Genomic DNA, 131,858 nt, shown 5'->3' on the forward strand with positions numbered 1-131,858 from the left:
TGATGCCATCAACACTTCTTACGTAATGAAAAAGTCATCAATTTTTGAATTAGAAGAGATTGCGTCTAATTTTCAAAACCAAGAATCTGTCGTTTCCCCACCTAAACCAACTAAAGTGTATGTTCCATCCACAATTTTTGAAAAACAAATAGAAGGTTTACAACAAAAGGTGGAATCTCAACAAAACCTTATCAATAATCTAAAGTCTCAAAATCCGAATTCAAAGAATGAATCAATTGTTGTTGATATCAAGAAAGTCTATGTGAATATTTCTACACAAACTGATTTCAGTCTTTTAGTAGATCATTCCACTCAGACTGCTTGTGTTTCATCTACTGGTTCCTCCACCCAAACCTTGACTGATTCTTTTGAATATTCATGTCAAAATACTGCTACTGAAATAGCTGATGATTATGTGCAATCTGATTTATCGAATGACGAACTTGCGCATAGTTTAGTTTTGATATGGTACTACTTTAGGTTTTTCACTTGTGAGTTTCCTGAAGAGTTAGTTGTTCACCCTAAGCCTTGTGCTAGTATAGGTGTTGCTACTTCTACTCAATTTTCTTGTGAAACGAAAGAAACATCAGTTCAAGGTGATTTTATTCCTGAGACAACCAATAGTGCGAAGTTGGAGAACAAAACTCCTGATTTTTCAAAATTCTCTCCGGTTTCACCATTCAACAAATCTGATTTTGATAAATTCATGGAGGGAGAATATGTTTTTGATTCTGAAACTGAGAAAAAGATTGAATCTACCAAAATCAAAGTTGAATCAAAAGAGGAATCTCCAAAATCGTTTTTCAAAGCTCCAACTTCATATTATTCAAAGAAACAGATTATTTCCAAACCCATCAAGACTGAACCAAAGACTGTCACCAAACCAAGAATCAATAAGTTAAAAACAAAGTGTCCTACCCCAGAAAAGCATGTTAAAACTAAGCAAGATGAGACCAATCCCAAAATAAAATACAACAAAGTGAAACTTCTGGAAATCAATTCAAATGTTTCTTTGTCCAGCTCTCATTCTAGTTTAAATTCTAAAGTGTCTAAGTCTAGTTCAGTTTTGCTAACTAGGGATGCTTCAAATGGTGCAACTAGGTATAGGGATAGATATGGCTGGTTTTCTCATGATAAACCTAAGAAACAAGAAGTTTCCGCACCACCAAAAGAGTCTAAAAAGATAAAAGTGCTTCAAAACTCTCATTCTAATCTTCTTAATGCCAATCCAACAGGTGGAAAGAGCTTGATTAGTGAGTCTAAATGGGTAGCTAAGTCATTAGTACCTAAGATCACTAATGTTGATAAAAAGAAGAAAAGGCGAAGAAGAAAAGATGGTAGAAAGAAGAAGCATGTTTCTGTTGAGTCAAACAATTTATCTTTTAAGTCCTCTGTGTTAAACAATGTTAATGGTGCCAAGGCTAGGCCTTGTGATGTTGTAAACAATGTTATTTCTTGTTCTTATATGCATGGTTTGAATGCTGGTAAACATGTTACTTTTGATTCATGCGTTAATATTCGGTTGTTTAATCCAAATGTGCTTGTTGATAATGTGCTTGTTAACAAGTATGTTGACATGAAAGCATGTTTGTATGCATCTCCTAAGTTATACCCCCTGCATGTATTAACTAACCACAAAGGACCTGTCTTTAAGTGGGTACCTAAAGTCGGTTAAATTTTTGTTTGCAGGAAATAACCATCTGTGTATGGATACTCGATTCCGGGTGTTCAAAACATATGACTGGCAATAAATCATTGCTCAAGAATTTTGTTGAAAGATTCATGGGAACTGTTCGTTTCGAAAACAACAATTTCGCTCCATCTCTAGGTTATGGAGATATTGAAAGAAACGGAATTGTCATCAAGAAAGTTCATTATGTTAAAGGCCTGAGTCATAACTTGTTCAGTGTTGGACAGTTCTGTGACAACAATCTTCAAGTTCTTTTTCGACAATCTCTGTGCAAAGTCTAAACTCTAGATGGAGTTGATATCCTATGCGGAGATCGTGAAGACAATCTTTTCACAGTTAATCTTGATGATAACCAACCAACTGATAATATCTGTCTTGTTTCAAAAGCTACTTCGAAAAATTCTTGGTTGTGGCACAGAAGGCTTTCTCACTTGAATTATCAAACCATCAATGCTTTAGTAAACAAGCAACTTTGTTGAAGGCTTTCCTGACTACAAATATGAAAGTGAGCATGTCTGTCCTTCTTCTGCAGTTGGGAAGATCAAGAGAACTTCTCATAAACCAAAGAAAACTCCACACACTTTGGCACCTCTTCATTTGATTCACATGGATCTTTGTGGGCCTATGAAAGTACAAAGTAGAAACGGGAAGAGATATATTCTGGTTATCATTGATGATTATTCTAGATAGACTTGGTCAAGTTTCTTGCTTCAAAAGATGAAACAACTCAAATTCTGATCGATTTCATCACTTCCACTCAAGTGAATCTTCAACTTCCAGTCCGTTATATCCGTTCAGATAACGGTACTGAGTTCAAAAATGCCATCTTCAATGAATTTTGCAAATCAAAAGGCATTACTCACCAATTCTCTGTTGTTCGTACCCCGCAACAAAATGGTGTTGTTGAAAGGAGAAACCGTACGCTGGTGGAAGCAGCAAGAACAATGCTTGCTTATTCCAAGTTACCATCAAACATGTGGGCTGAAGCTGTTGACACTGCCTATCATACTCAAAATCGGTCCATCATTAATCAGCGTCATGAGAAGACTCCTTATGAGGTTATTAACAAACGTAAACCCAACATCAATTACTTCCATATTTTTGGGTGTGTCTGTTATACCTTGAATGATCGGGTAAATGTTGGAAAGTTTGAAAGGAAAGGTGACGAAGGTTACTTTGTTGGTTACTCAAAGACATCGATTGCATATCGCATCTTCAATCGTCGAACAAACACGATTCAAGAAACCATGAATGTTTGGTTTGATGAGATGTCTGGCATGATATTTGAACAAGAAAGTTTGTTACCAACAATTAGTGATCCAAGTACTTCAAGTGTTTCCTCAAGGACGTCTACCTTAGCCTCAAAATTCAAGAAATATCCAACTCCAACAAGTGAAGAGCTAGATATTCTTTTCGAAGAATTCTATAACTCAAAACCGATTCAAGAAAAGGAACCTCAAGTTATCAATGAACCAATTCCGAATAATGACCCCATTCAAACAAGTGAATCAGTTCTTGACAACAATCATGAATCATCTTCAAATTCTATAGAACAAGAAGAATCATCTTCAAGTGATATTTATTCTCAAAAGAATGTTCAAGAACAACCTTCTCAAATCACCCAAACAACAAATCCATCAAATACTCCAAATGTGTATGTGCCACTGGATTTTGATCATCCAAATTTTGAGGAAAGAGTTCTTCCAAGCTATGATTCCATTTCTCAACAGAACTCTGGATTTAATGATGATAATGTTGACATTCATCAACAAGATCCTCTTCCTCATGACAACAAGTGGTCACGTTTGCGCAAAGATCATCCTACAGAACAGATCATCGGAGATCCACAAGCTGGTGTTTCTACCCGTACTACAGTCAATGAGTGTCTTGTTGCACTTTCACTGAGTAACATTGAACCCAAAACCGTCTCTGAAGCTCTTTGTGATCCAGAGTAGGTTAAAGCAATGCAAGATGAATTAGCTCAGTTTGAGAGACTGAAGGTATGGAGATTGGTTCCAAATCCAAGGAAAGAAGAACCAATTCGCACCAAGTGGATTTTCAAGAACAAGAAGGATGAAAATGGAGTTGTAGTAAGGAACAAAGCTAGATTGGTTGCAAAGGGTTACTGCCAACAACCTGGTGTGGATTTTGACGAAACTTTCGCTCCTATTGCAAGAATGGAGGCCATTCGTATATTCTTAGCTTATGCCGCATTCAGAAACTTCATAGTATTTCAAATGGATGTGAAGACAACATTCTTGAATGGAGAACTCAAAGAAGAAGTTTACGTGGAGCAACCTGAAGGTTTTGTTGATCCTAAGAAGCCAAACCATGTCTACAGGTTAGACAAGGCCTTCTATGGTTTGAAGCAGGCACCCCGAGCATGGTATGATTCCTTATCTACTTTCTTACTCAAAGGAGGCTTTACCAAAGGTACTATTGACCCTACCCTGTTTATTCGTAAGCAAGGTAAACATGTTTTACTTGTCCAAATATATGTTGATGACATTATTTTTGGGTCAACCAGTCAAACTTTTTGTCGAAATTTTTCATCTCTAATGGTCAATCATTTTGAAATGAGCATGATTGGGGAAATGAATTACTTTTTGGGTTTATAAATCAAACAATTACCAACTGGTATTTTTATATCACAAGGTAAGTACATACAAGATATGTTGAAAAAGTTTGATATGACTACATGTTCTTCAATTTCAACCCCAATGGCTGCTCGTACAAACATAAATGCTGATAAAAATGGGAAACCATTTGACCAAAAGAGGTATAGAAGCATGATTGGTTCGTTGTTGTATCTTACAGCATCTCGCCCAGATATAATGTTTGCAACATGTATGTGTGCTAGGTATCAAGCCGCTCCGACTGATTTACATTACCAAGCTGTAAAACGAATTTTTCGTTATCTGAAGGATACACCCAATCTTGGTCTCTGGTATCCAAGGGATACTGGATTCAATTTAACTGCCTATTCAGATGCAGATCATGCAGGTAGTAAGCTTGATCGCAAGAGCACATCTGGTACTTTACAATTCTTAGGGGATAAGATTGTAAGTTGGTCATCCAAGAAGCAAAATTGCGTATCACTGTCAACAGCAGAAGCTGAATATGTAGCTGCTGCTAGTTGTTGTGCTCAAGTGTTATGGATGAAAACACAACTTACCGACTATGGTCTGAAATATGATCGTGTCCCTATCTATTGTGATTCACAAAGTGCCATTGCAATTGCTGTCAACTTAGTCAATCACTCACGCTCAAAGCACATTGATGTGAGATATCATTTTCTCAAAGATCATGTTGAGAAAGGTGACATTGAACTCTACTTTGTGGGAACTGACCACCAACTCACTGATTTGTTTACAAAACCACTGGACGAAAAGAGGTTTAATTTCATAATCTCTAAACTTGGTATGCTAAATCTTGATCCTTAATTACCTTTATCATGGAAGGACTTCTTGGTTCATTGTTTAAAAAATTAAAAAAAAAAAAAAATTTGAAAAACCAAAAATCAAATACAAAAAATATAAAATTTTGAAAAATAACAAAAAGATTTTTTTTTCCTTTTACTTTAAAGTGGCTTGCATATATTCTGTATGCAACCCGTTCTTTATTAAACTATTTATTTTAAAAGTGGTTTACATATACTCTATATGTAACCCGTGTTTAAATGATGTATTTATTACTTCGTGGTTTATGCATACTCAGTGCATAACCCATGCTTATTTGTGTTATTTATTTTATAAATAGCTTACATATACTATGTATGCAACCTGGTTTTAAAAAGAAAACTTTTTTATGTTTCCAAATTGAAAATTAACTCATGTTGTTATACATATAAATTGATATAAGATAACATGGAATTGAACGCCTTTGTGTACTTCCAAGTGGTCTTATATGAATGTATACGTGTAAAGCAAGATGTTAATTGCAAGATTTTGTTACACCTGTTTCAAAAACTCTCAGTTGTTGATATGAGAAGCAAAGGATTGAACGCCTTTGTGTACTCCTGAGTTATCTCATTTTGAACAATTGATTGAGTTCATTTTTCATAAAACCTGTTTTGATTTCACACAAATCATTTTTGCTCCACCTTTTCTATGAAAACTTTCAAGATTTACCTTTGCATAGATTAAGGGGGAGTTTGTGATTTTAAAATTTCAAAACTTCAAATGTGTTTTCAAATCATTTTTTTTACACACATTTGATGATTTTTCAAATGATTTTCATCAATTGAAGTTCGGTGTTTAGTTTGCACTTGAGCGATTCGTTCACTCCATGAACTTCACCATCACCGATGAGTTCTAACCCAGGAGTATTCACTTCTGTCTTTAGATTGTAAGGGTATTTTGAGTGATGATGATTTCGTGCAACTAGGATGGAGGGAGTAAAGTCGAAAAGTGAGAGGTTATGGTGATAATGTTGTGAGAAAAGGGTTAAAAGAATTGATACCCTTCCCTAAAATTCTCAAATCGCCGGGTAAAACACATTTCTATCGGATGTCATTTGTTGATATCTCGGTATTAAAGAAGCCTTCATGGACCCACTGAAGCGATGCACATCCTTACCTAACCACTCAAGTGTTTATTAACAAATGCTTGTTTTATTTCTCACGAAGATTTTCTCATTTCTATTGACTCTTCATTTGGAAGACGTTGATATTGAAAAAGGGTGACACTCTGCTCCAGTCCCCGACTTCCTTTGATCACTTTGTGTCTAGAGCTCTCGTGATTGATCATTAATTTGATCGTTATTCATTCTTTAGGATACATTTACGTCATATCTTTGTGATATACATGCATATCTTTGTGATATAGCCGGAACATTTGTAGTGATATCTTAATTGATATTTCACGATGATCAAATGGAAATCCTACCATTGCTAACATCATTTCCAACTTTGAACGTAGGTCTCATAATTGCATTTTTGTAATTATTGAGTTAACAAGAAGTCTATTGTGACCTTGGATAGTAGATCATGGTTATCGAACGCTTAGGTGACACTGACCATGGTTTACATTCTTTGAAGCATTCTTGAGGTTGGAAAGCCAAAAGACCGAACTATGTTAGAGGTTTGCTTTGTGCTTTTCTCAATGATACATAGGAAATCCGATAAATGATATACATTTCTTTCAGTCATTTCATTAATCTTTTCGATTTTTGAATGCAAACGGATCTTTCTTATCTGGTTTCTTTTCTCATCACCCGAACACAAAAAACACCAACACCATGATACAATGTTTATCCCAACAACTTCAATCTCACATTTTAGTCATCCATAGGAACAATTGGGTTGGATTATATGGTTAGATTGATGTTTTGATGGTTGATGATTCTCCATGAGCATAATGTCTAGATCTTAGTCATGATTATTTCTTTCAAACAATCAAATCAATCAATGTTTGCATAATGACATTGGTTCCCAACTTTGTCATTATGAGGGGGAGAAAATAGTATGATTGATTATTGATTAGGAGAAGAAATTAGAATGATTGATAAGGACAAGGAGAAAAGTTTGTGTTTGGTTGTTTCAATTGCTTTCAGAGATACTATCATTTAGCTTCAAAAATCGAAGAGACTGTGATTACTCATGGATTAAGGGGAAGCATGATTAATTCATAAGAGACTTGTCAAATCCTCATTCAAATATTTACTCTCAAAAGTGCTTAAGATAATGTGACAAAGAAGAAAAGCCTCAAAAAGAGTCTTCATCAAATTAAAGATCTTCACGTTATTCAACAAACACTTTATCTAAAGCTACATGGCATACATCAAGGGGGAGAGTACATGTTTCTGAAAATTCATTTCAAGATTTCAAAGAAAAGAATTCAAGATTCAAAGATTGAAGAATTCAAGACAAGTTCATACCTTTCGCACCTCAAAAGACAACTCTGATTCATGATTCAACAATCTTCAAAGATTCAAGACATACACACACTCATCATTCTCTGTTCTATAAGAACATTGAGAATCAACAAATGATTTAACTTCAAGAAGTCCAAGAGCTAGACTGAATCAAGTTCTCCAAAGAGAATGAGAAAGCTTTGAAGACTTGTTTCAACACACCAATTGTCTTCATCACCGGGCTCATCAAACTTATTCCTACAAGACAAAACAACACGTACTTCAGACTGAACAATATATCACTAAGGGGGAGAATGTTAGAAATTCAAAAATAGTGATACATTGTAATTTAAGTTATGGACATACTTGTTGTTAAGTCATGAGTTGATGATTTCTAAGGTTGAGGGGCTAATAGTGTTAATTAGCATAGTTGGATAGTTTAGACTATAAATAGCCCTCAATTCCTTAGAAATCATGACTTTTGCATAACATAAGCATAACTCTTGACATAATTTTCCATATTATTACACCTAAATAACACACTCTTGATCCCAATTCTCTCTCAACACACACACAAACACCAAGAACACACACTAACCAAACACCATTGTTGATGTGAATTCGGTTGATAAAATCGTGTTGATTACAGTGATCTTGGCGGGATGAGATCTATGCTTCAGATAATGCTCACACTGAGCTATTTCAGCTTTCTTTTGAGCTGCAGCAACATCTTCAGAAAGTGGCACAAAGGTTGAAAGATCTGCATCATGAGAATGTTTTCTTGAAGTTCTAGGTCCAGTCACTTTGGGATTTGATGGGGGCTTTGACAATACTTTCTCAACCTTTAGAACGCCAGCCATAATTTCCTTCTTCTTTCTTTCCATCTCCTTTGTTCTATTTTTCACCAAGTCCTCAATGGACAATTTAAATATGAGATGGTCCAGCTTTTGTTCCAGAGGTGAGTACTTCAATCCATATTTATGCTCACCCATTTCTTCTAATGCCTTCTGTACTCTTGGATCATTTTTGATTTTCTGATATCTATCTAGTGACAATCTAAGAGTTGCAACATCCACATGATCCAGGGTACCCATTGAGGTATGTTGTGCTCTTTCTTTTTCTTTATTTTCTCTCCAGATGATGTATTGATTGGAGACTTGCTTCTGTAGAGCCTTCAACTTATTTTCATCTGCAGCAAGATCGTGCAGAGGATACCCATATTCATCAAAATTTTCACCAACAACTAAACCAGAACCCTTAGACCCTTTCTTCTTGGGTTCTTCAACCATCTGAGCTTTTCCTTTGTCTTTGTTTACAGGCTCAGAAGGTTGTGGTTCAGCTTGTTTCTTCTGCTGCAATTCCCCCTCAACTTCAGATTGCATTCTGGTTGCTTCAATTAGTTCTTGCAAACTAGCAATCAAGCCAATACTTCCCCCTTCGGGGACCTCTGCAGGCATCTTCGCATATAATTCGATAGCAGATTGCATGCCTTTAAGAGGTTCCCAACTTTGTTGTGTAATGCTATCAGAAATCCCCTTTGACATGGTAGAAAACTAAGCTCTTAGTCTGAATGAAGAATTCAGGTTCAACTTCTCATTCTCAAGTAATTCCTTCAGCACCTTTCTATCATCTTCAGAAAATGATGGGGAAGGGGAACAACATCTGCAGGCTCTTTCCTCAGCAACACCAAAATCTCATCCAACTTCTGAGACTGGTCCTTGACAGATTTGTCAAGGATGGACACGGAATTCTTCACTTCTTCAACAGCTTTGTCCACCCTTGCATTTTCCTTTGATGTCAAGTCATCAACCATCTCCTTAACTCTTTCTTCAAAATTGGATGCAATGGCAGTTACCAATTGTGCCACCAGATTCTGAGACAACTCCATGTGCACCTTTTCTATAACATCATCAATCCCTGGCTTCTTAACCAACTCATTCACCTCCTTTGCAACTTCCAAGACTTCTTTCTTTATTAATTCAACACCGGATGTCAGATTTGCAACAACAGAATTCTGCACATCCCTTTTGGTCAGTTTAAAGGCTTCTCTGATGGCTGAGCTGATATTATTACAAGCCATCACCAATTCATTAAGCTTCCTACTTACTAGTCCCTCATTTCTAGCAACTTTGGTCAACTCAGTTCCAAGGAAGATCTGAGCACCTTTCATATCAGCAATGGAGCTAGTGTTGGCAGTTAGAGATTTTGTTAAGTCCTCAACCATGAGAAGTAGGCTTTGGACTTCGGCATTTTGTTTCTCTAACTGTGCTTCCACACTCAACGGATGAGGTGGTTGTGCAGAAGCAGAAGCAATAAATGTAATTTCCCCAAGCCCATGTAAAACATTATCAATTTGCATTTCAGTCAGACTCTGAGATTCTGTTTCAGAGTCCAACTCCTTCTCAGCTTCTTCATCATAATTAATGGGCTATGGGTCTTGGTGAATCTGAGGGTGAAGGTGTTGTAGTTGTGGTTGAAAAGTTGGAGAGGTGATGCAAGCTGGTGATGAGCCTTCAGGAAACAAAGGATGTTCATGTGAAATAGGTGGTGGGCGATATGGTTGTTCAACAAGTATATTTGGATTTTCTGGGGGAGGTTGGACGTTTGCGAGGTTGAAGGTTGGCTCAGAATCAGGTGACTGATTCTCCTCCAGTAGGTCCTCGTTAAACTCAAAGTCAGCAAGGGAATCAAGATTCCCCTGAGATGGCTCATCTTCATCCCAGAATGAAGTTGATGCAACATTCTGATCAGATATGCCCAGGTTCAGATCACTGGTACCTGAACCTGCTACTGGTTCAACAACTGCTTCAGAAGCAGATGCATCATTACTAGTTATAGAGATAGGCTCCGCCGTAGCATCTTCACCTGCAATAGTCGATACCGGGGTTGCCTCAGTAATTCTTGTGCTATCTCCAAGAATCCCTTCATCGGCCGCAGAAGTTGAAACCTCAGTTTCTCTGGGTATCACCTGAGAAACATTAACAGTTTGTGCAATAGTAGAGTGTAAGATTTGTGAAGTTTTAGGGGGTGCAAGTGCAGACTCAACTTCTATTGTGTGTTGGGCTGACACACTTAAATTTTAGAGATGGTTACTTGTGGGTTTTCCTTTTGACTCGATTCTTCTGGTTCCTTTTGGGAGGTACCAGAAGGGTGTGCTTCGGTGCTAATGTCTTTCGGATGTGAGGACTTCTTAAATTTATGACGTTTTAATAAGCTCTTTGGAGATCCTGAGGGATCTTTTGGAAGATCCTCAGGTTGGTCATCGGACGGGGGATCTCGTGACTGGGAGGTTGAGGTTGTTTTGGGTTTGAACAACCTCAATAATTTGTCACTAGATGCACCGGTGGGTCTCGCATTCTTTTGCGACCCGCCCAGTGATCTTTCTGAGCTAACTAGTCGTGCTGTGTTAGTTTTAGAAATTACCTGAGCCATGGCAGCAGAAAGTTCAGGTTCTGGATCAGATATAGAAATCCTTGATAGATCCTTGCAGAACTCTGTGGCTGACTGCTCAGGTCCCCCTTCAGAGTAAGCGTCTCCTAGAATATGCATGAAACAGACGCTCATAAATCTGGGAAGTGAGATATATGGACTTCTCTTTCCTTTTAACTTAGCCACCAACAAAGAGAAAAGTATCTCAGCATAGTCCACATTTATTCCATTCCATAAATAATAACCCATCTCCACGTGGATCAGTGAGATCTGGTCCAACCCACCATAATTTCCACCTAGGCACTCAACTATGTGAGTCCAGAAAAATCTCCAACAGTTTCTAAACCCTAAAATAAAAATGTGCCCCGAGGTTTTCAAATTACCATCACCAACCACCATGTTATGATGCCCCATTTCCACCAACACTTCTCTAAAGTTTACACCTTTTAACCTTTTTGCAAAGGCAGCAGGTTCTTGCAAATATATTAGATGGAGGGACTCTCTGATTCCATCCAAAGTGATGACACATTTCTTCGTTCCATCTATGAGAGTGAAGGCAATGGATTTATCATCCTTGCTCACTTTGGCGGTGTACCAGAATTCCAAAAGTTATCTATGAAAAAGAATCTCTGGATCTACAGTCAAGGCAAAAGAAAGAGGACATTCCTCAAGAAATTTATTGATTTGACCCTTGAGAGTTTTATTTTTGGCATTAAGGGCGGCTTTAAAATTGTTCATGTTGAATCGAATGGCCTTGGCTTCAAACTTCTCTAGCCAATTTGAACTAGCATTGACTACAAGCTTTGGAGGATTGTATTAAAAAGTAATGAGAGATTTTGCTTGGGATGGTTGTTTTGCCATTTGATTTGATTTGATGAAGATGAAAAAGAAGGTGTGATTGGGGATTAAATGAAAAATGAAGGAATGATTTTGGAAAAGGTATTTATATTTTCGTAAGAAATATGAAAGGATTTCCAAGGAAAGTAAATAAAAAAAATTTTGAACTTCAAACCAGATAAAATATACTGATATTTTTATAAAAAGTAATTTTGAATGCAATAACGGTCATGACCCCACATTTTTCAAAAGTATTCAACTGTAACACCCCAACTAAGGCGGAACCATGAGATGTACAGAAAGTCGAGTATTCAAAACAAAGGATTATAAATAACATTCACCACAGCTTTATTTGATAAAAAAGAATTTACAAATGTACAAGCATGTGAACCAATTTCCAAGTACAAATGCGTCCACCATACTTGGATATTAAGTTCACGAAACAAATATCAAGCACATGAATAGTATACTACAATGATCAGGGCGGATTCCATTGCCCTTCACAAGGTTTGATATTCGACTCCAAAGTGCAATGCAAACAATCATGATGCATATAAATCCTCAAAGCTTATGCTAATTCCTGAAAAGCATGAAGAAAAAGTGTCAACTACGAAAACGTAGTTGGTGAGTGCATAGGTTTTTATATATAAATCTTGGTACATCACCGTTTTACTACTTAGAAAACCGATTACTATTACATTTCGAAACACCCAAACCATATGACCGACAAAAATTCTCATATCATATTATCGAGTTTTTTCCAAATACCACAATGTCATATCAAGACTTGGAAAAATCCATAATAAAATTTCAGGTTCTCATTTATCAAATCATCAGGAGAGAAAAAGTATATAAATCGATTAATCGTATACCATACCAAAATCATTCGGTTACCAAAATCGTTTCAATATCACCAATTTCAACGTCTTTCAAGATAACATATGAGGGACGATACCCAATCCGTATGTTCAAACAATTTCCAATTATCAACAATATTAATATCAATTTCACTTAGCCACAAGGCATAATTCAATATCAATTTAATTTAGCCACGAAGGCATAATTTACATAATTTTGATGAGTAAATGCTTGAGCCACTACTACTACCATTTTCAAGTCCAAGCTTTATAATACTTCTTATCTTTGCACAAGCTGTCAATCAAGTGCCTTACTTATACTTGGGGTCGTGTCATGAGGACGACCGATTAAACTTACGTAGCTAGAACACCCTAATGGTCGGACTGGAAGTGATGGTCTTCACGAAGGCAACCAACCTTCCACCGTTACGCTCTGGATGGGTGGACGACTCCTAGTTGCGCAACTATCTAACTACAGGCCTCCCTTAGGAGTAAATAGTAGTGTACCGAAAAGAAAACGGGTTGACAGAACTCAAGTTCATCATATAACAATTATCACTTGGAACACACGTTATAACTTCATATTATAATCATACTTATTAAGAGTCATTTCATTTATCAAACTTTCTTTCAAGAAACACTTCGTATATATGTACAAAATAACTTTACTTATCATGCTTTTCACCCCGAAAGTTAAACATAAAATAGTTTGAAAGGGGACTATGACTCACCTTGATATGCCGCATATTATATTCACTTATCCAAAATGGGTACTTCCCATCATTCGCTCCGTCATACATCCGTCACGTTTCCCAATCACATTTCAAAGCCAAGACTATCCCTACGATAGGACTAATACACGTAAGTTCCTATCTCAAGCCATCACTTAGAAATGCCACTTTCAATATGTTGCTATCAATTGTGGAATCCAAGTATATTTCTAACATTCGCATTGTTTTGGTTGTAGCGATTGATGGTGTAAAAGGTTACTTTAATTACGTGCGTAGTTATAAGTTGTTAGATTTTCGGCAACTTGGCTTCATTTGCGGTTTCACTTGATATATTAGGTTATCATATAGAAATGCCATATTAAGTTATGTTATTCTTTATTCATCATTTGTTGTGTAACCGATTTTAGCGTGAATTAACATTTGTGATATCAATGTATAGCTTGGTTAACATAATTACTTATGTCAATCTCACTTAATTATCTTTATTTTATTTTGATTATACTTATCTTCAACGCGTATATTCCTCGATTTGTCTTACGATTACTTGGTTCATGAAGTTCGTTTAAGTGCTATGGGCCATTACCAATTGGGCCTTAAGTGTCATGGGCTTTTAAATGTTTTGGGCTTACATTAGTTATTGGGCTTTACCTTATTTGGGTTAGGTGCTTAATGGGTCATAGTGGTTATTGGGCTATAAGGCTTATTGGGCCAAGTGGGCCTACTGATTTGTGTTCCTTATGGGTTCATTATTTGGGTCGGGTTAGCCCATTATGGTTCTTAGTTCATTACCTAGCCCATTATGCCATTTATAAGATTACTTACAAATTTTCTGTTTTATACTTTATTTTTAAGAAATGATAGCTACTATTTTGGGATCAAGACGAATTATTTGGACCTTCATGATTTTTACACAGTGACCTACATGTATCTAGTATTTTTGTGAATTTTTGGTGAATTTTTAGCTGATTTTTGGTGTCCGTAAAAATTATCCAAACACAAACTGTCCCGAATGGGCACTGCTTGCGACATCAGAAGTTTTATAAAAGTTCTTGATGTTCTGATTGTTAGAAAAATCCCATGATTTTATTTTAAGTTCACGACACATTGAAATTACTTTCCACCAAGTATGACCTCCTGGAACTTTATGAATTAGGAGATAAAAATTGTTAAAGTTTATAAAATATTCATACAAAATTACAGTTTTGACCAGTTTCAGTAGAAAAGTCATATCTTTCGTTCGGTTTAGTATGTTTGAGTAATTCCAGTTGGAGATTAATCTTAACTCATTTGTCTACAAATTTTATTTTGATAGTTTTTCTTGAAAATGTCTTCAAATGTTCAGTTTATTCGTTACAAGACAGAAGACCAATTCTGTCAGAATGTTAATGGTTAATGCATCCCACCAATGGTTTTGTTTGCTTGCTTTATCCTCTAGATTCCCACTAACAAAATTATTACTTTATTTTGTATCTCTTAACATCAAATATACAGATTTCAATCAATTTCAAGTTCATCAATCATCCTTAAAAGATCCATCTCAAGTCCCATATCAAAACCAAATTAAACTAGTGCAAATCTTATCATGCATACACTAAATCCAGTATTATCTCTTGCATTCATAATTATTTCTTCTAGATCACTCTTTTAAATATGCATGCATGTGAAGATCTATGTGTTTTTAGTGATAAAAATGAAAGATAAAGAGAGTGATAATCAAAAGATTACGAGTTATCAACCTTTGAAGATCAAAACAAGAAGATTAAGAGTGTTGTTGGGTCTTGTTCTTGAGGGCAGATTTCAAGCTCCTTGGGGGCTGTGATGACACGAAAATGAGAAGGAAAAAGGGTAAGAAGGTTACAAGATGAAAGCACAAGGAAGAGACAACAAAGAGAAGCATTAAAATCAACCTTTGATGATGTAAACTAATCAAGAAAGAGGGCTGTTCTGACAGCAGTTGAATCACGATTTTGAGAGCTCTTCGGGGCTGTTTTGCTTCTCCATGCATGCTCCAATCCACCATAGCTTGATCCCTTATTATGTTATTATGTTATTGTTGTTGTTTCATAATTTATTGTTAAGATTTGGGGTGTTTTTACCCAATTTTTCTGCCAAGAAGGAGAGGAGGGGAGGAAGAGATAGTTGAGAGAGTTTGAGAGCATTTCTTGATGTGTGTGTGTTGTTTGATGCAAATGAAAGTGGGAGGGGGGCATAGCAACGTGAATGGGCAGGAGAAAGGAAGTAGGAGGCATGTCCATTGGTCTCTAGAAGTGGTGGAGTGATAGCCATTGGTTAGGAGGTGTAGTGAGTGGTGTGGAGTTTGAATATGGTCTCAATTTGGTCTAGGTTCATGTTGAGGGTGATTTTGGAACAAATTGTGATGTAGTGGTTAAAATGATATAAATTTAACTTGTGTAAGTATAATTTGATTTATGCTAGATATTAGTTTTTATGAAAGTATGTAAATATATACACATATTTCGTGTATATGTATGTACATATTTGTAATTGACATGTTAATTTCATTGATGTATATTGTTGTGCTTTGAGTTGTTGAATAAATTTTGGATATATAGATTTTGTTTGTTTAAGTTACATTCTCATAAGATTGTCATAATTTAATCACATTAAGATTGTCTTAAATGATTAGTTATTGTTTATGGCAAATCTAAGATAGCTAGTCATCTATGGTATTTCTAAGGCATTTTACTGGTCAGGGATCGACACCTAGATAAATTTAAGTAAGTAATCCTAATTGGAAATTGAGGGTTGTTACATCAACCGTTTTTAATGCAAGAGCAATGATCATTTTTTCTTTATGGCGCAACTTGTGTGACACGTCAGCAAAAAGGTATCTTTGTACAGTAAAATCACGTGTCCACTCACCAATCAAGTATCTTTTAAATAATAAAAGATTCTGAGTGACTTCAGATGTTGACTCAATAAATTCTGAGGATGATCAGGATGTTCAATCTGAACCATCTCATTTTAATAAATTCTGAAGTCCCTCAAATTCTGAACCTTTTCAGAAGCAAAAATTCCCCCTCAAAGAAAAGTTTCCTTTTCTTGCAAAAATATTTTTTGTCAATTCCCCCTGAAATGCTACACAGGATTTAGCATTCCTAACTCACTGATGAGATGCTTAAAAGTTTTGACATCCAAAGGTTTTGTAAAAACATCAGCTAGTTGTTTATCAGTGGGGATGAAATGAATTTCAATATCACCTTTTATAATATGATCACGAATGAAATGATACCTGAGGTCGATATGCTTGGTTTTGGAGTGCATGACAGGATTGTGAGAAATTGCGATGGCACTTGTGTTATCACAAAAGATTGGAGTTCTTGTATATTTAACACCATAATCAGTTAGTTTGTTTTTCATCCATAAAATCTGAGCACAACAACTTGCTGCAGAAATGTATTCAGACTCAGTTGTGGATAATGAAACTGCAGTCTGCTTCTTGCTTGTCCAACTAACTAATTTGCCACCAAGGAAATGACAACTACATGTGGTACTTTTCCTATCTATCTTACAACCTGCGTGATCAGAATCTGAATAGCCCATGAGATCAAGACTTGAGCCTTTGGGATACCAAAGAACTAGTCTGGGGACACCTTTAAGGTATCTGAAAATACTTTTCACAGCATTCTGATGTGCTTTCCTAGGATCAGATTGAAATCTTGTATAAAGGCATGTTGCAAACATTATGTCTGGTCTACTTGCAGTTAAGTACATAAGTGATCCCACCATACCACGATATTTTGTGGGATCAACAGGTTTTCAATTGGGATCTGAGTCTAAAGTTAATGATGCAGAAATTGGAGTATCTTTGGATGAAACAAATTCAAATTGATATTTCTTTAATAAATCTCTGACATATTTTTCTTGATTTATAAAAATACCATCTTTGGTTTGTTTAACTTGAAGACCCAAGAAATATGTCAATTCACCCATCATACTCATTTCATACTTAGAGGACATAATTTTAGAAAACTTGTCATACAATTTTTCATTTGTAGAACCAAACACAATATCATCAACATAAACTTGTACAAGTAAGATATCACCTTTATCATGCAAGATAAATAAGGTGTTATCTATTGCACCCCGTTTAAAACCATTATCTAAAAGATGTCGAGTTAGAGTATCATACCAAGCTCTAGGTGCTTGTCTCAGACCATATAAAGCTTTATTCAGCCTATACACCCAGTGAGGTTTTTCTTTACTTTCAAATCCTAGTGATTGATAAACATATACGACTTCTTCCAACTCTCCATTCAAAAATGCACTTTTAACATCCATCTGATAGACTTTGAACTCATGATGAGCTGCAAATGCTAAGAATATTCTGATAGCTTCTAGTCTAGAAACTGGTGCAAAAGTCTCATCAAAATCAACTCCTTGTTCTTATGCATAACCCTTGGCGACTAGCCTTGCCTTGTTTCTGATTGCATGGCCATCTTCATCTACCTTGTTTCGAAAGACCCATCTTGTCCCAATTGGTTTTTTCTTCAGATTACTGGGACATGGAACAAGTTCCCATACATTGTTCCTTTAAAATTAGTTAAGCTCTTCTTGCATGGCTTCAACCCAACTTGGATCTTTCATAGCCTCGTCAATCTTCTTCGGTTCTATCAGTGATAAGAAGCTGACATTTAAGCATTGATCACTTGTGGCTCTTCTGGTTTGAACCCCTTTACTTGGATCTCCAATCACTTGTAAGGTGCCCTATTGTTGCGTGGATCGTAATAAGACGCGATTCGTTATTTCAAGAGTGCGGAATCCTCATGAGATAACTAAATTGCTATTGCCTTTTGTTAATTAATAAGTAATTAATCAACCCAAGGAGATGCACAAGGCTTGTGGTTCGTGTAGGAGAACACACGAAGGAACAATTAACCTTAGCTCTGAAATTCGTGAATAACTAACAAGAATTTGAAAATCATTAACCTAATTTCGTAGATTAGGTCTTGTATTTATACTAGTTAAGTATTGGATCGTGTGGGCTTAGGCCTTAATTACGTATTAGGCCCGAATTAACAATAAGTCAATCTGCCTCGTGCTGACGTCAGCATGAGGCTGATCCTTCATGCTGATGATGTCAGCACGAGGGACATGCCTTTGACTCTTTGTTTGACTTCGTTTGGCTCGTACATAACATCCAATCATCGTTTAAGTGTTCTACGACACTTATAAACCTTGATTCTATGTTCTTGTACCTGCAAAACAATATATAACACACAAACACAATACAAAACACAAACAGATATAATATTGAAGTTCAAACGTAATCATTAAATATCAACACAAGTTCTTATTTAAATGATTACACACAAGTTCCTAAAAACATAAACAATAATCAAATCTATGTTGCGATTGTCACAACGAATCTGCATCTACATCACTTGATCACTTGGATGTGATCGAGTCCACTTAGAGTAATGACCAAGATGAACAATGATATTAGTGCAAAAACTCCTCTGGCTTACTTCAGGAGACGTTTCAGAATAGACTGCTTCAGTTTCATCATCTTGTAAATCACGATTTGCATCATGAAATTCTTCATTCTGAGGTACTTCAGTGGAGACTGATATCTGAGGAGTAGCATCACGCACATCCGATCCAATAGTCATTTCAGTAGGTAGTTTGAAAGTGACTGAAGGATAAAATAGAATGTTTCTTTGCTGAATATTTTATGGTTCTGAACTGAGATGATCAAAAACACGTTCAGGTGACTGATCAGATTGATCATTGTGATCAGAATTACCAAAACTGATAGGACTTTCTGAGGGTGGTCTAGAAATTGGTTTATTAAAGATTGCAGAATTTGATTCATCAAAGGTAACATGAATTGACTCATCAACCTTTTCAAGTCTGTTGTTATAGACTCTAAAGGCTTTGCGAATTGTTGAATATCCTAAGTAACCTTCATCAGCCTTGGCATCAAACTTGCCCAACCTGCTGGAATCATTCAGAATGTATACTGGACATCCATATACATGGAAATATCCAATATTAGGCTTTCTATTTCTGAGTACTTCATAGGCAGTCTTCTTATGTCTCTTGACTTAAAGTGATCTGTTTTGAGTGTAGCAAGCAGCGGCAACAGCTTCAGCCCAAAAACATTTTGCAAGACCTAATTCATTCAACATACTTCTGGCAGCTTCTATCAGCGTACGATTCTTTCTTTCTACAACACCATTATGTTCTGGTGTGTGGGCTGAGGAGAAGTTCTGAGATATGCCAGTGTCAATGCAAAAGGTTTCCAGAGTGGAATTTCTGAATTCAGTGCCATTGTCACTTCTGAGCTGACGTACTTTTCGCTTATGCTTGAGTTCAATTTGTTTGATGAGGGCAATAATTTCAGCAGCAGCTTCACTTTTGGTTCTGAGGAAGATTACCCAACAATATCTTGAATATTCATCTACTACCACAAGGGTGTATTTCTTCCCAGCTCTTGTCTGCACGTTCACAGGAACAAAGAGATCCATATGAAGCATGTGAAGTGGTTCAGTGATACTGAAATTTTGCTTGGTCTTGAAAGATGCTATCTTCTTCTTTCCCATTTCACAACCTGGACATGGCTTGTCTTTGTTGAAAGACATTGGAGGTATCCCATCAACAAGTTGTTTTCTTGACAACTTATTTATATTTTTGAATTCAAATGGGATAATCTCTTGTGCCACAACCAATTTGTGTCCTCATCAGCCTTTGTATAGAAACATTGTTCACTAGGTGAACTTTCCATATCAATGACATAAATGTTGCCTTTCCTTGGTGCAACCAATACTACCTTCCAATCTCTGTTGAATATGGTGCCTTGACATACATCAAATAAAACCTTGAAGCCATCATCATAAAGTTGGCTGACACTAATCAGGTTTTATTTCAAACCATTCACATATGCAACTTTTGTAAATTTGACTTGTCCATTGTTCAAGACACCATATCCCTCAGTTTGTCCATTACCATCATTACCAAATGTTATTGAGGTCCCCTCTTGCACCCTATATTCCTCCAGCGGGATTTTGTTACCAGTCATGGTTCTGCCAGCAGCACTGTCCAGATACCATATATATTTCTTTCGGTCTCCCTGCACATATACAAAGATTAGTTCTTCTTAGGAACCCAATTTTTGATGGGTCCATTGGGCTCTCCCTGAGAAGCCTTAGATTTCTTTGGTATATAAGGAACAGAAGGATCAAAGGGGATGTCAGTCATGATCTCAGATGAGATAAAAACAGTTGGTTTGATGGGTTCCTCAACCTTTTTCTTCTCAAATTTTTCTTTTACTTGTTTGATTTTCTTTGAAAAAGGTTTTGGGTTTTGTTTAGGATTCATGGGAGTGCCTTCAACATTTTTTAAGCGTGCATTGCAACTCTGCACTTGTCTAGCCAACATTTGAAATTGACTTTCAATCCTCAACAAAAAAGATTCTTCATTAGACACATGAGCCCAACCAGAATCTGAGGTAGAGGGCTCATCAGGGGAGACATTTTTCTTGTTTTTTTGGTTTTTAGAAACCTTGGATGAAGACTGAGGAGAAGGCTTCTTGGTTTAGCTTTCTTGTCTGAAGCACCGGTCTGACGTGCTTCAAATTTTCCCTCAGGTTGTTCCTGGACTTTCTTAGTTACTTCTTTTGTTTTTCTAAGATCTTTAAAAATAATCTCTGGTCTCATTTCTTTAGGAAATGCATCTAATTCAGTTATAACAGATGCAAGATGAAGATCACCAGTGCCATATGCAATTCTTTGATTTTCAAAAGTTTTCTTTATGGCAGCTTCAGGAAAGGGTGATTTCATCCAGGATTTGATTATTTTTTGTTCTTTTTCCAGAATAATCCTTAATTCTTCCTTCTCCAATTCAAGTTTGGAAACCAGAGATTGGTAACTTTTTAAAGCCAGTTGAACATCTTTTAGTTCTTTCAGCCTTGCCTGACTGACGTTCAGTTCAGAAGTATTAATTTCAAACATTTTTAGACTTTCTGAATGCACAGTTTCAACATAAGAAATATCTGTAACACCCCGACTACGACGGAAACACGAGGTGCCACAGAACGACATGGTATGAAAGATTTAATGGAAAACATCTTAATTAAAGTCTTAAAATCAACCCAAAATAACCGGTTACATAGTTCAAATTCAAATGTTTAAAACCATTACATAAATCCAAATCCGAATTAAAAAGATACTTGTTTGCATCACAAGCCTTCAAACATCAAACAAATACAACATCCAAAGGCGGTCCATAAGCAACCTACTGCTCTAAACCTGAAAAGCATGAAGAAAAAGTGTCAACTACGAGAGTTGAGTGAGTTCATAGGTTTTTAACTAATACAACAAGCATATATACACATCATCACGAAATAAATTAGGAATCACCAATTTCCATGAATATTTCCAATTCCTCCTTTGATAATCGTTTGTTCAACTCAATTTTTAACCCATGTAAATAAATCCTTGTCATATGACCACAAGGGTCTAATTTCATTTTCTTAGATGAGTAAATGATTGAGCCACTACTACTACCATTTTATTCAAGTCCGATTACAATCCAATAATTCAATTCATAGCACAAGCTGTCAATCAAGTGCCGTAATAATAATGACAATAATGATATTGGGTCGTGCCATGGAGACGCCCGATTATCTTTAGGTAGTTAGAACACCCGGGGGCCAGATTAGAAGTGGAGGTTGTCACGAGGGCAACCAACCTTCCAACGGTACGCTTTGGGTGGGAGGACGAAACCTAGTTGCACAACTAACTAACTACAGGCCTCCACTTTCGGAGTAAATAGTAGTGTACCGAACGCCGCGGTTTGACAGAACTCAAGCTCATCTCATAAATCCTTTATTATCATGAACATACGAAACAATTTTATTTCATACTCATATATCAAGAATCATTTCATATAACAAACTCTCTTTCAAGAAACATTGCGTATATAGAAAGCAGTTTCATTTATCAAGCTTTTCACCCCGAAAGTAAAACACATAAAAGAGTTTGAAAGGGGGCTATGACTCACTTGATTTGAGAGTAATGGGGGCTGATCAAATACGAGATGTGCGCCTAGTGGTGTCGTCCCTCAAGCAAGCCTAAACCATGGTATTCAAATATACACAACGTAAGTGGGTGTTACATGAACTAGTGAACTAGATCATGAGATTTATGCTAGTAGGCTTGCCTATCTTTGGTTGTTACTTAATTATGGAATCAAGGTGCATTATGATGTTCAAGATGTTTGGTTGAATTGGAATTGATGGTAAGAGTAGTTTTTGCGTTAAGCGTTTTTGCGCGTTTGTTGGAATTTCGGTAATTCGGCTTTGATTCGCGAAATTTCTTTTGCACACTTTGCTTGGTACTATTATTTGATATTGGTACTGTAGTATTTTGGATTTTAAAATATATTTTCTGATTTATATTAATTTCTTTGATTTATTATTATTTAATTAATTATTTATTCCATTTATTCCTTAATTAATTAAATAATTCCTTATAATGATTCTTAGGTTCTTAAATTACCTTTAAAAATTTTATGGATATTTATATTTGGATTATCTACTGGTTATTATGTTCTTAAACTTGTAATACTATATTTTATTTATCTATTTAGGCTTTATTATTAATTATTTAATAATAGTGATTAATTAGTGATGTCAACTTAGTTATCTATGCTTAAATTATGTAAAACTTGTTCCTCTCCTTGAAATTATTTTTCTCCAGTAGGTTTAGGTTACTTTAACATTAGTTATGTGATTTTGTCCAAGTTCATGATATATATAATTTATTATTGATTTATTTATTCCTTAAAATCCCTTTTAAATTCACTAAATTATAAAAACAGTTAGAAATCATCACAAGAGCTTTTGTCCAAAAATCCAGGCCTTTTTAGGCAACTTTTATCAATAAAAATTTGTAACCATTCAACCTCTCTTGTGTCCTTATAATTTGAGGACTTTTAAACATAAAATCGTTTACCGAAATAGTGATTTTTGCCTCATTTCTCAACCAAATTAAATGCTTCAAAAGGGATTTTTGTTCTTATTTCATTTTGTCCAGAATGTCCATCATATTTTGATGACCTAAGTCATGATTGTGGCGGTGGTGTGCTATGTGCAATTTTGTGCTTTCGGTTGGTGTTTATTTGACCCGAAAAGACGATTTTTGAGCTTATTCTTGCCATGCATCAAATGACTTGAGTTTTATACTTTTAATATGTCATATTTCCAGTATTTTCATCACATTTTCATGGTCATAAAGTTATGGTGCATGTGTGTGCTCAAAATGCATTTTAACAAGCTTTCGGTTTTCGATTTCAAGCATATTTTAACTTGTTTTGACCCAAGCTTTATATAATTGATATTTTGTGAATTTTTCCAGAATATTTTGCATGACTTTTAACATATTTTTCAGTTGACACAAGTCTAGCTTCACCTCATAATCCAAACAACAATCCAACTTTCTTAAATCTAGCATGCATGTAACAATCTCACCATTTTATCAACAAATCTTTATCTAACAAAAATCCACCGACATAAAAAAAATTTTTTTTTTTTTTTTTGATATTTTCCAGAAATATGTACATAAAAATTATGAAGAATATGCTCATCTTTTCATACCAAAAAGTTATTTTACAACAACAACACATAGTCACCTTTTTGATGCTAACTTTCATAGATCCAATACTTAAACAATAAAATCTTTATTTTTATAAAAATTTCCAGAAATATAAACTTTATAATATGTATAAATATAACCATCTTTCAAAGGAAAAATCATATCAAAGACTATTAGACATTTATCCACACTTTTGGGTCTTAAACTAGTCGAATCATTGGAGTTTTCTTCATAGATTCAACATGCATGAGCATGAGAAGAAGACCCATATCAACTTTGCCCTCATTAAGTGTACATTTGAAAGAATACTCGAAGATTCAACAAGAAAACATAAGAAAATATAACCTTTTGATGAAACCTTTCTCATATGAACATAAACAAGTGTAAATAAGTAAAGAGATGAAGTTTATACCCTTGAAGAATCACGTTTTTGTTGAAGAAATAGGGCAGAAAATTCGTAACCTATGAAGCACCAAATATCCCTTGTTCAAGCCTTAGATTAACCCTTAAACCTTGCTTATGATAACCCCTTTCTTCCACTAATCTAAACCCTTATTATTCTTATAGTTTAAGTTGATTTTTGTTTGCCTTTTTCTTGATTATTATGGCTGAAAATATGGAGAAGAAAAGGGGAAGGAAGAGTTTCTTGGAGGAGGAGAGGATTAGTGTGTGAAAGGTGGGAGAAATGAGAGTTTCAAGGATGGTTAATGATGAAAGGAAATTTGAAATGAACTTGTGTGTGTGGGTGTGTAAGGGGGCCGGCCTCTAGGGCAATGAAGGGGCTCTTTACACATTTTTTTTTTATAAAAAAGTTTGTATATATGTAGTATAAGTTTATGTTAAGTGTGGATTTAATTTGTGAGTGTTTGGTTAGTTAAATATAGATATTTGGTTGTTTTAGTTAGGAATATGTATATGTATGTATATGTCATGTATATTTATGTGCATGGATATATTTTTGTATTATTAGTTGGTTACATAGGTCATTGGTTGTAAATTTGTATTCATTTTTAAGCTTATATGCTTACTTATTAAGTTTCCGACGCTTTTACGCACACAATCCTTCCAAGTATATTTTTAGTTGAAGATTTTATTTATTATGATCATATTTACCAAATTTAGTTTTATTTTTGATTTGTTGGGCATTCCATAGGAAATTTTGATTGGTATTTCAATTTGTAAGGCTTAGGTTATAATTATCGTATTGATTAGTTACCTCTTAAAATTTTTGTTCCGAGGTATTTTTCATTAAGTATACCTCGTTGCATATCTTCAGTTTTGGATTACTAATTTGGGGCATTACCTACTAGCTTCAAGTATAACTATGGCTTGCGGGAACATAGACAACCTAGCTAGCACATATAAAGTATTAAAAGTACGGTTGTTACAATATCGGCCTCAATAAGAACTAAAAGGTCCAATTTTTGTTCTTCATCTTTTTCAAAACCAAAAGTACTAACCTTCTTCATGATGATATCCACCCATCAACCGGATTCCACATCAGATTTGACAACATGACCTTGATCTTCACGAGCCATGAAACACATGTCCCTTACTTATTCTTCATCATTAGAAGACAGATCGGAATCCTCCCATTTTTCTGAGTCTGCAACCATGCAGCTATTCTTGTTGGATTCATCTTGTGCCATGAGTGCAATGTGAGCTTTTAGCTTCTTGTACTTAGCCTTATACCCATCATCAGTTTTCTGAAAGATAGAATGGTTAGGGGCAGTTTGTGATGAGGAGGGTTGATTTGATGTGCATTCCTTCATAAAATGTCCTTTCTTTCCACATTTAAAACATTCTAAATTGGACTTATCAATGGAATTGTTTGAAGAGAATTGTTTGCCATTTCTTTTAGATTTAAATTTAAAACAGTTGAAGGTTTTGGCAATCATTGCAACAAGATCATCATCATCATCCTCATCACACTCATGTGATGCATAATCAGAAATACCAGTTTTCATTAATTCAGCTACCATCTTCTTCACTGAGTCAGAATGATCACTCTCAGAAGATAGTAGGGCAGAGTCTTGTGGTTCAGAATAATGAACCAAGGCAGAACTGGTAGAGACATGATCTTTGGCATCTTGCTCAGTCACAACTCTCTCGGCTTTATTTTCCTCGGTATATCTAAAAGAACCATATAAAGAGGCAAAAGTGTGGCTGTGAAGGGTTTTACCTTATCTTAAAACCATGATCAAGTTTTCCCATTTAGAAGGCAGTATGTCACAAAAATTTTCCAACAAAATTTCCTTATCTTTTTCAACCCCAAGAGCTTTCAGTTGATTAGCCAAATTTGTAAATCTTATGTAAGTTTGAGTTAAAGTTTCATTTGGTAATGCAAAGAAAGCTTCATATTTTTTGTTCAAAGCAAATTTTCTTGTGACAACAGTTTCCTTTGTACCCTCAAACTGAGTCATTAAATCTTCCCACATCAACTTAGAATTATCAAGTAAAACAAGAGTGGGTTTCAAGCTTTCTGGGACAGCAAAAAGAATCATATTTTGCAATTTAGAATCGAGATCAGCCAATCTATGGTCTTCTTTTGACCAGTGATCCTTTTCCTTGGGTGATAATCTAGGGGTCCCATCGGCATTAAAAACTACAGTCGAGGCATTCATGGGTACATAAGGTCCTTCTAAGAAAATAAAGGTCAAGTGTCTTTCAACCTCAGCAATGTATTTAAGCATGCAAGCCTTCCATGTGAAGGTATCACTATCCCCATTGAATTTAGGAACATGATTGTTTAGAAAATGTACATGGACGCTAGGTTGAGGTGGTGGTGGTGGTAGTGGATTTGTGTTGATATTAACATTAGTGTTACCATTTGGGTTTGTTTGTTCGGTGCCAGACATCTTGTAGGATCAAACAAGTATATCAACTTAATGAATTAAAAACCTGAGTGGCTCTGATACCAAATGTGAGTTCCCCTACACAAGATGTTAGTCGAATACTAGATATCACAATTATATAACAATAATAACAAGTATATCAAGTAACCTGACTAGCAAGTAATTCTAACCTATTTTGGGTAAATGGGAAAAACCCCGTTAACTTTGTATATAACAATACCCAAAACTTTACAAAACAAGTGGTGTAACAGAGTATCACACTAGCTCGTACATAGGACATGCCCTATGTACGCGGAACATTAAAAGCAAAACTAGCTAAACAAAACATACATCTATCTCAAAATAGCGAAAAACACCCAAGTAACTATGAAATGTAATCAAAAACTAATCTCCATCTTGGAATAGCGATTCACCATGTAAGTCCCACTCTCCAAGCAATCGAGTCACTTGAGCTGTTCTTTTAAACTTCAGTTTCATAAGTCTTAATCGAATTGTAGCTCTTCTTGCATTGCTTTTACCTAGCTTGGGTCTTCCAAAGCCTCGTCAATCTTCTCTGGTTCAATTAGAGATAAGAAGGTGACGTTCAAGCATTGTTCACTTGTGGTTCTTCTAGTCTGAACCCCACTATTTGGATCTCCAATTATCTGCTCAATTGGATGCGCTTGTGTCCATTTAGTGTATTGACTAGGTTGGTGTACAACAATATCAGTGCAAGTAACCTGAGGAACCTCCACAGTTGTTGAAACTGGAGGAGGATCAGTCCAGACTTCTTCAACATCATCATCAGAGTCAATGAGATCACGATTTGCATCGTGGAATTCTTCAGTTGAAGGCACATCTTGAACAACTGGAGAACTTAGAGTCTGAACTGGTTCTGATATTGGAGTGGCACGAACATCAGATCCAGTCACTAGTTTTTGTGGTAAATTAAAACTGATAGAGGGATAGAATGAAGTGTCACTAGAGCTTCTTTTTTGTGCAACTGGTTCCAAGTCTTGGTGACTGGAAACATCTTTTGGTGTAGAAATTGATTGATGAACTTGATCAGATACACCAAAATCAACTGGAACAACTGGAGATAAATCAAGGCTTGGTCGTTTATTGATTACTTCATTTGATTCATCGAGTGTAACATGAATTGTCTCATGTACCTTTTGGAGTCTATAATTATAAACTCTATAGGCCTTTCTGATATCTGAATAACCCACAAAGACACCTTCGTCAGCCTTTGCATCGAACTTACCCAACTGACTGGAATCGTTAAGAATATAAACTGGACAACCAAATACATGGAAATAACCAATATTTGGTTTACGATTCCTTAGGACTTCATAGGCAGTCTTCCTATGTCTCTTGACATAAACTGACCGATTATGGGTGTGACAAGCAGTTGCTACAGCTTCAGCACAAAAATTGGTTGGATAACCTGATTCAGATAACATACTTCTTGCAGCTTCAATCAATGTGCGATTATTTCTTTCAGTCATTGCAAAATGATTCGAATTCTTTATTTATAAATTCTGTACCATTATCACTTCGCAGCTGACACACTTTCTTGGTATACTTGAGCTCTATTCTTTTGATGAGAGAGATGATTTCACCAGGTGCATCACTTTTTGATCTAATAAACATCACCCAATAGTATCTGGTGTATTCATTAACCACAACTAAAGTGTATCTCTTACCAGCTTTAGTTTGAACATTCATTGGACCAAAGAGATCCATATGTAACATGTGAAGAGGTTCAGTGATGCTAAAGTTTTGCCTGGTTTTGAAACTGGCTCTTTTCTTCTTGCCCATCTCACACCCTGGACATGGTCTCTCCCTTTTAAAGGAAATTAGAGGTATCCCATCCACCAGTTGCTTTCTTGATAACTTATTAATGTTTTTGAAATTAAGATGGGATAACCTCTTATGCCATAGCCAGTTGGTGTTCTCATCAACTTTTGCATAGAAACAATGCTCTTTTGGAGCTGGTTCCTTGTCCATAATGTACACATTTCCCTTTCTTAGAGCAATCATTACCACTTGCCAATCCGTGTTAAAAATGGTGCCTTGTGCAACATTGAACAAAACTCTGAAGCCATCATCACACAGTTGACTTACACTGATCAGGTTATATTTTAAACCATTTACAAATGCAACTTTAGTGAATTTGACTTATCCATTGTTAAGCACACCATATCCTTCAGTTTTTCCACTACCATCATTACCAAAAGTCACTGTCGGTCCATTTTGGACAGTGAACTCTTCCAGCAGGGGCTTACATCCTGTCATAGTCCGTCCAGCTGCATTGTCCAAATACCAAATATACTTCTTTCGATCGCCCTACACACCCACAAAATTATTAGTTGTTTTTGTGAACCCGTCTTTTCTTGATGGGTTCACTTGACTTCACTTGAGAAGTCACAGTTGATTGTTGAGGGGTGGAACTGGAGGCTGAATCTGGAGCTTGATCAATTACTACAGATCCATGAGTAAAAACAATTGGTACTTGGTATTTGATTCCCTTTCCATTTTCAGTTTTGGTTCTAGATGGAGCCCTTTTTTTGTTTAGACTTAGAAAGGGTTTTGACATTCAGTTTTTCAACTGAAGGAGAAGAGGCTCCTTCCAGATTTTTGATTATGGCAGTACAACTCTGAACCTGCCTAGACAAAAGTTGGAGTTGACTGTCCAGTTTCAGTAAAATGTCATTTTCTCCAGACACCTGACCCTTGGACTTAGATTCAGTTAGATTCTTGGTCTTAGGATTCTTAGGCTCCTTTGACTTTTGAAGTAAAGGGTTTTCACAATCAACCTTTTTAACTGGATCTTTAGCCTGATTGACTCCGGTTTTAACCTCAACAGGGGTGATTTTAACAGATTCAGTTTTGAAATTCTTAGGTTGATCATAAGGTGTTTCAACCTGAAGAGATGAAGGCAATGCATGGAGATCTGGTATGGCATCTACCATTTGAAGATCTCCAGATTTCCATGCATTCTTTTGGGCATCAATTGTTCTTGAAAAGGCATCATAATTTTTCTCATATGCATTAACCCAGAACTTGATAATCTTTTTTTCTCTCAAGATCAGATTTTAAACTTTGATTTTCAAGTTTTAAAGCTTCAATTTTCAAAACCGATTCTTTTAAAGCCAACTGGACACTCTGCAAATAATTCAACTGGGTTTCACATTGTTTAATTCAGTTAAGATTGTTTCCAGATATCTTTCACTATCAGTTCTTACAGTTCCAACAAACAATAAATCACCATTGAGTGATTCAGCAATGTCCAGTTTCAATTCAGGGTCATCCTGCTTATTATAATCACATACCTTTTTCAGAATGATGTCCACCCATCTTCCTGCAATGACATCATCTGTCACCAAATGTTGCTGTTGATCTTCAAGGGCCATAAAACACATATCCCTAATCTCTTCTTCATCATCAGATGAATCATCAGAGAGTTCCCACTTCCCTTCAGTGTTTGCCATCATGCATTTATTCTTTTCTTTTTCTTTTTCAAGGGACAAGAGGGCAATTTGTGCCTTAAGCTTCTTATATTTAGCTTTATATTTGTAACAACCGTACTTTTAATATTATATATGTGCTAGTTAGGTTGTCTACGTTCCCGCAAGCCATAGTTATACTTGAAGCTAGTAGGTAATGCCCCAAATTAGTAATCTAATGCTAATGATATGTATAAGAATTTTCTAATGAAAATACCTCGGAACAAAAATTTTTAGAGGTGATCAATCGATACGATAATAATAACTTAAGACTCGCAAATTTAGATACCAATCAAAATTCCTATGGAAAGCCCAACAAATCAAAAATATAACAACCATCCTAAAATTTATAATTATGAATTCCTATGTACAAAAAATACTTGAATATAGATAAGTGTAAATGTAAATATCTAAAATGAATGCAAGAATACAACTAAAGGGATAAAGTAATAATTTTGGGAATGCAAATGTATGTACACATACACACATACACGACACATGCATATTTGTATATACTAGGACACAACTAACTAACCTATATGTACAACTTAGTACATATGACTCATAGAAGACAAATGCATACACATATATGTACTTACACAACTTTTTTATAAAAAAAAAATGAGAGACTCTTCCTTTTCCCCCCCTCTTGGACCGGCCACACACACACACCCTCACACTTTCTCATTTCAAAAATTTACTTTTCATTTAATCATTCTTGAAACCCCCATTTTTCACACACACTTCACACACAATTTTCTCTCCACTCAAGAAACTCTTCTTTTCTCTTTTCTTCTCAAGATTTTCGGCCAACACCAAATCAAGGAGAAAAACATAACCAAAAATCAATTAAAACATATTAATAATAAGGGTTTTAGGCTAGATTATAAAAGGGATATAGTAAGCAAGGTTTAAGGGTTATATTAAGGTTGAAATAAGGGTTGTTGGAGCATCATTAGGCCACGAAATTTCTGCCATTTCTCATCAACAAAAACGTGTGCAACAAGGGTATATATCTTCATCTCTTTATTAGATTAATCTTATTCTTGTTCATATTAAAAAGGTTTTAACAAAAGATTGTGTTTCCTTCATGTTTTCTTTTGAATATACACTTGATGAGGGCAAAGTTGATAGGATCTTTCTTTCCATGCTCATGCATGTTGAATCCATGAAGAAAGATCCAAGGATTCAACTAGTTTAAGACCCGAAAGTGTGGATATAAGTTTAATAGTCTTTGATGTGATTTTTCCTTTGAAAGATGGCTATATTCATGCATATTATGAAAGTAATATTTCTGGAAATATTTATAAAAATATAGATTTTATTGATAAAGTATTGGATCTATAAAAGCTAGCATCAAAAAGGTGGATATGTGTTGATAGATTGTAAAGTAACTTTTTATATAAAAAGATGAACATGATGTATAAATATTTGTATATATTTCTGGAATATTTCATGAAAAATATATTTTTATGTTGATGGATTTTTGATCGTTAAATCTTTATGTTAAAAAGTATTGATTTAAGTGCATATATGCTAGATTTAAGAAGGTTGGATTATTGTTTGGATTATGAGATGAAGCTAGGCTTGTCATAAGTGAAAAATGTGTTAAAATCAAAGTTAATATTCTGGAAAAATTATGGTAATAACAAAAATATGATTATGGAACCAAACAAGGCAAAATAGGCTTGAAATCGAAAACCGAAAACTTGTTAAAATGCATTTTGAGCACACACATGCACCATAACTATATGACCATGAAAATGTGATGAACATACTGGAAATATGACATATTAAAAGTATAAAACTCAAGTCATTTGATGCATGGCAAAAATAAGCTCAAAAATAGTCTTTTCGGGTCAAATAATCACCAACCGAAAGCACAAAATTGCACATAGCACACCACCACCACAATCACGACTTAGGTCATCAAAATATGATGGACATTCTGGACAAAATGAAATAAGAACAAAAATCCCTTTTGAAGCATTTAAATTGGTTGAGAAATGAGGCAAAAATCACTATTTCGGTAAACGATTTTATATTTAAAAGTCCTCAAAATTATAAGAACACAAGAGAGATTGGATGGTTACAAATTTTTATTGATAAAACTTGCCTAAAAAGGGCCTGGGATTTTAGACAAAAACTCTTGTGATGATTTCTAAGTGTTTTTATAATTTAGTGAATTTAAAAGGGATTTTAAAGAATAAATAAATCAATAATAAATTATATAAATCATGAACTTTGACAAAATCACATAAATAGGATTAAAATAACTTAAACCTACTGGAGAAAAGTAATTTCAAGGAAAGAACCAAGTTTTACATAATCTAAGAATAACTAATTAAGTTAAAAATCACTAATTAATCACTATTATTAAATAAATAAGTAATAAAGCTTAAATAAATAAATAAATAAATAATATTACAAGTTTAAAAGCATAATACTCAGTAGATAATCAAAATAATTATCTATAAATTTTAAAGGTAATTTAAGAACCTAAGAATTATTATAAGGAATTATTTAATTAATTAATGAATAAATGGAAGAAATAATTAATTAAATAATAATAAATCAAGGAAATTAATATAAATCAGAAAATATATTTTAAAATCCAAAATACTACTGTACCAATATCAAATAATAGTACAAAGCAAAGTGTGCAAAAGAAATCTCGCGAATCAAAGCCGAATCACCGAAATTCCAACAAACGCGCAAAAACGCTTAACGCAAAAACTACTCTTACCATCAATTCCAATTTAACCAAACATCTTGAACATCATAATACACTTTGATTCCATAATTAAGTAACAACCAAAGATAGGCAAGCCTACTAGCATAAATCTCATGATCTAGTTCACTAGTTCATGTAACACGCACTTACGTTGTGTATATTTGAATGCCATGGTTTAGGCTTGCTTGGGGAACGACATCACTTGGCACACATCTCGTATTTGATCAGTCCCCATTACTCTCAAATCAAGTGAGTCATAGCCCCCTTTCAAACTCTTTTATGTGTTTTACTTTCGGGGTGAAAAGCATGATAAATGAAACTACTTTCTATATATGCAATGTTTCTTGAAATAGAGTTGTTATATGAAATGATTCTTGATATATGAGTATGAAATAAAATTGTTTCGTATGTTCATGAAAATAAAGGATTTATGTGATGAGCTTGAGTTCTGTCAAACCGCGGCGTTCGGTATACTACTATTTACTCCGAAAGTGGAGGCCTGTAGTTAGTTAGTTGCGCAACTAGGTTTCGTCCGCCCACCCAAAGCGTACCGTTGGAAGGTTGGTTGCCTTCGTGACAACCTCCACTTCTAGTCTGGCCCCCGGGTGTTCTAACTACCTTAAGATAATCGGGCGTCTCCATGGCACGACCCATTATCATCATTGTTATTATTATTACGGCACTTGATTGACAGCTTGTGCTATGAAATGAATTATTGAATTGTAATCGGACTTGAATAAAATGGTAGTAGTAGTGGCTCAAATCTATACTCATCTAAGATAATGGAAGTAGACCCTTGTGGTCATATGACAAGGATTTATTTATATGGGTTAAAATTGAGTTGAACGAACGATTATCAAAGGATGAATTGGAAATGTTCATGGAAGTTGGTGATTCCTCATTTATTTTGTGATGATGTGTATATATGCTTATTGTATTAGTTAAAAACCTATGAACTCACTCAACTCTCGTAGTTGACACTTTTTCTCCATGCTTTTCAGGTTTAGAGCAGTAGGTTTGCTTATGGACCGCTTTTGGACTTGGTGTTTGCATGGTGAACGAAGACTTGTAATGCAAACAAGTTTATCTTTTATTCGGATTTGGACTTATGTTATGATTTTTAACACTTTACTTTGAACTATGTAATCGTTTAATTTGGAATGGTTTTAAGACTTTAATTAAGATGTTTTCCATTTAATCTTTTGTACCATGTCGTTCTGTGGCATCTCGTGTTTCCGCCGTAGTCGGGGTGTTACAATATTTATCATCAGGCACATTATAAGTAGGGATAAGGGGACCAGATTGATTATTCATTTGACTAGACCTGCAATCCTTCATAAGATGACCTTTCTTACCACACTTATAGCAGGTAAGATTGGCCTTGTCCAGAGTGTTGGAGCTAGAAGCATTGTTGGAACCATTAAATCGATTAGATTTGTGCTTAAACCTATTAAAGGTTTTGGCAATCATGGCTACCAGATCGTCATCGTCAGTTTCATCACAACCCACACTGGTCTCAGTGGTTAACCCAGAGTTCAGTAAGTTGCTTATCATCTCCTTCATAGAATGTAACTGGACATTCTCAGCAGAAATTAAGGCAGCACAAGGTTGTCCAGTGAAACTGGTTCCCTTGGAACTTTGAGCATGGTTTATGGCATCCTGTTCAGCCACAAGTCTTGCAACATTGTTATCCTCTATGAATCTAAAAGCTCCATAAAGAGATGCAAGAGTGTGACTGTGCAGGGTTCTACCTTGTCTTAGGACAAGAATCATGTTTTCCCATTTGGATGGAAGAGCATCACATAATTTCTCAAGAAGAATTTCCTTATCTTTTTCAACACCCAACCCTCTTAACTGATTAATAAGACTAGTAAATCTGGTATACGTACCAGTTAAACTTTCATTGGGTAGAGCAAAGAAGGATTCATACTTCTTGCTTCAAGCAACCTTTCTAGTGACAATGGTGTCCTCGCCTCCTTCAAACTGAATGACCAATTCATCCCACATAGCCTTGGCACTGGGACACAACACAAGTGTTGGAATTAAGTCTTCAGGGACAGCAGCAAGGATCATGTTTTTCAGTCTGGTATCCAAGTCTACCAGTCTGTGATCCTCATCTGACCACTGGTCTTCTGGTTTTTCTCTAGACCCTCTTCTTCCAGTTGGATCAAGAAGAGGACTTACCACGAGAGACATGGATATATAGGGTCCATCCTTAAGGATTTTTAACATATACCTCTCTGTCCCACCAAAATGCAGTAGCATTCTGGCCTTCCATGTCCCAAATGTTTCACCATTCCCATCAAATTTGGGAACATGAGTATTTGAATAATGGACATGGACATGGTTTGGGGCATTAGGAGGAGGTGGAGGAGGATTGTTATTAGCAGTTTGATTAACATTTTGTTTAGGTATAGTATTAACAACATTGGTGTTTTCATCATTACCAGGACCATTCTCACCTTCAGTAGTAGACATCTTAGCAGATCTAGACAATTATGTTAGCCTTCTGCTCTGATACCACTTATAAGTCTCAACTCAAGAGATGGTACTAACTGAAGACACCTCTATGTCAATGGTGAGAGTTCTTTGCAATATAAATACTGAACTGGAAACGACCAGTTGCAGTGATTGTATACCAAGTCCTTGAATAGATTACTTAGCAGGTGACTAAAGGAAAGACAATGCAATAAGTAAATATAACAAAGTAAAATGGTGAGACCAAGTTGTAATTTTCAAATGTATTTTATTTATTGATGCTAAATAAATTACAAGGTTGTTGCTGAACCAAGATAATACATAAATGTAAATATCCTAACAACCTATGAAATACAAATGATCTATACTTGGAAATTCTCTTTAACAATCGAAACACTTAAAGTTGTGAAGTGTTCCCTTTTACGATTGAGAGAATATTGCACAAGTACACCAAGAATATTGCAAAAGTCTGAATATTGCAAAGTTGTTTTCTTGTTGTGCAAAGACCTCTATTTATAGACAAAGTTGGCATTGGGAATCCAACTTTGTCGTATAGATATGGTTGACAACATTTAAGGAAACTAAGTGAGTTACTTTGAAATGCTTGATAAGGTAAGTCAAGACATTACTTTATCTAACCTGCTTTATGCACTTTTGTACTTTAATCATAGACAAATGATATTGTCTGTATAAAGCTGCATAAAGCAAAAAGGTCTTCCGCGTAAACAGTGTAAAGCATTGTAAAGGCTTTAAACTGATATTCTCCAGTTTCAATCTGAGGAGAATGCCAACTGGGCTTCGCTGCTATTGTCATTCTCTATCTTCCATTTGTAGTCTTTGACGTCAATTGGAATGTCTTCAGTTCTGATCAGATCTCAACTGGAGGAAGTTTTTAGTTGCATTAACTGTACATTGCAACTGGACTTCAATATATTTCTGGACAAATCTTCTGGTCTCCAGATGCAACTAGAGACTGGCCAGTTTGGACGAAACTGGTTCTAACAGTTTGAAATTGCTATGGCACTTGTATTGTCACAAAAGATAAGAGTCTTTGATGCAGTGACACCACAGTCTTGCAACTGAAATTGTATCCACAAGACTTGTGAACAACAATTTCCTGCAGCAACATACTCAACTTCTGCAGTGAAAATGGAGACTGAATGCTGCTTCTTGCTAGACCAGCTTACAAGTCTATTGCCAAGAAATTGACAAGTTCCTGATGTACTTTTTCTATCTATCTTACAGCCTGCAAAGTCAGAATCTGAATATCCAATCAGATCAAATCCAAAGTCTTTGGGATACCAAAGACCCAGATTAGGACTACCCTTAAGGTATCTAAAGATTCTCTTTATAGCTTTAAGATGTGATTCTTTAGGATTAGCCTGATATCTTGCACAAAGACATGTAGCAAACATAATATCTGGTCTACTAGCAATTAAGTAAAGTAATGAACCTATCATACCCCTATAAGCTATGACATCAGTTGGTTTCCCACTTTTGTCTTCACACAGCTTATCACCAGTTCCCATAGGAGAAAGATTTTTAACATATTTTCCTTGATTTATGAAAATTCCATGTTTAGTTTGTTTTACTTGTAAACCAAGAAAATAGTTAAGTTCACCCATCATGTTCATCTAATACTTTTTAGACATTAAATCAGAAAACTTTTTGCAAAGTCTTTCACTGCTAGACCCAAATATGATATCATCTACATAAATTTGTACAAGCAGAATTTCACCTTTATATTTTCTTACAAACAAAGTGTTGTCAACATTACCTCTTTTGAACTTGTTTTCTAACAGAAATTTAGACAAAGTATCATACCATGCTCTTTGAGCTTGTTTGAGACCATAGAGAGCCTTATCAAGCTTAAACACATGGTTGGGAAACTTTCAGCTTTCAAAACCTGGAGGTTGTTTAACATAGACTTCTTCTTCCAATTTCCCATTAAGAACTGCACTCTTCACATCCATTTGATAAACCTTGAACCCTTTGTTAGCTGAATAAGCCAGGAACATTCTGATGGCTTCCAATCTTGCCACAGGAGCAAAGGTTTCATCATAATCTATCCCATCTTCTTGTCTGTATCCAAGAGCAACCAATCTTGCCTTGTTTCTGGTCACCACTCCCCTTTCATCCATTTTATTTTTGTAGACCCATTTGGTTCAAATCAAAGTCTTATGATGAGGTCTTGGAACAAGTTTCCAAACCTTGTTTCTTTCAAACTGTGTTAGTTTATCTGGCATTTCATTTACCCAAGATGGATCTGCCAAAGCTTCATCAATCTCAGTGGGTTCCATTTTGCTTACAAATTTAACAAATATGCAAAAATTGCATGTTGGCTTTCTTCTTGTTTTGACAGCAGATAATGGATCACCAATGATTTGATTTATGGGATGACACCTTGTCCATTTAGTAACAAGTAACGGCCGTAACGGCCAGTTAGCCCACTAACGGCCGTTACACGCGGATTTCATATATAAAGTGAGCTTCGATTCTGCAGGAAGAGATTTTGTTAGAGAGATTGCTAAGGACGAACTTAGTTAGGGTTTTTCATATCAATACTCATGGTTTCAACCTTTTTAAGGCAAACAAACTATTAGGATTTTTATCTTTTCAGTCATGGATCAGAATCATTGTTGCTACCGAATTTTCTTCCATTGATTGGTATAAAATGATTTCTTCCATTCTTGTTTGTTTTATTTATTTCAATATGACTAGCTAAATTCTCTATCATCCATCTTGATGCAGTGATACAATATGTAGGATTGCACAATTTTATAATTCAAAAGTTGATTTCAATTATCGTTGTGTCGAGATCTTGATGATTTAATTCTTTATTTATTATTATTTGACATTGGTGGCATATGTGTTCTTCGTTAGTGGTACTAGTCGAATATATATGTGATTTTGAATTAATTGTTTGTCTATAAACATTTATCACTAGTTCATAGTACAATAGTGAATGTCATATAATAAAAGGAGTTATATTGTCAACGTGTTGTGTAACGGTTGGTGGTACCACGTTATCTTCACATAGGTACAATTGTTAATTAGATAGTCAAACAAACTAGTTGGTTAGGGAAGTTGGTTTAAGCGTTGGTGGTACCAGCTTTTACAAAGGAACTGACTAATTAGGTGATTCAAATGATTTTACAAACGTTGGTTGTACCAGTCTGTGTCTTAATTTTGTCACGATCATCTTTATCAACTTAATTTGAATTCGAACTTCATTAATGTGCAATCCGAACATGTTGTTGAGCGAGGTCAAGACGGATGGCTTTTAAATCTCTTGAATAATAAATTACAACCAAAATTATATTTTCGATTAATCCTAAGGGATTACTGACTTTTCAACTAACTTATTGCAACGTGGCAATTCGGCGATAACCCCCCCTAATTTGGATCGGTTTATTGTTAACAATTACTTAATAAGTCCTTGTGTTCGACCTCGGTTTACCAAGTCAACAATATCGCATACGAACGGGTTCACTGCCCGCAAGTGTGTAGTAGTCAGTAGCTAGGTATTTTGTGTTCATAAATTTAAGACTAGAAAATACACATCAAGTTTCTGGTACCGCTGCCGGGGACTTAAATTAAGTAGTTGTTCGTTTTGTGATTCGATCCTTCCTTGCATTCATTTGTGAGGAAGTTATTTATTTTTAATAGATAGATTTCATTTTTTTTTTTAGTTTTGTTTTTATTAGTTCCTGGTGCGGTTAACAGTATTTCTTGTGGTGCGTGTGCAGGTGCTTTGTTAGTTGATGAACACAAGAGCCTCTGGTAGACCTTTGCTTGGTCCTCAGTCTAATCCCGGAAAAGCCAGAAGACGCTTACTAAGATCAAAAAACACAGAGTCCTCAAACACCGACAAAATAGATTCAGAAACTGAAAACCGTGACCAACCGGACGTAGACTTGGATCAACACTATTCAAAGAAGGATTCAACGTCCGAAGTTCCATTTAGCACCGAATTCTCCGAAGGTAGTGGTTTGTTCAAAACTAGTGATAGTTCAGAAGAAGAGGATAATCAGGACAAAACTCATAAACCAGATCCAACAGTAATTCCTCGAGTAAATCAACCAGTTAGAGCAAGGAGAATGGATGATCAAGAGCAACCGGTCGACTCCAACAACCGTATTTACGGTGACCGAAGAAGAAATGTATCGACTAATCACCCGAACGCTAGAAATGAGCAAGTCAATGCGATCACAACAAGAGCATGTAATACTTATAATTTTGCAAATCCTTTGTCTAATGATGTTACTCCTCTTGTGCAGGTTGAAGCCGATGAAGCTGTTGTTGATGAGATGGAGATGGAGCCGAACCTAGCCGTGAAGATACCAGCCGTTCCATCCAAGACTGTTGAGAAGACTACGGTTAAGAAACCACCCGTTAAGCCATATCAGTCGAAGATACCTTTTCGTCAACGATTGAGGAAAGCGAAGATCAAGGAGAATTTTAAAAAGTTTGTTGATTTGATTCAAAATGTTAACATTACTGTTCCTTTAGTTGATCTTCTTGCAGGTATGCCAAACTATGCAAAGTTTCTCAAAGATCTCATTTCGGATAGGAAGAAGTTAGAAGAAGCAAAGACAGCTGTAATGAGTGCCGAGGTGTCAGCTATCATCAAGAATGAGATTCCTTCTAAGTTGGAAGATCCAGGGAGTTTTCTTATCTCTTGTGCTTTTGGTGCTATATTGTATAAGGCATTAGCCGATCTAGGGGATAGCATTAATTTAATGCCTTAGGTGATTTGACCCTTACCCGCATGAGCATTAGGCTAGTGGATTGTTCATTCCAATATCCCATGAGGATAGCGGAAAATTTGCAAATTAGGTTAGGTCACATGATATTCCTGGTAGATTTTGTTGTTCTTGAAATGGAGGCGGATGTTAATGTCCCTTTAATTATTGGCCGACCGTTCCTCATGACCACGGATGCTATCATCCATGTTAAAGCTAATGAGATTTCCATAGGGGTTGGCGATGACCGGGTTGTTTTTAATGTTGACAGAGCTCTTAAGCATCCTTACTCATGTGATGAATCTTGTTTCAGGATTAATGTAGTAGATGAAGAAGATGCTTTGGAAAAGGAGCTTATGGATATCTTGGATATGGAGGAAGATGAAGCATTTCTAGCTTGTAGTGAAGAAGAACAAGAAATGGTTGGTGAAATGGTGTAGGAGATCATGGCGTTGAGTGTTGATGAAACGCCACCGGAAGATGAAACATTTAAAGAAATCACCATTGATGATAGAAGACGAATGCTAACTTCGGTAGAGAATCCTCCTACCGATTTGGAACTCAAGCCACTTCCGGACCATCTAGAATATGCATATCTTGAAGGTACCTCTTTCTTGCCCGTTGTCATTTCGTCCTCACTTTTGGAGGATGAAAAGTCTAGACTTATGACCTTCCTTAAGGCCCATAAAAAGGCCTTTGCATGGAAAATTTCCGATATTCCGGGTATATGTCCAAAATTTTGTAAGCACACCATAAATTTTATTGATGATTTTAAACCAGTTGTGCAAAGGCAACGTAGGTTAAACCTGAACATGAAAGATGTGGTTAAAAAAGAGATAATTAAATTGCTTGATGCGGGAATCATATTCCCCATTTTGGATAGTTCATGGGTAAGTCCGATACATTGTATACCGAATAAGGGTGGGATGACCGTAGTTTTGAATGAAAGGAATGAATTGATTTCCACTAGAACTGTCATGGGGTGGAGGGTATGCATTGATTATCGGAAATTGAATGATGCAACCCGCAAAGATCACTTTCCCTTGCCCTTTATTGATCAAATGCTCGAACGGTTAGCCGGAAACGAGTATTTTTGCTTTTTGGATGGGTTTTCCGGGTACTTCCAAATACCCATTCACCCCAAAGACCAAGAAAAGACCATGTTTACTTATCCCTATGGCACTTATGCTTATAGGAGGATGCCATTTGGTCTTTGCAATGTCCCCGGAACTTTTCAAAGATGTATGATTGCCATTTTTCAAGACATGATCGAAACTTCCATGGAAGTGGATGATTTTTCTGTTTTTGGTATTCATTTGAGAGTTGTTTAGAAAGTCTTGATAAAATGCTTGAAAGATGTGAAAGGGCACACTTGGTCTTGAATTGAGAAAAATGTCACTTCATGGTGAAGGAAGGGATTGTGTTGGGACATAAAGTTTCTAAAGCGGGTCTAGAGGTTGATAAAGCAAAAATTGATGTCGTCGCTAAATTACATCCACCTACTAATGTCAAGTCAATTAGAAGCTTTTTGGGTCATGCGAGTTTTTATCGTAGGTTCATAAAGGATTTTTCAAAGATAACCCGGCCAATGACCAAGTTGTTAGAAAAAGATGTCCCGTTTGTGTTTAATGATGAGTGTCTTAACGCATTTCACTTGTTAAAGAAAGAATTGACTAATGCACCAATTATGACTTCACCCGATTGGTCATTACCCTTTGAGTTAATCTGTGATCCTAGTGACTATGCCTTAACGGCCATTTTAGGCTAAAAGGAGGATAAACATTTCCATCCCATTTCTTATGCTAGCAAGACCTTGAATCCAGCCCAACAAAATTACACTGTGACTGAGAAAGAGTTGTTGGCTGTTGTGTATGCTTTTGACAAATTTCATTCCTACTTGGTTTTGAACAAGACTATTGTGTACACGGACCATTCCTCATTGAGGTACTTGTTTTCAAAACAAGATGCCAAGCCCCCGTCTAATCCGTTGGGTCTTGCTTTTGCAAGAATTCAACAATGAGATTAAGGATAAAAAGGGGGCGGAAAATGTGGCAGCCGATCATTTAAGTAGGCTCGAAAACCCTCACCTTGAGGAGTTGCAAGAGGATGAGATTAATGATTATTTTCCTGATGAAGATTTGATGTAGGTACAAGGTAAAGAAGAACCATGGTTTGCAGACATTGCTAATTATGGAGAAATGACATCTCAACAAAAGAAGAAGTTCTTTTCTGAGATTAAGCATTATTTTTGGGAAGAACCGTATTTGTTTAGAATGTGTGCAGATGGAATGATCAGGAGATGTGTTTCCGGTACTAAAACCCGGGAGATTTTGGATTCATGTCACTATGGACCTACCGGTGGACATTATGGACCTTCTGTGACCGATAAAAAGTTTATGATGCAGGTTTCTATTGGCCGACTATTTTCAAGGAAGCTCAAATATTGGTGGAAACTTGTGACTCTTGCCAGCAACAAGGTAACATTTCAAAAAGGGATGAAATGCCCCAACAAATGATTCAGGTATGTGAGGTTTTTGATGTTTGGGGTATTGACTTCATGGGGCCTTTTCCGCCTTCGAATTAGTTCCTTTTGATGCGTAAAACACACAAATAACTCAATCACAACGGAAATGAAACAAAACGGAATTAGATATTTTTGGTATTTTCTGGTTTTTATGAAATAAACAACAAAACAAGACAATATATAAAATGATAGATAAAAGAATCCACCACCAAGATTCGTAAAGGCCAAGCCACCCAAACCAAGGATAAAGGAAACACTCCAACCCACCACTATGTTTGATAAAGGTCTAGCCACCACAAACACAGATAAAGGAATCAAAGATTTTTGGATCTCACCACTATAATTGATAAAGGACGAACCGTCATAATTATTGATAAAGGGACCACTCCAAACCACCAAGATCAAAGATCTATAAAGGTAAATGAAGATTTTGGATAATAAATAGAGGCTGCTCTATTAATTTCATTCAACAACATAATCTGTTTTCTTACAAGGAAAATGAGCCCTTATTTATAGATAACTAACTGCCTAGGAATCATCAAAATTAAAATAATAAGGAAATAAAATAAATAAAAGACTGGCACATGGTGGGGACATCCACTAACAAAATAGACCAATAGGAAGAGCACACACAAAACTTCTAGAAATATTCCTTTTGCAAGAGGGCCCACAAACCGTTAGAAATAACATGGGCACTCATTCCTTTGTTGTCATCTTCTTTGGACAGCTGTCATCCTTCCTTTATTGGACCCCACAAGCACAGTCAGAACACTTTATTAAGGTAACTGAAAAATCTAAAATCTGGACTTTCACTGGAGACGTAAATCTAGAGCATCCATCTGGAGACTAGGACTGGTCACTAGAGAGCTTTAGTGGATTGGAGCACTTCAGTGGAGACTTTCTCTGATGGATTTCTGAGAGTGGTATCTGGAGCTTCTGGCCATTGGAGAATGTTACAACTTGAGACTGAGCTTGTTCAGTGAACACTTGTCTGAAATGGGCTATCGTTGGTAGAATTAACATGGCTTGCTCAGATGGCATCAAGGCCTCAGAATTCTGCACCAGCTCATAAATGGACTTCAGTTCAGAATTTAACTTCATTTCAGAATCTTCTTTTTCCTCAGAAATTTTGGTTACTTCAGTTGTTTTGCTCCGCTCACTGATAAGGGCCAGTTCAGCGAGTCTGGACATTTCTGCATCACCTTTATATCTTAGTTGCTGTTGATTATGTGTCTAAATGGGCGGAAGCCAAGGCCTTGCCCACAAATGACGCTAGAGTGGTCATAGATTTTTTGAAACAGTTGTTTTGTAGGTTTGGTGTTCCTAGAGCTCTAATTAGTGACCGCGGTACTCATTTTGCTAACCATCTATTGGCTAAGGTGTTAAAAAGGTATGGTGTCACACACTGCTTTTCTACCTCTTACTATCCTCAAACTAGCGGTCAAGTAGAGAACACAAACCATGCCTTAAAACGAATTCTAGAAAAGACCGTGGGAGATAACCCCAAGATTTGGGCTAAAAAGTTAGATGATGCTCTTTGGGCATTTCGGACCGCCTATAAGACGCCTATTGGTACCACACCATACCGGCTTCTTTATGGCAAGACTTGTCACCTACCGGTTGAAATTGAACATAAGGCATATTGGGCTTTAAAGAATTGTAACATGGATTTGCTAAAAGCTGGTGAACATAGGTTTTTACAATTACACGAGCTTGATGAGCTTAGACTAGGTGCCTATGACAGTTCCATGTTGTACAATGAAAGAACCAAAGTGTGGCATGACAAAAGACTTCGTAGGAAAGATTTTAAAACCGGTGATAAAGTCTTATTGTTTTTGTCAAAGTTTAAGATTAAGCAACCTAAATTGACTTCTCATTGGATAGGACCTTATGTAATTAGGCATGTTTACCCATCCGGATATGTTGAGTTGTTTAAAAAGGATGGAGAGTCGTTCATTGTCAATGGTCATAGGTTGAAGCTTTATCATGAGGAAGAAGCCGTTAAGGGAGTTACTTTTGAGGAACTCCCGTTGTTTGATCTCGAAGAGTAATTGGTGATTGAGTCTAGCTAAAGACTCGTTAATAAACTAAGCGCTTCGGGAGGCAACCCGAGTTTGTTTTCTTTTATTTTTCATTTTGTTTAGTCATTTTATTTTCTTAAAATCTAAAAATCCATAAAAATTGAAAAAAGTTAATACCCAAAAAGCTAGATTTTGTTTAATTTTTCTATTTTCAATTATTTTTCAGTTTTTAATGTGTTTATGTTAAGATTTGCAGGTCCGAAGGTCGTCCCGCGTGGTAAGGTAATCATTTCGGAAGGTAAGTGTGGGGCGTCGTTAGAAAAAGTGTCACGAGTGGTCTTGTCGTCTCTAAAGTTTTGACGGCCGTTAAAAACTGACGAATCATCTCGCGTGTAACGCCCGTTACCCTCCTAACGCCCGTTAGGAGGGGGTTTTTGTATTTTGCCTGTAACGGCCAGTTAATACCATAACGGCCGTTAGTTCTCTTTTAGTTTGTAACGCCCGTTAGTAGGGTAACGCCCGTTAGCCTTCCAGTTGTTTTGTAACGCCCGTTTCTGCATTAACGACCGTTACACGCGTATTTAAAGGATAAGGTAGGTCGATTTTAGCTAGATTTCACACACAAATCCCATAAATCCACACACGCACAAACGCAATTCAGAGAAAAAAAAGGGGGCGTTTTACTATTCTCTTTGATTTTATCTTCTTTTTCTAAAGATCATCTTCCAAAGATTCAAGTATGCTTTCCTTCCTTTTTTCTTTTTAATTGTATTTTTGCTTGAAGGTAGTTATTGTTCTTGAAGATATTGGTTGTGGGTTTGTGTTTAATGGGTATGGCTATTGTTATTCAAGTTAGATTTAGAAGCCATAGCCATGAACTTCATGATGCTAGTCGTTTCTTCCCCATTATTTAGTTTAAGTGCGGGGGAAGATTAAAGTTTGTTGAATTAAAGATTATGAATGGATTTTTGTTAATAGTTACTTAAGTTGATTTTGTCGTAATTAGAGTTTAATTTTTCTTTAATTAGAGGATGAATTTTAATGTGATGATTTCTGTGATTAATTAACAAAGATAAGGTTTTGAGATTTTGTAGGGATTGTGATGATGGAATTATTTTATATGATAAATCACTTAAATTTATTTTGTCGAAATTAAGGTTTTGTTCTATTATTTAGAGAAAGATTTTAATTAGATGATTTCTGTCATTAATCTATGGAATATGTTTTTGTGGAGTAAGATTGATTGTTATGAGTTAATTGAATTGGATAGAATGTGATAAAGAATTGTTATATTGATAAATTATTTTCGTAGCCTTATTTTCGTGTTTAATTTTGCAGATGGCTACTAAGAGACAACGTGATATGCAAAGGGTTGTTGCTGCAGTTGATGCTTCGGCTTCAAGAGCTCGACAACCGGAAGCTCGAGCCCCCGTCATTCGTACTCCTGATTAGGTACCAGAAAAGTACCAACCCAAGATTACTTTGGATGTGGTAAGGCGTAAGCCTATGATCGCTAATAGGAGATTAGATTTTGAAAACTTAGGGGAGTTAGGAGTAGATGTGGATGAATTGAATGGATTTTTGACACCGTAGAGGGCTTTGTTCTCCATTAACACTAATATTTGGAGACATCTTTGCAATGAATTCTTTAGTTCGTTTCGTTTGAATACCGATGAGGGTAGTTGTAAGAAAATGGTTATGACATTTCATTTAGGAGGTCAAGTTCATTGCATGTCTTACCAAGAATTTGGGGTGCATTTGGGGTTTTATAGTGGAGACATCTTTGCATGTCTCACTAGAGGAATTGTTACATGGCCTGCATCTATGAATGCAACTATGTTTTGGGAGGAAGAAGATTTGAGTGATCAGGACTTCCACAATAATGTCAAACAGTTAGCTGTTAGGAATCCGGTGTATAAGTTGCTTTTAAGGATGATAGCCTAAACCATTTCGAATAGACATAGTAGTTCAAACAATGCTACTAGTGCTGATTTGTTTTTCTTGTATTGCATGGTTCGGAAGGTCTCATGTAACTTAGCTAGGGCCGTAGCTTTATATTTGAATGAAAAGGGGCATGGTAAAACTAAGGGGCATGTAGCCGGTGGTTTCCTTGTTTGTCATTTGGCTAGGCGGATGGGATTGGTCCAGACGGATCAATTTGGTCTTCTACCGGGTTTTCAGGCTTATTGTCGTAGTGGGGTGTTTGATAGGGCGACAATGGTTAGGATGGGTATGGTTCGACAGAATGAGGAAATGGTGGTGGAGGATGAAGGAGATGATATGGATGCTGAGGATGATGAGGATGAGATGGATGAGGAGCGGGAGACTGGTGTTGGTGCTTCTACGCCTACTGGAGGTTCTACCTGTAGCTCACATGCTTCTGATTTTTCAGGTTTAGGGCAGCGAGTGGATGATATTTTTCATGGAATTGCTGGAATAAACGAGCGATTGGACCGTCAGGATGATTGGTCACGGTTCGTTGGTAGTCAGGTTAACCGCATGGCGTACCAGCAGGAGTACTTCCAGCCATATATGCAGAGCTGGATTGCTTCTAGATCTCCTGCACAGGTTCTATCTGTGCCATCACAGGTGCCTCACCAGCAGTTCCCTCCTCAGCAGCAGTTTATGCCACGTTCGATTTATCCCATCAGTCATAATGCTTTTGATCATTACTATCCACAGTACGGGCAGCCGAGTCCTTCTGATGCAGGTACCAGTAGTTCACGACCGGCTTCTTACAGTGGTGATAGGTATTCTGGTAATGCCTTTGACTTTTATGGCATATTTGGAGAGAGACGTGATGGTGATGGCGATGGCGCTCCTTCCGCTTTTCCCCCTCATGAGTTTTGATTATTGATGATGGTTTATGGTTATTATTGTTGGAACATTTTACATTTTCCGTACTCTTTTAATTTGTGTTTATTGGTTTGTAACCACCTTTACAGGTGATGAGACTAGTTTACTTTTCTTTTTTTTTTTATGTTTGTTTGATTAAGTAGAATCGTACAATGCAGGGCTTATTTATGTATCCGTTAACATCTTATTGTGTGTTTATGGTGATAGCAAGTTGATTGTCATATGCATATGCTGACAGTAAGTTCAACGCTCATTTTCTTGTTGGCATCATTCACGCATGGAACACCATTCATATCCGACAAGTTTTTCTTGTTCTTTATTTTTCTTTTTAGTTACTTTCCCCTATTTCCCATAGTTTTGCCTTAGTTTATTGGACATTGAGTACATTTTCCAACTTAAGTGTGTGTGTGTGTGTTGGGGGGGGGGGGGAGGTAAATTGGAAAAAGTCGGGTATTTTAGAGGAATTTTGAAACTTTTGCTTGCTTGTCCTTGTAGTTAATTGATTTTGTCACCTAATTATACATATAGTTGAGCAATGTAACTACATCTTTGGCAAAAATTGCTAGCATGCCTGGTCCTATGTGGAATGTGTTTTGACTGATTAACGTGACATCCCTTTTAGATTAATAACATTGCTAGTATGCTTATAGCACCAAAACACCCAAATTGTGAGATTGATTCATTACTAGTTATGATAGGTGTTACAGTTTTGGAATTATTAGCCTTGTAAATTTGTCCCTCTCTTAGGATTTGGATTTATCCGGAAGTAAGGGTCTCTTTTAGAGCTCTGAACTATGATGTGCAAGTTTGAGGTTGGTGTTCCATTTCCAGATTTTTTAATTTGCTATGAGTTTGCCGGTGATATCGTTGATTCTAGAACTTGTCCCGGTTGATCATTCCGTGGTTTTCTAGATGATGAAGAGGCAAATTTAGGATAAAACCGTTGTTCTTTGTATGTTTCACCCTTTGTTTCGTAAAAATCTGTTATGTGCATGTTTTGTAATGTGCTTAGTAGCTAACTACACTGGTTAGTGAACCACCCTTTTAAAACCCTTACGTTGCACTCGCTTTTAGTGCAAGAAACAATAGAAAACATGTTATCATTAACCTGTTCTTTGCTATTAAATCCACCCTGAACATACACTTTTCCTAGCCATACCGATAGTCGAAGTCCTGGTGGGTCATTGGTTGCCTTTACTAGTGGATGGTTTGGGTTTTGTCTTATTATGTCGAGCTGGGATATTCTCATCAAATGGGGGTAGTTTGATTTCGTCATGATTTTGGATCGAGTCTAGATTATTCATGATAGCATTTTTATCAAATGATTTGTCTGTTTTTACATTATTTAAGAGAATACCAATTAGTCAGAGTAAAAGTAGCTCATTAAAAAAAAGAATAAAAGAATTGAAAAACAGAAAAAGAAAAAAAAAATAGAAAAAATGAAAAAGAGCTTGGGCTGTCAGTTGGTATTTCTCATTTTAGGTCAAGTCATTTTTGTAAGTTGGCACATGTGTTTAAGTCAACATTGTGAGATTTGTTTGATCGAAGTTGTTTAACGCCATACACTACAATGGTGCCGGTTTTTAATCGTTCTATTGGGAGTATTGTCGGGAGAACTTCGTGGGATTTGGACCGTTGGCAACTAATGACATGGGTTTGTTTATGGACTAGACTATATGTGAAAACTCTGTTTAATGTTGTGTTAGTTCTTTGTTAACACTATTTGTTGACCCAAATTTCCATACCCTGTTTAATTACCCTGTTAAGCCTCATAAATGTTACAATTCTTAAAGTCCTCTTCTGATAGACGTTATAGGGCGCTAGCACCTTGGCGATGTAGGAACGGACCTAGTACAAGCCTATGGTTAAAAGATTATGAATCACGACTTGGCATTGAGTGATTATTCAAATATTCAACCCCAAAAGCAAGTTAGTTGGAGTAGGATAGGCGAGATATCACTTATTCGTTTCATTTGTGCTTAGTTGTGTTATTAAGGCTTGTATATCGTTCAAATATTGTCAAACATTCTGGTTTTCATTTAAGATTAAAACTGCCTAACCATTTATTCTCATTTTTTATTATGGTTGAGCTTCTTTTTGATTACTGAAATGTGGTTCCATGATATATGCCAAGATATTTTATGATTTTCAGCTTGGATTTGCTTGAGGACAATCAAAGCTTAAGTGTGTGGGGATTTGATGTGTCATATTTTATACCTTTTCCCACGTGACTGTAGGAACAATTATTCATTATATTTATAGTTTTATATCCAACTTTCGATGCTTTGAGGGTGTGTTAAGTGTTTTCAGGTTGGAAAATGATTAGACAAGTGAATTGGTTGATTTTGATGACTTATGGAAGAAACGGGAGAAAGATTCGGTCGAAATCGAGTGAAAGACGAAGAAAACGAATTCTGGAGTGTGTAACTCCCGTTACTCAACTAACAGCCGTTACTAAGGAAGTTTCTGAAATCCCTGTAACGCCCAGTTAGAATCATAACGGCCGTGAGAATTCTGAAGGCGTGTAACGCCCGTTAGCCAAGTAACGGTCGTAACGGCCAGTTAGCCCACTAACGGCCGTTACACGTGGATTTCATATACAAAGTGAGCTTCGATTCTGCAGGAAGAGAGTTTTTTAGAGAGATTGCTAAGGACGAATTTAGTTAGGGTATTTCATATCAATACAGTAAGTCCCTTTTCCACCGGATCAAACGAGATTAAGTATCTAATGTATAAGTGCGGAAATTCTTATACACTAGCAATCAACAATAAGAACACGAATATGAATAAACTGGAACTGTATATTACTTCGGTAAATGCAATTACAAGTAAATACCAAGTCCCTAAAAACGAAAACACAATGACTAGAAGATTCACCTTAAACATAAGGTTTAATCTCTATTTATACTAAAACTAATGGACTAGACGGACCTCGAATTTCATGGACCGAGCCCAACTCGTATGCCTATTCGAGCTTGACCAGGTCGAGATTGACCAAGTAAACATGTTGACCAATTCGAGCTTGACTAGGTCGAGCTTGACCAACTCAACGTGTTTACCAATTTGAGGTTTGACTTTATTATACGAAGTACAATAACGTTTATTAAAAGTACATATTCAATAGACTCAAGACAAAATTTTTATAATGATGTTGTCACCCGGAAATGCACCAACAGACTCCCCTTTGACATAAGCATTTAGAAGTTTTAATCGATTTTTAAAAATTTTCACTTGTAATGCATGGAAATAGTAATAGAAATGCCCAATCAAGCACTCCTTGACTATTGCTATCACTTATGACAATCATTATTTAAAAAATCTGTAATCAACAAATTTTCGTTAACTAATAATATTATGTCTTCTTTTGATAAGACTTGAACTTTATATGCTACACAGTGATCTCCAAACTGCAAAATCTCTGTATCCTTGTGACAATTAACAAATCCAATACTCAGATTGTAATTCTCCCCCTAAACAATAACATCAAAATTAAGCTCCAAGCAATATTATCATGCCAAACATCATCACTTCAAAGTAATACAGCCATCATTGCCTCCTCCTGCAATTTGGATATCATCACTCCAGACATTATCCAAAATAATATCGCTCAATCAATTTTGATCTTCAAGCTTAACCGACATATGATAAAGAAGTTAAATCTCCAACAATCAGCATCGAATTTAATCAGCTCTCATAACGATAAGAAATTCTGTAACTTGAATTTTAGATATGCAGCACTTACAAGATCCATGTCGTCAACCAATAGTGTCTGACTTTGTCTTATCTTCATGAGTCCACCAATCACCTGAAGTCATTCATATCAAATATCCCCCTCAAGGTAAGCATCTCCAAAATACATAGAGAACCACTTAATCTACAACCTCTTCACTAGTCACCGGATTAATCATCACTACATCATTGGCATTAAATAAAGGTTTGATTTTCAATTACTCGGCTACAAATGATTAACTTTATCACAAAAACTTTTCGACAAAATCCCAAACACATGTTAAGCAAAGATCATGAACAGTTTACTCGGATTTTCAATCACGGTCTTCAATCTTCATCTGATTCATTTGTATCACCTAATCTTAAATCAGGCGCCTTTGATCCAAAAACTAGGTCGGACACATGTCACACAGATTCAAAACCAAAAAAATACCATGACTAAACCCCATCGAAACACCATGATCTTCATTGCTACGAACACCCAAGAACTTTGCATAGAAAACATGGAAGCTTTGAATTTTTATCCCCCCCCCCTTTCTCTACAAAATTCTTACAACAACCTATATGTTTTTTTTTAGTTTCAACACATCTCCCAATCTCATTTTCATCCCACGGTTGTTCACATATGCAATCCAAAGATAACACAGTAGCTCATTGCCAAAACAACATCATGACACAATTGTTCATATATGCAATCAAGAGATAACCCAGTAGCTCCTTGCCAAAATAACATCGTGACACAATTGTTCATATATGCAATCAAGAGATAACCTAGTATCTCATTGCCAAAACAGCATCATGACACAATTGTTCATATATGCAATCAAGAGATAACCCAGTAGCTCCTTGCCAAAATAACATTGTGACACAATTATTCATATATGCAATCAAGAGCTTGAACCCATTCGAGCTCGACCCACTCTACTCTGATAACTCGAATATGACTTTCTGCTTAGGTTTGTATTCATAAATACGTCTTTTGATTTAAGTTATTTTTTTTTAGAATTAGCAATATTGATTATGTTTAGGTTCTACACTTGTCTGAATCTTGAACTTGTAAACTCTTTTGAGTTTTGGTTTGATATTTGTTAATCAAGTTTTGGACTTGTAAACTTGATCAACTTCAACCAATAGTGTCTGACTTTGTCTTATCTTCATGAATCCACCAATCACCTGAAGTCTTTCATATCAAATATCCCCCTCAAGGTAAGCATCTCCAAAATACATAGAGAACCACTTAATCTACAACCTCTTCACTAGTCACCGGATTAATCATCACTACATCATTGGCATTAAATAAAGGTTTGATTTTCAATTACTCGGCTACAAATGATTAACTTTATCACAAAAACTTTTTGACAAAATCCAAAACACATGTTAAGCAAAGATCATGAACAGTTTACTCGGATTTTCAATCACGGTCTTCAATCTTCATGTGATTCATTTGAATCACCTAATCTTAAATCAGGCGCCTTTGATCCAAAAACTAGGTCGGACACATGTCACACAAATTCAAAACCAAAAAGATACCATGACTAAACCCCATCGAAACACCATGATCTTCTTTGCTATGAACACCCAAGAACTTTGCATAGAAAACATGGAAGCTTTGAATTTTTATCCCCCACCCCTTTTCTCTACAAAATTCTTAAAATAGCCTATATGTTTGTTTTTGGTTTCAACACATCTCCCAGTCTCATTTTCATCCCACAGTTGTTCACATATGCAATCCAGAGATAACACAGTAGCTCATTGCCAAAACAACATCATGACATAATTGTTCATATATGCAATCAAGAGATAACCCAGTAGCTCCTTGCCAAAATAATATCGTGACACAATTGTTCATATATGCAATCAAGAGATAACCCAGTAGCTCATTGCCAAAACAACATCATGACAAAATTGTTCATATATGCACTCAAGAGATAACCCAGTAGCTCCTTGTCAGAATAACCTTTTTGGCCTGGTCTTGAATTCCCTCTAAGATTTCTCAGAATCTTCTATAAAGGATAGAACTCTAGCCTTCATTGATTCGAGTTGTCTAAATTTAGAACCTAAAGTTGATCAAATTTTTGAAGTCTAATGCTTTATTACAGCAACCGAACCAAAACTTAAAGAGTTTACAAGTTCAATATTCCAACAAGCTTAGGCCAAGACTAAATAAAAATTACAAGTTCTTGACAATTCAAAAAGTGATAAATTAGAATCCAAAGTTGATCAAGTTTACAAGTCCAAAACTCGATTAACAGATATCAAACCAACACTCAAAAGAGTTTACAAGTTCAATATTCAGACAAGTACAGAACCTAAACATAATCAATATTGCCAATTCTAAAAAAATCACTTAAATCAAAAGACGTATTTATGAATACCAACATGAGTAGAAAGTCAGATTCGAGTTATCAGACTAGAGTGGGTCGAGCTCGAATGGGTTCAAGCTCGAATGGGTTCAAGCTCGAATAATGTTCCCATAACTACTGAAAAGTAGACTCTTTTATGAATTCGTGGCCGCTTGAATCGTCAAAAACGGAGTTACGGTTTGAAAGTTATGGCCAAAACAAAATCGAACAAGAAATATCGGAATCAAGTTGGTCTTGGTCGAGGTTGACTTGGTCAAAGGTCGAGCTGGTAGGAGATCGAGGTCGAGGTCGAGCTTGAGGTCGAGCTCGACCTGGTCGAGCTAGTAGGAGGTCGAGGTCGAGCTCGAATGGAGAGTATGAAGCTCGACTGTCCCTAAAACCCGAATTAAACCAACTTTATCGTTGTCGAAACCTTAATCTCGAACCAATAGAATACCTCTGTTGGCTCTGATACCAATTGTAAGTCTCTTTGCCACCGGATCCAACGAGATTAAGTATCTAATGTATAAGTGCGAAAATTCTTATACACTAGCAATCAACAATAAGAACACGAATATGAATAAACTGGAACTGTATATTACTTCGGTAAATGCAATTACAAGTAAATACCAAGTCCCTAAATACAAAAATACAATGACTAGAAGATTCACCTTAAACATAAGGTTTAATCTCTATTTATACTAAAACTAATGGACTAGACGGACCTCGAATTTCATGGACTGTAAGGTGCCCTATTGTTGCGTGGATCGTAATAAGATGTGATTCGTTATGTCAAGAGTGCGGAATCCTCTTGAGATAACTAGATTGCTATTGCCTTTTGTTGATTAATAAGCAATTAACCAACCCAAGGAGATGCACAAGGCTTGTGATTCGTGTAGGAGGTCACACAAAGGAACAATTAACCTTAATTCGTAATTTCGTGAATATCTTCTAAGATTTACCAAACGATTAACCTAATTCCGTAGACTAGGTCTTGTATTTATACTAGAAGATTATTGGGTTGTGTGGGCTTCGGCCTTAATTACGTATTAGGCCCGAAATAAGCATCAATCTATCTCCCTCGTGCTTACGTCAGCACGAGGTCAGTCCTACATGTTGATGACGTCAGCACGAGGTTTGACCCTTTGGTGCTTTGTTTAGCTTCGTTTGGCTAGTACATAACATCCAATCATCGTTCAAGTGTTCTACGACACTTATAAACCTTGATTCTATATTCTTGGACCTGCAAAACAATATATAACACACAAACACAAACAAATATAATATTGAAGTTCAAACGTAATCATTAAATATCAACACAAGTTCTTATTCAAATGATTACAAACATAGTTCCTAAAACATAAACGATAATCAAATCTATGTTGCGATTGTCACAACGAATCTGCATCTACAGACTCCCCCTTGACGATTGCAACTAGATCTCTTTAAAGTCTTCGAACTTGAACTTCAAAGCTATCCATTGAACAAAAGTCTTGTGCTATTCGCATGAATTCTCTCTTGCAAACAATGTGCGAGAATGTTGCGATAGCGTCTTTCTTCAACTCTCCAAAAGTCCATAGCCGAACAAGGTGTATCCAAAAGTCTTCTCTGATCACCTCTTGACAAGTTGACAACCTGCATTGGATCATACATGCGTAGCAACATTTGTTTTTGTGAATCATCAACAAACATCTGTGCTTTGCCTGACTTGATATCTATTTGCCAAAATGTCATCTCTGTCAGCATATCTTGATCCCATCTGATAGCGGGAACCTTCTTAACACATTTAATCCTTCGTTGTTTAAAACGAAATGTGCCATCTTGATTCTTAATCTTCTTCAAAGGTGTTGGCTTAATCAACCTTTCTTCTGGCTTCAGACCTCCATCACTGAAATTTCTAATTCTTTCATCTCTGAATCTATTCCAGTAGAAATTTGCAAGTCCATTGCTCTGAAGATTAACAAACCATCTTCTTCCCAAATCTATCATGTCTGAATCACTAAGAGAGTGGAAATGTCTTTGACTCATCGACATATACCGGCATCCCTCTTTTCTCTTGATAACAAATAAATCGATTATCTGATCATAAAACCAACTTTGTATCACTGAGAAGTACTTGGGTGCATCCTTGTTTGAGATAAACTCCCAAAACATCGATGGTTTATACGTATCACGTATTATCAAACTAGTATGTCCTCTATAACCTGGAATTAGTATATTAATAATAAACCCATAATCTTGTTGCACCGGAGGTATATTAAATCTTCCAAGATCAACCTCTCGCGTAGCATCTATATTCCAGTATAGATCAAAACTATTATCATGTCCTTCATCAACTATATTTGCATATACAGCAAATCTCAAACTTGCAGCATTCTTAGGTTCATCTGGACTTTCTCTGATTGGATTGAGATTGAGATGTTCCACCTCAGCTATTGGTTCAACTTGAATGACTTCATCTTCATTAAAGACACGATCAAAGTCATAAGGTATCTCAAGCAACCTTTTTCTATCAGCTTCCGAAGTAATGAACTCTCCTTCTTCCATATCTTCATCATTGATACTTTCTAGATCTTCTTCAGCATCAAGATCGTCCAATGCACCTATCCATTGAAGCTTATCTGCAATTCAAACGATTTACATATACAAAGATAAAGAACATAAATCATAAGTCAAGACATAATAAAATAGTATAAATACATAAAAGAAATTAAAATAAATAATAATATATCATAAATATAATGCAACAATTACATTAGTATTTATCTTATAATCTTTATCTATTTTAACTTACAACAATAATATTATATCATAGATATAATGTAACAAATACATTCATATTTATCTTATAATCATTACAAAAACAAAAATCATTAGCGCTAAGGTTGATAATCCGAATCTGAATCCGAATCTGACTCTGACTCTGAAGATGTATGAGTTAACCCTGACTGTTCTTTCATTTGATCCCTAAGTGATCCTGGATCATAATAATCATCATAATCCATAATCTCTGCTCTAGCTCTCATATGAGCTTGTGGATCATATCCCAATCTCTTTTCTAGTCTATGCACAATTAAAGGGTGCAAATCTGACTCTGTAGAGGCATTGGTGTAAGGTGCCCTATTGTTGCGTGGATCGTAATAAGATGTGATTCGTTATGTCAAGAGTGCGGAATCCTCTTGAGATAACTAGATTGCTATTGCCTTTTGTTAATTAATAAGTAATTAATCAACCCAAGGAGATGCACAAGGCTTGTGGTTCGTATAGGAGAACACACGAAGGAACAATTAACCTTAGCTCGTAAATTCGTGAATAACTAACAAGGATTCGAAAACGATTAACCTAATTTCGTAGATTAGGTGTTAGGTCCAGTTTAAGCTATAAACTGGAGCTCTCCAGCGACATCTGGAGAGCGTGAAGAATTGTCTGAAATATTAGAAGTCCAGTTGCATTGTACAGTTTTAGCAACTGATGACTTCCTCCAGTTGAGATCTGAAGACTAGAATCTGAAGACCTTCCAGTTGAAGTCGAAGACAACAAATGGAAGACAGAGATTGGCAATAGCAGCGAAGCCCAGTTGACAATCTACCAGATCAATCAACTAGAGAATCCTCCAATGTAAATGCTCTTACAAAGCTTTACACTGATCACGAGGAGGACCTTTTACACTACATCCTTTTAACCGGACAATAATCTTGTCTGAGGATAAAAGTGCAAAGATGTAGAGTGGTTGAATAAAGTAACCTTTTGTCTTACTTTACTTGGCACACACAAAGGATTATTTTACAATACTTTTGTGTGCTGTCAACCATATTTGTACGTCGAAGTTGAGATCCCAATGCTCAATCTTCGACTATAAGTAGAGGTCTTTGCAAACACATACATTCTGCAATATTGGTGAACTTGTGCAATATTCTCTCAATCGTAAAAAGGAACATTTCACAACTTTAAGTGTTTCGATTGTTTAGGAGAATTTCCAAGTTTAGATCAATTGTATTTCAAGGGTTGTTAGGATATTTACATTCTTGTATTATCTTGGTTCCGCAACAACCTTGTATTTTATTTAAACAATTAATAAATAAAATACACTTGAAAAATACATAGAAGACCTCTTGTCAAAACTGGTCATATGTGTGTCGCATATAGCTTTTGTGCGCCGCATATTATCTATGATCAGGAAAGATAATTTCAAATGAAGCCTAAACATTTTTTCTTTTGCCCAAGCACAACTTTAACACTTCATAGCTCGAATGTAGCTTCACATCATATCATAGCGTTCATAGAATTGAAGAGCTTCATAGTTAAGGGGTTCAATCAGCCTTAGTGTCAACTTCTTTACTTGTTTCAGCTTCATCATTCTTTATTTCATTCATACGGGTCTACTTTTCGTGCGGTTAAATATGATACTATTCAGTGGTTCAATCATTCTCATCTTCACTTCATTCGGATCAGCACAGACACAGTCTCACAAACACACACATGTCGTGATACATTTACAATTACTTTCGCGACTGGAATTGTAACTGTATCCTTCCAAATGTGTGCCCGGTAACTCTGCTATGCGTCACCTACTTGTACTTCAAGTATCCAACATCAACTCCACTCATCAAACTTCAAATCCAAGTCCTTTAAGCCCGTGGGCTTAACAACATAATACATCACTTCATAGAAATTTTACCAACTTTGTAACTCTTTTACTCCGGTCAACACAAGTATGGCCATCCAACACGCTCGCGTCGTGATACACTTGCAATTATGTTCCGGACCATAATTGTAATTGTATCACTTCACATGCAAGTTAATTACCACATTTGGGTATCACATTCTTTCACCAATTCCATTCACATAATCCTTATCATCCATACAACATCTTATTTCCGTTGCGGTCCTTGTCATTAACCTCGTGGGTTGGACGTAATTTCACCTAAACCATCAAATTTCCTTCGTTCCAACCACTTCACACATAAATTACAGCGCACATTTATCAAATTCAGTTAGGTAAATAGCACATTGCCTCGAGGACTGTCTATCGTAGCAATAGAATAATTTAGCGACGGAGAAGCGAGAAACGGAAGAATAAAGGCTAAAAACATAATCACATAACAATAAACATTCATCACATAACCTTAATCCTGCACTCTCACTCATCCCAACCCGTCCTAAAGCATTTCATCTCAATGGCTAAGGATACCTACTTAAGCCTACATTGTTCCTTATCGGTTTAAGTCCAATTCCTATGGCAAACCTATAGTCATTGGTTCACTTAAACCATTTCTCTGATACCAACTTGTAACACCCATCATTTAAAAGTAAAGATTTCCAAAAACTTTTCCCTAACGGCGTCAAAGAAAGCGGAATTAAACTTTAAAAGTCCAAACCAGCAAAATCTGTTTGGTTTATTCATTAAATGGTGTTACTAGCCATATTATCAAAATAAGTCTAAATAGAAATCCATCGGTTGCCCAACATTAAACAACCGAGCACATCATCAATAAAAGTCATTATTATCTAAACAATAAGCAAATGTCTAAAGCGAGCAGCCACTATGGGTAAACTATAGCCAGCTTCAAGATCATCTACCCATGCCTTACATCTTCTCACATCTACCTGCTCACTATTGTTGGACCTGAGGGCACAACACATTTTAAAAGAGCAAGTGTTAGCTAACGAATTACCTAAGTAAGATAACACATAATTTATAAAACGTTTGTCCATTTAAAACATTATATAAAAGTCATATTAAGTCGTTAAGGCACATATCATCGAACATATCATCTCGTATACATATCATAGCATCAACATCATTCATATTAGGATGGGTCATCATAATGTGCCTAGTCATCTTTTGCATCATCACATATCACATCTGAACATCTTTATAATTGTGACATAAGTCACGCATCTCATATAACATATACATCATTATAAGTGAGACATAAGTCACACCCGACTAGATGAACAACCTTACGGTTGTACATCAATGTCGTTAAGGAATGGCAAGCCAACTCCAGGAGTAATCCGTATGTTCAAGGACAATGGGGCTGGTAAGACCTCCCGTATTACTCTTCACGTTGTACCTCGTTGCAAGGAGCCACCCGAGCAACCACATCAACGCACTTAACCGGGCTAGGGCAAGTACGGGTTAAGCTTAACACTTTTACATCAAATTTACGAGCTCGATTTCACATCACATATAGTTTAGGTGTTTACACAACCTAAACAATCATCACATATACATCTTTTACGTTTGGGCCCTTAAACGTGCACGTGTCATGGCAACCTAATAAGTCTAGTGAACTAGATGAACAAGCCATGTAATCATGCACATTTCACATATCATCATCATACATCACATTTCATAGGATTGCATTTCATATCATCACATCTCATATCATTGCATAACAAATCGTTACATTTCATATCATATGGACTGCATTTCAGGCCTCAATAGTCATGTACATAACCCATATCACCTCCCGTATAACCCCGAATACTCATAAGCAAACAAGTTATTATTAGGGAAGTTATTATATGAAAACCATGTTTATGTTGAACCCTCAGCGTGTCAAAGTAGTGTATCTTACCTCGTAGAAGCGTACAACAAATGATAACGTAAGTTACCGAGCTTTGCAAGTATTCTCGACTACCTATAATCAACATAGGACCGATTTATGAGTATAACGAGACTAAACTGACCTACAGTCTAAATACGTGTCACATACCCTGTAATTACCATCACTCCAGATAATAGTCCCTTTTTGACTATTACCCCTAGTAAGTTGTCTCTTTTTGTCTACTTCGAGACTATTATCCAAGGTAGTTAGTCTCTTTTTGTCTATTCTCAACTTTTTTCTGTTTCTAGACTATTACCTCAGGTAGTTAGTCTCTTTTTGTCTATTCTTAACTTTTGTCTGTTTCTAGACTATTACCCTAGGTAGTTAGTCTCTTTCTGTCATTTTTCCCAAAAATGGGTTTTACACCAAAAAGAAGACTCTTTTAAGGCCTAATGATGCAATGAAATCATTTATTAACTCCTACTTGATTTACATCACAATAACAAACGTTTTAGGTTACCGAATCGACAAAACGGACGATTTTCAATAGATTAACACACCCTATGGTCCAGATCTGATATGACACCCATAATGACTCCATTATATCATAAAAATATCAGTTACAACAAGATTATACCTTCCGGAATCTCCAACATACCAATAGATTGCAATAACGGTTACCGGGTAACCCGAAATCAACGATTCTAGCAACGAAAAGCATATAATCGATCAAGACCAGGTATGAACAAATTGAATAGATGAACATTACCAAAAATCAGTAGAAATTACCATCTTTACTTTAAATATGATTATAGATTCGATCTACAAGCGGTTAATCACTCCGATTCAACCCGAAATCGCAAGAAACTCTCTAGAATTGCTTAAGAGACAAAGGGGCGGTTCTAGGGCTCTAAGAAGAATGATGAATCAGATTTTAGGGCTAATGATCTGATTAGAAATCTCTAATCACGTTTTTAACTTTCCACATATGTCAAAATTAGTCCCTAGACTTCCGTATGGTTCATTTTAGGCTAAAATCACATGTTGGGAATACTTACAACACATCCAACACTTTTAGCACCTCTAAAGGCATTAAACTATACCTTTAAACACTTATTCACATCAACCATTAAGGTATTAAAGCCTTACACCTATAGAACCTTGATCACACATAAACCAATTAAGGCATATAAACTTGACGAAATTTAACGTTGACTAACGGTCAAGTCAATAAGTCAATCTTGAAAAGTTTGGGATGTTACATTTTTTCTTTCATATTTTGATATTTTCCATTCGGGTAGGGTTAACGTGAGAACCACGTATATGGAGAGAACTATGAGAACCACTAGTTTCCCTCATTCTTTCTTCTTTTTTGTGTTTTTTTTTTTTAAATTATTTTTGTTTTTCACTTTTTTCAACTTTTTTTTGTTTTTTATTTTCTTTTAACAAAAAACCCATTCCAAAAAAAAAAAGTTTAAAAAATCATATGGGTTACGTGTTAAGAAAACGTATGGATACGGTACTGACGTTGCCTTACATCCATTATAAAGGGGTTGTCACCGGACGCATATGGGAATGGTATAGATTTGATGGACGACGATCCAAGAAATGGTGACGATTGTTATGGTACGGGCGTAGCCCTTAATGCTAAGGACAAAACCCTTAGAGATGATTTTCCAATGGTTCTTATACGTGGTTCTTACTTGATGTGGTTCTCACTTTCCGTTCTCTATTGTTATTTATTACTCATACTATTTTAATATTTACTTTTAACATATGTATTAGAGATATGCACGGTTTGGTCTAAACCGGCTAAACCGTTTAAACCAAAGTAATTGGAGGGATTGGTCGGTTTAAAATCAAAAACTTAAACCGTCGGTTTGCCTTTTTAATAAACCGCTCTTATGTTTTGGTTCGTGATTTTAGACTTTTATCAAACCGGTTTAACTAAACCGGACCATTTAATTATATCAATGATATGTTTATTATATATATATACATGCATATATTAATATTCAATATTATAAATTATAAATAATAAACTATTAACTGGTAAAAATTTAAACATATTCAAATTCTAGATTTAAAATTTTCAAAGAAACGATCCGTAAATCACGAAGCTAATTTTTTTTTAAGTGAAGATGTGAATTGTATTAACTATAAAAAAAAAAATTACAAATGTACAATAAAATCAACTTGGACAAGCCCAAATACAGACACTCCACAATTCCCAGAACTACCTTCAAAAACAAATCCACTATACTAAAATAAAGACATTTCAGCACACCAAAATTCCGAGAATGCATCTCAATTCACCTAAATACCAACATGTAATGTCATCTTCCGACATGCCTCATCCAACCATAACTCACTGCACTAGTATGGGACCAAGTAGTCCCATCTTGCATGACTCACTATTCCCATATGCATGTACAGTCAACAAGCAGCCTTACAACAACGTCATCATCTGTATACTCAAATCCAACATCAAAACAATGCATTCCTCAAACAGCAGCCAAATAACAATTCTTCCAACAAAGGTTCCAATGCTTAGCCATCTGCATTACATTTCCAGTCTTCTTCACCCTTATAGTCATCAGTTTATTTTTAACATTATCTTGAATAAGACCTGTACAAAATCACCAAGCTAATTAATATTAGTATGATTTATATTTTCCATAATACTTTGTGTTCTATTTTAACTATGAGTGAAACTTTTGCAATTTAGTATTATTAAAAGATTTTATATATGAATGTCTAAAGTATGATAACCGTTTAACCGGACCAAACCAAACCGGTTAATTGGTTTTGGTTGGTTTGGTTTGGCAAAAAAATTTGGACGGATTGGTTTGAGAAAATGTTAAACCATTTACATTGATTTAGTTAAGATTTTTAGTAAAAACTGGCCAAACCGAACCAAGCACATTCCTAATATGTATTTCCTATAAATTATATTATAGAGGGGAGCCCCGGGGAGGAAAGGAAAGTAACAAATAAGAGGACATCTTATCTTGTGGGGTGGTGTTTTCTTATAACAAATGGTAGTGCCTCCAAAGTACAGCTGAATAGCAAAGAAAATAACAACAATGAAGTAAAAGAAAGGCAAGAAAGAAACAGTAATCATTCATATCATTCATATATATCTTCGAGAATGAAAGTAACAACAGAATTCCCAGTGTCAATCCGCGCAAAATTCATATTCCCATTCCCTCCTCATCATCAACAGTCATATGCTTCTAACTCTCATTTCATCAAACACTTTTCGTCTTCCTCTTCGTCCTGTTTGGTGCGTTGTTGTTTATCATCAACCAATAATAATAATAATAATAATAATTATAATTCCAGCAATGCTAGTACTAGTACATCAATACCATCATCATCATCATCATCATCTGGATGGGTCAACAACTGGAAATCAAACCCTAACATAAAGCCTCATTCGAAAAGCTCCATCTCTGCGGGTCCCCAGGTTACAACTACTACAGCAATTGACCGAATAGTTTTACGTTTACGAAATTTAGGATTACCCTCTTCTTCTGATGATGAGGATATTATTGAGGATAATAATAATTCACGAGTGGTAGCAGCAGATGATGATGAGAAACTTGCTGATTTATTGAAAAGAGACTGGGTTCGACCTGATAGGATTCTAATACAAGAAGAAGAAGAAGAAGATAGCGTATTGCCATGGGAGAAAGAAGAATACCGACAACAACCAGGAGGAGGAGGGATGAGCAATAATGGGCAAGTCAAAAAGGGTATGAAGAAAGCACCTACATTGGCTGAATTAACACTTGAGGATTCCGAGTTGAGGAGGTTAAGGACGGTGGGTACTACTCTGAGGGAAAGGATTACGATTCCTAAAGCTGGGATTACGGAATCCGTTCTTCAAAACATACATGATCACTGGAGGAAATCTGAGTTGGTTAGGCTTAAATTTCATGAGGTTTTGGCCAGAGATATGAAAACTGCTCATCACATTGTTCAGGTATTTGCTTATCTTTATGCAAACCACCACACTAATCAGTTTGAAACAAATACAAAGGCTACTTTACATGTTCCAAACTGCCCCTCATTTTTCTCTACTCTGAATCACATAAGCAACTACTCTGAAATGGACACTAGAAGATAGTGTTTTAAGTGTTTCTGCTTGACGTGATAGTAATCGAGTCAGATTTTTGAGTGCTAGGCAAATTTGGATTTACTCATTGAGAAAAGGAATTCATTTCTAAAATGCACGTGCGTGTGTGTTAGAAAACTAAGCATCATTGGGTGCTTTACCCAGTTCAAGTTGGTGTGGCTTTGGACGTGGATTTCGTGTCGGCCAAAGGTCTTAAAGCTGCATTTATCAAAACATGTAAAAAGTGAGACGTCTTTTAAAATGGTTAGAGGTGTACACAGGTTAATTTTTTTATAGTCATTTTGTGGCATCTGGCGTGAAATTGATTATGCAAAACTCATTGTTTGGATATATATGAACAAATATTGAGAAACACATTTTGTTCCTTCAAATATAAGAAACTTTTGTTGCTACTACGGATAGGCAGCTTAACATAAATCCAAACACGTAGGCCATGTTTTTGTTCCTGCTATGAAGCCAATAGTAGTTTGTGTATTTCTAAATTAATTTCGAGCTTGCTGGTGACCAGCGCCGGACAGGTGGACTAGTCATATGGCAATCAGGAAGTGTCATGATGGTGTATAGGGGAGTTAATTATGCTGGCCCTTCTTCAAGATCTCAATCTACTGAAAATCCCAGTGATACTCTTTTCGTTCCCGATGTTTCCTCTGCCAATAATAATATAGTAACAAGAAATGATGATGTTGCTGCAACTAGTCCTGCTACAAGAACACCTGTTCTTGCAGACCGCACCATGACTGAAGAGGAAACTGAATTTAATAGTGTGTTGGATGGGTTAGGTCCACGGTTTCAGGAATGGTGGGGAACAGGAATACTTCCGGTAGATGCCGATTTACTTCCTCAAACAGTTTCTGGCTTCAAAACTCCATTCAGGCTTCTTCCTACTGGAATGAGGTCTAAATTGACCAATGCAGAAATGACAAATTTAAGGAAGCTTGCTAAGTCACTTCCTTGCCATTTTGCTCTTGGTACTACTGTTTCCCTAAGTACTTTTATTTGACAGGTTGGGTAATGGGTAAAGGTTGCAAAATAAGGATGGGTTAGGTAATGGGTCAAAACTAGTTTGCAATCATATGGGTCATTTTTAGTTCATTGTCAAAGTAGGCCTGGTCGGGTTGGGCTGATTCACAAAATACTATTATCTATTTTTTCCAACTGAGACCACTCGACCAATCTCATTTATTTTTCTAATTGTTAATCATGATTGCGATTTTTTTTTATCACAATATTCACCTATATCTTCCAGTAGATCTAGTTTGGATGTGGTATGCATTAATCATACATTTTGTATGACTTCCAATTGATTTAACCCATTTAATGGTTAAAGTTTATACGGTCAGGCCGGGTTGATTGATAGCTTGTCTAGGTATCAAAAAAGTTATATTACTTAGCCCTTTACCCAAAAAACAAAAGTCATGTTAATTTAAAAGTACCTTAAGAGTTTGAATATAGTGATTGGAGGCTGTATGTATTTATAAAGTACAACATGGGTGACTTTCGAGCCAGTTGACATGTGTGAGTCATGTGAGCTGTTTCATTTTATTTTTAGCCAAGTTTTTTGTTCTACTCTTTTGACCCTTTGGAGATAAAACACAAGTAGGAATAGACGCATTGATAAATAAGTGGATCAAATTTGCCATCTTTTGATATTTTTCATCCAAATCTGACATGTATCTTTATTTTTTACCTTTCTGCAAAGGGAGAAACAGGAATCATCAGGGTTTGGCATCTGCTATAATCAAACTTTGGGAGAAAAGTATGGTTGCTAAAATTGCTGTGAAACGTGGAATTCAAAATACCAATAATGAGTTAATGGCTGAGGAGTTAAAGGTGCGTTGGATTCTTAGCATGTGTATCATATGCGGATCCTACTAAGTTATTTTGTGATACATAATTCAGTTAAATAATATGGATTGGAATTAAATTGTCCAAATAACCATACAACATAGTTGTCAAAGGCGAGTGCCTCTTGCGCCTAGGCGCAAAAGGTAGGTAAGGCCCAACCTTAACGCCTGAAACCTTAGGCCCAAGGCTATGAAGCACCTGTCTACACTTTTCCATGCATATAAGCCCTTTGTTCCACATAGAAAATCACTTCTTTGTTCCAAAAATCACTTGGTATATATCATTATCATCAATATCTTCATTCATCATACTATTCTTCATTTAACTAAAAGGTAAGTTTTCTTCTATTTTTATATTATTAAGATTCTTTTGCTATTTTATATACCCTCTTGGCCGAAATTTTCTTCATTATCAATTATTAGAGACACTGAAATTTTATATACTCTTCTACGCTTTTTATTTTTTTCCGGGCCTGCTCTTTTTTGCGCCTCTCACCTAGGCCCCATTTGGGGTAGCCTTTGACAACTATGTCATACAATGCCTAAAATGAAGTGACTGGTATATATGGAGTGCTGCAATGACTATATAAGCATAGTTGATGTTTCTAAGGTTTTATATCTTATCATATTTTATCCACAATATAACATATAGTTGTAGAAAACAATGACATAGATCTAAGAAATTATAAAACAATATGAAAATTATTCTTGGGTTTTAGGACTTTTAAAATGAACTCGAAACCCGATCGTCATATAAAACCTAGTTCATGATTTACTAGTAATTTCTTTTTACGGTTTACTCATATGACTTTGAAGAGATTAATATAAGCTGCATCAAATATATGTTGCATCAAATTGTAGCGATTGTTTATCAAGTTTCTTACAAGTATTATATTATTATTACTAATTGATGGTGTTAAACCAACAGAGAAAATGAAGAAGCTAAAAATGAGAAAGTATTTAGCCAAATATCTATATTCTTATCCCTTTATATATATATATATATGTATAATATATGTATTTTCTGAAAAATCACACTACACTAACACCCCTTGCATAAAAGAAAAGAACATAAATAACCCTAATTTAAAGATCAAAATAAATAACGTAACACTAGTTGTTGGGGTAACTTACATGAGCATAAGAGCACATGTCTTTATGATAGATATCCAAAAAACAGAAAATAAACCCATCCTTCCGAAGCAAGTATATATGAATGGATATAACTTTAACTGCTAAATTATAGAAAGATTGGTATCCATATTGGAATTTTTATATCACAAGTTAATTAAAAGTGGTAAAAAGTTTGTTGAGGAGAAAGTGAAACTTTTGTATGCATATTGATGATGCTAATTAGTAGACATGTGTACAACAATAACAGTTAGAAGCAACATAAACAGTCATGTAATTCTCCAAAACATGCAACCTGGCACTAATTGGCTCAGGCATACATTTCCTTCACATGCTTAGCCATTTGGAAATCTTGATTTTCGGCACGACCTGAAGATCCCTGAAGCTCGTAATTTCAATGCTTATTTCAACTCAGCTATACATCAGATAAACATAGTTGCTAAGTTTATGTCCTTAGATATAGTATATTTTCTTGGTTATCATACATAAAAAGGTATTATTATTAGGGTTTAATATCCCACGATGTAATGAACTATAACTGAATGTCTATGTTATGCAATGATTTTCTCGGGTGTTTATGTCATTTAATGAACTCGTTATTCTGTTCAACAATGTTAGAATTAGCCACGTAATGTCAGGTGCCAAGTTGGATTTCAGATGCCACGTCATATTCCACGTTGGATACACACAATAGACATTAAGCCATAGGTCATCTTTTTTTTAAAAAAAAAACTTCAGGTAGATTCAAATCTCTGGTGAATTTCTTAACAACTTCCGGTAACTTCGTTTTTTCCTTTGACAATTGCAACGATTTTTTTTGTGCTGAATCATTCTTTATACTTTATCAAAACTTACACTTGTATGTACCACTTAAGCATGCCAAATTAACATAAGAATAACGAATGCGATTGATAACCATTTGAAGAGAAAGACACAATCTAAATATTATAATGCATGGTATATTAGTCTTATGTGTGTTATCTAAAGAAATATGCGGTGGCGTGTTGCATATTGGTAAGAGATAGTGTTGGGCTGAGATCAACATAATCTTACAAGACATTCCACAAGGCACAGATATCAAGAATAATGATATATAAAACAAGTAATATGATACAAGGAACCATCAAGTTTACCTTTCAAAAACAGATACCTGAATGAAGGAGCATATATACATGGGTCATGGTCATAATTACCTACCGAGACAGCATCCAATTTATTCTTAGCATCGTATGGTGATAAGTTCTGTATATCTTTCTACAAAAATTTTTATTTTATATATGTTGCAATTCATGAGAAGCTCAGTATGCTTAAGAGAGTTAGGTTAGGCCTTCTTGCGAGAGGAGAGGATGAAGATGGAGGAGAAGGTATTGTTGAAATATTTGGTCTAAGGATATCCATCTGGGTCCTTGTTTGGGTAAATTTGACTTTCCCTAGCACAACTGCTATTGACTGGACCAATAGGCTAGAAGAATTAAGTATGATGACCGGGCTTATTTTACTTGCCTCAGACTGATTATCTGTAATCAAAGAAGTGATTTGACTCTAAAGAATTAGTGACGTAAATGTTAATTTGGCATGTTAACGTGGTACATTCAAGTGTAACGAATCATAAAGCACAACGAGTATCGCTGCATTTGTCAACGGAAAAAATGAAGTTAACGGAAGTTGGTCGGAAATTCACCGGACCTGAGATTAGAATCTACCGGAAGTTTATAAAATGTAATAAACTATGGCTTAATGTTTATTGTGTGTATCCAATGTGCATATGACATGGCATTGAATCCAAATTGGCACCTGACATGGCATTATGTGGCTTAATTCTTGCATTGGTTGAGCATAATAAGGAGTTCATTACATTACATAAACACCCGGGTAAATCATTGCATAACATAGAGATAGGTCCAAAAGTTGTTGGTCAGGTTAGGTGAATAGTTGGACCCAAGCACCAGCAGCAACAGATGTATATCAATTGGTTAGAAACTACCTCCGATATTAGCATAAAGGCATATGTTGTGGAATCAAATAACATTTTTATTAGGGTTGAACCAAAAAATAACTATAGAGATATAGCATACATTAAGCCCAATAACTATTCATTAGATGGAATGCTAGCACACCTGATTAACATCAAAGCAACACCCTTCTGATATTGCACAAAGGTTTAAACCTTGAGTCCCAAGAGCACTCCTTAATCTAAGTATCCGTCTAATCCTTTGATGATGGCACTAATGTATATTGTCGGGAAAACATCATCCTTAATCCCACTTTAGTCTTTGTAGCCACTACATGGTCCTAACGGCTTCAGCCCATGAGTTTATTCAGCCAACTGGATTTGACCACCAGATTGTTTCTTGTGAACTTATTATATTTCATTATTCAATTTCAGGATGCAATAGATAAAAGTTTTCGTGTGATAACAAATAATACTGTATTCAAAACTTAAGTGCTAGAAATTACTATGCTATCAATATGTAAGTTGAGACTTCAAAAAGAGCAGAACTCAAGAATTCTGTGTAATTCATAAGCCAACACTTTCAAACCACAAACTGAATACATGAATGCATAAGTCTGAAAATTTCAGAAACATCAAACCAAATAATAAATATGCATTTTGTTCTACAATTAATATAAAATCATGAAATTATCTTGTTATAGAGCAAGCTGTAGCAACCCACTTTCAACTCAACAAAATAAATAATAGAATCATAAACACAATACACGAATAAACAGAATCTTGAGGGACACAAAGCTAAACCCTAGAGATGTTATTAAAAGGAGAATTAAAATTGAGATTGATAATAGTCGAAATTTCGATAAAAACATTTATTAGTTAAGTTAGAAAGTTATAGATAGTCCCTTGATTAAAAATTAAAGAGGGCACTAAGATATTCTTATATCTAACAGGGAAGAAATGAACCAGTTCATCAATCGCATTAAGCTGGCTATCCACAAGCATAATTGAACACAAGTTATTGCACAAAAAAAGTGATCTATGAAGGAATGTTTGATTAGAAAGGATGTAAAAAATAAGATCTGATTCTAACTCATGAAGTATTGCAGAGGCTAACAGGAGGTGTCCTACTACTCAGAAACAAATATTATATTGTGATATATCGTGGAAAAGATTTTGTTCCCAGAAGTGTGGCTACAGCTCTAGCAGAAAGACAAGAAATGACAAAAGAGATACAAGATGCAGAAGAGAAGGTGCGGAATAGAGTAGTAGAAGCAGCAGCTTGTGCAAGTGTTGAAAATGGACAGGCGGCACTTGCAGGAAGTTTGGCAGAGTTTTATGAGGCTCAAGCACAATGGGGAAGAGAAAAAACAAGTGAAGAACACGAGATTATGATAAAAGAAGCTTCCAAAACAAAAGTCACTCGAGTTGTTAAGAAACTCGAACATAAGTTATTTATCGTAAGTGTTCTTATCATTGTTTTCCATCATAGATATTTATAATGGAAATACTTTTGATTTTTGAAACTGATTATCTAACAACCAGTTTTTAGTGCTTTGAATAAGTAGATTCTGCATTATCCTGTATATTGTTGCAACAAAATGATAGTCTTAAGAGTAAAATAAGGTTGTTTCTTACTCCCCTTATAACCTAATTGGGATGACTTATCTTTTTCTAAAGCCGTCTATTTCATTTTCTTAATCAGACTTATGGTGATTTTAGTTGTCAGTTTCTCCATTAATCAGAGTATGCCGAACCCTTTAATATCTGATCATTATTCTTTGGAGATCCAAACGCAGTTATATACCATCGGGTATATTAGACCTGATTATCTAGTTCTGAGCATTCAGTATCTCATAATCTAGTTTGAAACATAGATCCACTGATATCGGTAGGGGAACTATTTTTTTCAATCACGAGTGTCCTTAGTTATGCTTTTTTTATTTTATTTCACGTGTTTTCTATATATTCGTTTGTTTCTTAATTAAATTTTCATGACTGTTTTGGTTTTTTTGTTTCTATATAATTCTGGATTTATTTAACAGGCCCAATCTAAAAGGCTGAAAGCAGATAAAGAATTGGCCAAGATAAGAGAGTCCTGGTTTCCTGCTGGTGCTCCTGAAGACCAGGAAACAATTACAGACGAGGAACGTGTTATGTTCAGAAGAGTTGGATTGAGAATGAAGCCCTACTTACCACTTGGTAAGTTCTTGTCCAATTCTGTACCATCTGTTTCCAGAAAGAAGCTGTCTGACTTTGCTAGTCAAGTTCTTTTTCACATTTAATGATTAATTTTTCTTGAGTTTTGTAACTTTTGATGTCTCTTTTGTCTGGTTTTTTTAGGAATGGATTCATTTTTTATATACTAATCATTTATAAAGGTTTGAAAGTAAAGTGTTAGATTCAACCCAACCAAGTTCATACAAAAAGTTAACTGTTGTGACCAAGTTACCTCCCACCCATTTTCCCACTTCTAGTATATTAGTTAAGCACTCATTTTTGAAATTATAACACATGCCCTTTTCTGGAATGGAGACATTAGTTTTCTGCTCTGTATAATGTAATTTACAGGTATTCGTGGTGTCTTTGATGGTGTTATTGAGAACATGCATTTACACTGGAAACATAGAGAACTTGTAAAACTTATATCAAAGCAGAAAGATATCGAATTTGTTGAAGAAACAGCAAGGTTTTTGGAGTATGAAAGTGGTGGGATATTGATAGATATTGTCAGAGTTCCCAAAGGTTATGCTATCATGTACTATCGTGGAAAGAATTATCAGAGACCAATTAGTATTAGGCCAAGAAGCCTACCTTCTAAAGCAAGGGCTTTGAAACGTTGGAAGGCCTTGCAGAGATACGAGGTTTCCATATAGTTTTTAGTGATTTTGTTTTTTTAATATTATGAATTTACTAATAGGCAAGTTGCATAACCTATCTTAATGTGAACTTTTCAGGCTCTCACTGAACATGTAACTGAATTGGAGAACACCATAAAGCAAATAAAGCAAGAAAATGTGAGTGTTCCTTCTATGGTCAATTGCATTGCCTACTCTAGAGTCTAGATGTGTATTATTTAACTGATTATCAGATTACTGTGACTTGAAGTGGTAATAGGCAGTCCTTAGTTTTTTCTTGTCTGGATAAATTGATTCTGAGTTTGATTATTTAACCGGTTGGTTGATATATTCGCTGCATTTATATTACTTATGTAAAATAATTTTCGATCACTTATTTTTACCTTTCTTTAGAAAAAATATTAAACGTATTTGTGAATCAGTTACCGTATAGGTTTATTAAATGTATTTTTTGTTCAAATATAAAATTTGGGTAAAAGGGATTACCCTGGCTAGGATGTTTGAATATAAATTTTGGAAAACATTGAAGTAATTAAATTTTTGCTAGATATGTAATTTATTGGAAAAGATTGAAAAAAAAAAAATTACTGATTTGAATAAAAAGTTCTTGTTTATAGTAGAGATAGATTACTTTAATAACTAATATAAAACAAAACAAAATCAATATATATATGTTCAATATGTATACCACAACGTAATAATTATAAATGTTACCTCAAAACCGAAATACTATATGTATTTCAGAGTATACACGTCGATTGTTTTCTATCACTAACCCAAATCAACAATAACATAAAATCTAGTAAGGCAAGTGATCAAGGGATTTTAAAGTTCAATTCTTGGGAATACTATTGAAAAATATTTTTAGCAGAATGATATACGTTTTCTTTTTCAGAACAATGAACTGTTGATGAAGTATAAAACATAAGCTAAAGTGTATTGGTGCCCTAAAGGGGTCTAAGGTTCAATTTCTTAAATTTAGCGGGAAAATACATATGGCAAAGAAAGGAACATAATGAAAACGACTAAGAACGATAACATAATATAACCATTAGTTGGTTCATTTCTTTGGTTCCCTGATGATTATTTGGACATCTCTATATTAGTTTCTGATTTCAGATTCTGTTTTGACATCGATATACCTTTGTTAGGCGTCCTTTGTTGCCAGTTCCACTTTAGTGGGCTGATGGGGCATTATGCCTCTGGTGGTGCGAACGAAGGTTCGAGCTCCATAGGGAGAAATTGGTGTATAAATTGGAGTATTAGATTTAGAATAGGAGTAGGTTTAGCCGTTCAAAAAATATATATATAGGAATTCCATTGCGAATTGGATTTTAGATATTATAATTTTTGGGCTATTTGGAATTTCATCATAAAGGTTGTTCGTACATCTAGGAACTCTATTAAAATCGGTGTTGATGAGTATTGTAGACTTGTACATTCTTTGATATCAAATATTCAAATGCTTCAACCGTTGCATTTATTACATTTTTTTTTATCATTTGAATACACCTAATAGAACTGCATGAGCTTAATAAGCTTAATACTTAAATGTTTCTTCTTAATGCTGTTAGGGTGGTTTTGATGATATCATGGATATGAGTGCCCAAAGCTCGGAAGAAATAGAACTGCACGCTCCTGTCTCAGAATCTATTCTGGTTAGTCTCTTATCAGCATTTGTGTTTTGATGGATTTTGTGGTCAGTTTGTCTGTCTATTTAACTGCTGTTTGGGGGGATTGTAAATGTGCAGGGTGATGATGAAAGTTCATGGGAGAATTCTGATGATGAAGTAGATGCAGATCAAGATGAAGATGAGGATTCCGATTGGGAAAACGATGAACAATTATAGTTGTTTGACATGTAAGATTGTTCGTTTTCTTAATATTATTTTATTTTTCAGTGATTAGGCCTGTCAGCATACTCTCTATATAATATCTATCCTTTTATATGAATAAAACAATCATATTTATAGTTTTATAGTATGAGAGCCCTATTTACTTCATTCTTCATTGTACTCTGAATTAATCAGACAAATCACAATAGTAAGATTCATGTCTTAAAGTGGGTTATGGTGTGTAGTGTACTTGGAGGGATATATAGGGGCTGATAATGGAAATGATTTCTTGTCTTGTGTTTGGTAGCCCCAAGAATTGAAGACAGGGAGAAATAGAATTTCCGTGAGAATTCATTTTCAATGCATTTTGATTTCTATATATTTTGAGAAAAGATCAGTTTCGTATAAGGGAATTACTACGCATACTTCCATTGGGAAACTGGTGAAGAGTCAAGAGCCAAAAAAAAAAGTTTATATAAAGCAAAGTCACATGAGTGCCACATGATTTCAACAAAATTGAAAACTCTTCTAGACCTAAGCCATTTTTGGCTATTGAGATTTGTGGCTATTTGTCATCCACTGTATTTTTCTCATCTTCACCACGGCATAACTGGGTTATTTTCTAATCTTATCTCTTAATTTGGTTCATTTTTCCTATACTGCTTTTTTATATCTGTTAGGATACGCGTATTTATGAATTCTGAACACAGTTTGGCTCCATGATGTTAAATAGGGAAGATATAAGTATTAGTAACATTTTGGCCAATTTACTTTTTAGCGTTAGGTTTTTTGTTTTTTTTTTTTTTGGGTTATGATAATGTCTTTTGTGACTTTAAGCTAATTTGTTTGGTTACATAGGGATTTTTAGAGGTAAAGGTAAGGTATGGAATTATTTGATCACTGGTCACGTGCAAAATTATAACTGTATCAAGACCTTCACTTGATGTCATCTAAACATACACACATAAATTATGCCTACAAGTATAATAGAATATACTTATATAAAGTGTATCGCATTCGGTTGTATATCAGGGGAGGCGGAGTGGGGGAAAAAATTTATCAATCCTTCTAAATTTCATCAATAAAATCACTATAACTCAATTTAATCTTTCAACCTTCTCAACCATTTTTATTGGCATTCGATAAATTTTTAACCCTCCCAAATTATTATTTTTTTTTTTTTTCTTTTTCTTATTACACAACAATCTTTAAAACTAAAATATACTACTCCCTCCGTCTCATTTTAATTGTCTAATTTTGACTGGTCAAGTCTTTTTCTTTCGACTTTGACCGTAAATATCTTTATTTGTGTTATATGTTAATCAATAAAAGTTATATCAATGAAAAGTACATGTAAAATTCAATCAATTCATATATGTTATATCAAGTGTTATATAACACAAACAAAAAATATTTATGGTCAAAGTAGAAAGAAAAAAACTTAAAAAGTCAAAATATGACAATTAATATAGGACGAAGAGAGTAACAATTAAAAATGCAGATACGTGGCCTGTCTTTTCCACAAGTATGCTGCCTTCTTTACAAGTATATATTCTCCACAATCTTTCTTTACAAGTTGGGCACACACATAGATATACGTAATACATATATATGACCATATATCGATATGACATAGTTGATGATACATATATAGATATGAGAAAAGGAGGAGCATCTTCTTCTACCTTCATATATGATATACACACAGAATATACATATACAGATATATGTATAAGCACAGTATTTATTTATTTTTTTAATGTGAACCGTTGATTCCAAGGGAGGGGTCCACTCCAACATCTCTTTGTTCCTTTCTCTCTCCATCTATGACCAACGACAATAAAGCCCGTCCAACAAGTCCTGGAGCCATAAATTCGGGGGTGGCAGTGGTGTTACCGCCGCTATGAGGTGATACCGCCGGCATAAACCCCCCCACTCCGTCCCCCCTTAGTTTGAAATTCACACAAATGTGTCATTTCCTTTGATGTATGAGTGTAGCCACTGTTTACGTTCTTATATAGCTGCCAACATATGTGGAAGTTTTAATATATTTCTATGGTGGTGGAAGAGAAGTTGATTCAAGTTGATGGAAATGTGCTTGTCTTTATCTGAGTATTGGGTGTGTAATCACATAACTGAGGCGTGGAATCTAATTCTAAAGTATTGTGGTTTAGGTTTAGCTACGGCCACACCCACAACATATGCTCTCCGCTCGGTTGCGGCCCTAGAAACAAATTGAGAAATGTTGGTTTTAAGAACATTTAATTCTGGTGTGTTGTATGTAATCTAAGTATGGATTTGTTAAAGGATGATGAGTAAGGTTCATTTACAAATTCAATTTACACTCAATAATCGAGATATGAAAATTTATTAGATATAGAAATATACGAGATCTTCAAATAACATAGACATTTAGTCATAAATTAGTTATATCTATAAGTAATAATTTTTAAAAAAATTATAAAATCAAATTAAAAAAAAATAAAAAAGTTATTTACATAAAATGTCCATATGGTTTGTACATCAAATTACATAAAATGTCCCGTGATTTAATAAAAAAAAGATGAAAAAACTCTCACAACATATATAAACCTTTTGAATATATGATATTTTAACATGTAGTTATTTATGATATAATAAGATCATGGTAATCCATATGAATATTATAACGAAATATTAATTTTTATGAAGTTTTAATATATAACTAGCTAATCAACTCGGATTCAATCCGGGTAGTTAAAAACATGTTTTTATTATAAATACAAGATAAAAGTATTTGTAATAGGTGAATTTTGATGTTAATATTATTGAATTTAATACAACTTTGAACATAAAAATCATTTGAAAGATTCAAAATGCCGATACATTTTGTATACTTGAAACTTTTGGATATTTGAATTAGTACATATATAAAAGTGGTTTAAAAAAAAACAGAGAGTCGACAATATTAAAATGCATGTACAATTACTAATAAAAGAACCATACTTGCGAATTGAGATGATGCATGTCAAAAATACGTGAGAGAAAATAATACGTGAAAATTAAATGATAAAATTGGAAAGGAAGGAAAAGAAATAAAAAAATTTGTTAAATTAAAAAGAAATACTTTTGTTATATGACATCATCTATTTTAAAAATAAGGTCTATAAAAAATTTTTAGTTTGCCACGTCAACTTTTTACTAAAAATATGTTTTAAAAACAATCCTCTTTTATTTATAATAGAGATGTTTTGTGTATACTCGTGTATATATTAGAAAAAATTTACATCAACGACCCATTACTCAGTCAAAATCTTAAACTTTACCAAATAATTTTTTATCGTAAGCAATTCGCCAAAAACAACCAAAATATTCCTTGGGGCGAAAACTTGAAAACCTAATATTTAATATAATGGTAAACATTCATTTGCACATCAAACTTAAAGTGAAAATCAAGGAACGATATATCAAGCAACTCTATGGTCCACCTAACTCAATCATCTCCCTCCTACGCTTTCATTTCCCCTCCTCCCGCCGACGAAACACACATTACACACATACCCTCTCATCTCCGGTGACGGTGATTGTAACCCCCACTGTCTCTGACCACCATTAATGGCGAAGTGGGTACCGCCGGAACACAGACACACACACACACACATTCACTCTCTTTCTCCGACAACGGCTATTGTGCCCTTCACCATCTCCGATCACACCATAGTCTCCGACAACGATAATATATATTTAATGTGATTGTAAGTGGTACCGTTTCCGACAGCTATCTCCAAGAAACCACCATATCTATACATCAGCCAAAGTTTTTGCTCGGTAAAATCTGATAACCATATCTGTTTTATTTTTTGGGTTGTGGGAAGGTTTCTACTACTTATTCTAATAGTAAAACATTCTAGATTATTGAGTTATTTTCTAAATTTCTAAACCTAACTTTTGGTTTAGGTGCATTTACAAGTGCTTTGATATTTGAGGTAAATTATAGGACGATGATTGAGGGTATGTTTGGTAGGAGGAATTGGACCCAAAGAATTGGAAATGATTCATTTTCCCTCGTTTGGTTGCCTAAAGAGTTGTGGGACACGGAGAAATACATTTCCCTAGAATCAGCCTCTTCACATTTTCATTTCCATCCAATTTGTAGAGAAATAAGGAGAAATGTGATTTTATAAGACAAATTTCTCCGTGCCTTTTTGGGGAGAAATAGGGTAGGGTACAAAATATGGAATATAAATTATGAAATCACGTGCACAATGCATTTTCACCGTCTACATACCTCATTCAAAACCCATTTAGGCACATTTTCACCAATTAAATTACTTTTCCGAATTCCTTTTGCATCCCCTTCAATTCAACCACCATTTTGTCAGATCTGAAGATTGAAATTTATCCTTGCAAGGAAAACCACATTTCTCATTTTTTTTCTAACCATTTTATCAAATCTGGAGAAATGTAAAATATGAGATCGGGAGAAAAAAGTTTGTTCTTGCAAGAAAAACCGTATTTTCTAATTCTTTCCCAACTATTCTAATAGATCTGTAAAAATGTAAAATATGATTGTTTGTGCTTTAAGCTTTTTATCACCACCTCTGTATCCGAAGGAGAAAACAAAATTTAAATAGAATCTTTCCTAGCAATATTCCTAATCCAAGATAGTTGATGATTACTTTGTTTATAGTATTGTTACTTTTGTTATAAAGGATTGATAGCACCGACGATAAAAGCATAATTTAAACTTATTTATATTTCTTTGGTTTCATACCGAACAATGGAGTTGATTTCCTTATTTATTTCTCTAAGTTTACCAAACAAAAGAATTTATTGCATTTCTCCATCAATTTCATTTCTTTGATTTCATTTCTTTGAATTTCTCCTTACCAAACGTGTTAGAGTGTGACAATTAGGAGTAACAACTATGTAAGTAAATCTAATTAGGAGTAATGACTATGTTAGTTAATTGTAAGTGGTAAATTTTACAGTTTAAACTTTGAAACTTAAACAAGCAATCTTGATGTGTCAGTAAATAGTATGTAGTAAAATTATTATTTACTGCAGTTTGAGGCTGCTTGTAGTTTGTACAATTTAGTCTGGTTTAGGAATTTAGTTAACCATGTCATTAGCTGATAGTAATTGCGTATGGCACATACCTTTTTAAAAAATGGCGAGTATTCATGATCTCAAATACTTTTCTAGCATATCTAAATGCATTAGTTTTACATAAATTAGGCCAGCTTTGACAAAAAGTTTTCAACTATAATGGTCTTTCTTTTCAACTATACACGCCCAATAGTGGTTCAAAATGACTCATGATTTGAAACTAATATGCTTTTTGAATTTATGATCAAAAATGTTTAAACTCTGTCGATTCATTATTACGCTCTTAGAAAGGCGAAAGTTGTGCGATTTTTGGACCTCTGTAGATTGACATGGAGTACCCCTTTAAATTTGGAAAGCATATATAGATTAATTTTAATTGTTTTTGAAGAAAGATGTGTCTTCTCCCTGAGAAGAATCCTTGGTACATACTCACCATGCAAGCTAATTAGCAGCCCAAAATACGGAAAAGTTACACATTTGCAGCCAACTAAAATTTTTTTTATAATCCTAGTCTAAGAAAGCAAAATATTTTGATATGATGATAATGACAATTCTGTTGACTTGACTCACTGTATAAAATCTGATGGAGATTGATTCCTAGATAATATCTGATTAGCTAGGTTTTTTTTTAACATGCATTGCATCTTAAAACATGTGTAGTTGATGCTCTCAATCTTAAACATATGTTTCATTCTTATTTTTCAGGTCTGTTTGAACTTAGCTTTGACGCAAGGCTTGAAATTAGTCAGAGTGCGCTTCGAGTACTCTTTAATACGTTATAGAACTCTAATCATCACTTCTCTTTAACATTGTCGGAAAGGGTGTTTGAATCTGTTTTATTTCCCATATCTGATCATGTTCAACATTCTATTGATCCTTCTAGTCTTCACCCTAAAAGGAGGGTTTCTGTAACTTTGCAGGTCTCTCTTGGTGATGAAGTAAACAACCAGTTTTCACCTATCCTAATCGTTTACCCCTTTGACCTGAACCTATTTCAAATGGGTAAAGTTTCAAAAAAATTAGCTTAGAAGGGGAATTATGTCAAATAGGCTGGTCTAGTCAAATAGGTTAAAAGTCGCCCAAAGTGTTCTCAAATCTCAGGTATTTTGCACCTTCTAAGTGATTTTATGATAGAAAGTACATTATTAAGTTAGCAATCTGGTACCTATCTCATGTAATACATTATGGGTTTATAAAAACCTATACTATGAAGTGACATGTTTTAACTCAAAGACGTTTTGACCAGTTGGCAGATTTTGATTTATTCCCATCTTAATGGAGACATTATATGATAAGTAGCTTGTTTAGTTTCGGTGTTTGCTAGGTAATCAACGTATTTTATATTTGTTACAGTTGCTCGGTTTGTTAGTTCCATATTCGCTGGTTGACTTTGTGGAAATCCATTAGGAACAATACGTTCATCAACAGTAGATCTTAAGACACTTGGTACTTCAAACATCAGCAACAATGGTTTATGGTCTGAAATAATCCCTCGGGTTTCTGTAAACTGAAGATACTGGAGCAGTTGGATGTTTCTCACAATTGACTAACCAGAACTTTAGCATCACTTGTGGGGCTTCATGTGTTAAACTGTTAATTGAACTAAAATTTTCGTACAAGCTCTTCATTGGTCAAATACATTGCTGAAGTTTCTCAACTCATCTTTCTATTCATTTTTTGGGAACTCGAGTCTTTGTGTGGATTGTATCCAGAATAATTGTGATGCTGCCAGAGATTTGAAAGTATTAAGGGAACACAAACCCTTTTCTTCTTTTATAGATAGTTAGAGTACCAAATAGTTCTATGGTAAATTTAGTCTAGATATCACCGATGATTTTAAATTTTTTTTATATGTAGTTCTTCCTTTCATTATACAGCCATGTTTCTCCGGCAAGGATCTTCCCAGCCACAGGAGCATTAGCAATCTGAGATTCCGAGTACAAGGTAAATACAAGCAATTTAATTTGAGGGCTTGCGAGTTGATGTTTGACATTATTAGTTTCTTTTCTATTTTATAAAGTCTATACATACACCTAAGTTCTTCCAAAAATAATGGCTATTACTCTACATAGTTCATGTTACAGAAGGTCACGGGTCTGTTCAGGGTAAGTAATAAGTGAACCTCACTTATGAGCATTGCAGCACGCAAAGTAATAAGTGAACACTTGGAAATTTGATTAGCAAGTCTTGGCAAAGTGAGATTCTATCGTAATTGTACGTCGGTGAGATGAAAGCTGCTCTTAGTCCACTGACTGTCTCTCTAGGTGCAACTTGTTATTTTGCAATGATGCAACTCAACCCTTTGGAAGTTTTATGGAGATCAACTTGGGATGTAGACTGGTAGTGAAGCTGATGATGTTGTAACTTCTTATAACTTAAGAAAGCATCACAAAGAGATATAGGAGGGGGAGGAGGCCTTAAATTGTGGAGCTCAGGAACTGTAAATCAATCCTGTTTTTACGTTGTTAGCAGAGGCGGTACCAGGAAAAAATTCTAAAGGGGGCAAACTTAGAAAACTTATGAAAAATAAATCTAAAAGGGGGCATAATGTTAAAAACCTGTAGAAATTTTTTAAAAATTTATGAAAAATTTAAAAATACATGACAAAATTTATAATCAAAAGACGTCAACATATGAGGTTCGTAGGCTTTGTAAACAAGTATCAAGTATGGTGCCAGGTCGAAATATCATCAAGACCCACACAGCAATATGACTATCAACTTGCCTATGATAGCAAGATTCAAGTATCTCTATGCATCCAGCACTCACGGTATACCAGGCCTAAGGTGCAAGTATCAAGTATCTCAACTGGTGCCTTCAACTCCACCATACGTATCAAGTATCAAGTATCAAGCATCTCAAACTCCAACATAAGTATCAAGTATCAAGTATCACAGTGCACGTCATTCAATACAGTCAAATAGCCATAAACGATGATAGACACAAAGGCACGAGTATCCTTCCACCCCAAAACATATAAAATGAGGGGCTATGAAACTCACAGTGATCTGATACAAGCACGGTTTATAAGCACAGAGAACAAGCACCGAGATAGATAGGTTATATCTATCAAAATCCAAGTACACCTTGATGGAAACCTATATATAGATCATTGATCATAAATGAACACACGTATTAATTCTTGTGATTAATTAATCATTGAAATGTCCTTGATGAACTGATGATTTGGTCCTTTGAAGATCTTTGAACGTTTTGACTCAAAAGAGTTTGAATGAACTTTAAGTACTCGAACTGGATTCGATCTAAACGTCTTTGAATTCACACACACATAATTATGAGGTTAATGTCTTTAATAATGAACTTTAGCCTTAAGAACTTAATTTGATTGTTCATAGAACTCGTACTTTAATAATTAAGATTGAACATGTCTTTAGTGTACTCAATTAGGGTTTGCATAATGTACATAGTTCTAGGTCATTTTAGTAACTAGCTTTATTGTCGAAATGTAGCCTTAAATGTAATTAATCAAATGATAATGAAGCTAAGGATTGGTTTGGTGATTAGGTTCATGATTAGATCGTTTTAGGTTTAAGTTATAGGTGCTAGATTGTCTTAGGTATTAGAACAAGGTCAGGATCGTCCCATAGTTAAGCACAAGATCGTTTCAGTGTTCAATGGTTTCAAGATCGTTTCAAGGTTCAATGGCTTCAAGATCGTTTTAAGGTTCAATGGCTTCAAGATCGTTTTAAGGTTTCAGGCTCAAGATCGTTTCATATGATAGCTCAAGATCGTCCTAGCCTACAAGGGTCAAGATCATTTCAGAATGCTAGACCAGGATCGTCCTAAGGACACTTAGACCAAGATCGTTCTAACTCCAAGAACAAAAACAGAAGTACAAGGTCATTTCTAGTTCAAGAACACGTGTTTGAGCGAAACCGATCCAAAGGATTAGTTACCCAATAAGTGTACCAACAACATCACAACAAAACACACGATCAAACGAGCAAGCACAAAAGAACAAGAGGCTGCCCTAGGACGGTCTTGACTTCAAGATCGTCCCATCAAGACCGTCTTAGTCTCAAAACGGGCTGGAACAAGCTCAAGGATACAAACGAATGTCTAGATCGATTTCCAGGACTTGTTGGTCATAACACTAGCTCATATAAGCACAATAACACTAACCAATAACACTAACCAATAACACTTTTAATGATTTCAAGACCATTTATAACATGAACAAGTCGTGGCACTCAAAAACAAATTGTACCTTCATATTCAAAAATGGGTTTTGTAGATTAAAACATGTTATGACCCAAATTTGTTCATAAAAATATTAGTAAACACATTTAGACACAAACCCATTAACTATTAACATGATTTTCATTCAAAATTTGGACCAAATCATCAAGAACATAAACTTGAAAAAGTACATTTTTAATTTGATCAAAAACTCATCAAATGTTGTTGGTACCTGAGAAATGATTCAAGAAGTGTGTTTTGATTATCACAAGGATGCTAAAAGTACAAACGGTTTTGATTTAACAATCCAAAATCAAGAGATGATCTTATGTGTGTTTTAAGGTGTTTTTGTGTGTGTTTTTAGTGAGAGAGAGGTGAAGGAGAAAGAAGATGAATAGTGGTGCTTCTCTCTCTAGGGTTTCCATTTCTTTCTATTTATACATTCCCATAATAAATGAACTCAATAAATGCAAGGACTATTTGCGAACATTTTGAACTAGAACTTTTATGAACACCAACGTTTACGAATCGAACTTTAGTATTTCATCGGACTTAAACATAAATTTGTCATGTAGACCAAGAATTAAGATCAAATTGACCTTCATATAAGCCCATAATTTAGGTTTAAAGCACGTCAAGAACTTAAATAAATTGAACTGTCTAACCATTCTAATGACGAAAGTATGATTCAAGGAACTTATTTAAATCCTTTCTAAGACGGTTGTTACAGAGCGCGAGGACTTCATACGTGAGATATATCCGCACTTACTCCGTAAGAAAATTCAAATTCCGAGACGGAATTCTTCTAAGGGGGTAAAGATGTAACATCCCCTTTTTAATATTATATATATGCTAGTTATGCTGTCTATGATCTCGCAAGCCATAGTTATACTTGAAGCTAGTAGATAATGCCTCTAAATTAGCAATCCAAAGCTATTGTTTAGTTCTAAATTTAAGTTATTAATTACCATTGAATAAAAATTTTATTTATAATTAATCAAGTTATACAAATAATAATGTAAGTCTCACAAGTCGAGATAACTATCAAAAATTCTTATAAATGTCCAACAATTTAATCATCATGTTAACTAAATTGTATTTTAGCATGAAAATACCATGAGCACCTTAAAACTATTTATAACCCCTTAAGTGCATGAAAATGCTTAAATAATAATAAATATATATGTACATGTCTAATATAAATACAAGATCACAACCAATGAGCCTTATAACAAATTAAAACACCAAAAATATATACATACATACATATATACATGACATATATATATACATACTAGGATAAATAATTAACTTACACTACAAACAAATACAATTACCCTTAAATATATATATACATTATATACACAACTTTTATTAAAAAAAAAAAAGATAAAAACCCCTCCAAATACCCCATGAGCCCCCCCCCCCCCCTCCCCCCCCATACACTCACACACTCTTTCTTTTCAAAATTTGCATGCAATATTAGTCTTGGAACTCACCACATAAACACACACTACACACTCATTTCACACACACAACCTCTTTTCTCTCAAAAACTCTTCCTCCCCCATTTCTTCCTCTTCATTTCGGCCAAGCAAGAACCAAGGCAGAAACATGGCTAAATTTATCTAAACTTATATTAATAATAAGGGTTTTAGGTTAGATTGCTAAAGGATTAATTCAAGCACGGATTAAGGGTGGTGTTAAGCTTATAAAAGGGTTATTAGAGGTAAATAGGGCCACGAAAATATGCCATCTTTTCATCCTCAAAACCAAGTTCAAGAAGGTATAACTTTTATCCTTTTTACTAGATTTAATCTTGTTCTTGTTTATATTAAAAGGTTTTATCAAAAGCTCATGTTTTCTTTCAAATACACACTTGATGAGAAAAAAGTTGATAGAATCTTTCTTCCCATGCTCATGCATGTCGAATCTATGAAAAAAATCCAAGGATTCCACTAGCTTTAGACCCAAAAGTGTTGACATATATTAGATAGCCATTAAAGTGATTTTTCCTTTGAAAGATGATCATATTTTTATACATTTTGATGAATATATTTATGGAGTTTTTCATAAAAATATGTTTTCGTGTTGTTGGATTTAAGATGGATAAAAATTTGTTGTTAAAAATGGTGAGATGATTACATGCATGCTAGAAATTAAGAAGGTTGGATCTTTTGTTGGATTGTGAGATGATTATAGGCTTGTTCTAAGTGAAAATAGATTAAAAGGGACCATAATATTCTGGAAAAAATTCATAAAATATCAAGGATACAAAGATTGAGATGAAACAAGTTGATATAAGCTAGAATTGACAAACCGAAAGCATGCAAAAATGCATATTTAGCACACACTTGCACCAAACTCAAAAGATCATGAAGATGTCACAAACTTACTGTAAATAAGTCATTTTAAATGAATAAAACTCAGGTCATATGACTTATAGCAATAACAAGCTCAAAAATCACCTTTTCGGGTCAATTAATCACTAACCAAAAGCACAAAAAATGCACATATCACCCCATCACCACTATCATGACTTGGACTATCAAAATATGATGAACTTTCTGGAAATAATGAAACAAGGACAAAAATCCAATTTGAAATACCTAAATTGCTTAAGAAATGAGACTTTAAACACGATTTCGGTAAACGATTTTTAGTCATAAAGTCCTCAATTTGAGCTATACACAAGAGAGGTTGAACTAATATTAAATTACCTTGATAAAAAGTCACTAAAAAGACCTGGAATTTTTGGTCAAAAGGTTGTGAGGTAATTTCTAAGTATTTTTATGATTAAATGAATTTAGTTGGAAATTAAAAGATATATAAATTAATAAATAAATTATGTAAATCATGAACTTGATTAAATTTATAAAACCAATGGTAAAAGTAACTTAAACTTACTGTAGCAAAATAGTTAAAACACAAGAAACAACTGTTATATAATTTAAAAGTAAATAATTAAGTAAAAATCACTATTATTGAATTAATTAAAAATAATGCACAAATAAATGTACAAATCATAATATTATAAATTAAAAAGTATAAAAATCAGTATATATTCACAAAATAATTATCCAGAAATTTAAAGGCAATTTAAGAACTTAAAAGTAATTATAAGGAATTATTTAATTAATAAATCAATATAATGAATAAATAATTACTTAAATAATAATAAATTGAATAAATACATATAAATCAGAAATATTCATTAATATTCATATCATAAGATCACAAATGTCAAATATTATTATTAAGCAAAGTATGCATGGAAATTATATAAATCAAAGTCAAACTATCGAAATTCCAATAAACGAACAAAAACGTATAATAAGAAATGACCTTCACCACCAAATGTCTTCTAACCAAATAATGTGAGCACTATAATATACTTGAACTCCATAATCTAATAACAATCAAAGATGGGCATGTCTACTAGCATACATCTCATGATCTAGCTTACTAGTTCATGTTACACACACTTACGTTGTGTATACTTAAATACCATGGTTTAGGCTTGCTTGGGAAACGACACCACTAGCCGAAGGTCTCGCATTTGATCAGCCCCTTCTCACACCCAAATCAAGTGAGTCATAGCCCCCCTTTCAAACTATTTTATATGTTTAATTTTCGGGGTGAAAAGCATGATAGATATATAAAAATTGCTTTCTATATACGAAATGATTCTTGATAGTATAATTATGTTATGGGATTATGTTGTATGTTCAAAGTGGTAAATGTTATATGATGATCTTGACTTCTGTCAAACTGTTATATTTCGATACACTACTATTAACTCCGAAAGGGGAAGCCTGTAGTTAGAGGGTTGCGCAACTAGGATTCGTCCTTTCACCCACTAAATAGGTAACGGTGGAATGTTGGTTGCCTTTGTGACAACTTTCATTTCCATTCCAACCCGAGGGGTGCTCTAATCTACTTTAAATTAAAATGGTCGTCTTCATGGCACGACCCCAATTGTGATTAAAGCACTTGATTGACAGCTTGTGCTATAAAATGAAATAATATGTTGTTGGGACATGAAATGGTCTTAGTAGTGGCTCAACCAATTACTCATCAAAATTATGCCCTTTTGGCTAAATGAAATTGATATATCTATAGTTGGATGTTATGGACATACGGTTTGGGTATGAATATTATGATAGAAATTCTTGGAAATCATACGAATTATTACTTTACTTTTAAATCGATTGTAAGTGTAGTTGTTTGTATAAACCTACGAACTCACTCAACTCTCGTATTTGACACTTTTTCTTCATGCTTTTCAGGTTTAGAGCAATAGGTTCGTTGCAAGACCGCTTCTATGATTACTCAATTTGTTGTGTTTAACGGTTTGTAATGCAAACAATTTATCTTTTGATTATGGATTTGGATTATGTAATTGTTATTAAACGTCAACTTGAACTTGTAATCTTTTGAATTTGAATGGTGTTTGAAACTTTATGTTAATGTTTTATATTTAAATCTTTTGTACCATGTCGTTCTGTGGCACTTTGTATTTCCGCCTTAGTCGGGGTGTTACACCAACCAAGTAAATTTCTTAAAAACTCAGCCTCTTAGTAAATTGATTATTTGAGTAGCTTTACAAACTGAAATAACTAATGGCTTCATTTCTTGTGACAACTCGTAATTTATTAACGACGTGTTATTCATAATCTCGATCATTATTATAATTCGTCTAATTTAAAGATTATGACGTGGAAATTAATAGATAATTGAACATTTGATATAGTTCAATTAGACGTAACCTGATTACGTAGACTATTAGCTATTTAGACGAATGCCGAGTCTTAAAAATAACTTTATATATAAAGATTTAAATGTTATGTATTGAACACAGTAAATAGACGGTTTAAACTTAATATTTCTAAAGTTTAGTTTGACTAAATTTTATTGACTTGTTTTAATTAAAATAGGACGAGGGAAAATACCATTACTTTAAATTATAATCTTTTAGTCAAACGTTATTTAATCGTTAGCATTTTACCAAATTAGGGTATTGAAAATACCCAAATGAAGGCCACATGGGCTGATTAGGGGTGTTGAAAATAACCAAACCCAAATAACCCGACCCGACCCGAATGGGTTTTGATGAAACGGTTTGGGTTATTTGGTTTGTGGGTCGTCATTTGGGTCAACCCGAATAACCCAAACCTTAATTGGTTTGGGTTGCGGGTGAAATTTTTATAACTTGGGTCAACCCAAATAACCCAAATAAGATGTGTTTATATATATATATATATACACACTAATAGAACACATTAAATTTATTTAAAGTATATATTTTTTGAATGTTAAATTTTTATTTATAAACAAAATCAGGATCGTCCAAAGTTAAATAATAATAGATGTTTAAAAATACACTAATAAAAGATGATAACAATATGAATACAAGAGGAGACATATATTGTCATAATTTGTTTATTTAATATCATTAGTTTTTATATTTTTATATAGTTTATAATTTTTTTGTTTTGTCTATTACTTTTATTCTAATAATACAATCATTTTTTCATGCAAAAACGCACAATCAAAAGTGTTTGGATATAATGAACTTAATCAATATAAGTATCACTGTTATTCAAGTTTTCGAAATTGAATTTATATTGTTGCAATGTTGTGTAATTAATGCATGTAAGTTCAATCAAATTTTATTTGGGTTACCCAATACCCGATCCAAACAACCCGAACCCGAACAACCCAAACCCGAGTAACCTAAATCTTATTTAGTTTGGGTTACGGATTAATTTATAATTCTCCGAAACTCGAATAACCCGAACCAAATAACCCAAAACCCATTTAACCCGACCCATCCACACCCCAAGGCTGATTTACAAACGAGAGGAGGAAAAATAGGCCAACAAAAGCCCCCCTCCCTTTTCTTTTCACCTGGTCGATCACACACACACTCAATACCAAAATCACTCTCAAATCCTTTCTTCTTATCTTCTAAATTAACTTTTGCAAAGAGAAATCAGGGGAAAGAAGTTATCAAGTTATTATAACAAAATCATTTGGCAAGGGAAGTATTAACATCTTCATCTTCTTCAAATTATTCAAGAACATAAATTGGTAAGTTTTCACTTTTTAAATTAAACTTTGATTCTGGATTGATTCAATGAAAGGGTTGTTTTAGTTTGGTTAATTAGATTGTTGGACTATGAATATGAAATGGGTTTTAGTTTTGTTGGATAATGGATATTTTGACTTAGAAATTAGGTCTTGGAAATCAAATTGGTTGAAATGGTGAAAGGGTTAGTAAAATGGAATGTTTTCCAGGTTTTTGAACATGTTTAAACTTGTTGGAATGAAAAGAGTTGAGTAGAAAATGATTTGGTTACGGCAAATGGTCAAGAACTGCACTTTTTAACTTGTGTTACTAATTCCTAGAGTAATAGTCTAAAAGACATAATAAGACTAAGACAAAGACTAATTCTTTGGGTAATAGTCTAAGTGCTGGAATAAAAAATGGACTAGTTGAAAACAAAAGAGATTTATTTACATAAGGTCCCGTGTTGTTTGACTTTTTTAGTTTTCGATAACTTGAACGTTTGAACTTGGTAAATATCGAATGGTACTTTAGACTACCTTATAATGACAATGTCATTGATATTACCAACTAGAGTAACTGAAATGAAAGTTTAAATCACATTCTCGGTTATGGCATTCTAGGGTTTATAGGTAAGTAGTTGTACGTAGGATATTTGTCGTCGTTAGTTTTGATCCTCATTATTGGTAATGATATCATAGGTTTTGGATAACGTGGAGAATTGATTGTTGATCTTCTCGAGCTACAGTGTACCTTTTAGCACTTAGATCGCTAAGGTGAGTTTATGGCGTCCTTTTTCCTTTTACTTTGGGCCTAAAAAGCATGTGTTATTCTATACACGATTTGTTAAATAAATGATTGTTTTGCGAGTATGCCATGTGATTTGGATGCTTAGATCATTTGACTTAAATTTGCTATGTTAGAGGCTGTCAAAAATGTGTATACGTGTCATTTATTAAATGTTGAAATAAATGACTTGACTTGCCGTGTGATGGCTGATTAAATTGTTTCTTTGTGTTTGACAAACTAAAATGTTGCCCCTGTGTAGTTATCACTGTTTCCCCCTATTGGTTGTACTGTCATCAGATCTAGATATATCGAATAACTTGATATAAGATGAGTTCGGATTTGATATACTGACTATCTTGTTATAGATTGTGATATATGATGTGTCAGATTTAGTATAAATTTAGATATACTGGTTGTCCTGTTATAAATGTGTTGTCAGATTTAGATTTAGATATACTGAATGTCTGGTCTTTTATAACTATATGTCATTTCTGTGCTCACAATGACGAATAAACACTAGTCAAACATACTATAAACTCACCAAATATTTCGATAGTTGATCCTCACAAATTTGATGCTTTTCAGGGACCAACAGTAAGTATTGGAAACATATATGGTATTTTAGAAGCCATCTTTTGAACATTGGACGTACAATTAGCGTCAGACTTCTGAGGACTAACGTATTATTAGTCCTGATTGTACGAGACTGTCCAAATGTTGTTATTGTATTAAGTGGTCCCATTTCCAATTGAGGATAGATTGTATCCGTGTATTGGGGTCCACATCTAAACGATTATACTTGTAATAAACTCGTATTTGGATTAATGGATGAAATCTCTATTTACCTTCTCATTAGTACGCAATTATTTATTAACCCTGTATTTCCGCTACAACGGGGTGTGACATTTCTGCCCTTTTCTCTATTAATGTGTACAAGGGATATGCTAGTTTTATAGGTAATACAATGACAATGATAAATGGTTTAATGATAACTGAAAACACTAAATACCCAGGCTTCCTTGTTTTAATCTTCCAATTGTTTTAGCTAAAATAGCAATCTGGTCCCATAGCTATCAGTAAGGAACTAAGCATATATTACTAAGCATATATATCTGATAACACTTGTTTAAGTTTCTCATAGGTCATGAACACAATGCCGATGCAAGGTACCCCCTTATAATATTCAGGACAAATTCCTCTGAGCCACGTAGACATTCAACTTGTAGCATGTCTCTTACTCTATACCTTCCAAACACACCAGTCTTATAAACCCAAGCCCGACCACCAGCTCCTTCCAGCCGCATCCATAGTCTCACAATATCCAGAGGGAAGGGCATTTGATTTATCTGTGAAGCGCCACTTTTATACTATTTAGGAATTTTGCACTTGACGCTAATACAAATGGCATTCCACTCTCTTTTTCTATAGTGTCATTGAAAATAGTGTTTTACCTCTCCCTGGTGGTCCTGATGGAAGCACTCCCTGTAGCACATTGTAACCAAAAACTTTATAAAATAATTCAAATGTACATCTAAAATCAAGCAACAAAAAATGCTAAAAAGTACATCCAGTCAACTTGATAATATATGCCAAGGTCAGTTTTTTTTTTAAAAATTACATTCAAGTTCAATTACTGTTTCAAACCTTTTCATACAAAGATGCGTTTCAAGACCGACCCCATGTCTGATGTCAACAAAGACAGATTTAATGAGAATTGATGACCTACTAATCTGCATTTTATATCGACAAGAACAAACTTCAAAACATACTTTTCAAGAACTTTCATAACGACAAATATGCAAACCAGTTGGTTAATTTAATGGGTATAAATAAATCTTGCAAGCTCTCAACGTCCAAAAAAAAAAACTTGCAAGCTCTTACCTTTAGTAGGACAAATACACCTAAGTTTAAATAAAAACATTGTTGTTGCAAATCTAGCATACGGAAGCACCAAGATGGATTTGAATTGTATATACTATCTCACCTTTAGTTTTCACAAAAAGCTGGATTTGAATTTAGCTACTTATAAAAGTAAAACATTCGAATAACTGGACGTGTTTTAGGCAAACCCTGTAAGACTCGTTTTGGCATTTACCATAAGTATCCATTGACCCATTACTAAGTTCGTCTACTGGTTGACACTTCTATTAGTTTACATATAAAAACATATTATTTGGTTAAGAAGAACACACCAGATCACGACTTGAACTCCCTCAGATTATATGCCTTCTAGGACTAGTTACAGAAGGTTTTGCCAGAGTCCATCTAGGAATTCTGACAGCATTTGATATCTTCGCAGCAGCTAATTTCTTGGTATGTATGTATGTTTCAACACTACCAATGGATAGCTTTCTAGATGAACTGTGAGAGAAAGACAAAGAAGATTAACTCTTATAATCCCTAAAATAGGCCAATGAATTGTTACAACATGAAAGGTCGATGTTACCTAAAGAAGTTTTATGATTTTAGGTGGATGACGCATTACTTTGATGATTTCTCATATGCATGTACAAAAAAGTGGGCCTTACCTCTTGAAGCACCAAAGGATGTAGTCGCCGTTGTCCCCATACCAGTGATTGCTTATCGAACTGCCAAAAAACATATGTATCAGAGAGATAAAATGGTCATTGAGCACTGGTCAGTTGACAAGACAGCATACAGTTTCTCACACGAAATCCATAGATGGCCATGTTGCAAACTACATAGTATAGAAAATTACCAAATGACAAAATCTAACTTCACAACACAAGTGACACATTGCTTTTGTAAATAATAAAGATTTAACTTCACATCACTAGTTTTATGACACTTGCTTAAGTTAACGACAACTATATAATAATATAAAATTAACTAAAGAATGATCTTTGGAAGCCCAACTAGTCCTCCTCTTCTCAGTCAACCTCATCCGCGGTATCATATCAGAGATATTAGGACCAATGCTAAGCCTTTGGCTGGAGTCAGACCCTTCTTCTGTTGTTCTTGAGTCGCTAACCACCACCAAGCCTTGACCCCGAACTCTCAATGGGTGCCTAGAACCCAACATCTTCAACAGTTCCAACAGTTTTTGATAGATGGCGTTTACTAACCTCTTCCACCAAAGATTTATGGAGCAATTGATTTCTCATGTCAACTACTGATCAGTTTCTTAATAACTTAGGTCCAGTCCCCAAGCTAGCTTTAGATGTTGAAGCTCCATGAATGTCAACTGCTATATTTGACTGGTTTTCATAACTCTTGGTAGCTTTATCTCCCTGACCGAACCTAGCAGAGTTGTGGGATATATTTGACTGCTATTCATAATTTCTCTATTTATCATATCAGCGATATCAGATGGCTCCCAATCTATGATATCAAGTTCCTCACGAAAGATCTTGGAAGTTGTCTCTCGAGTAAATCTAGTCACAAGCGAGAATTTCTCTAAAATTTGAAATGAAATATCTCGAGCAGGATCGTGACTTTTTTGCCTTTGCCTGTCGTTTCGTTGCAAATCTACTTGAATGATCATCGTCAAAAGTATTCGGTTATTGTAGTATCCATATCAAGTCTTAACTTTCTACCATAAACATTTAGAGATTTAATTCATGTATTCAACATATAAGATCCACAAAATAAACATCATAACTTCTTGTTTTCTCTCTTATGAAGTCACATTCAATAAGTGATAACCTTTCTAGCCATGTCATAAAACGTGTTCTCAAGGGCATGCTCAACAAGTGTGAACCATTCTCTGTATGAAACATGTTGGTTGTTTCTATTGTAAATCATGTCTATGTGATTCATACAATGAATTCACACAATTATAACTATTGCTCAAATAAATCAAACTTTGAAAAGTTCTTTAATCATAAAATCACTGGAATGAAATCAGGTAAGTGACTATTAACCTATATGTATATCACGAGCCTGATGAAGTAACAAATCAAACTTCAATCTATAACTTGAGATCGAACTAACACTTGATTAGCTAAAAATAAAACTAAGATGTAACAGAAACTAAGCTAACGGAATCACTATATTTCAACAATCGGAACACATGAGCTTCGAATCGGAGCTACACACACTATATAGATACAGATGCCGTCATACAGATATAAATAAACATATATGTATAGGTACAAATACAAATACACATATATAGATAGAAATGAATAGACACAAATACATATACGCATATACTGATACACATCTATAAATACGGATACAAAGATGTATTCCCGTGCTCCGCTAAAATTGAGGTAAAATTACCAGATAGAGGGAAAAAGTGTGTGTGTGTGTTCTGTCGAAACGTGCTCCGCCCTAGGTGGTGGTTGGAGATGGTGGATGGTGACCGTGGATAGTGTGTGTGTGTGTGTGTGTAAGATTGTGTGTGTTTGTTGGTACGAGATGAGAGAGATGCGATAGACTGACGTGTATGCGTGTAGTTTTCAAATGACCTAAATACCCTTCTAGTATTATTTTTGCATCTGATGGTGACCTTCCATCTATGTTGATCTAATGGCTCCGATTTGATCCTTTGTTTGCACCAAAAATAGCATGTGCACGGGAATATAATAAACAAAAGTCAACAATAACTTTTACATAATCTATAATTTTTAAATTAATACTGTAATTCTTTAGTTTTAACTTTATTAACCGATAATTCACTAAATGATATCGAATTTTAGTTATTTGTATCTCAAATATTGTTTTTGAATCTACTACGTACTACCTGTTGTAATGAAATATCTTGATAGACAATAACAAACACGCATAAATGATTCAATTTCCATGCAACACATATCAATGATTCAATTTCCATGCTTTTGGCAAGAACATATAGTCAAGTACAATGAAAAACAAAGCAACAAACAAAAAAGCCTTGTTTTAATGTTCAACTGTAATCAACAAAGGGATGTTATTCTGGTAGGAAAACAAAAAGAAACAGTAATCCATTATGTCAGATAACATATTTATTTGAGAATGCGACATACAATAGAAGACATAATGCAGCCACTAGAGGTAAGATGGAAAGCGTTTAGAAGTAGTTGCTTTTATAGAAATGTTTGAGAAAGTTGGATAAGTTCTCATCCTTGGTGGCCACATCTTGAACAAGCCCATGATTACCCACCACATACTGCCCAATAATATGATGTCGTTGCTTCGCATGCTCTGTAATGTTACTCAACTCTTCCATTCCCTTGAACAGCAGCATATCGATAACCTGCGGCAATCATCAACTGACTTAAAGTTATGCATCCATTAAAGTAATAGAAGTAGAAGTAACTCCCAATACCGTCTTCCACGGGTTTTGGGTCCCAATACCGTCTTCGACGGTGTACGAGGGAGGTTGATATGTAGACAGCCTTACCCCTACGAAAGGTAGAGAGGCTGCTTCCAGGTTCTACCATAGGTAGAAAAAGACCTCTAGCCTTGCTGGGCATGAGGATCGAACCCATGACCTGTGTTTCCAGATACATGAGTTTTGATGTAGAATCATAAGCTCATTCTTGAAAATTGCATTTAGAGTTTTTGCTTAATCCATAAACAATGACTTTATTCAACACATAAAACAAAGAATACTACACTATATTTATCTGTCCAATAACTTTTTCTAGACAATCTTCGAGTAATAAAACAAACAGGCTGAGAAATAGTGATTGATGCACGATCATAAGCAAAGATGATAATGAGATTGCCGTTGACGAAATATAATAATAATGATGAGATCAACATATAGGTATATACATAGATAGAACACACTAAGCAATTAAAATAGTCATTTATACTATATTATAAAGCAGATTTTCCCTATATTTTCAACATTGAACTTGAAATTTTAAATACTGATTTTAAGTACTTTCCCAAAAATGCCCTCCTATCTATTCTATATTTATCTAAAATAACTATAATACCCTTTCTGTCTCCTCAAATCTCAACAAATCATCTTTTTTCTCTCTCCTCCATAAATCATTTATTCCTCCAATTCATTCAAAATCTTTTATCTCAAAAACCGTACATCGATAAATTATAAAAGTTGTATAGGTGTTTTTAAAATTTTATGTTTTTTCATTAAAGATGTCATTCCATATACTTTCGATAGATTTTTAAATCCGAGGGCGGAGCCCGTACTGCTAAGGCATTTGACTATCATACTCTATGACATATCAACTCCTATAACCTATCATACTCTATGACCTAGGTATCACCTCACCATCTCACCGCCGCAACGCGCGGGTACTTGCTCTATACAAATTTAATGTGTTTATATATTAAAATGTCCACCTATGCATTTAACATAAACATTTGGAGTGCTCGGAACAAAACTTATCCAGCGTGATGACCACCCCCACGACATGTTTCAGCGTCTCAAAGCTTTCCAGCCTCGGCGTGGTGGCTGGCGTGGCCGCAGCATCATGGTTATTACCATGTGTTTGTGTGTTAAGTATTATTTCTCATTACTAAATAGAAGTGTGATGCAGTAAAAAGTGATTTTGGGCAGCACTGATGTTACAATTTTTCCAGAGTGATGAGTTTTTCTAGATGTGCTTGTTACCAACTTCAACTTATCACCACTCTAATTCTATACCAGCTTACCACCGCCCTATATTGTGACAACTGATTATGTAATGCATAGTAGGATTATAAAGTTAAAGGAAGTTTTTTTTTCTCCTTCATTCTTGCTAGCTGTTTCTAGAATGTCACGACAGTTGCTTTTCAGAATTTTCTAAGCCTTACAATTGATATACAAGTAACATATAGACCTTTTAAAACTTAATTCAAAGCTGAATCACTTGGTTTACTTACTACTACACCCAGTCACAACTTTTTCTATAACATGTTCTAGGAAAGGACAGCACTGGAGTTCTTCAGATAAACTAATCTGTTGGAGCTTAAATAACTTAGACCAAATATGGAAGGGGCCAACATATGTTTAAAAAATGCAAATCATCCCTAAACCCTAGTGATAAACCCCCTAAACACTGAAGCTCTACAACTTTGATAGTCACTTATTCAGCACATGACTTCAACCTGTTACAATTTTTTCAATTGATATAACCTTAACGATTAACAGCACCATATATTCTCTTCCTTTTCATATCTTTTGCTTCGCCAAACTTTCTTAGTACTTCGTAAATAATACATAACCTAAGTATCTTGAATCCTTATGTAATAAATATATATAACCTAATATAAAGCTTTTAGAAATTAGCTACAGACCTACAGTACACTTTTTCTCTCCGACCAGGTAACAGAAATGCAATTAAGAGAAATAAAATGCCCGATCATAAATTTTATGATCTTTTTTTGTGAAAGAAATATATTCACATCCAATATTTTTTCCTCGATGGGGGATTTGAACTCACAAGCTCTTATTTGTTTGGGAGACTCAATACCACTAGGCCATATGCCCTTCAGTTATATGATCTATCACTAGTCATGGTGCACTCATTACATATTTATCCTCCTGATCTACTAGTTGATATGCTGCAACACAACCTAATAAAGTTCTCATAAGTTGCCTTGAGTAAAGCTAAATTTGGCAAATGCATTGGGTATTATTTGCATTTGTAATCTTTTTGGGGATATCACAAGATGTTCAATAATAATGATTGTTTGCATAGTAAAGACATGTTAGGGAACAATGATAAGATGCAAGTTAAACATTATGAATGATTTAGGGAACACGAAAAACATGCAACTTTGACAAGGGTAATATGTGAGCTTATATATATATATATATATATTATATAGGGAAAAGTGAATATAAGGCTGTCTGGCACCTAAGCATAGGTGTGGAGCCCCTCACATACTAACTTTTTAATAGTTTTTGTTTAGTGAATAAATACTTGGGTCCCCATGAATTTTATGGATTAAAAAACAAATATGTGTGTGCTACGCACCTAAGCTTAGGTACCTAATAGCCTTATATTATCATCCTATATAGTATATATATATATATATATTGTCAAAAGTGTAAGTGGGTGGGAACACCTTAATCCCATGTACCACATTGGGAACACCACTTAGCACACCACCCAAAGCGCACAAAAGCGAAAAGCGCAAAAGCGGCGAGCTTTACGTACGCAAGGAGCACACTTATGAAGAAATTTTATAAATTATTTATATAGTATTTATAACACATAAAATACCAAAACAACATCGGTAAGATACTCGTTTAAGTCCAGCTTTGATCAAATTTGGTATTTGAAAAGAAATTCTCAAAAGATTGTTGTTCTCGTTGAGGAAAAAGAAAGTAGAGATCAATCTTGTTGAGAAAGAAGAGGTAAGAAAAAAAAATACTTATTTCTATAAAAAAAATCCTCTTGTATACAAAAAGCTCACGCTTTTTAGTGTCTAGGCTCACAAAAAAGGCCCAAAAACGCGCACTTTCTGTACACCGTGCGCCTTGAGTACCAAAAAGCTCCAAAGCTTGCGCCTAGGTGTGCCAAGCGCTTAAGGCGCGCTTTTTAAAACCAAGCTGCCCAATGAATCACCATCCTCACACATGGATCACAAATATAGTTCTCTATTCGCCTTTGGCAAGTTTCAATAACCGGTATATTTTGTCAACCCCGTATGTTTGTGGGAACATGTGGTCACATGGTGGTGGTACCATTGGGCTATTGCCACTTTGGTGAACTTCATATATATATATATACTGAGTGACAGGAATATGTAACTTGCGACACATTTACAAGCCTCTAGACGCTTGCTTTATATATTTAATATACCCATAATATCTTATTGGATAAGTTCATAGCCATATGATATTATCACCAATAAAGATACGCATAATCTAATGATGAAAATTAACATTCCAGTTTGTAATTTAAGTTCTTAGGCAGTTACTGTTAAAACTAAATGTCATAATTATGTCATAAGGTTATTATGTTAATTTTGGTTGGTAACGTTACATATTTACTTTAGTTATGTGACATATTATTTGTCATTTAGAAATTAAGAATTGGTCTTTTATGTTTGACCGAGTAATCAGGGAGTAGTGGAGCCTTATTAGGACTTTAGGATTAGTGGGTTATCTGTTATGTACGTTGTATTTTCAGTTTTCATGTAATCAGAAAACTTAAGTAAAACACTCTATTCAAGAGTGTGTAAGTTATAATTCTGATTCAACAATTGGTATCAGAGCCGGTGAGATTCAAGGCCGGTTTGAGAGTCGTTTTTAGAGAAAGAGTGCAGCCCTTGGCTGCAGGGTAAAACGCAGCAGCATCAAAGAAGTAGTAGGAGCCCAGTTTTGGTTGATGGAACTGTGATGAATTGATCACAGGTTGAAAAGACCAGAAGATAGCGATCCGGAGGTGGCTCGTGTCAATCGTTGTAGCAACTGTAGTACCGAGACAGGGAGACTGGTGAATATCGTTGTGACTCATGGCTGTTAGTACACCATGAAAGTAAAGAAAAAGAGAAAGTGCTAGCGGGTGTTGAAGCACGATCAATGTAGAAGACCAGAAACCGATCGCAGATGTGGGAGGATTCCGATTGAAGAAAAAGGCCAAGAATCTGATCGTGGCATAACCTAACGTGGTTTAACGTTTAGTGTGGTGTCCCGTGTGAAGTTGCTCTTGTAGTTGTGATAGTTGGTGTCGAGGAAGTGTAGTGTCCCTCGAGTTGCATAAAGAAAAAGTCAGGCTTTGTGTGTGTTTTATGGTATCGTTGCTGCTTTTGTCATTTTACCAGCATGAATGAAACGCGGTTGTTGCCTGATGGTGTTTCTGTCGTGTAGTGTGTGACTGCCCGGAAAGGAAACCCGCATAGAAGAATTAGACCCTGCGAAGAAGAGTACATTGATGTGTGCGCCTGAGGTTTGGCTGAAAAGCATCATCTCCATCGTAACTCTATAACCTCTCTTTGTGTTTGTGTGTTGTCATATTGCAGAGTGTTGGTTCCAACTGCAACAGCATACTTTTTGTGAAAATGAGATGGAAGTCAAAGAGAGATGTAGTAAGTTAAATGTTGGATCTATATTTTATGTTGCAAGAGAGTGAGAAACAGTTCACGTAGGTACTATTCTCTGGTGTATGTGGAGATAAAGTAATAGACTTTACAAGAAAAGTGAAAGTAACCATGTGGAGGTGCAACCAATATGGTGATGGTACAAGAACTTAAATGGACCATTACTAACAATTTTTTGTAAAGTTTTATTTTTAATTGTGCAGATTTTCAACAAGTTAGAATCATCCAATATTAATGCACAAGCTTCAACGTATGAATGAAACTCCCGCAAGTTAGAAGAAATATTTACCTGTATGTGATTTTGTATCACCGTGGAGTACGAAAAACAGCACAGAATAGACGAAGACAACGTGCCTGTTCAGGTCTGGTGTTGTCGTGGAAGATACGACATGTACCATTCAAGATGACGGGGTTTACCACTTGACGGTGACGAACAAAGAAGGTTGTCTTGAGACTGTTTCAGGTTTGTTTTGTGGCTGTGTACGGGTTGTGTTTACAGCCCCGAGAAGCCTCTTTAAATGAGTCATTCAAAACAGAAGATGAAATGAACACCTGCAGTTGAGAATGTCACCGGGTTCGAAGTTCATATATGTGTTGTGTACTCCGTTTTGTGAAGATTGTTATTACTCCTCCGTGTATGATTGTGCATCACATTATTATCCGAATGTGTATCGGGATGGCTATGATCTCCGTGTGTCGGGGAGCTATCATTGTTTGTCGGGATAGTCTAGTAGGTTGTTCGAAGGAAGGAAAACTCGTTCAAAAACGGTGATAAATGATCTGACAAGATCTTGGTAAACCGTTTGAAATATTCGGGTGTTGGAGTTTCCTTGTAGCTCGAGGATCACTTGAAGGACAGTTTGAGGGTCACTTGAAAGATTGTTTGAAAACCAGTGTGATTCAGCCATATGTGAAAGACACTAAATGATGGGAGTGATAACCGTGGTATTTAGAGAGAGGTTTGAAAGAATCGGAGATTGGATGTCGAGAGGGAATGTTGAAATCGCCGAAGCATGTCAAGATCAAGAAAGTATGGATTATGACATTTAGAGAGGGTGTTAAAACTAAATGTCATAATTATGTCATAAGGTTATTATGTTAGTTTTGGTTGGCAACAGTTACATATTTACTTTAGTTATGTGACATATTATTTGTCATTTAGAAATTAAGAATTGGTCTTTTATGTTTGACCGAGTAATCAGGGAGTAGTGGAGCCTTATTAGGACTTTAGGATTAGTGGGTTATCTGTTATTTATGTACGTTGTATTTTCAGTTTTCATGTAATCAGAAAACTTAAGTAAAACACTCTATTCAAGAGTGTATAAGTTATAATTTTGATTCAACAGTTACGCCCCAAAAAGTGTTATTCCCACTCCATTGTAGTGCCTAAATCCACCATATTTACCAGCCATCCACAATTTGACATGCATCACCAGTCATAAGTGATATGAACAAAAACCACTAAGCAAATAAAGATTCACTAATAGTTCAGGCTAATCCATACGCAAAGATGTGAGCACACATCTGTATTTCATGATAGATGGTGCCATTTAAGTCCATTAAGTGATTACGTCACTGATGGAATGTTAAGAGATGCACAGATTGACAAGAATGTAACTGTAAAGGAGATGATTCATAATGGTGAATGGACGTGGCCTGCAGATTGAGTGAAAGAGTTCCAGCATTGGGGATGCAAGCTGCACCAAATCTGACTGATACGATGGTATGGTTGACTAATGCTGGAAATGAAGTAGATTTTTGAGTAGGATATGTGTGGAAAGACATTAGAGAAAACAATAATAGAGTTCATTGGGGTAAGATTTTGTGGTTTAGTCAATGCATTCCAAGTCATGCATTTATCTTATGGCTTGCCATGAAGGAAAGGTTACAAACACATGATAGAATGCTGAATTAGAATCATGCAGATTGCTATATGTGTACTTTATGTGGAAAGCAGAATGATTCATTGGAGCATCTTTTCTTTGGTTGTTATTACTCTGAATATATTTGGAAGGAAATGAAAGAGCTTATGGAGGACCAAATGGCTCCCACAAAGTGGCAGGATGTTAAGGAATGGTTCTGCAAGAAGAGAATAACAATACTATAAAGAGTGTGGTTCAAAGATTATGCTTAGCAGCTTGTGTATATGTGATATGGAGGGAAAGAAATGCCAGGTTCTTTACTAAAACGCAAGTACCTAAAGAGAAGTTGCAAAAACAGATTGTGGATATTATCAAAAGCAGACTAGTGAGTTTGAAGTTTAAAGAAAGTAATGCTTATAGGGAATTAAAGAGGAGATGGAATTTCTAGCGGTGTCGGATGAGAAATTAATGGAGGGAAAGTAATGTTTTTAGATGTAATGTACATGGAATGCTTATATAGATGTGAATATATTAATAGGTGATAGTGACATAGTGTAGGTTTGGTGTATATATTGTAAAACTTGGAATTGTCCAAGTCTTTTCATTGATGAGTTGTAATATCTTTTTGAGGATGAATAAAAAAGAATTTCAATTTTTTTATTTAAAAAAAAGAAAAGAAAAAGATAATTCATCAAATAGTCAACCCCATTCACTCTCTCAAAAGGCTACATGTATTTACAAAAATAATAACCTTATTAGACAAAATTATATTTTAGCAATTGAAGAGAGGTTAACCATTAAGAATAGAATGCAGCTTTGGGGGTTAAGAACTAAGAAGTGAAGCGAAATGTGCCTTTGTAAGAATGGTATAGATCCTCATGATCATGTGTTCATTTGCTGCAATCTTGCTAGAAAAGTATGAGTGAAAAACATGGTAATGGGCAGACTAGAGAGTGTTATTAGCAAAGTTTTGTCCCCAATAAGTAACTGGCAATATGTATGTGTCTTTTGCCTGCAAATAAATCTGTCTGGGGTTTCATCCAATGCCTTTTATTTGTCAAGAAAGGAATTCTAAATTACTTATGGAGAGGGAGGTCTGCAGGTGCATTGGTGTATTAAGGAGAGTTTGGTAATAGCGTATGAAGGTTGCTGCTTTAGCACAAGAGAAATGTTGGAATGCCGCGGCTTAAGATTTAGGCAGGCTTCTGATATACAGTTTAAACGACTTGAAGTTTGATGGTGTTTATATTGCGTTATAGAGTATAAATATAATAGAATCTCTTCACCTTAGGTATCATGTTTAAACTTGTTGTGAAGATATTATGTGGTAAATTGTAAAAGATATAGTTTGGTTTCCATGTTATCTGAATCCCCAAAGCATGTTTTGGGAGCACCATTGATTTAGAGATGGGTATGCCCATTATAACTTCTGTCGATATTTTTTACGCGCTTCAAAGGTTTATCAGGTCAAAATACTTTGTCGTGGAAGCAATCATTTTAAGTGATTCAAAAATTTATCAGGTCTTCCCCAAAACCCTATTAGAGCAACATGAATAATACAAAACCCACCCACATATAATAGTAATAATAATACCAAAGCTATTTACTTAAAAATGAATAAATTGATTGATTAAAATAATGATAATAATAATAAAATAAAAAATAAAAGAGAACAGAAAAGGAAAGGAAAGATCTAGATAGAAAGATGATACCTTAGGGTTGGTGATATGGGCGTTCTTGCGGATTTCAGCAGCAATAGTGGAACGAAGCTGAGAAGGGTTAGCGACGTCGTATAGGTTGTAAATTTCCATGATAGCAGGAATAGATCGGCATGCTGCTTTGAAGAAATCGAATGTTTTACTTCTTGCTTCTTGTAGATTCGCTGAATTTGGGGCTACTTTCACTCTCATTGCAAACGCCATCTTCCTCCTTTTCTTTTTGTTATATCTTAAATTGTGAGTGTCAGATACTCTATATAAAGAAAAAAGTGGAGGAGACCGAACAAGTCTGTTGGCTTAGTTAACTTTTCTTTTACCGTTTCAAAAATGTCCTTTTAATCATTAAGCGGTTAAAATTATAAATATGGTGTTAAATTATAAATTTTATCTATGAAAGGGTATTAGTGTTAATTAGAAAATTTGTATATATACCCCCATAACAACATTTGTAATAAGCTTTTCACATAAGGTCTAAGTGCGTCAGAATGCAGTCAACTAATCACCAAAAGTTATTGTATGTACGAACTCTAGGTCGGCTTTATTGTATCCAGGAAACTTGAAATTATGTTTATAGTGAACATAAAAAGGATGTGAAACCGGTTACTTCACATAAAACTTGTTTATTTTCATATTTCCCTCACCATCGCCTGCCACTGTCACCCTACGCCGGAGCACCACACCACAACACCACCATCAGTTGTCATCACCTAAACCACCCTTGGAAACCCTAAACAAACTATGTTTCTTCTCTTTTCGATTTGGACTGCCGCGAAAGACCACCAGCAGCCACCGAACCACCACACATGCTACCACCACTTGGGTTACTGAATTTGGGACCAAAACAACAGAAAAGTCATGTGGGTGTGATTGTTGGAGTATTAAGTGGGTTTCGATTTAAGAATAGATCTATAAAATATATATATATATATATATATATTATTTCAAGATCTGTATACATATATATTGATAGAGAAAAGAAAAAACATATAATAAAAGTACTGAAAACGGAGTGGAAAGGCCGTCGTCGACGAAACCGGGGGGGGGGGGGGGCGTAAAGGTTGAAGCCGGCAGTAAGGAAAACGGAGTTCATTGCAAAAACGATTTTATCAAAAATTTGAAATTAGGTTTTGAAGCCTTAATTAATGCTAATACTGATTGTTCGGTTGCCATTGCGAGTAGAGATACCACGAATGATGGTCGGTAAAGAGTTGGGATGGATGGATTAATTTCTTGTTGTCAAAGTTGGAATATGTTCATCATATGTCCAGGTGAGTTTTCAATTAATTTATTGTGTGCGTAAATTAATCCCAAAAAGTTATTGTGTGCATGTCAAGTAAGCAGTCAATGGGTCAACGTGAAAGTGGTGACCGGCTAACTTCTTACCCAGTAAACTTTTGTTTACTTTGGGACTCTTGAACAAGTTTCCTGATTACAATAAAGCCGACCTAGAGTTCGTGCACACAATAACTTTTGGTGATTAGTTGACTGCATTCCGGCACACTTAGCCCTTTCACATTAATCCATACATCTTTCTCTCTAAATTACTTTATCTCTCTATCTTCATCATCTACCTCCTATCACCCTCACACACTCAAACACACACTAAACCCTAGAATCCACCATTAAACCTCAATTAAGCTCATTTCTATTTGTTTTGTCTTCTCTCGAAACATTATTCTAACTCAAACTCTTCTAATCACCAATCAAATGGTCATATTTCTCAACAAATCTTTCCATTATCAACCTTAAACTTTCCAAAACTAAAATCTTGAACATTCATGATCTCGAAACATTCTTTCAACTTCTCAAGATAATTATTCTCTCTTCACCTAAACTAACGATCCTTTGAATAACCAAACAAAACAAATCCATTAATATCCATCAATATCTACCAATCACATTCAACCTAAACCTTGAACTCTATCTATCAATCATTTAATCATTTCTCCCCCTTAAGATGAATATGTGAAACGTGTTCATTATACAATAATGATTGATAACATAAATGGTAGATGAAAATAAACAAAAAGCAAGCAAATTAACCCAACCCAATTCCCAATGAACCTATTAGTGAACTAGAATGTGAGGTTGCGTTGTTCGGAAAAGATTTTTATATGGTGTTTGTGTTCTTTGTGTTTGTGTGAAGAGAAATGAAATCCGGATAAAAATAATCCGTTAACACAACCGAAAATCAAAAGGATTAATGGTGTGGCCTAAAAATACGATTACTATGTCTAAGACTTCCCACTATCATCCAGAAATGCACAAAGCTTATCTCTAAATGGTTCGGTCTATGGCTTTTCAACCGATAGATTGCTTTAAAGAATGTAATTCATGGTCAGTGTCACAAAGGCGTTCGATTGCCATGTCTTACTATCCTCAAAGACTTTTTGGGAAAATAAATCCGAGGTTACATAGACTTCTCGTTAACTCAACAAATCCATAAAATGAAAATGTGAGACCTACGTTCAACGTTGGAAATGATGTTAGCATTGGTAGGATTTCCATTCGATCATCGTGGAATATCAAAATGATATCTCTACGAATGTTCCGACAATATCATAAAGATATGCAATGTCACAAAGTCATATAATGACTCGATGTGTCCTAGTCAAATGAAAGATATATCAAGTATGCTCTAGACTCGATTAGCGATCAACTGAAGTCGGGGACCGGAGCAGAGTGTCTCCCTTTTTCAAAATCAACATCTTCCGAATGAAGAGTTGATAGAATTGTGAAATCTCCGAGAATAGAACAAGCATTTGTTAAGAAATACTTGAATGGTTAGGTAAAGATGTGCATTGCTTCACTGGGTCCATGAAGTCTTATTCAATATCGAGAAATCAACAAATGAAATCCGATACAAACGTGTTGACCCGACTTTTTAAGAATTTTAGGGAGAGCTTACATTTCTTTTAGCTCTTTCTCACATCATATTTTTCACCTCAACCTCTCACCTTTCGACTACTCCCTCATTCCTATTTGCACAAACATCATCACACACATATACCCTCACAATCTAGAATTGAGAATTTAACTCCGAGGATAGATCTCATCGGCGATGACAAGATCATGGAGTTTTTATGAGTGACCTAAACGCTCATGTGCAAATCTAACACCGAACTTCTTTGAATTTGATCGAAAATGGTTTGAAAATCATCCAAAGTGTTTATAAAATGGAAAATATGTTTAAACACTTGGAAGTTTTGGTTTTATAAATAAACTGCCCCTAAAGTATGCATGATTTGAACAAATTGTTTTGGCATATAAAGGGTTAGTAAAAGGTTGGAAAGTTGCTCACAAACATTAAAAAATAGACTACAAAAACAGTACATAAAGGCATTCAATGTCTTGCATCTCATCCTAATACTTTGTGAGAAACTCAAAAATAAGATATATAAAAAAAATGAGGAAAAGAGAGAATCTTTTTGGATTTTTTAAAAAGAAGAAAGAGAAAATCTTTTTGGATTTTTCTAAAATAAAGAAATCACGAAAACGGCTTTAGCACGAGTTATATACTGATGTGTGCATAAGCCATTTTTCATCAAATAACTTCAAAATTACCTTTAGAACCCATTTGAGATTGAATCCAATGGTTTTTGAACTCTTGAAAGACCAAATGTAAGTGTCATCGATTTGATAAATTGATGTTGCATTCCAGAAAAAACTAAAATCCGGTGTTTTAGTTGAAAAGATTTTTCGTAGAAGCAACGGTGAAAAATCATTTGATTTCTTCGATAAACTTGCAATCTTGGGAGATTGATTTGAAAAATGATTTTTCGAAACAAAATCATTCACCTTTTGCACAACTGCTTTCGCAGGTTTCAGTGCAGTTTAAAAAGTTCAGAGAAAGAATATTTGAATGATTTTGACTTAGTTGACTTAGATTTAGAAATCGGTTTCCATTTTGATTTTGTCACTGAGATTTGGCTTGCGAAATATGTTCAGAATTATCCTCGAAGGATAGAAAAGAGACAAAAGTAGTTGTTCCATTAAAATTTGGTTTCTTAGTGTACATCTTACCCTTTTGCAATGAGTAATTAGTAAACTGAGAGACCTTTCTTTCAAATTTCAAAAGGTTTTGAAGATTTACTTGTGTAAACCCTCTTTGGAACATCAACTTTAGGTTTAGTTTGACAACATGTTTTTGGTTTGGAAACGGTTTCATCAACTTCACATTCAATTTGCACAAAGGAATTAACAACTTCCCATTCAGTTTGCACAGAGGAATTCACAACTTCACATATAGGACTATCAGTTTGAATGCAAACTTTAACAACTTCACATACAGAACAATCAGTTTGAGTGCAAACTTTAACAACTTCTTTGGATGAGTCAGAAGAGACAGAACAAGGATTTTGAGTATAAAAAGATTTGTTTTGTGTTTGCAATTCACTCTTAAGGTCAAAAATTTTCTTTGTCAAAGATGTTCCGTTTGACTGAAGTTGCAAACACTTCTTTTCAAGACACTTAAATTGAGCACAAAAATTAGATCTTTCTTCTTCAGCTTTCTTCTCAAAAATGATTGAATTCTTTTGGAATTCGTGTTGAAGCTTAGAAATCTGTTGTGTCCAAATAAGTTCTTTTGATTGATTGTCTAAAACAATTTTGTTGAGCTCTTTTGAAGAATTGTCCAACGCATTTGTTAATTTGGAAATCTTTGAATGCAAATGATCATTTTCTTTTTGAAGACTTTCCATGTTTGACAAAATGAGATCATTCGCAGATTTGAGCTCTTTGTTTTCAGATTTGAATTTGTCAATTTCAAGTTGAAAACTTTTGTGTTGTTCAATGAGTTTTTGACTCTTCTCATACATGAATCGTTTTTCTTGAAATGAATGACAGCACATAGAACATGTTTTTCGAAAAACTTGGGATTAAAAGTACATGTATAACGACAATAGTCATGATCATATAATTCATCCCATGTGGGTTCTTGAATGAACATAGTGTAAGTCCCTCGGGTCTTGTACTTCTATCGAACCGAGATTGACTTAAGGATATGTTGAGGTGCGGAAATTCCTCGAGATAACCCACAGTTTTTATATCAACCTTTAGATGATATATATAACACTATATATATATATATATATCTTTTTGCATGAATATAAACACTCGGGGGAACAGCTCTCCGGACGCACCTTACCAAACACATGGTAATCTGCAGTCTACGAGCCGTTCGGGGGCCTGGTGTGTGTTTTCGGTTCGTTACGAGACGAGTATTACACACAAGACAAACTATGCGTGTTCTTAGTTTTCCCTTTCTAGGATTTGCTCGTTTCTCTCTCTACACTCTTGTTGAGACATGCATGAAAATACACCCATATATATAGGCGCGGCTAGGAACACGCAAACCTTGATGGGTTTTGCGTGTTTCTTTAGGCCCAAGCCTAGGGTTTTGGCCTATTTGCGCGTTTCCCTGAACACACAAACCGTTTGAGAGTTCTTGTGGTCAAACATACTTTTGCTTGTTTCCACATAAACTCTCAAACCATTTGAGAGTTCTTATGAACAAGCATACTTTTGTTTGTTTTTTAGAAACTCTCAAATGACCATTTGAGTGTTCTTATTTGAACAAGCAAACATTTGCTCATTCCTAAGAACTCTCAAATAACACTTAGGATATGTTGAGTTAATGTCTTTACTGCTGTCAAGACGTAGAACCGACATTACACTCAGAGTTAATATCTTTACTGCTGTCAAGACGCAGAACCGACATTAACTCACTAATGTTTTGACTGCTGTAAATATACGCAGAAACAACATTAGCTTTCAACAATATTTCTACTGCTGTGAATATGCAGAAACAACGTCGTCTATATTACCTATTGGAAGCGTATATATAAGATAATATTTATCCTGCTGTTAATACGCAGAAACACAATTATCTTAACTTCCCTTTGGAAGTACATTAAGTTAATGAATCAACTGCTGTTAAACGCAGAAACAATATTAACTTAATGACTCTTTACATGTTATGTCAAAAACCTGCAAAGTACAAATAATAAATAAACATATAAACATAAAAGGATCCCAATTGGATCAAGAATATATGCCAAGGTAATATTATTGACAAACGGTAATTACAAGAAAATTACAAGACTTGAATATATAAACAAATATACTTCACATATCTAGAATGCTCATGTCACTGTGAATCATGCACTAACACAATCGTCAACTTATCTGGCACATTGAACTTTATTGACTCAAAATTTTACGAAATCTGATACGAAGAAATAATCGATTTCAAATCATTAATGTCAGACACAAAACATGCACGCCCTTCGCAAAGAACTTTAAATCTCTTGGAAACATCCTCAAACTCTTGATACACTCGAACAACACAAGCATGATTATTTCCTTGAAAACATGAACACTTTTGACTATTATGAAAATTATATAAACCAAAGCTTGGTTCAACTTTGATTGTTTTGGATGACATCTTGTCTAAAAACTTGATAACGATCTAACAAAAGAATAACCCAAGAAAAGTACTCTTAAAGAACTGAAATACAGGCTTTAAAAAAACTTGTAAAAGTACAGGCTTTTAAAAACATGTAAAAATACAGGATTTTGCAAGTACAAGCTTTTGCAAATACAGGCTTTTTAAATACAGGTTTTGAAAGTATAGGCTTTAGAAAATACAAGTTTGAATATGCAAGGTTTGGAAATGCAAGGTTTGGAATGTGAGGTTTGAGAAATGCAAGGTTTCGCAATGCAGAGTTTCAGAATGCAAAGTTTGAAAAATGCAAGCTTTCTCAAATGCAAGCTTTGTAAAAATGCAAGCTTTCTCAAATGCAAGCTTTGTAAAAATGCAAGCTTTCTCAAATGCAATCATTATAGTTCTATACATATATACCCATACACTACTTTGCGTTATAATTTAGTTAAAGTTTTAGATATATTTAAATATAAGAGTGATGTACTAAGGGTACATGGATCTATATTGTGAATTATATGTGGAAGATTTTGATTGTGTTCTATTATTTCCTTGGTTGTTTTGTGTTATGAATGCTATTGTGGACTTGTGGTCTTTTTATAGGTATGGCTAGTGTGATTTCTTCATATGATAAACATGATCAAGATGTATAACAGATATACCATAGGGTTGTTCTATTGGAATGATACCTGAATCAGGGAATCGGCTCAAGGAAATTCCCAATGGTACATTCATTACTTTTATTTATTGATTAAATATGTTCAAAATACATAGATGAATAAAACTCAAGTGTTATGTATATTTCTTGTATTATATAAAATTGTTGATAAATATTAGCTAAAAACTAGATGTAGGTAAGAGTTGGAATTTTCTTTAGTTGTGATAGATATCCAACCCGTTGCCTTTTGAGTTCATAGACCTATTTTGACTTCTTGCATCAGAAACCTACCTTTTATCGAACATGTTTTGAGTAGTTATGCACGTCATGCTTATTCTAAAGCATTATTGTTCTTAGGATCTTATTAATTCAATGGAATCTCTTGTTGGGTATTGTGCTAGAAAAAGTCATAATAAAATGTTAAGCATTTCCATTAATTCAATATTACTTTGAATTTTGTAATTGAATTTTCATCTTTCTAGATATGTTTATCTTTTAGAACACTAATACACATTACGATATGTAAGATTTCAAACTAGACATATAAGCTTCAAATTTACTTTTCTTATTTGTCTAACTAGATAATTTTATAACAAGACCTCATTCATTGAGGTCAGTACATTAGTAGAAGGCAGACTTCATTTAAAATCTGAAATTTAACTAGCATATCATGCCTCTCAACTTCATTTGATCTTTTTCTTTCTTTACAGTTTCTTAAATTTCTTTATTGTGATTATAGTAACTTTGGTGAAAAGTCTGTATGTGCAAAGATCTTGTAAAAGATTGGGCTCAGTGGCTTCTAGGTACCAAATTTTGTGTACATGTAGTTATACTGTTATGCAGCCCATGGATTGTTAAGTTGCTAGTTAACTTATTGACATTTCATTGACTACACAGTTTTTCTTTAAAATACAGATTAGTAAAACAAAAGTATTCTTGACCACTAGTCAAATGGATGAATTAGATACAACGAGAGTCAAGGTCCGCAGCAGTGTAGCATTAAGGTATTCAAAGGCGGAGAAGAAGTCATATTACTCAGAAGCGTAAAAATGCATTGCGTAAAGCTTCAATTGTCTTATAAGAGTTTAGTAAAGGTGAGTATCGTTAACTTGGAGATTTCATCTCATCTTTCAACACGAGAAATTTCCCCATGTTTTATGGTTAAATTATTGATTTATTGGACTCTTAGGTAGATTGGCTTGCAAAAAGTATAAAGAACTGAAAAAGATTGTAGCTGTTATAAAAAATGAAAAGCATGTGCATATATGACGTGCTTGGGTAGCCTATACTCAGTTGCGGTTGTTGATGCTTGCAGTCCAAAAACTACGTGCGGTAAAGGCTTGTAAGAGATACATATTCTACAAGGAAACTAATGCTGATTTTAAGGTTAGTAGTTTTAAAAGATGATATATGATTCAAAAACAGTTGTACAATACAGATTGCACACTTTTTTACTTGCTTATACTCATTAGCATTGTCATATATAAAGGCTAAAGTAAGGAAAATGTAGGTAGAAAATGTAGATTAAGAGGAAGAATTGCAATAAGAGAGTTGTGAAAACTTAAATAGTTGGTTTTTTAATGTTTAACTTCGAATTATATTCAAGTTGCTCTGCATTCATGATATTGATATATGCGTTATATATGCTACAGGGATCTAGGTGCACTCAAAGAGGCAAAAAGATAAGCTCGGATTGAGAAGGATGCATGATGAGTCAAGACTACATTCTTCTAGTTTATTTCAATACTTTTGATTTCATGTTATATGTTTGAAGACATACTGCTGGATAATATTAACTTGTTTATGTTTATTGCTTTTTATGGAAATGATTTATTTCAAAATTTATTTCTTCTATTACGTCTACTTAAGTTCATGGTATCTCATATCTATTTGCGATTGTGTTTAATTAGAACCATTCTATGGATGTCGATAACCGTAATAAGAATGGCTATGGTCATATGCTTTATAGAAAAAAAGGTCCCAAAATATGATATGTTAGGACCCTTTTTGTGGTTCTAATAAAGAATGATCTAACGTTGATCTATCCACTTTTTAGGACGCTAATATGTGTCATATATGTATGCATTTTAAAACCTTATTAAGTGTCCTATATTGTGGTTTATTAGGACGCTCTAAGTTTATAGGACCCTTTTAGAAGGGACGCTTTTACTAGTGGTCCTATTATCTCATGTGTCCTATAAAGTAACATTATAGGACACTTTTCGGCGTCCTGTAAAGCCAATTTTGTTGCAGTGGTTAATTAGCTTAATTGTAGATTTAGACTCTAAATACCCTCAACTCCTTAGAAATCATTCATTTTTTACATACAACTTAATCCAGATCATTTCAATCTCTCTCTCTCTCTAGAAATCACACACACTAAACACACCAAGAACACACACACTTGATCCGCCATTGTTGAGATCGAATCAAGAGAAGAAATCGTCTTATTACAAGATGGCACATTTCGGTTTGTCCAGAAAAGAATTAAATGTGTTAAGATGGTTCCCGCTATCAGATGGGATCAAGATATGCTAACAGAGATGACATTTTGGCAGATAGATATCAAGTAAGGCGAAGCACAGATGTTTGTTGATGATTCACAGAAACAGATGTTGCTACGCATGTATGATCCGATGCAGGTTGTCAACTTGTCAAGAGGTGATCAGAGAAGACTTTTGGATACACCTTGCTTAGCAGTGGATTTTTGGAGAGTAGAGGAAAGGCGCTATCGCAACATTCTCGCACATTGTTTACAAGAGAGAATTCATGCGAATAACACAAGACTTTCATTTAACGGATAATTTTGAAGTTCAAGTTTGAAGACTTTAAAGAGATCTAGTTGCAATCGTCAAGGGGGAGTCTGTAGATTCAGATTCGTTGTGACAATCACAACATAGATTTAATTATCGTTTATGTTTTAGGAACTATGTTTGTAATCATTTAAATAAGAACTTGTGTTGATATTTAATGAACCGTTTGAACTTCAATATTATATCTGTTTATGTTTTGTATTATGTTTGTGTGTTATATATTGTTTTGCAGGTACAAGAACATAGAATCAAGGTTTATAAGTGTCGTAGAACACTTAAATGATGATTGGATGTTATGTACGAGCCAAACAAAGCTAAACAAAGAGTCAAAGGTCGTCCCTCGTGCTGACATCATCAGCATGTAGGAACAACCTCGTGCTGACGTCAGCACGAGGCAGTCGATTGACTTATTGTTTCGGGCCTAATACGTAATTAAGGCCAAAGCCCACACGATCCAATACTTAACTAGTATAAATACAAGACCTAATCTACGAAATTAGGTTAATTGTTTTCGAATCCTTGTTAAGTATTCACGAATTTACGAGCTAAGGTTAATTGTTCCTTCGTGTGTTCTCCTACACGAACCACAAGCCTTGTGCATCTCCTTGGGTTGATTAATTACTTATTAATTAACAAAAGGCAATAACAATCTAGTTATCTCAAGAGGATTCCGCACTCTTGACATAACGAATCACGTCTTATTACGATCCATGCAACAATAGGGCACCTTACAGTGTCAAGTGTCAAGTATCAAGTATCACAGTGCACATCATGCAGTACAATCAAATAGCCATAAATGATGATAGACACAAAGGCACGAGTATCCTTCCACCCCAAAACATATTAAAAGAGGGGCTATGAAAGTCACCTGACTGCTAGCAACAAGATCAAGCTACAAAAGATATCCAAAAGCAATTAACCAGTACGCAGTCAATCTGTTGCAAGTTATCACAAATAAGTATTCATTCAATACAGGTAAACGTGCTCATAACGTGTCGCCAAGTGTTGACCAAGTTGTCCAAAAGCATACTAGTTTGACTTTGACCAGATTTTACGAGTTTGACCAAAATTGACCAAATCACGAGTTTGACTAAGTTGACCAAATTGACTAAAGTTGACCAAAGTTGACTAAACCGACCAAAGTTGACCAAAGTTGACTAAACCAACCAAAGTTGACCAAAGTTGACTAAACCGACCAAAGTTGACTAAATCAGGGTAGTAATCGAAGATCCAGGTCTCGATTGAAATTCGAGGTCTTAAATTGAATTTGGGGTCTTATTTCACTAAAAGACAAAACTGAAATTAAGAGGCTAGATTTAAAAGGCTAAATTTGAGAGGCGAGTAAATCTGGGGTCTTATTTTGAAAATACGAGGTCACAAATGAAATACGAGGTCGTATTTGAAATACGAGGTCACAAATGAAATACGAGGTCGCATTTGAAATACGAGGTCACAAACTGACGGTGTCGTAAACTGGGCTGTTCTTCCCCAAAATTCATTCTAGAAAACCCTAATCGTTTATTTCGATCTGAAAGGTGTTTTTAACATCAGATTGTACTTTTTGTAACACCCCAAAAATTTTAAGGTAAAAGAAATTAACCCCTTTTTATAGTTTTGATATTAAATTAATTTCCTAGTATATTGTTTTTAGTTATGGGGTTAATTTAGTTGGAACTTTAACGGATAGCGGGTAAAAATACCCATAAAAAGAGAAGAGGGCGTGGCAAACCCCTGATGTGCCAGCCATCTCCCTTGTGATAAATCACTCTTCCACCCATTATCTTCTTCTTCCTCAATCTCTACATGCATTTCATATCATTTTCTCTCAAAAATCAAGCTAAATTCCTTCAAATTCAAGGATAAGAAATAACCATAATAATCATCACCATCAAATAATCTTTATTCAGGAATTAAAAAGTTAGGGTTTGTGGGTTGTGGTGGTGGTCGAAACTTTAAGAGGAAAAAAGGGAAGAATTTGTGAATTTAAAACCCTAATCTATTGTCTTCCATTGTTGAGGTATTGATTTCCCCTAATTTAGTTTTTATCTTTTCTTTGAAATTAGGGTTCATGGATGAACCAAATTGGGGGTTTTGCTAGAATGTGAATTATGGTTAATTTTTCCCAATTCTGTAGATAACCTAGTTGTCATTGACTTATATGATGTGTTTGATTATGAAATTGATAAGTTCATGTGATAATTTGAGTTTATGAGAAAAGATGAGTTTTCTAGTTATTGAAATGATGATGAAAATGGTAGGTTGAACTACCTTTTGTGATTGTTGGAAATGAAAGTAATTGAATGACAAATGGGTTAGGTTGGGTTTAGAAGGGCTAGTGATTATGGCTAGGTTGAGCTAGTCAAGATTTTGAAGCCTTTTGTCCATGGTGGTTTTGACCATTTCATGTTGAAGTTTGTAAATCCATGTGTGGTAATTGATGTGGCATGAGCCCATGTGGGGTATTGTGTTTATGAGGCCTAAGAACCTCCGGGGCCTAAGAATCCCGATAGTTGATATATTATGAGGCCTAAGAACCTCTGGGGCCGAAGAATCCCGATAAATGTGATTGTTATGATTGTTTAGCTTATATAGATCCATATATGTGTTTTTAGTGTGCAAGGTGAACATGTAAATGTGACATGACGGTGCCATAGGTTACATGTAAAAGTCCATGTACTTTGCCCTCCTTCGTATTCGTAAATGTATGCAAGTATATTCACTAAGCCTTTGCTTATATTTTAGTTGTTTACCCTTTTATAGGTAGTTCCGGAAGAAGGAACTAGTGAGTCGATTTGAAAGAGTTGAATAGAGCTTGAAGTTGACTTTTGCAAGACATTTGAAGGTATTAGGTCATTCTTGGATGAATTACACACTTTTGGTTTAGAGGCTTAGAAATCCCTCTCCTCATGGCTCTTAGTATATTCTGATTTGTTGGTCATGCTTTTGTTAAAATTGTATAAATGATCAAGTGTAAAGTTTTAGCAAATTGTGAAGTTGCATTTTGGACGAAAATAGCATCAAAATGGGTAAATGACCCATTGATGGTATTCATGGGTTTTGAAACTAGTTGATGTTGTAAATTTGTTCAAAATGTGTCTATATTGTTCTTGGTCATCTTTGAAATGTGTTTTATGAAGTTCATGTTGAAATGAGAAGGTTGTAAGCTTGTTCAAGTGTTGAAATGATTTAGGGTTGCTGATCAGGTGGCTCACTGCGGCGCAGTGGGGGTGGTTTTGCCCACTGCGACGCAGTGGAATACCACATAAAGTTTTTGGCTTTCTCTCACTGCGGCGCAGTGGGAGGGTGTATAACCCACTGCGGCGCAGTTGTACAGTTTCCCATTTTATTTCGAGGCTTTCCACTGCAGCACAGTGGAGAGTGCTCAACCCATTGCGGCGCAGTGGGGTATAATTTTTTTTTTTGTATTTTCGGTTTTATCGAGTCAAGTCCTTTCAAGTTGGTATCAAAGCCGAGGTTTAAGGGATTTAGGTATTCCCTCGTGTAGAGAGTGCCTAGACTTAAACCTTAGTTGAGACTCGACCTTAGGTGACCGAAATTTTATATGGGGCTAAAAGAGGCGTTTGATGATGATAGTTCATCCACTTGCTAGTATTTAAAGCACAATAAGAAGCCGGCCTTATTGTGGTTGAAGTACTAACAAATGTATAAACTAACGGCATCAAAACTTGAGACGGTTTTTAATGAAGTTCTAGGTTTTGGCCTTTTAGTTCGTAAGGAGAAATAGATTGCGCGTTTAAATCAGCTTGTTTACTCTTATTATAGCATGGCCGATCATCATAATGACGAAGATGAGCACCATAGACAAAATGAGGAAGAAGGGCCCATGTTTGACGAGGATAGCATGGATATATCAGATCAAATTGGGAGAGCTTTGGAAAAGTACACTCCTGTTTTACTCAAACGGTTGAATGCAACATTTGAAGGAGCAATGAATGATCACATTGCTCAAATGATCAAAGAAGAAGTTGCGAATAATGTGCAACGAGAGTTTGAAAAGCGGGATGCCAAGGATAAAGGCAAAGAGACTAAGGAGGAGAAAGAGGTGGAGGTAACGGGAGAGAGAATTTACAAGAAAAAGTTCACCTTTCGAGATTTTGAAGTGTGCCACCCACCCAATTTTTTTGGTGACCGTGATCCCATCACTTGTACTTGGTGGATATCGGAAATTAAATGGGCATTTCGCACTAGTCAATGCCCTGAACATTTGAAGGTCATATTTGCGGTAGGTATGCTAAGGAACGGTGGGAATAAATGGTGGGAGGGATTGATGGCCATCAAGAAGGGGGCTCTAGATAATATGAAATGACCCGATTTTAAGGCGATGTTCTTCAAGGAATTTCGGTCGGAGGCCGAAGTAACGAAGTTGAGACGTCAATTTCTAAATGATTGTCAAGGCAACATGAGCTTGAACGAATTTCGAGCCCAATTCTTGGACAAGGCTCAATTTTGTCCGGAATTTCTTGAAAATGACCACTTGCTTAAGGAGCAATTTTATTTGAAGTTGAGGAAGAATCTTCGGGAGAAGATTAGCTTGCGTCAAATGGAGTCTTTCTCCATGTTGGCGGATGTGGCCCGGGATCATGAAATTGAGATGTCGAGGGTTGATGAAGGTGTTTTGAAAAAAAGGTATGAAGATGTAAATTCTCCAAGCAAGCGGCCTAGACAAGAGGGTAGTTCCGGTAACCACTCAAATAGAAGAAATATTCCTTTTTGCCGCCAATGCAAGAAGAATCATTCCGGGGTATGTAGGGCGGCAGATAAGGGCTGTTATACTTGTGGGAAGCCGGGGCACACTAGTCGAGAATGTAGGTCTAAACCTCAAAAACCCATTATATGCTTCAAATGCTTTGAGGAGGGTCATATGAGATCCTCGTGCCCTAAGTTGACCGAGGAGGAGAGACTCGAAGAAAGAAGGAGGGAGACGGAGAGGAAGAACACCCAAGTTCATGGAAACCCACGTGGAAGATCTTTTCAACTCACGGTGGAGCAGGCAAGAGACACGGATGATGTTGTCACAGGTACATTTCTTGTATATAATGTGCCTATGCGAATTCTCTTTGATTCGGGGGCGAATAGATCATTTGTTGCAACTAGACTAATTCATGTTATTCCCGTGTCTAAGTCATGTCTAGAAAATACTTTGCAAGTTGAGGTTGGTAATGGTAGGATGGAATTAGTGAAGGATGTGTATAAATGGTGTGAAATCAAAATTTCTTCGGAATTCTTCCAAGCTAATCTAAATCCTTTTCCAATGGGAGAGTTTGACATAACCTTGGGTATGGATTGGTTGAGCTCTTGTAACGCCAAGATCGCGTGTGATGAAAAAGCGGTATATTTGAAGACTTCTAAGGGCGAAGACTTGGTGGTTTACGGTGATAGGAAAGAACGTTCAATATCCGTGTGTACTTTTGCTCGTGCCAAACGTTACATATCTCATGGATGTCATGCTTATCTTGCTCAAATCGTAGATGTCGAGAAGCAACCCCTGTCTATCGAAGACATCCTTATTGTTAATGAATTCGCTGATGTTTTTCCCGAAGACTTGTTGGGCATTCCTGTTAGGTCCAGTTTAAGCTATAAACTGGAGCTCTCCAGCGGCATCTGGAGAGCATGAAGAATTGTCCGAAATATTAGAAGTCCAGTTGCATTGTACAGTTTAAGCAACTAATGACTTCCTCCAGTTGAGATCTGAAGACTAGAATCTGAAGACCTTCCAGTTGAAGTCGAAGACAACAAATGGAAGACAGAGATTGGCAATGGCAGCGAAGCCCAGTTGACAATCTACCAGATCAATCAACTGGAGAATCCTCCAGTGTAAATGCTCTTACAAAGCTTTACACTGATCACAAGGACGACCTTTTACACTACATCCTTTTAACCGGACAATAATCTTGTCTATGGATAAAAGTGCAAAGATGTAGAGTGGTTGAATAAAGTAACCTTTTGTCTTACTTTATTTAGCACACACAAAGGATTATTTAACAATACTTTTATGTGCTGTCAACCATATTTGTACGTCGAAGTTGAGATCCCAATGCTCATACTTCGACTATAAATAGAGGTCCTTGCACAAGCATTTTCACAACTTTGCAAATACATACATTCTACAATATTGGTGAACTTGTGTAATATTCTCTCAATCGCAAAAAGGAACATTTCACAACTTTAAGTGTTTCGATTGTTTAGGAGAATTTCCAAGTTTAGATCAATTGTATTTCATGGGTTGTTAGGATATTTACATTCTTGTATTATCTTGGTTTCGCAACAACCTTGTATTTTATTTAAACAATTAATAAATAAAATACACTTGAAAAATACATATTGTCTCACCAATTTATATACTTGTCATTTATATTATTGCATTGTATTTACTTACTCAGTCTGTCACCTTAATAAGTTTACCTCCAGTTAACCTGGTACACAATCAATCTAAACTAGTCAAGTCCAGGTTAATTGATTGTGTTGCAAAGTTCACTCACCATTGACATAGAGGTGTCTTCAGCACCCATCTAGCAATAGTTGGGGACTAATAAGTGGTATTAGAGCAGGCAGGTTGAATTGTTTCAATTCTATAACCTAGGTCTGCTTTGATGGTTGCTGAAGGTGAGAATGGTTCTGGTCCAAATGAATCTAATCCTAATGTTACAACTCCTTTAAATACTAACCCTCCTCCAGATCCTGGAGCTAACCATGTCCATGTACATTACTCCAACACTCCTGTTCCCAAATTCGATGGGAATGGTGAGACCTTTGGTACATGGAAAGCTAGAATGCTCTTGCATTTTGGTGGGATAGAGAGGTATATGTTGAAAATCTTTAAGGATGGACCATATATACCCATGTCCAGTGGTGTTAGCCCTCTTCTCAACCCTACTGGGAGAAGAGGCACCAGGGAAAAGTCTGAGGAACATTGGTCAGACGAGGATCGCAGACTGGTTGATCTTGATACCAGACTGAAAAACATGATACTTGCTGCTGTTCCTAAGGAACTAATTCCAACACTTGTGCTGTTTCCCAGTGCTAAATCTATGTGGGATGAATTAGTTCTCCAGTTTGAAGGAGGAAATGACACCATTGTCACCAGAAAGGTTGCTCTTAACAAGAAGTATGAATCCTTCTTTGCTCTTCCCAATGAAAGCTTAACTGGTACTTACACCAGATTTACTGGCCTGATTAATCAACTTAGAGGCTTAGGAGTGGAGAAGGATAAGGATATTCTTCTTGAGAAATTCTGTGATGCCTTGCCATCCAAATGGGCACACATGGTTCTTGTCTTAAGACAAGGTAAGACCTTGCACAGCCATACTCTTGCTTCCCTTTATGGAGCCTTCAGATTCACTGAAGATAATGATGCTGCAAAAATTTGCTGAGCAAGATGCTTTAAACCATGCTCAGAGTTCCAAGGTTGCCAACCTTACTGGGCAACCTTGTGCTGCTTTAATGTCTGCTGAGAATGTCCAGTTACATTCTATGAAGGAGATGTTAAACAACTTACTGAACTCTGGCCTAACCACAAATCTAAGTAATGGTTGTGAGGAAACTGACGATGATGATTTGGTAGCCATGATTGCTAAAACCTTTAATAGGTTCAAGCATAAATCCAATCGATTTAATGGGTCCAATAATGCTTCCAGTTCAAATTCTCTGGATAAGGCCAATCTTATCTGCTACAAATGTGGTAAGAAAGGTCACTTCATGAAGGAATGCAGATCTAGTCAGATGAACAACCAAACTGGTCCTGTTGTCCCAAATTTTGTTAAAACTGATGATTATAAGGCCAAATATAAGAAACTAAAGGCCCAGATTGCTCTCATGTCTCTTGAACAAGAAAAAGAGAAAGAAAAGAACAAATGCATGATGACTCAAACTGAAGGGAAATGGGAACTCTCTGATGATTCATCTGATGATGAGGAAGAGATTAGAGATATGTGTTTCATGGCATTAGAAAATCAACAACCAGTGGTGAAAGATGATGTTGTTTCTGGAAGATGGGTGGACATCATTTTAAAGAAGGTAAGAGATTATGATGTGAGTTAGATACAGAACTAAAACTGGATATTGCTGAATCATTGAATGATGACCCGTTATTTGTTGAAACCATGAGAACTGACTGTGAAAGATACTTGGAAACAGTTTTGGTTGAGTTTAACAACATGAAAGGTCAAATAAATGATTTGCAAAGTGTCCAGTTGGCTTTCAAAGAGTCAGATTTGAAAAATGAGGCATTGGAAAGAGATAACCAAAACTAAAATTTGATCTTGAAAAGGAACACATGGTTATCAATTCTTGGGTACAAGCATCTGGTAAAATTTATGACGCTTTTTCAAAAACCATTGATGCTCAAAAAACTACCTGGAAATCTGGTGATCTTCAGATGGCAGCTGTTTTACCCACAATTCACCAAATGCCAGAATCTGTTAGAGTTGAAACTCCTTATGACTCCTCTGACCCTACCAAATCTGAATCTATTGAGACCAACCCTGTTGAGGTCAAAACCAAGAAGGCTAAAGCTCCAGTTAAAAAGGAATCTGGTGACATTCCTCTACCTCACAAGTCCAATGAGTCCAAAACTCAAAAGACTAAAACCCCGCTGAACCCAAGTCTATGGCCAGCAGCCTGATGAGAAAAACATTTTGTTAAAAATGGAGAATCAACTCCAAAATTTGTCAAGGCAGGTACAAAGTTGTACTGCCTGAATTAAAAATTTGGAAGGAGCTTCATCTTCTTCAGTTGAAAAACAAAATGTCAAAACCCCTCCTCAAAAACAAAAGACAAAACAATCTGTTCAGAAAGGAGCAAAATCTGAAAAGAAAAAGGAGGTTAGAATTCTACTCAAACCAATTGTTTTTACTCCTGAAGCTGGAGAGAACCCTCCAGTTTCTTCGTCCAGTTCTACACCAAGTCAAACTCCTGAGACTTCTCAAAGGAGTCCAGTGGACCCATCAAGAAAAGATGGTTCACAAAATAACTAATTGTTTACTTGGGTGTGCAGGGCGATCGAAAGAAGAATATCTGGTATCTGGACAGCGCTGCTGGCCAGACTATGACCGGATATAAGCCCCTGCTGGAAGAGTTCACTGTCTGTGATGGACCGCAGTGACATTTGGTAATGATGGAAATGGGAAAACTGAAGGATATGGTGTTGTTGACAATGGGCAGATCCAGTTCACAAGAGTTGCATTTGTTAATGGTTTGAAATATAACCTGATAAGTGTCAGTCAACTTTGTGATGATGGATATAGGGTACTGTTCGATATTGCTCAAGGCACTGTTTTTAACAAGGATTGAAAGGTGGTGATGATTGCACCAAGAAAAGGGAATGTGTACATCATGGACATGGAGCCTGCTCCAAAAGAGCATTGTTTCTATGTCAAGGCTGATGAGGATACCAACTGGCTGTGGCATAAACGGTTATCCCACCTTAATTTTAAAAATATCAACAAGTTGTCAAGAAAGCTACTGGTGGATGGGATACCTTTGTTTTCCTTTAAAAAGGAGAAGCCATGTCCAGGTGTGAAATGGGCAAGAAGAAAAGAGCCAGTTTCAAGACCAGGCAGAATTTCAGTATCACTGAACCTCTTCACATGCTTCATATGGATCTCTTTGGTCCAGTGAATGTTCAAACTAAAGCTGGCAAGAAATACACTTTAGTTGTGGTCGATGAATACACCAGATATTGTTGGGTGATATTTATCAGATCAAAGAGTGATGCACCTGGTGAAATTATCTCTCTCATCAAAAGAATTGAACTCAAGTATACCAAGAAAGTGTGTCAGTTGCGAAGTGATAATGGTACAGAATTCATTAATAAAGAATTGGAGACATTTTGCACTGATACTGGCATTTCTCAAAACTCCTCGTCAGCTCGTTCTCCAGAGCAAAATTGTGTGGTTGAAAGAAAGAATCACACATTGATTGAAGCTGCCAGAAGTATGTTATCTGAATCTGGTCTTCCCACCTGTTTTTGGGCTGAAGTTGTGGCAACTGCTTGTCACACCCAAAACCAGTCAGTTTATGTCAAGAGACATAGGAAGACTGCCTATGAAGTCCTCAGGAATCGTAAACCAAATATTGGATACTTTCATGTATTTGGTTGTCCAGTTTATATCTTAAACGATTCTAGTCAGTTGGGAAAGTTTGATAGAAAAGCTGACGAAGGTGTCTTTGTGGGGTATTCAGATATAAGAAAAGCCTATAGAGTTTATAATTATAGACTCCAAAAGGTACATGAGACAATTCATGTCACATTCGATGAATCAAATGAAGCAATCAACAAAAGACCAAGCCTTGATTTATCTTCAGTTGTCCCAGTTGATTTTGGTGTATCTGATCAAGTTCATCAATCAGTTACTGCACCAGAAAATGTTTCCAGTCATCAAGACTTGGAACCAGTTAAGGAAAAGAAGAGCTCCAGTGACACCTTATTTTATCCCTCTATCAGTTTTAACCTACCTGAAAAACTGGTAATTGGATCAGATGTACCTGCCACAACAACATCAGAACCAGTTCAAGCTTCTCCAGTTCTTCAAGATATACCTTTGTTTGAAGATAATCGCGTTAACTCTCCAGTTGACACTGATGATGAAGTTGAAGTAGTTTGGACTGATCCTCCTCCAATTGCTACATCTATTGGAGATCGTCAGGTGTCTTGCACTGATGTTGTAGTATATCAACCTAGTCAATACACTAAATGGACTGCTGCTCATCCCATCGAGCAGATTATTGGCAATCCAGATATGGGGTTCAGACTAGTAGAGCCACAAGTGATCAATGCTTGAACGTCACCTTCTTATCACTGATTGAACCGAAGAAGATTGACGAGGCTTTGGCAAATCCAAGCTGGGTTGAAGCTATGCAAGAAGAACTCAACCAGTTCGAAAGGAACAATGTTTGGGAACTTGTTCCTTGTCCTCCAGGGTTAAAGAAAGAACCCATTGGAACGAGGTGGGTCTACCGGAACAAGATGGATGAAGATGGCAATGTTGTAAGGAACAAAGCAAGATTGGTTGCCAAGGGTTATTGTCAAGCAAAAGGTGTTGATTTCGATGAAACTTTTGCTCCAGTTGCAAGACTTGAAGCCATTAGCATTTTCTTGGCTTATGCTGCTCATTTGCAATTCAAAGTCTTCCAGATGGATGTCAAAAGTGCGTTTCTGAATGGCAAGTTGGAAGAAGAAGTGTATGTTAAGCAGACTCCGGTTTCGTGAATGAAAAGCATCCTCACTGGGTATATAGACTAAACAAAGCTTTGTATGGTCTTCGTCAAGCCCCAAGAGCCTGGTATGACACTCTAACTAAACATCTTCTCAACAATGGTTTTCAAAGAGGTGCAATAGATAATACCTTGTTTATCTTGAAAGAAAAAGGTAATATCTTACTGGTACAAATTTATGTTGATGACATTATATTTGGGTCAACTGATGATGGAATGTGTAAAAGGTTTTCAAAAATTATGTCTCAAGAATGTAGATGAGTTTAATGGGTGAATTAACATTTTTCTTAGGTTTACAAATTAAACAAACCATGGATGGTATTTTTATTAACCAAGAAAAATATGTCAGAGATTTGTTAAGAAAATACAAATATGATTCTATCCCATCGAAAACCACCTATTTCAGCTCCATTAAATTTGGACTCTGACCCAAATGGCAAACCAGTGGACCAAAAGGAATATCGTGGAATGGTTGGTTCACTGATGTATTTAACTGCCAGTCGACCAGATATTATGTTTGCAACATGTCTATGTGCCAGATTTCAGGCTAATCCAAAAGAATCACATTTGCATGCTGTTAAACGCATTTTCAGGTACCTGAAAGGGTGCCCTAGCCTTGGTTTTTGTATCCCAAAGGCTCAGGGTTAGATCTAATGGGTTATTCAGATTCAGATCATGCAGGTTGTAAGATTGATAGAAAATCCACAACTGGTGGATGTCACTTCCTGGGGGAAAACTGGTGAGTTGGACCAGTAAGAAGCAGACTTCGGTCTCAATGTCTACTGCTGAGGCAGAATACATTTCTGCGGCCAGTTGCTGTGCCCAGATTCTCTGGATCAAAAACCAGTTACTTGATTATGGTATGAAATACACAAGAACCCCAATTTTTGTGACAATACCAGTGCAATTGCTATATCTCACAACCCAGTGATGCACTCAAAGACAAAGCATATTGACATCAGGTATCACTTCATTCGTGATCATGTTATGAAAGGAGACATTGAAATACATTTCATCCCCACTGATAAACAGTTAGCTGATGTCTTTACAAAACCTCTTGATGAGAAAACTTTTAAACATCTCATCAGTGAACTGGGTATGTTAAATCCTCATTAAACTGGAGAGGCCCTCCAGTTGAGGATGGTCCAGGTGATCCTTGATTGGTTGGAGATTGAACGCCTTGATGTACTCAAAGACTAGTCATTGATCAAATGGATCATATTTTTAGGGGAAAAGACTCAAAATATTTTTCCAATTAAAATTCGTTTTATTTTGAAAAATGCAACTGAGAGTCATCAGTTGAAACTGGCATCTGGAAAATCTCTCCAGTTGCTAGTTTGGTCTTGTCTTAAACTGGTGGTCAACCAGATTTCATAACGTTATGTTTTACTTGGTGGATACTTGTGACACGTGATGTTACTCGAGTGTTTATCTCGCACTCACAAACGTCACCTGACATGTCTTACGTGTCAAGACTTTTTTTGCTGAAAGTTACTGCACTTTTTATGGGAATTGATGAAGTTAATGGGTGAGTGGGAATACCAGCCGTCATAGCATTAAATGCTTGATGGGAGGTATTAAATGTTTTTGAATTCTCAAAATTACTAAAAATCAATTTTTACAAACTATTTCAAAATTTGGGGATTAAAATATCTTTTTGTATATATTTTGGTAATATTTTATTACCTATATATACCCCCACTAAATATCTTTCTCATTTACTTCACTCAAAATTCCTTTCATTTACTCTTCCAATCATTCACAATTCGAGATCTCTTTCTCTCTTTCTTCTTTAAATCCAAAACCCTAAATCCAATATCACAAATGGCTCCTAAATCATCATCTTCTTCATCTCGTTCCCGTGATGTGAATCTACTCACTGTTGAGTATACTCCATCAGAAAATGTTTCTCGTGCTATTGGTGCTCCCATTAGTTCTAAATTGATAAAATTAAATCCAAATAATCCAATGGCATCTCTTCAAGGGCATCAGGCCGCTGACTCTCTTATTGGGAAAATCCAATCCTTTTTTCGGATTTCTCCCCTCAGCGATGCCTTTTCTCTGAACCCAAGCAAGCTGTTTCACGACTACTTGTGCGAGTTCTGGTACACAACTTCTCTTTCTGATGACTGCTCATCCATCTCCTTCTCTTTAAAGGATGGGTCAGTCCCGTGTACCATCACCACTGGGACATTGAGGGAGGCCCTTAACCTCAGTTACTGGAGACAAGATGAAAGTCCAGTGGTGATTCCCTCTAATATCAATTTCCGTCAGGTCTTCCTTGACATGGGAATAAAGAAGTTTTGGAGGGAGATGCATGAAGACCAAGGAATCTATCACTATGAGAGGGCTTTCACCATCCTGGAAGTACTTCATGGTCCACTTGGTGGAAAGTTTAGGTGGGAGTTCTGGTGGTTTGGACCAGATAAACTCCTTCCAGGCAGAGATGGCATACTGCCTGTGGAATGGACTGAGGGTGGATTTCGCAAATATTCTGTTTAGAAGCCTGGTGTTTAAGTTGAAAGGCAACAGGGGTCCTTGTGTCCCATTCTCACGATTTCTATCCCTTTGTTTCATCCTTATTCTGGGCAGAGAAGAGTACAACAACACGCAATCCTTATACTGGATGTCGCAGAATCCTATTATTAAGGAATCTGGACAATCTTGTGTCCACTTCTGATGAAGTCCAGATTTCCCCAAGAATGCTACTGGCATTCTCTAGAACTGATGCACCACCATCAGGTGAGTCAGAAAGACAACTGGGCGGGCCTCAAAATAATGAGGGACCCACTAGTTCGTCTGCAGGTGCTGTGACTGTGGCAGAAACTGGAGACCTCCCCTCAGGTATCCAGGCGGTTCCAAAAGCAAGGAGATCTACCAAAAATAGAAGAAGATCTAGATCAGGACTTGCTGTATCTGACCAGTCACAGCCTGTGATTGTGGTCCCTGAAGCCGAAGCCCATGATACTGCAACTGAGGAAAGAGCAGTTGTAGTTGAGGCTCCAGTTACCTCTTTCCATGGAGAAGATGCTTTGGCAACGGATCCTATAACTGATGAAACCATTGAGGACACTCAAACTGGTCATCAGGAGTCTGAACAACCTGTTCAGCCACCCCCAACATTTATGGATCTTGGCATAAATGAGGGTGAGTTTCAGCTTGAGTCTTCGGATTCATCTGAGACTGAATCTGACCAGGAGATGGCTGATGCAACTGTACTTGATCAGCTCCCTTCTCTCCTTGGTCAACCCCAAGAACCCCAAGTTTCAGTTCCCCAATAAACTTACAAAGCACAGAAATACCTCCAGTATTCGCCTCTCGCCAACTACTTTCTTCTATGGGTGTGCCTAGAAATAGACACATCCTAACACCACCGTCGCCGTCGTTCACACCTGAGCATTCTCAGCATGAACGACAACTTGAATCTCTTCCCTTCATTTCTACAACCCTCCTCTTCTATCCACTGATGCTACTGCAACTGGAGAACCAAATATTGTCATACCTCGTCCAGTTGCACCTGTAGCTTTTCGGCTGGTCCAGTGACACCTTCTCCTCAGTCACTGGAAAGCCAATTTGTGTCTTTCCAAGCCGATCTCTCGAACCTTCTCACGAGGGTTGAGGAGATTCAAAAGACACTGGACAAAAACACCAAGTCCCTCTCCAGGTACCAAAAGGATCATATGCAGAATGTCAAAGTGGTTGACCTGGGGATAAACAAGTTCTCAGCCAATGAGGACTTGGTGTTGGCAAGCTCAATGAGTTAGTGGAATCCTCCAACCAACTGGCAACATCTTTAAGGGAGGCATTCGCACTGACTCAATCTGGAGTCACATCTTCAATAACCAACCTGCTGAACAATACTGTCAGATCATCAGAGGTTGATATTAAGAACTTGGAAAGGCAGGTGCAAGAATTATGTAACAAACTTGGCCTAGATGTGACTGAGCTTGGAAGTCAGTTGGCCTCTTCAGTGGGTCTCAAGATTGAAGAAACTTTGGCTGCCAGTGAGAGAAGTTTAATTGAAAAGGTGATGTCTGAGATCACCAAGATTGCAGCGCCCCAGGTTGATCTCACTCCCATAACATCTGAGATCGATCGGTTGAGGTGCAGTCTTGATACACTGGCCAGCAAAGTGTCTGATCACTCAACAGCAATATCAAATCTGACCACTGAAGTTGGTAAAGGAAAAGAGGTTGTGCAGGAAGTGGTTAAGGAAGTCCCTGCAACTGGGCTCTCTCCAGATGATCTCTCCATACTTAAACAAATTTAAAGAGTCAAGAACAAACAAGTGGAAATGTAATGACTCAGTCACAAGAGATCAATCATCTGTGGAGGACAGTTCGCATGCTATGTGGAGTCTTCAAAGAGTGCAAGACCATGCAATCGTGGCAGCCTCTAGATCGCTTGCCCTCCAGTCATGCCGATTTTGAAGCTATTAGGCAAGGACTAGATGCTGCCAAGGGGAAAGGTCTGTTCGTGCCCCTCACACTCTTGTTGAAGCTTCAGGTGCAGGGAAGGAGATGGTCGTTGCTACCAGTACTGAGGCTGGTGAGCAGGTGATTGAATCCTTGATGATGTGGTGAGGGGAATGTGGATAAGGGAAAGGCCATGCAACTGATGACTCTATGGAACCTGCCACCATGCACCATGTTGGAAACTGGCAATGTTGATCAATTGCCTCCAGTTACTGAAAGCGAAAGTCAAAAATTAGCAAGGGTGGGGTATCTGGTCAAGGAAAGGAAGAAACAAATGAAGGCAAATCAATTTGAATCAAGGAAAAATCTTCCAACCCCTCTTGTTGATGTAACTGACGCACAACTCCTTGGCTTGACACTGTTGGAATACAAGAAAATAAAAGAAGATCCAAGGATTGTCAATGCCCTGAAGGAAATGCTTGAAGTAGAACTGGACAAACACTACCAAGATGATGAGGCTGACTTGATGCCAAGTGTTTGAATGTGTCGGTGGAAAAGGCCAAAGAGATAAGGTCAGAAGGGATTCTCAAAAGGATTGAACAGGTAACGAAGGTGGTCAGCAAAGTATTAACTCCACCCAAGTCCAAAGGAAGAAAACAGAAAGCCCTATCAAGAGATGCAAATCTGAGGACTTGGGTAGAACCATCTGAACCCACAACTGATGATATTCGAGCTGCTACTCAAAAACTGAGCACGAGCAAGATCAAGCTGACAATGAATCAGAGGCTCGCACATATTTATCTGATGTACAGCGTCAAGGCACAATAAAGGTAAGATCACTGATGTAAAAGTATCGATCAAGCCTAGTGCCAAACATTTTGTTGTTGAGGTACAATACTTTGTGGACCCAAAAGAACAACTGAGAACCCTGATGTCCATCAGTATGGTCATTCAGAACATGTAGAGATGTTGGGATTGCTGGAAGGGAGGCAGAGGAAGAACAAGGTTGAAAAGGCTGGGAATATGTATTGCAAAATCTGATCAAGTTCAAGGAAAACATTGAAGAAAGATTAGGCCTTGATCTTGAAGACAAACAACCATTTCATCAGTTGCCAAAAGAAGGAAAACTGGCGAAGGGCCATCTGTTTAAGTTTTCCTTCTATCTATCTGCTTGTAATTTGCTTACTTTCTTGTAACTTCATTGTAAAGTTGTGTATATACAAGTTGCCAGATTGTAACTCACAAGTTAGATATCTGATAAGATCTACAAACAATTAAAACTATACCCAAGGCATTTGATGATCTATAAAAATGTCTTGGAAACTTAATAGGTTTTATCAAACTCAAGTATTTCAAACTTTACTTGTATAGAAACAAGTTTGAAAATACTTGGCAATATTTCAGGACAATTAGGGGAATTTGTTAGGTCCAGTTTAAGCTATAAACTGGAGCTCTCCAGCGCATCTGGAGAGCATGAAGAATTGTCCGAAATATTAGAAGTCCAGTTGCATTGTACAGTTTAAGCAACTGATGACTTCCTCCAGTTGAGATCTGAAGACTAGAATCTGAAGACCTTCCAGTTGAAGTCGAAGACAACAAATGGAAGACAGAGATTGGCAATGGCAACGAAGCCCAGTTGACAATCTACCAGATCAATCAACTGGAGAATCCTCCAGTGTAAATGCTCTTACAAAGCTTTACACTGATCACGAGGAGGACCTTTTACACTACATCCTTTTAACCGGACAAATCTTGTCTATGGATAAAAGTGCAAAGATGTAGAGTGGTTGAATAAAGTAACCTTTTGTCTTACTTTATTTAGCACACACAAAGGATTATTTAACAATACTTTTGTGTGCTGTCAACCATATTTGTACGTCGAAGTTGAGATCCCAATGCTCATACTTCGACTATAAATAGAGGTCCTTGCACAAGCATTTTCACAACTTTGCAAATACATACATTCTGCAATATTGGTGAACTTGTGCAATATTCTCTCAATCGCAAAAAGGAACATTTCACAACTTTAAGTGTTTTCGATTGTTTAGGAGAATTTCCATGTTTAGATCAATTATATTCATGGGTTGTTAGGATATTTACATTCTTGTATTATCTTGGTTCCGCAACAACCTTGTATTTTATTTAACAATTAAAATAAAATACACTTGAAAAATACATATTGTCTCACCATTTATATACTTGTCATTTATATTATTGCATTGTATTTACTTACTCAGTCTGTCACCTTAATACTTGTCATTTCTCTTGATAACAAATAAATCAATCTCTGATCATAAACCAACTTTTGTATCACTGAGAAATACTTGGGTGCATCCTTGTCTGAGATAAACTCCCAAAGATCGATGGCTTATACGTTCACGTATTATCAAACCAGTATGTCCCCTTAACTGGAATTAGTCTATTAATAATAAACTCATGATCTTGCTGCACCAGAGGTATATTTCAAATCGTCCAAATCACCTCTCTCGTGTAGCATCTATATTCCAGTATAGATCAAAAT

The 131,858-nt window shown here is 35.6% G+C and overlaps 3 protein-coding genes and 3 long non-coding RNA genes across 8 annotated transcripts; 4 read left to right on the forward strand and 2 right to left on the reverse strand.

Annotated features, from left to right (window-relative positions):
• Nucleotides 1–39,332: 39,332 nt before the first annotated feature.
• Nucleotides 39,333–40,753, forward strand: LOC122583272. Its single transcript, XM_043755694.1, has 2 exons — nt 39,333–40,036; nt 40,408–40,753. The coding sequence occupies exons 1-2, from the start codon at nt 39,333–39,335 to the stop codon at nt 40,751–40,753; spliced, it is 1,050 nt and encodes a 349-aa protein (XP_043611629.1).
• Nucleotides 40,754–63,354: 22,601 nt separating this feature from the next.
• LOC122581314 (CRM-domain containing factor CFM3, chloroplastic/mitochondrial) lies at nt 63,355–74,865 on the forward strand. Of its 2 annotated transcripts, XM_043753525.1 has the most exons (10): nt 63,355–64,327; nt 64,989–65,448; nt 66,180–66,310; nt 70,516–70,866; nt 71,452–71,608; nt 71,978–72,270; nt 72,364–72,423; nt 73,839–73,922; nt 74,016–74,125; nt 74,345–74,865. In XM_043753525.1, the coding sequence occupies exons 1-9, from the start codon at nt 63,491–63,493 to the stop codon at nt 74,112–74,114; spliced, it is 2,472 nt and encodes an 823-aa protein (XP_043609460.1). In that variant the 5' UTR covers nt 63,355–63,490; the 3' UTR covers nt 74,115–74,125; nt 74,345–74,865. The 2 variants fall into 2 exon arrangements, with proteins under 2 accessions (XP_043609460.1, XP_043609459.1); XM_043753524.1 differs by lacking the exon at nt 74,345–74,865 and having other exon boundaries at nt 63,356–64,327; nt 74,016–74,267.
• A 2,700-nt stretch (nt 74,866–77,565) lies between these two features.
• Nucleotides 77,566–81,136, forward strand: LOC122584034. Its single transcript, XR_006321395.1, has 3 exons — nt 77,566–77,906; nt 79,893–80,288; nt 80,541–81,136. It is a non-coding gene; the product is annotated as an uncharacterized LOC122584034 (long non-coding RNA).
• An 8,126-nt stretch (nt 81,137–89,262) lies between these two features.
• Nucleotides 89,263–91,098, forward strand: LOC122581991. The gene is made up of 3 exons (XR_006321063.1): nt 89,263–89,480; nt 90,159–90,233; nt 90,832–91,098. It is a non-coding gene; the product is annotated as an uncharacterized LOC122581991 (long non-coding RNA).
• Nucleotides 91,099–91,127: 29 nt separating this feature from the next.
• Nucleotides 91,128–94,639, reverse strand: LOC122581990. Of its 2 annotated transcripts, none has more exons than XR_006321061.1 (4): nt 94,492–94,639; nt 92,775–92,834; nt 92,439–92,607; nt 91,128–91,728 (listed from the first exon to the last, which is right to left on the reverse strand). It is a non-coding gene; the product is annotated as an uncharacterized LOC122581990 (long non-coding RNA). The 2 variants fall into 2 exon arrangements; XR_006321062.1 differs by having other exon boundaries at nt 92,693–92,834.
• Nucleotides 94,640–95,092: 453 nt separating this feature from the next.
• On the reverse strand, nt 95,093–104,019 carry LOC122583880 (NADH dehydrogenase [ubiquinone] 1 alpha subcomplex subunit 6). Its single transcript, XM_043756253.1, has 2 exons — nt 103,772–104,019; nt 95,093–95,446 (listed from the first exon to the last, which is right to left on the reverse strand). The coding sequence occupies exons 1-2, from the start codon at nt 103,979–103,981 to the stop codon at nt 95,261–95,263; spliced, it is 396 nt and encodes a 131-aa protein (XP_043612188.1). The 5' UTR covers nt 103,982–104,019; the 3' UTR covers nt 95,093–95,260.
• Between the last annotated feature and the right edge of the window lie 27,839 nt (nt 104,020–131,858).

The sequence above is a fragment of the Erigeron canadensis genome, chromosome 9 (assembly GCF_010389155.1).
Source record: "Erigeron canadensis isolate Cc75 chromosome 9, C_canadensis_v1, whole genome shotgun sequence".
NCBI lineage: Eukaryota > Viridiplantae > Streptophyta > Magnoliopsida > Asterales > Asteraceae > Erigeron > Erigeron canadensis.

What these genes read in the sequence shown, in the direction of transcription:
- LOC122583272 (XM_043755694.1), top strand. Translation starts at nt 39,333, where the DNA reads ATGAACACAAGAGCCTCTGGTAGACCTTTGCTTGGTCCTCAGTCTAAT. An exon ending in ATCAAGGAGAATTTTAAAAA is followed by an intron (nt 40,037 to 40,407) that starts GTTTGTTGATTT and finishes TTTGCAAATTAG; the next exon opens with GTTAGGTCACATGATATTCC.
- LOC122581314 (XM_043753525.1), top strand. Translation starts at nt 63,491, where the DNA reads ATGAAAGTAACAACAGAATTCCCAGTGTCAATCCGCGCAAAATTCATA. An exon ending in TCGAACATAAGTTATTTATC is followed by an intron (nt 70,867 to 71,451) that starts GTAAGTGTTCTT and finishes TTTATTTAACAG; the next exon opens with GCCCAATCTAAAAGGCTGAA. An exon ending in CTGTCTCAGAATCTATTCTG is followed by an intron (nt 73,923 to 74,015) that starts GTTAGTCTCTTA and finishes GTAAATGTGCAG; the next exon opens with GGTGATGATGAAAGTTCATG.
- LOC122583880 (XM_043756253.1), bottom strand. Translation starts at nt 103,981, where the DNA reads ATGGCGTTTGCAATGAGAGTGAAAGTAGCCCCAAATTCAGCGAATCTA. An exon ending in CCCATATCACCAACCCTAAG is followed by an intron (nt 95,447 to 103,771) that starts GTATCATCTTTC and finishes TGATTGCCGCAG; the next exon opens with GTTATCGATATGCTGCTGTT.